The 126,332-nt window shown below is 47.4% G+C and overlaps 3 protein-coding genes across 12 annotated transcripts; 2 read left to right on the top strand and 1 right to left on the bottom strand.

Annotated features, from left to right (window-relative positions):
• Nucleotides 1-5,903: 5,903 nt before the first annotated feature.
• On the top strand, nt 5,904-63,290 carry ABCC3 (ATP binding cassette subfamily C member 3). Of its 2 annotated transcripts, XM_004041372.5 has the most exons (31): nt 5,904-6,207; nt 27,536-27,712; nt 28,397-28,522; nt 28,741-28,878; nt 29,777-29,902; nt 30,130-30,191; nt 30,907-31,038; nt 32,593-32,784; nt 35,350-35,527; nt 35,619-35,780; nt 36,822-36,914; nt 39,207-39,410; nt 39,516-39,662; nt 40,083-40,170; nt 40,506-40,572; nt 40,793-40,919; nt 41,005-41,181; nt 44,601-44,768; nt 45,099-45,288; nt 46,971-47,085; nt 47,240-47,384; nt 47,492-47,699; nt 47,887-48,197; nt 49,353-49,552; nt 49,702-49,828; nt 51,408-51,509; nt 55,215-55,361; nt 55,554-55,712; nt 56,314-56,480; nt 59,115-59,309; nt 62,680-63,290. In XM_004041372.5, the coding sequence occupies exons 1-31, from the start codon at nt 6,163-6,165 to the stop codon at nt 62,786-62,788; spliced, it is 4,584 nt and encodes a 1,527-aa protein (XP_004041420.1). In that variant the 5' UTR covers nt 5,904-6,162; the 3' UTR covers nt 62,789-63,290. The 2 variants fall into 2 exon arrangements, with proteins under 2 accessions (XP_004041420.1, XP_063562335.1); XM_063706265.1 differs by lacking the exons at nt 5,904-6,207; nt 27,536-27,712; nt 28,397-28,522; nt 28,741-28,878; nt 29,777-29,902 and having other exon boundaries at nt 30,134-30,191; nt 36,772-36,914.
• Nucleotides 63,291-64,773: 1,483 nt separating this feature from the next.
• ANKRD40 (ankyrin repeat domain 40) lies at nt 64,774-79,503 on the bottom strand. The gene is made up of 5 exons (XM_031011376.3): nt 79,104-79,503; nt 72,157-72,305; nt 70,997-71,482; nt 68,543-68,724; nt 64,774-67,735 (listed from the first exon to the last, which is right to left on the bottom strand). The coding sequence occupies exons 1-5, from the start codon at nt 79,235-79,237 to the stop codon at nt 67,589-67,591; spliced, it is 1,098 nt and encodes a 365-aa protein (XP_030867236.1). The 5' UTR covers nt 79,238-79,503; the 3' UTR covers nt 64,774-67,588.
• Nucleotides 79,504-90,378: 10,875 nt separating this feature from the next.
• LUC7L3 (LUC7 like 3 pre-mRNA splicing factor) lies at nt 90,379-124,431 on the top strand. Of its 9 annotated transcripts, XM_019027801.3 has the most exons (12): nt 90,379-91,405; nt 108,752-108,818; nt 112,092-112,131; nt 112,886-113,030; nt 113,440-113,514; nt 115,495-115,599; nt 116,443-116,604; nt 117,502-117,785; nt 118,326-118,486; nt 122,279-122,419; nt 122,525-122,630; nt 123,987-124,431. In XM_019027801.3, the coding sequence occupies exons 1-12, from the start codon at nt 91,307-91,309 to the stop codon at nt 124,018-124,020; spliced, it is 1,419 nt and encodes a 472-aa protein (XP_018883346.1). In that variant the 5' UTR covers nt 90,379-91,306; the 3' UTR covers nt 124,021-124,431. The 9 variants fall into 9 exon arrangements, with proteins under 9 accessions (XP_018883346.1, XP_055243611.1, XP_018883345.1 ...); XM_055387636.2 differs by lacking the exon at nt 122,279-122,419; XM_019027800.4 differs by having other exon boundaries at nt 122,525-124,431.
• The last annotated feature ends 1,901 nt before the right edge of the window (nt 124,432-126,332 follow it).

Genomic DNA, 126,332 nt, shown 5'->3' with positions numbered 1-126,332 from the left:
TCATTGCTCTTTTGGACAGAACTGATACCACTCCTTGAAGCCAAAGCCTGGTTTTATCCTTTTAGGGTGTGCAATAATGTCAAACTTTTTCCTCTGGCCTCCTTGGGTGGGGAGAGGGAGTGCTTGTAGGAGCTGCCATTTAAGATAAAAAAAAGCAAAGCTGTACAAAATTCCTAGAGTTCTGTCACCTGGATCTGCAGACTAAGCTTTTATATTTTTGTAGAGTTCTATAGCTGTCTATTCCCTAATGACGTTGGAGGGTATGGGGAGGGGGTTCTGGGATCTTTCATTCTTCTAGTGGTTAGAAGATGCTGGGTCAAGGTGAAGCCAGAGAGCTGGACTCCTACCCCTCCCCACTCTTCCAGCACCCCCTCTCCCCCCACCCCCCCGACAACCAGCCCAGCAGCACTAGAGTACTGGAGAGTTGCTTAGGTTGAGTCTTAGCATGCCTGGTTCTTTGTGCGTTCCTCTTCCCCTGGCCTCCTTTTCCCAGTGGGGACCAAGGAATTTGGGGTGAACTTACTATGCTTTTGGGTTGCTCTGTAGAGATCTGCAGGGACCAGCCCAGTGAAAACAAAAAGGTTCCCCTATTCCCTCCCCAGCAGCCCTCTCTGTGGCCTGGAGGGTTTCTCTGGAAGAGGGCAGTGCCTGGAGGGGAGCCTCTGGCTAGTGATGTGGAAATATTAACAGCAGAGTCAAAGCGGGTATTTTGGGTAGTCGGGGAGAGAACTGTGACCTCTCCCCCCAATGATGTAAAATCTTTATCAATGATGGAAACTGTTGTGTCTCATTAAAAGGGTTTTGAGGTGGAAAAGCAGCTGCCGCTGGATCTTAATAATAATATCAAACTGCTAACCTCATGCTGCTTGTCTGGGTGGTTATTTGATGCTGCTCTGGGATACGTAAGGGGTGGGGGTAGGGGGTGGAGAAACTGAAGGAGGCTGGGATGGGGAGCGGATGGTGGGGGCAGCAGGTCTTGGATGAGGACTCCAGGGGCAGAATGGAACTGGCTAGGGGCTTCAGGGATGTGGGGGCCTTTAGAATTAGGAACATCTACCCTGGTGCCTTTGTCCTCAGCCTTCCCCTTCGGGGTTCAGAAGAAACTGTGACAGCGGCTGTAGGCCCCCACCTCAAGCTTGGCTGTTTCTGCTTCCTCCACCCCCAAGACTCCAGGAAAAGGTCTGTGTGGGGGTGGGGACTGGGAAGAGGAGTGAGCTGAGCTGGGGATAAAAACAAATCTGAGGCTCATATGCAGTCTCTCACTCCTCAAAACACCCTAGCAAGGGAAGTCTGATTGCTATTTCTCTGTGAGGCAGTGGGGTTCAGAGAGGTTAAGTGAATTGCCCGTGGTCACACAGCCAGGAAATGGCAGAGCTGAGATTTGACCCTAGGTCTGGCCAACCTCCAGCACACACTACTCCTGTCTCTTCTCAGTGTGGAGGAAATGGGGCACGATGGGAAGAATCCTGCTCAAAAAATGACTTGCTGGTGGGCGCTTTTCCAAAGTAGTCACATTCACGTTCATACAAATATGCACACGTGTTCCCCGCATGGCAAACTCAGAGGCTTAGAGAGGCCCCCAGCCTCCCACCTGGTGGGCCACCAGCCTTTGGCCACAGGGAATGGTGGTGAGAGGGGTTCAATCACAGGAGAAGGCATCCCTCAGCTCCAGGCGCTTGTCCAAGAGCTGGCCAAGGGTAGCTCTGCAATCACTTTGGGTTCCCAGGCTCCACCCTTCCACGGCATAACGCTGCCCTTGAACCCCATGGTACCTGTTCTTTTCCCCATCCCGCCTTCTTCTCTCTTCCTCTCCTCTAACCCTGCCCTACCTAAACCTCACCCACTTTCCAAACAGCTTTCACTCCTATCTCCACCCTAGTCCCCACCTGCCACAGCCTGGTGCCCCATGGCCTATTTTCTCTTCCCTTGGGCCAGCTGAGCAGCCCGTGGAGTGGGGCTGGCAACAGCAGTGCAATGAGGGCATCAGACACCAGGTGGCGGCACAGGGCACCCTCACCTGGTGCCACCTGGTGCCCCTCCTGCAAAGGGACCAAGCCAGGGAGAGGGCACCAACACCGATGGACAACTTCTAGGGACAGGTGCCCTGTATAACCTCAGAAGGAGGAAGCAGGCCTGCAGGGCCCAGTGAAGGACTTTGTGTATGGAGAAGCCCAAACAGGAATCCCCGCCATCTGAGTGCTGAGCCCACGGTGTTCAATATCCCTTGGCTAAAGCTAGGAGACTCAGGGCTAATCCAGGACAATGGTTGCCAGGAGGGAAACGAACTCTCGAAGCAAGTTGAGTTGTGGCCTGGAGTCCCACTCCAGGGCACAGCAAGGCAGGTCAAGGAGGCAGCTGCTCCAGCTAAGCCCCAAAAGGGAATTCTGCTAAGAACTTTGAAACTGTATGTCTTAGCCTTGGTTCCAGGTGTGGGATCTGCGAACTGTGGCCCACAGAGCTAATTAATTCTTCTTGCTTTGAAAACTCCAGAATTGGGCACAGCAGCCAGCACTCTCCCCTGCATGCCAAATCAGATCAAGTTCAGGTTGGCGGCAGAGGGGCAGCCTCACTGAGGGCCATGAGTGGGGCCAGTGGGGCCACCATTAGGCTGGGGTCTGGAGGAAGCAGACCCCACTTCAGGGGAGAGGACAAGGGGGAGGCTGGGGCGTGGGAGCTGCAGCCTGGTTTGGGGGTGCTCCAAGCCTCCAAGGAGCCGCAAGGGGCTAAAAGGAATCAGGCAGTGCTTGGAGGGGAAGCTTTGCTATTCCACACCCTGCCCCTCTGACTTGTCAGTTCCAACCTGCCTCTCCCCCTTCGAAGCATTTCCTGTGCCTGGGTCTCCCCATTGCCCCCATTCTGCTTTCTTCTCTCTGCTGTCATGCTTGCTCTGAGCTGTACCTTGCAATTATTTTATCTTTCCATCTCCTTGCCAGGAAATCCCTGACGCCGGGTTCCCCTGGGACACTCACTGCGGGGGAGGCACCGCACATGCTCCATCCATCCTGCCTGGAGCAGCAGTCAGTTGGGGAGGGAGGATGGGGCTTGGGCCATGAAGGCTGGGGGAGGTTTGGTCCATTTCTCTGCTGCAGCCCAACCCACAAGGCCGTTACTGCTTCTCCGGAGCCCTTCCAACAAGAACCATCTTGGTTCTGAATACTCAAAAGCAAAGTGGGCAGTGCCCACTGCTGGGACTGTACTTAATGCCACAGTGGCCTTGTTACCTATGACTCCTTCTTAGGAAATGAGGTGTTTGCTTAATCAGTCAACAACACTTCCTGAGGACCAACTTCTCCAGGCACTGTCCTGGGTGCTGAGGATACAGTGATAAACAAACTTCAGTCCCTACCCTCAAGGTGTCCACAGTCCTCTGGGGGAGGTAAGCAAGACATCAGTCATTACAAGTGGGGGAAGCCTCCTAGCCCAGGACTGGGTTGGGGAGGTCCAAGGAAGGCTTTGATGGGGAGGGGGGCTTGAGCGAACTCTTGAAGAAGTTTGCCACTTGCAGAAAGGGAGATAGGGTGTAGGTAGGAGAGTGCACCAAGCAGCCTTGAAGACAGATACAGGAAGTGCATCCCGCTCAAGGAGACTGCGCAGAAACAGTCTCCTCGGCAGACGTGGGGTGCCTCCTGCGTGTGCTGGGATAAGCTCTGTGGCCCTGAGCAAGCTGTAGGGTGTCTCAGGGCCTCAGATTTCTTGCTCTGGTGAGAACAACCAAAACAATAACATCCTAGAAATATTGTGGTTATTATCCAAGGGCTCTGTGAAAGGGGACACACTTCCTGAGTGGCCTGGAGGGGTAAAGCCCCAATGCCTCAAGAGAGATGGGGGAAGGTGAGGATCGCTAAGGGCCCCCACCACGCCCTCAGAGTGCCCAACCCAGTGCTATAGCCTTGGGAAAGCAATAGCGATAGAAAAGCCTGGGGCTGCAAGGGATGGTGCTTCAGCTCCGATGCTGAAGCCAGAACCCAAGGGTCCTGGCCCAAAACTAGAGCTCTAGCCAATGCACTGCCTGGCCAACTGTGGGGCTGGAAAGTCCCGGACGGAAGCTCAGGCTAGTTCTGGGCTCTCCATCTCAGAAAGGAGGTCTGATTGGGGAGCGCACCTCCCAAAGGGCCCTAAAGGAAAGTCCCCAGGTCTCCTCAAGCCCAGAGCAATCTGGTGCCTATGACCCCACAAGCCCTAGAAAAGGAATGGGAGAGGAGGGAGAGTTGGAGGAAGCCGGTGGGTAGACAAGGTCAAAACACAGGGGCAGTGGGTGCTGATGAAGCCATGACCAGGGTCATGGAAGGGGTGAAGGAAGGTTCCCAGCTCCCTAGGCCATAGAAGCCTGGCCCACCAGGGCTGGAAGAGAGCTTAGATATCACCCTGTCCACGTTTCTCAAGAAATGAAGTCCCAGAGACATCAAGGAGCTTATTGAGATCACACAGTGTATAAAAAGTATGGAGGGGGATTGGAGGGGACTGAGTTAGTCCCTGCCCTTGGGGACCTCTCAGATTAGCAGGGAAGACAGACTCTTCATAACTAAATATAATCCAAGGCACGCCGTAACAAGGTGTAAAGCTCTGTAAAGTATTTTGCCCAGAGATGAAGGTAGGGGGACAGAAGAGGGAGGGTATGTGTGGATGAGTGGAAAGGAAGAGGGCAGACAAAGAAGGGGCTGAAAGAACTTGCCCAGTGGAGGGGTAGAAGTCCCTGGTCTGACTGCCTGGGAAAGGGGAATCTTCTCCACTCCCACCCCTATCCCATGCCCAGCCAGATCTTGGTTCTGATAGCCTATAGCCAAGGAGACTTCCCTTCTAGTGACCTCCTGGCTGCCCAGAGAGATAGGAGGTGGCTTGCCGCTTCTGCACTCTTACTGGCTCCCACCCACACCTGCCGCTGAGCAGCCAAGGAAGGAAACACCTTCTCTCGAGAATAAGGGCCAGAAAAGGGGTCACCGGGGTGAAACTGGACAGACCTGTGGGCAAAGGCAGGGAAGAGAAGGGCCAGGGAAAGATTTGCCAGGGAGAAATCCTTCTGAGCCCCAACAAGGGGTGCTGAGTTGGCGTCTGGGATTGTGTTGAGGAAGACAGGGCAACAGCGGGATTGAGAGATGGAGGGATCCCCGCATCTGAGGGGATACCGGGAGAAGGAGAGCTGACGCAAGCAGGAGAAGGAGAGCACTGACAAGCCCATTTTACAGATCAGGAATGTAGAGTTTCAGCCTTAGGAGGAGGACGAGGACGAGGACACTCACGTGGGGCTCCTCCTGGGGCTTCACCTGTCCTTCCCCCCCACCCTGATCAGGCTGAAGCAGAGCGAATTCACACATGTTGGGTGCCCACTAAGTGTGCCAGGAAATACACTTTGCATACCCTTTCCATTCAATCCTCAGAGAACCCTGGGAGGAAGATTCTTCTATGATTGTCTCTATTTTACGGATGTGAAAGTAGAGGCCCAGAGAGGTGCCGAGGTGATGTGGCAAGGTCAGGGAGCCACAGAGCCTAAGAGGGCAGCAGTTTAAGAGGACATAAGAGGCCCCCGCTGGACGATGCTGCGGCCCCCACCCCCGCCTCACGGGTACACACCCGCGGAGCACACCCCGTGTGCTCCCCGTGTGGCGCCTGCCAGTGGTCTCTGGAACCTGATGGGGAAGAGGTCAGCTTCCTGATTGAGCACAGAAGCCCTTCCCATTTTACAGATGAGGAAACTGACCTCCGGAGAGGAACGTGACCTTCTCAAAGATTCCTTTTTTACTAGGAAAGATTGTTAAATCCCTCTCCCTACGTCCCCTACTCAATGACTCATCGGCCCCACGGACTTGTTTGGGGGCGGGAGCGCCTGTGTATCCCAGTTCCCCCTTGGAAATAGACTCTACTCCTGGACTGTTAGCCTCGGTATTTAGAGAGACATCCCCCTGGCATGGCCCAGGGGCCGCTCGCAGGGGCTGTCGCCGTGCCAAGGGCCCCCCCACCTCTGCCCCAAAGTCCCTCCCAGGGAGGCGCTGTCGCAACCCGCGGGACGGGGGCAGGGAGACCGGACCCAGAGGCACTGGGGTAGGGCTCGGCAGGGCGGGTCCGGGCGGAGCGCGGGGTGCGGAGGGCGGAGGCGGCTCCGGCGCCCGCTCTGCCCGCCGCTGGGTCCGACCGCGCTCGCCTTCCTTGCCGCCGCGCCTCGGCCCCATGGACGCCCTGTGCGGTTCCGGGGAGCTCGGCTCCAAGTTCTGGGTAAGGCGCGGGGCTCCGGGGTCACTGCGCGGGGGCCAGGGTCGGCCGGCTTCGCCCGGTCCCCGCCGCCTGCCTTCCCGCGGGGCCGGCAGGTATCCCGGGACGGAGCCCCTGAGACGGCCTGGGCGCCCGGGAGGGGGCGATGGGCTCGGGAGGGAGGTTGGCGGCGCCGCCCGGAGCCGGGTCCCACGTGGTGTCCTGGAGCTGCCCTGCTCTGCCCTTCCCGGCTGCAGCACTGGGGAGCCCGGGAAAGTGAGGAAGAGTGCGCGGCTGGGGCGCAAAGGCACAGTGTGTGGCTGGGTGAGTCGGCTCCATCCCAGCCCCTCCGTCGGGTGCGGAAGGGGCGTTTCGCAATCAGCCGCAGGTTCGTGATGGAGGGTCTTCCCTCAGCATCTGCTTCAGGTTAGGACTTGGTTGCCCACCTGGGCATGGATTGCCCCCAGGGCATCCAGAGCACCTGCTCAACCAGGTGTTTTGGGAGGCCGGCTGTGCAGTGTCCCACCCTTCTTAGGAAGGTTTCCTGCCACCTTCTTTTCTCTAGGTAAGACTGAGGTCTGAGAGCAGGCCATCCCCACCACTCCGGACTCAGAAGGGAGAAGCAGACCCCAGTCTGGAGACAGGTGCAGGGTGTCAGGATTCCTGTAGTCCAACTCCCTTCTCACAGATGGAGAAAGGGAGGCCCAGAGAGAGGAAGGGACTTGCCCAAAGTTACCCAGTTCAATGAAGGCAGAGCTGGGATAGAAAAACAGGCTATAGGCCAGGTGCAGTGGTTCACGCCTGTAATCCCACCCTTTGGGAGGCAGAGGTGGGAGGATCACTTCAGCCCAGGAGTTTTAGATTACTGTGAGCTATGATCGCACCACTGCACTGTGGCCTGGGCGAAAGAGTGAGACCCTGTCTCTAAAAAAATAAATAAATAAGAAAAGAAAATCAAGCCTTTGATAACTCTCACTCCAAATCCCTTTCTAAGACAGGCTGCTCTTCAGCCTGCTGACTCCAGCCTCCAGCACAGTTCAGGTGAGCTAAGTGCATACAGCCTAGGAGCTTTCTTACCAACTTGCAAAACCTACTTGCCTCTATGAGGCAAGTGATCATGTGGTCTCCGTCTTACAGAGGGAGCTCAGATTAAAGGTGCTTCTCTGTGGTCATTAAAGGGGTGTCCAGGGCCTGTGAATCCCAATCTCTAAGTCTTTTCCTATTTTGAGTATTTGTACATATATGCCCTGTGTGTGTGTACGCACACACGCAGGCACGTGGGGTGTTACCCAAGAGTTCGTGCTGTGCACGTGTGTGCACAGGCATATAAGTCTGGAGCTATGCTCTTGGGCTGTGTTTAGAATGGGCTGAAGGCGTTATATGGATTTTTTGAAACTTGGGGCAATGGAGGTAAAAAAAAAACTGTAAAAAGGCATATTTGGGATTCTCTCTTTTTCTGTAGGTGACCCAAAGGTTAATCCGAGATAGTGCAACTTCTCTGCCACTGCCCTTCTTTCCCAGTCCCACAGGAACTTCATGTATTATTCAGCATGGACAGGCCACTTGCCACCAGGGTCCAGAGGTTGTGCCTTTGCCTCATGAGCACACTTCCTTTCACTGCCCTTGGGGCCAGGCTGGTATGACCACGGCAGGTTTGTGGTGCCTGGGATGCCAAACAGAAAATCAAGAGGGTAGTTGTGCCCAAGCTTCAGGCACAAGGGCTCATTGTTCCTGGGTAGCCTCCTGAACCCTGAGAGCTTAGGACTCTACAGAGACAGGTCTCCTGGACCCCAGAGTTGGGAAATTCAGGACTCCCTTTTTGTCCCATGTTCAGACATCCTCTGGCTCTACCTTAACATGGGATTGTGGAATCCAAGAAAGTGGGAGCTTGGGAGTTTGAAGCAGCGAGTCCAACCCCTCAGTGTAGAGCTGGGGAAACTGAGGCCAAGGGAGTGAAGGTCACAGGACAATCAAAGACAGAGTGCTGGGCTGGGAAACAGGACCCCGGGGCTGTGGTTACAGGGTTGCCATTGCCTGGCTGTGAGCCTTTGAGCCTCTGGGCCCTCTGGCCCGCGCACTTCTCCTTGATGCTCGTGAGCTATACGCACCTCCTTTGAGGATGCAGGCTCAGTGGGAGTCAGCTCATCTACATTATGAAGCCCTCGTGAGATCTCTGCTTGGATACCTTAAATGGCAAACTGACCACCCCCCTTCCCACCCCAATCTCTAAACATCTTTCACATTCTCTTCTGGCTCCTGAAAGCTGTTCCAGGCCGCACCTAGTGTGGCTGGTGACTGGGGGAGGAGCGTGGAGAGAGAAAGGAGGCTCCCAGCTCATCCTCTGAGGGAATGACAGGGTTTGTACAGCTGAAAGGAGAGAGAGTCTACACTGGAAGCTGGATCCTCTGCCACAGCCTAGTTACAAAAAAGGCCTGGAGTTCTGGGCTGTTCATTTGTGATGTGCTGTGTTGCATCTCATTTGCATGGCGTATTATTCAGGCACAACTCCCCCTGAACCTTTACCTTAGGGGCCTGTGGGTGACCCACTTTGTGGGAAGTGGTTCAGGGCAGCCCGGAAGTACCTGAACTAGGAGTGAAAATGCAAGGAGGGGGTGGGGTGTTCAGGCCCCTCTGGGCCGCTCATTTAATCTACCAAGATGCTCAGTAGCTCATCCTTATAGCTTCAGTTTCTCCACCAGTGGAATGGGAAATAACCCAACCCCTACCCACCTCACAAGATTTTTCTGATCAAATGAGACAGGGAATGTGGAATGATTTTAAGAACTAAGAAGCTTTCTATGGGTGGCAAGTTCTGACATTCCCCGGAAGAGGGAGGAGAAAGAAAAATGGGGTTAGAAGAAAATGTCAGACTTGGGAAGACCTGCAGGGAAAGAGCTGGCAGGGCTGTCGGGCCAGTGGCTCCCATTTCAGCTGTTTGCTGGGGAGCTGGGGGCTGTTCCTGGCTCAGTCTGAGGGTAGGAGACTGGAGAGGACCATGCCCCTTGGGACATATGTACACACATCTGTGTACTCACACACCACCTGCCAGGTGAATGATTTGTGTGAATCCTTCTCTCTCTCACCTATATCGACTTTGAAGCAGGTTACCAACTTCCCTGAATGTGCCTTGGGAGTTTTTGTGGAAATAAATTCCAAAAGAGTGAACTGTGTAATTAAACCACCTCACTACTCAGGAGGCCAGAGGTGCCTCAGAACAAGGGAGGAGGTGGGGTCCTCTGCCTGCAGGATTCCTCTCTGTTCTGAACCACAGAGGTTGGGAGCACTTGGGTGGTGAAGGGAGTATGTGGAGGAAGGGCCTGGAGCTATTTACCCCCTGCCAGATAAACACCTGTTGGCAGAATTAGCCTTGATCTGACAGCCCCAGGAAGCTTAGAAATCTGAAGATCCTGACCATGAAAGCCATCCAAAGATGGCAAGGACCGCCTGAGAAGTAGTGAGCTCCCTGTCACTGGGGGTATGTAAGGACATGGTTAGTGACTGCTTGGCGGAGATGCTGGAGAGAGGATTCAAGCCAGGAAAGAAGGTGGGGTCCTGAGATTCTGTGACTGGGAAGAGGGAAGATGCGGCCAGTGGGGATTCATTAGTTCCTCCTCTGAGATTTCTGGACTCCTCCTTCCCTGGCTCTCTCCCTGCTCTACATATGGAGTTTGCCTAGAAGCAGCTCTTGGTAGAGGCCTCTGGGTCTCCCCTTGGTTAGGCCCACATGGGAAAGGTGACCTCATTGTTCCCTTAGCTGTTTACCCATCCTAGGGAGGGGCAGATCCCTGGTCCCTTGGAGGCTCAGCTCCCTGTGTCTCCTGCTCTGTTTTAGCTAGCCCCAATTCTGCTATTCACCAGCTGTGTGACTTTGGGCAAATGACTCACCTTCTCTGGGCTCCAGCAGGGCTGAGGTGGGCTCTGGGGCCTGCTTCAGGTCTGGAGTTGCCCAATTTTGGAAGGATGAGCCTTGGGCTTGGGGGCGAAGGCCATGCATGATTAGGGCCCTTCAAAGTTTAGAGCTCCTGGGTATCAGGGTCTCCTCTGCCTTCTTAGTAGGCAGCCACAAAAATGTATGAGTAATGGGCAAGGCTCCTATGCCAATGTATTTTGACTCTCAAATGAAGACAGTGTCCTGCACATCCATGGGGAAGCTGAGTGGGAGGTAGACACTCCTCCGCTTAGCAGACACCCTAGCTCACCCTCCCCTCAGGAACCCAGTCCTCCCTGCAAGGCCAGAGCTCCCGGGGCTCCTTTCCTCCATCTCAGCTGCTGCAAGCAAACCCAGTGCTGGGTGGCTTTGACCTCTGAGCTCTTGGCTTCTGGCTACGGCATTTCATTGCTTGTGGCCTCAAGCTGGCTTCTCCTCAATCCTGCTGTTCCCCCACTTCACCTGGGCCTGGGTCTCTGAGGGCCAGAGAGATATGGGGAAGGAAGTGAGTCAGGGAAGTGGCATTCAGGAGGGAGCTTTGCCAAGCCCGCCTGTAGTCCCCAGACAGGGAAATGGTCTTGAAACACTGGGCAGGCTTCCAGGGAGGAAGGTCTTGGCAGGGACGACCAGCTGAGCCACCCCGGAGTAGGGCCAGAGCACCCGGACTGTATTCAGTCCTCCCCATTGGGGCAGGATCCCTGGGGAGTTGGGGGTGAAATGAGACCTGGTATGCCATTGCTGGGGTGGCTGGGCCCCTCCCCTCCCCGATCTGAAGTTGTTTCTGTTTCTGGTACTGCGGTGCAGTGGTTGGGGCTGGCAGGGGGCAGGGTGGGAGAGTGAATGAGAGCCTAACTCTAGGCTTGGATTTTGGATTTCTCCTTTTTTTTTTTTTTTGTGACGGAGTCTTGCTCTGTCGCCCAGGCTGAAGTGCAGTAGCACAATCTCAACTCACTGCAACCTCCACCTCCCAGGTTCAAGCAATTCTCCTGCCTCAGCCTCCCAAGTAGCTGGGATTACAGGTGCACACCACCATGCCCGGCTAATTTTTGTATTTTTAGTAGAGACGGGGTTTCACCATGATGGCCAGGCTGGTCTCGAATTCCTAACCTCAAATCATCTGCCCACCTCAGCCTCCTAAAGTGCTGGGATTACAGGCGTGAGCCACCGCATTCAGCCAGATTCCTCCTAACTGGATATTCAGGTTTCTAGTCAGGGGCTCCCAGAACCCCAGCTAGGCCACTACCCAGGTGTTAGCCACTCTGCTCCCTCAGCTCTGTGAGAATAATTGCAAAAAGCAGGTGATATGAGAATGGGCTGCATGGCTGAAAGGTGATCTGGGTGCAAGTGCTCTATCCCCAGGGTGGGACGTCATGCCGGAGTCCTACCAGGTGTACAGGAAACACTGTAATCCTGTGGGAAGGAGCTGGGCCCTGGAACAAAACTCTCTGGGTCTAATCCCAGCATCAGCCCTGGGTGTCAGCTGTCATGAGCGTGAAATGATCATCCTGGCCCACAGCAGGAGCTCAGTGAACCAAAGCCCCTTCCAGAAGCACATTGGGCAGTTGAGCCTGTGAGCCATCCCTGCAAGGGGCCAGCAGGCGCAGCACAACCAGTTTTTGTTTGTTTGTTTTTTTTGTTGTGTTGTGTTGTGTTTTTGAGAAGGAGTCTCGCTCTGCCACCCTGGCTGGAGTGCAGTGGCGTGATCTCAGCTCACTGCAACCTCCGTCTCCCAGGTTCAAACAATTATCCTGCCTCAGCCTCCTGAGTAGCTGGGATTACAGGCATGCGCCACCATGCCCAGATAATTTTTTTAAATATTTTTAGTAGAGACAGCGTTTCATAATGTTGGCCAGACTGGTCTCAAACTCCTGACCTCAGGGGACCCACCCTCCTCGGCCTCCCAAAGTGCTGGGATTACAGCACAGCCAGTTTTTGACCCCTGCCCCCAGGCCTTCCAAAGGCTGAGGGAGGGTGAGTGGGGATCAGCACGTGTCCTTGCTCTCTGCACGCCTTCATTGCTGCTGAGTCAATGGTCTTGTCTGTTCATCCCTTCCCTATCTGGGACTTCAGGAGCTGCCCTGCAGTGGTGGCTTCCTTCTCCACTACCACACAGGAATAAGGAAGTAATGACTCTTCTCATGACAGAGCCTGTCAACAGGCCTGGGGCCCCCAGGGCTTGGGAAGTCCCTAGCAAAGCTGGGGCAGAGGGCTCCGGGGTCCTCACCCCCACCTATCGCCTGTATGAGTCTGCAGTGGTTTCAGCTTCAGTGACCATGAAGTCTGCCATGAGGGGGCCTCTGCCACGTGGTCCATTCTGGATGCGGGACCTTACCCCTTATCAGCCCCATCCAGCTGTTTAATCGCGTTATTAAGGAAGCTGTTGTTGCTGTGGAAACTGTGTGGGTGATGGTGGGGGAGGGGGCTGTGGGCTCAGCTCTCACCTCCTAGCAGTGCTCTTCAGAGCGGGAATGAGAGGAGAGCCTTGAGTAGGGATCGTCATCCTGCCCTGCAGGGATTCAGGGAGTGTTACAGGGTCCGGGGAATAACCTTCACTGGCCCTGTCCTCACCTTCACGTTACACATAACTGAGTTGGAGACCCTTCTGGGTGCCAAGAACTGTGGCCTTGGTACCAGGGAGAGAACACTGTGTTCCTGGGCATGAAGCTGCAGAGGCTGGGGCTGGAGTTGGCACCCTCCATTTATCTATTCATTTGTTTATTCATTCTTTTGTTCAATAGATGGTTATTGAGTACCCTCTCTGTGCCAGGCCCTGCTCTAAGCAACAGGAAATACCATCAACTGCAGAATACAGAGCTAAAGAATCTGTCTTCGTGGAGCATGTACTCTAGTGGGAAGAGGCAGTAAAACAAGAATCATAAAGGCCAGGTGCAGTGGCTCATGCCTGTAATCCCAGCACTTTGGGAGGCCAAGGCAGGAGGATCACTTAACCCCAGGAGTTCCAGACCAGCCTGGGCAACAAAGTGAGACCCCATCTCTACAAAACAATTTTAAAAATTGTAAAATAGATGACTCACATATATAGTATTGTAGAAGGTGTTAAGGGCTATGGGGAAGATAGAACAGGCTAAAAGGAATGGGGAGCAGGGACAGGTTGGGGGTTGGGTAGTGAGTTACGGTTTTCATTAGTAAGGTCAAGGTGGACCTCCAGGAGAAGGTGAGATCTATGCAAAAATTCACAGGTGATGAGGGCATGAGGCAAGTGGATATCCAGGGATAGGGCTGCTGCCCCAGGCAGGAGTAGGCCTGGAGGGTTTGAGAACCTGCCTGGCAGCCAGTGGGGCTGGGGCTGCCAGAGAGGAGAGGTGGGGAGATGTGGTCGATTCTGGATCTATCAGGGTGCACCAGGTGAAGTTGCCTTTTTATGGATAATAACAGTTGAAGGTCAAGTGCGGTGGCTCATGCCTGTAATCCCAGCACTTTGGGAGGCCGAAGCAGGAGGATCACTTGAGCCCAGAAGTTCGAGACCAGTCTGGGCAACATAGTGGGACCGCATCTCTACAAAAAAATTAAAAAATTAGCTGGGTGTGGTGGCACATGCCTGTAGTCCCAGCTACTCAGGAGGCTGAGGCAGGAGGATCACTTGAGCCCAAGAGGTCAAGATTACAATGGAAAAAAAAAAAAAAGAACAGTTGAATGTGGCACTGTCATGCCGTTCAACCTGTAATTTGAAGGTAGAGTGGACAGGGTTTGCTGAGAGACCGGATGTGGGATGTGAGAGAAAGAGAAGAATCAGGGGCAACTCCAAGGACTCTGGTCTGGGAAGAGAGACAGGAGGAAGGAACTGCCATCCCCGGGCCAGGCAGGCTAGAGAGGCAGGGACGGCCAAGAGCTCAGTTCTGGACGTGTTTTGTACGACGTGTCCCATAGATGATGTCCTAGCTCAGGGTCTGGAGTGAACCAAATAGGGAGTTAGGGGTGAGGGCCTGTGTGGGCGGGTGCCCCCTGCCTCCTAGGGAGGGCTCTGCCCAGCTGGGACATGCTTATCTCAAGGAAAGGAGCCCAGGCTGAATGCCCTTGAGGGTCAAAGCAGCCACCCAGTTCTCACAGCCCCAAAGTCCCCTGGTTGTTGCCACAGAGCAGGTGTCTGCGAAACCAAAACACGGGCCTGACAGCTGGAGGCTCCATCACCCGCTTCCCTGAGTGTTGTCCCGTTGCCATCGAGGTGCTTTGCTGTTCATTTTCCCCGACCTTCTCCCCGCTGTGGGGAGGTGACCAGATGCTGTCATCACTCCCATTACTCACAGGTGGAGACTGAGGTTCAAGGGCACGAAGGGGCTCACCAACAGTTACATGGCTCAAAATGGCAGAAGCCATCCTGGATTCTCCGCATCGGGGTTGGGTTCTTCCTGTGGCCACTCCCCACCCGCCTTACAGAGCCATGCCACCGGCCTGCAAGTGCACACAGCGATTCCCACCATGTCCCCACGCCTGGGCTCCTGTCCTCAACATGCACACTCCCTTGTGAGTCAATGGCCCCGTGTGGCATCACAAAGCCTGGGTGCCTGTCCCGGCCACACATTGCTGGGTGTCCTTGAACCTGTTGCCAAAGTGGGTGTAGTTTCTCTTTTGTACACTGGGCCTAACAGTGCCCCTCCTATACACCTCTGGAAGTTGTTCTGAGACAACATCCAGATAACAACTAGGTAAGTGCAGTAATAAAATGCCGGAGAAACATTAGGGGCCTTTATTTTCCTCACTTAACTGGCTGCCAGGGAAAAGCAAGGAAAGGTCAGAGGCTGGGGTGCCCCAGAGAGGCCCCATGTAGGTGAGGCTCTGGCTGGGCCCAGAGAAATGGGATGTACACTCCAGGCCCAGAGACCTGAAGATCTGGGTTCAGGGCAGCTTTGGGACAGGCTATCTGGATGGCAACTAACTGGAGTACCTGACCAGGCCTAGAGGTGTGTCCTGTGACCCAGTGTCCAGGCCTGGGCCAGCATGTCAGAGACTCAGCAAGAGTATGTGGGTCCTTGGCTCACATTGAGCAACTACTGAATACTGAATAGGACTCTATAATACAAGATGTACATGGTACAACTTCTGCCCACCCGGGCCTTCAATGAAATGCCCCCAGGCAGCATGTCCCTGACTGCATGCTCCACAGAGCAGGGATAGGCCTGCCCAACGTACCACTGTATCTGCAGAACCCAGCCCACTGCCTGACTCACCAAGGCCCTCACCAAACATTGTCAAGGGCAAGAGTGACGCTCCAGGGAAGGGGATCTCTCTAGGAGGAAGGGTGCTCAAGATGAAGAAGGTGGGTTTTCAGCCAGGCCTGCCACCCCTCCCTGGAGTGGTTAGGTTAGGATTTTGACAAGTGGTAAAAAGAGGGACTAGGTTGAGCAAGGGGGTAGGAGCAAGAATCTCAGAGCAGATTTAAGATGAAGTGAGTTGGCTGTGGGGGAAGGGAGCAATGGGAAAGGAGGTGGGAGGAGATGCCATGCGGGGGGGTCTTGAGGACCAGGTTGGGTGCTAGGATGTGGCTTCATGAGCAGCAGGAGTCACTGCAGGTTTGTGGGCATGAGGCAAGAGGCACAAAGCTGTATTTTGGGAAGAGCCATCTCGCAGGTGGGCAGGCGCACTGGAGGGCAGAGGGCTGCCCCAGATGGGATTAAGAAGGGAAGGCAGGCCGGGCGCAGTGGCTCACGCCTGTAATCCCAGCACTTTGGGAGGCTGAGGCGGGCAGATCACAAGGTCAGGAGTTCGAGACCAGCCTGACCAACACGGTGAAACCTCGTCTCTACTAAAAATACAAAAATTAGCTGGGTGTGGTGATGCACACCTGTAATCCCAGCTACTCAGGAGGCTGAGGCAGGAGAATCATTTGAACCCGGGAGGTGGAGGTTGCAGTGAGCCGAGATCGCACCACTGCACTGCAGCCTGGGTGACAGAGCGAGACTCCGTCTCAAAAAAAAAAAAAAAAAAAAAAAGGAAGAAGGGAAGGCAGCTTGGGGAGGTTGGGGAAAGGAAGCAGGGAGTGCAGATCACTCCCCTTCCATGAGTTGTTTTCTTAAGATGCTAGAACTTGGCCAGGCATGGTGGCTCACCCCTGTAATCCCAGCACTTTGGGAGGCTGAGGCTGGCAGATCACTTGAGGTCAGGAGTTCCAGACCAGCCTGGCCAACATGGTGAAACCCCATCTCTACTAATAATACAAAATTTAGCTGGGTGTGGTGGCGTGCACCTGTGGTCCTAGCTACTTGGGAGGCTGAGACAGGAGAATCACTTGAACCCTGGAGGCACAGGTTGCAGAGAGCTGAGATCGTGCCACTGCACTCCAGCCGAGGTGACAGAGTGAGACTCCGTCTCAAAACCAAAACAAAACAAAAACCAAGGCCAGGTGCAGTGGCTCATGCCTGTAATCCCAGCACTTTGGGAGGCCGAGGTGGGCAGATCACAAGGTCAGGAGATCGAGACCATCCTCGCTAACACGGTGAAACCCTGTCTCTACTAAAAATACAAAAAATTAGACGGGTGTGGTGGCAGCCGCCTGTAGTCTCAGCCAATCAGGAGGCTGAGGCAGGAGAATGGCGTGAACCCGGGAGGCGGAGCTTGCAGTGAGCCGAGATCGCGCCACTGCACTCCAGCCTGGGCGACAGAGCGAGACTCTGTCTGAAAAACAAACAAACAAACAAACAAAAACCAAAAATTAGCCTGGCGTAGTGGCATGTGCCTGTAATTCCAGCTACCCAGGAGGCTGAGGTGGGAGAATCGCTTGAACCCTGGAGGCAGAGGTTGCAGTGAGCCAAGGTCGCACCACTGCACTCCAGCCTGGGTGACGGAGCGAGACTTGGCCTTAAAAAAAAAAAAAAAAAAGAAATTAACCAGCCGTGGTGGTGCACGCCCGTAATCCCAGCTACTCAGAAGGCTGAAGCACGAGAATCACTTGAACACGGGAGGCAGAGGTTGCAGTAAGCCGAGATTGTGCCACTGCCCTCCAGCCTGGGCGACAGAGCAAGATTCCATCAAAAAAAAAGATGGGAGAACTCAGAACTCAAGCATATAGATTATTCAACAGTTCACATAGCCAGGTAGTTCAAGGCCAGCTGTGGGCTTTGAATGCCGTAGTAAAATGTTTGAACTTTGCCTTCTAGGCAGTAGGGAGCTACTGAAAGTTTAAAGGGATGGTATACTATTATTCTTTCTTTCATTCATTCATTCAATAAACGTGTATGTGTGTGTGTGTGTGTGTGTGTGTGTTTTAAGAGTCCAGGTCTTGCTCTGTTGCTCAGGCTAGACTGGAGTGGCATAATCATGGCTCAACTGCAGCAACAAACTCCTGGGCTCAAGAGATCCTCCCGCCTTAGCCTCCATGTAACTGGGACTACAGGTGCCTGTCACCAGACCAGGCTAATATTTTACATTTTTGTAGAGACAGGGTCTTGCTATGTTGCCCAGGCTGGTCTCAAACTCCTGGCTTCAAGTGATGCTACTGCCTTGGCCTCTCAAAGCACTGGGCAATGTCCCTGGTCTTCAATAAATATTTGATTTATTTAAGCAAATCTTTTTTCTGAGCACCTACTATGTGCTAGGCACCATTCTAGGTACTTAGGATACATAGATAAATAAAATAAAGGTTCTTCCCTTCAAAGAGCTTACATGTCAGCAAGTAAAGGAAAAGATGAGAGAAAATATAATAAATCAGTAAATTATATATCATGTCAAAAGGTGATAGGTGCTATAGAGAAAAGAAAAAGTGGAGAAGGGTGGGAGAATTGGGAATACAGGGGTGGGACACAGGTGGCAGTATTAAACAGGATGGTCAGGGTAGGCTTCATCAAGAAAGAAAGACTTCAGGATGTCTAGGGGAGGAGTGTTCCAGGAAGAGAGAAGAGTAAGTGCAAAGGCCCTGAGACAGGAGCAGCAAGTGCATTTAGAAACAGCAAGGAGGCCAGTGGCTGGAGTGAAGCAGGAAAGGCAGGGAGAGGGTCATGGGTTGGGGGAAGGGACATTGTGCAGGTCCTTGCAGGCTATTGTAGGGTGTATGGAGTGAAGATGTCAAGTCAGCAGTTAGATATGGAGCTGGAGATTTGGGGAGCAATGAGCTGAAGAGATAGACTTGAAAGTCATTGGCATATAGATGGTACATCATATCATCATATGAGACTGCATGGGATTGCCAAGAGGTTGAGTGCAGATAGGAAGGAGGCAGAGAAGAGGAAAGGACTGAGCTCCGGGACCCTCTCGCACCAGGCAGGGGAATCAGCAAAGAGACTGCGATGGCATGGCCAGAAAGGAAGGGGAAAACCACGCAGGATCTGGGCCCCCAGGGAATCTGAAGGGAAGAGACCAGAAGTCTATGGCAATTGCTCATGAAGAGATGAGGATCTGGCCAAGGGGCCAGGTGGGAGGAACCAGGTAAGAGATATTATCATCCCAATGTTACCCTTAAAGAAACCAAGGCCCAGAGAGGGGAGAGGTTAAGCACCTGGGTCAAGATCACACAGCTTAAGTGTGACTTCTTTTTTTTTTTTTTTTGAGACAGAGTCTCCCTCTGTCACCAGGCTGGAGTGCAGTGGCGCAATCTCGGCTCACTGCAACCTCCGCCTCCCGGGTTCAAACAGTTCTTCTGCCTCAGCCTCCCGAGTAGCTGGGATTACAGGTGCCTGCCACCACGCCCAGCTAATTTTTGTATTTTTAGTAGAGACGGGATTTCACCATGTTGGCCAGGCTGGTCTCGAACTCCTGACCTCGTGATCTGCCCACCTCAGCGTCCCAAAGAGCTGGGATTACAGGTGTAAGCCATTGCACCCGGCCAAGTGTGAGTTCTTTTAAGCTGTGTGACCTTGGCCAAGGTGGTTAACCTTTCCCTGCCAAGTCTGAAACACCTCTTTGTCCAGCTACTATGCTTCCATCAAGAATCAATAGGACCTATGTCCCTACAGGTGTCAGGGTAGCTGGCAGAATGGTGATGCCCTTGGCAGAGGCAGGCAAGGCCAAAGGAAGGGCTGGTTCTGGCAGGGAGTGAAGGATCTTACTTTGAGAGGTATTGAATATGAGGTGGATGCAGACAGATGGTGACTCCATCTGAGAGGCAGCAGGAAGTAGGGACTGAGGCTCAGGAGGTGATTTGAGCTGTTGATCTGGATTTGGGACTCCTCAGGACAATCTGTGAACAATGATGAGAGAGAGCACCAACGACCAAGGTCAGACCTTGGGAGCTAGGGCCCATGTCCACAGGGTGAACTGGAAGGAAGATAAGGAGACAGCAAGGAATGCTTGCCAAGAAACCAGGAGACCAGGAAAGAGTAGTTTCCAAGAGATGGGGGAAGCCCACACTGTTGCAGGGAGGTCCTGCATAAAGTCTGAAACGGGTCTATTTAATTCGCCCTTGGAGGCTGGGCATGGTGTCTCACACCTGTAATCCCAGCACTTTGGGAGGCCAAGGCGGGTGGATGACCTGAGGTCAAGAGTTTGAGAACCAGCCTGGCCAACATGGCAAAACCCCGTCTCTACTAAAAATACAAAAATTGGCCGGGCGTGGTGGTGGAAGCCTGTAATCCCAGCTACTCGGGAGGCTGAGGCAGGAGAATCACCTGAATCCCAGAGGCGGAGGTTGCTGTGAGCTGAGATCACACCACTGCACTCCAGCCTGGGAGACAGAGCAAGACTCTGCCCAAAAGAAAAAAAAAATTGTAGTTGGAAGGACTTCTGGTTCTATAGGGTGGATTGAACACAAGACTTTATCTCCAGTCCTTCCCGATTTTCCATCAAAATGACAGTAAGGAATAAAAAATGTAAACCTACAAGGACAAAGAGAAGAGGAGACAACAGCAGACAAGATATTAGCACCTTTCTGGAAAGTGAGAAACAGGTTGAGGAGTGATCACTGACACAGCAGAGAACAACTGAAACCAAAGGCCATTTGGAGTCTGTAAAAGCTTGGGGATTGGAGGGCTGAAGGAGGCAAGGGGAAGAGCAGGGCTGAAAGCAGTGGCTGCTGGGAGAATGCATAAGGGGAGATGAAACACCCAAGATACTTATCCATCTCCTCTCAAAGCCAGGCAAATTCCAGCCACCTCACAGAAGACCAGCAGTTTATTCTGTGGAATTAAGTAAAAGTCTGCATACTGAAGGATAGAACCCTCAGCCCTCACTCCTAAATTGGTCCCAGAGAAAAGACCTCCAGATTCTTCCAGTTGTTGGGGGAGTCTTCCCTAAAGGACCAGGTTCCTACTTGATCACTCTGCAGTGAAGCCCAACAACCAATAAGCTTGGTCCTCGGTACTCTGTCTTCAGTAGCTGTTTCTTGGTCCTTGGTCCTTGGTCCTTGGTACTCTCGCTCATCATTGTTCACAGATTGTCCTGAGGAGTCCCAGATCCAGTCCCAAATCCACCTGCCCCCAACACACAAAGCAGCCAACTCTTTAGTGTCTAACTCCAAAATATTGAGACAGCCAAGCCGCAAGAATCACCACAGGCCGGGTGCGGTGACTCATGCCTGTAATCCCAGCACTTTGGGAGGCCGAGGCAGGCGGATCACTTGAGGTCAGGAGTTCAAGACCAGCCTGGCCAACATGGCAAAACCCCATCTCTACTAAAAATACAAAAATTAGCTGGGCATTGTGACACATGCCTGTAATCCCAGCTACTCGGGAGGCTGAGGCAGGAGAATTTCTTGAACCTCAGAGGCAGAGGTTGCAGTGAGCTGAGATCGTACTACCACGCTCCAGCCTGGGCGACAGAGGGAGACTCCATCTCAAAAAAAAAAAAAAAAAAAAAGTCACCACACATTTGAGGAAAAATTCTGTTAAAATAAAAACTTTAGACAAATTAAATTTAGCAGAGTTTATCTGAGCAAAGAACAATTCATGAATCAGCCAGCATCCTGAACCAGTAGAGGTTCACAGAGTTTTACCACCCAGCAGTATGGGCAGGCAGTATTAATGGACAGAAAAAGGAATTGATGTATAGAAACAGCTTGATTGGTGACAGATCAGTATTTGCCTTATTTGGACATGGTGCAATGAGGTGTTTGCCTTATGTGGACATGTTCTGATGATCTGGCAGCTTGTGATTGGCTGAAAATTCTGCTATATTTGGCTGAGACTTGGCTGCTTATTGTAAGAATATACTCTCAAGTTACGTTGCAGTTTGTTTACATATTGAATTATGCTACAGTCCACTATGTATGGAGTCAGCTTTACACCTGGGTGACAGAGTGAGACTTTGTCAAAAAAAGAAGGAGAGGAGAGGAGAGAGAGGAGAGAGATGAGCGGTGGGGAGGGGAAGGGAGGAAAGGAGAAAAGGAAGGAAGGAAAGAAGGAAGGAAGCGAGGGAGGGAAGGGAAGGAGGGAGGGAAGGAGGGAAAGAAAGAAGGAAGGAAGAAAGAGAGAGAGAGAAAGGAAGGAAGGAAATAGGCAACACATAAAATAAATTTTTTTAATAGGATCACAGGTCACTGTGAACAATAGCCGTTCATTAAATGACTTCGGAGGCATATACAAAAAGTTACATAGTTGTAGAAAAAGCTTAGCTCTTTTAATAGCGAGTTCTCAGTTTTCTTAAGTGATCAAAAACCTAACAAAGACAGCATGAAACACAGGAAATTATCTGGGTAGAACACAGAATCTTTGTTTTCTAGGCCAATTACCTAAAGAGAAAGAAAAACATTTTACGATTTCCTATTATGATCAGACCAATAATCTAAGAACACCATGTTGTTTTAATGGAGAGAACCAAATTCTAGTTTTGCATCAGTGTAATTTTGATATTAATGCTAGCTGTTATCGCCCAGGCTGGAGTGCAATGGTGCAATCTCTGCTTACTGCAACCTCTGCCTCCCGGGTTCAAGCGATTCTCCTGCCTCAGCCTCTCAAGTAGCTGGGATTACAGGCGCCTGCCACCACACCCGGCTTATTTTTTGTATTTTTAGTAGAGATGGGGTTTCACCATGTTGGCCAGGCTGGTCTCGAACTCCTGACCTCAAGTGATCCACCCGCCTCTGCCTCCCAAAGTCCTGGGATTACAGGCGTGAGCCACTGCACCCGGTCGCTAACTTTTATTCTTAAAAAACTTGTAAATAATTACCTCCTAATCTTAACCAGCTTGATCACCCATAAAATTTCTTTCACAAGATTCATCTTCCACAAACCTCCTACAACTCTTACATCCATTCACTTTTTGTCCTATACTTTCCTCTTCTCATTTTCGAAAAATCAGTCATTTCACTTTAGGACAAAATTTATTCTCTTTTTCCGTTATCAAAACAAAACATCCTCACGTCTTATAGCTTTTCCTTAGCTTCCTTTATATATTTCTTTTTCATATATTCCTTTTTCTTACCTTCCTTGTATATTTTCATATAGATTTTCCCCCTTATTGTTTCTAGTAATTGTAGCTACATATATTAATTAGAATTCTTAACCCCGGCCAGGCACAGTGGCTCATGCCTGTAATCCCAGCACTTTGGAGTCCGAGGTAGGCAGATCACTTGAGGGCAGAAGTTCAAGACCGGCCTGGCTGACATGCTGAAACCCTGTCTCTACTAAAAATACAAAAATTGGCTGGGCGTGGTGGCGGGCACCTGTAATCCCAGCTACTGGGGAGGCTGAGGCAGGAGAATTACCTGAACCCAGGAGGTGGAGGTTGCAGTGAGTCAAGATCGAGCCACCGCACTCCAGCCTGGGTGACAGCGTGAGACTCCATCTCAGAAAAAAAAAAAAAAAAGAATTCTTAACCCTTAGTGACCTTAATTTCCATGGACATTAGAAAGTAAGCATTTGTGAATTGTGTGTCACACCAGCTGTAGATTGGTAAATATATGAACCATAATGTCTAGAAGCATGAGCTTTCTCATAGTACAATTTGTCAGTGTGGCACAGAACACGTTTATCAATGGTCCAAAATGTCTTTAGTCTCTCTGTAAAAATAAACTGTAAAGGAGGCAAAATTTCATTTGTATCCCTTTAGGTTTTTTGTTTGTTTGTTTTGTGAGGCCTGAAAACTAAATTGTTGTTTGTACAGATTTCCCTCCTCAACTTTCTATTCTTGACGCTAAGAATGTTAAAACCTTCTGGTGGCTGAGCGTGGTGGCTCACGCCTGTAATTCTAACACTTTGGGAGGCTGAGGCAGGTGGAACACTTGACCTCAGGATTTCGAGACCAGCCTGGGCAACATGGTGAAACCCCATCTCTACAAAAAATACAAAAATTAGCTGGATGTGGTAGCTTGTGTCTGTAGTCCCAGATACTTGGCGGGGCTGAGGTGGGAGGATTGCTTGAGCCCAGGAGGCAGAGGTTGCAGTGAGCCGAGATCTTGCCACTTGCACTCCAGAGTAGGCGATAGAGACCCTATTTCAAAAAAGTAATAATAAAACCTTCTGGTATAGGAAGGACATCTTTTACATGGGAATTTTATCTTACTTACATTCATTTAACTCACTTATTTTCAACACTTATGCTTGGATTGCCTATAAAGATGAGATAATAAACAACTAGTCATCATTTTGTTTTTCTTGCTGACAAATTTTATAATATGAAGACAACATAAGCTTGTTTTACCAGTAAACCTAGATAGGAAATCATGCATCTTTATGATATTTAATCCCCAAAACTATGAATACATGTCTGTTTCAGTCAAACCAACAATATTCTTATTTGCCAAAGATTACCCAAGTCAGATGAGCTGCAAAAGTATTTGAGGTAGTTCTTAATTTTCTGAGAGAATACTTCATTTATACAAGCACTTATTTTTCTTAAAGCCAACAAAATAGAGCTCTTTCATAATTTAATTTTGAAGCATTAAAAGGAGATAAGAAACTATGATACCTGTATCATACATACAGACATATATAAACATAAACAGCAACAGATCTTACAGCTTTCATTTAAATATCTTAGCCATGTTCCAGGTACAGTAATATAAAACTCCTGAATTTATTAAAGAATATCTGGATCCAAATTGTTCTTCTGGCCAATGGAACAAGATTTCTTGCCCAGATGACTAAAGCTTTTGAATAAGATTCGTGAAGGAGCTTTTAAGATTTTTTTTGTTTGATTTCTGTAAGGAACCTATTATAAAGAGGCAATTTTTTATTCATTTAATCTTTTAGATGCCTCTGTGTATCAATTAAAGAATGCATCCCATTGCTTTTGTGGCATTTTTGAACCTTTCTTTTCTAATGCACCTTGCAAGTGAACAGTTTTATCTAAGTCAAAACTTTCCCACTGTGGCCACTGTAACTCTTAAGTTGTCCTCAGCAAAGTTAACCCATTTTTCCAAAAATACACATGTTCCTCATAATTGTTGTTCATGAAGTTAGCCACTGTCCCAGAAAGTGGCGTCTCAGACTCTGGAGTCCCAGACTCCTTAGATTTGGAGGAGCTCACTTTCAAAAGGCACCTGCCTGAGGCTTTTAACTGGATCCATTTCAGTTAATTATCAGATCTGATTTGCTCCTGGACCCAGTCGTACTTGACCCAGTCTAAGAATTGTTCAAATAAACTTGGAGAACACAAAACACAAATTCCTGAAGCTTGGAATCTGAGATAGAACTCACCCATGACCTCCAGTTGCTACAAGAGAACAATTCGCACAATGTGCCCTGTCAGGTACCCTTACTTGGTCACTCAATGCTCCTGAGGGTCACTGGAGTTCTACTTCCGATCCCACTTCTGACACCAATCTGTTAAAAGAAAAGCTTTAGGCCGGGCACGGTGGCTCACGCCTGTTATCCCAGCACTTTGGGAGGCCGAGGTGGGTGGATCACCTGAGGTCAGGAGTTCAAGACCAGCCTGGCCTACATGGTGAAACCCCATCTCTACTAAAAATACAAAAATTAGTCAGGCATGGTGGTGGGCGCCTGTAGTCCAAGCTACTCAGGAGGCTAAGGCAGGAGAATTGCTTGAAGCTGGGAGGTGGTGGTTGCAGTGAACCGAGATCACGCCATTACACTCCAGCGTCGGGGCCAAGAGCGAGACTGTCTCAAAAAAAAAAAAAAAAGAAAAAGAAAAAGGAAAAGCTTTAGACAAATTTAGCAGAGCTTATTTGAAAAAATAAGCAATTCATGAATTCAGCAGCATGCTAAACTAGTAAAGACTCGGCTGGGCGTGGTGGCTCACACCTGTAATCCCAGCACTTTGGGAGGCTAGGGCAGGCAGATCACCTGAGGTCAGGAGTTCAAGACCACCCTGGCTAATATGATGAAACCCCATTTCTACTAAAAATACAAAAAAATTAGCTGGGCCTGGAGGCACACACCTGTAATCCCAGCTACTCAGGAGGCTGAGGCAGAAGAATGGCTTGAACCCGGGAGGCAGAGGTTGCAGTGAGCCAAGATCACACCATTGCACTCTAGCCTGGGCAACAAGAGTGAAACGCCATCTCAAAAGAAAAAAAAAAAAAAAACCTAAACCAGTAAAGGCTCAAAGAACTCCACCTAACCATGTGGTCAAGTAGTACTTACAGAGAGAAAAAAAAGTGACATATAGAAATAGCCTATTTAGAACTCGGCATTTGCTTTATCTGGACAGGTCTAAGCACTTTGCAGTCTGCGATTGGCTGAAAGCTCAGTTGCAATGATTGGCTGAGACTCAGCTACTTGTTACAAGAAACTCTCATGTTAGGTTTGTTTACGTATTAAGTTGGGTTTCAGTTCACTATGTAAGGAGGCAGCTTAAGGCCAAATTTAATCTAATTTAACACCTCCAGCTTGAAAGACAAAACCAAACCAAATCAACCAAGAAACAGAAAAAAGAAAATTCAAAGATGTATGAGCATGCATAACTTTGATAAAAATAAAAATAATAATTATTTAAATTGGCAATTAGAAAATAGTTGTATCCTCAGGTAACAGATGTCTCTAGGTGGATGAGATTGTGGGTGGTTTTTCTTGTTGTTGATATTTTCTGTGCATCTCTAAAAAACATCTAATGCTTTGCAAAGAACATAAGAAACAGATTAGTACATTAGTGGCCTTGGAGGAAACAATCTCAGTAAAACATGTGTTTATTAATGAATGTATTCCCCCATCCCTTTCCAAAAAAGCTCATAGGTGTAGTTATAGTCAAAGGTAAGAGGCAGTCTTGTCAGAGCCAGTAAAGTAACCAACCATACTGGTTTGCCCAAGACCAACCAGCTTCCCAAGACACTGGACTTTCAGTGCTAAAACCAGAGAAGTCCCATCCATACTAGGAGAGTTGATCACTCTAGTCTGTGTAATTTGCAAAGATTCTCCATATCCTTTGGTTCCTGTGAGTCTCAAATCCACCCAGTGAGGTACAGGTGGGCCGGTGGATGGCCACCTCCACTTCAGAAGAGAGGCAGCTAAGGCTCAGGGAACCTCCCTATCCCTGACCCGGGAAAGGCCTTAAGAGAAAGTGGTCTTTTAAACTGTGTGTATATATCACTTTGATAAAATTAAAAATTAGTTTTAAAAAAGAGAGAGGGCCAGGCGCAGTGGCTCACGCCTGTAATCCCAGCACTTTCGGAGGCCGAGGCGGGCAGGTCGTAAGGTCAAGAGATCGAGACCATCCTGGCTAACACAGGTGAAACTCCATCTCTATTAAAAATACAAAAAAAAAAAAAAAAATCAGCCGGGCGTAGTGGTGGGCACCTGTAGTCCCAGCTACTCCAGAGGCTGAGGCAGGAGAATGGCGTGAACCTGGGAGGCGGAGTTTTCAGTGAGCTGAGATTGCGCCACTGCACTCCAGCCTGGGCGACAGAGTGAGACTCCATCTCAAAAAAAAAAAAAAAAAAAAAAAAGAAGAGTGAGGGCCAGGCGCAGCGGCTCACGCCTGTAATCCCAGCACTTTCGGAGGCCGATGTGGGCAGATCACGAGGTCAAGAGATCGAGACCATCCTGGCCGACATGGTGAAACCCCGTCTCTACTAAAAATACAAAAATTAGCCAGGCGTGGTGGTGGGCGCCTGTAGTCCCAGCTACTCGGGAGGCTGAGGCAGGAGAATCGCTTGAACCCGGGAGGCAGAAGTTGCAGTGAGCCAAGATGGCAACACTGCACTCCAGCCTGGCAACAGAGTGAGACTCTGTCTCAAAAAAAAAAAAAAAAAAAGAGTGGGAATCCAGAATGATAGAAAGAAAATGAGCCTGGGAGGGATGAACTGCAGAGGACCATAAGGTAACATGGGAGCAGTTTTGCAGGTGTATACAACTGTCAAAACTCACTGATTGTACACTTTAATTGGGTGCAGTTTTTGTTGCCCTTAAATTATGCCTCAATTAGAGAGAAAGAGAGAGAATATAAGGAAATGGGGGCAGCCATGGCGTCCTTGGAGAATTCACACTTGGGACGACAACTGCTCATTTGTGTACTCTCTCCTCCTCACCTGTCTTCCACTCCACCCCTGTCTCTGATGGAACATCTCTCCAGCTAAGCCATCTTCCTCAAGGCAGCCCAATTCTCTGTGGGGCTGCCACAGCACTAAACTGTTCTCTGTATCCCCAGGACTCCAACCTGTCTGTGCACACAGAAAACCCGGACCTCACTCCCTGCTTCCAGAACTCCCTGCTGGCCTGGGTGCCCTGCATCTACCTGTGGGTCGCCCTGCCCTGCTACCTGCTCTACCTGCGGCACCATTGTCGTGGCTACATCATCCTCTCCCACCTGTCCAAGCTCAAGACGGTCAGTGGCTCAGGGATCTCCTACTGATGGGGCTGGGCCCTGGGGATTCTGCTTTTATTTTTTAATTTAATTAATTAATTAATTTAGAGACAGAGTCTCACTCTGTCGCCCAGGCTGGAGTGCAGTGGCACGATCTTGGCTCACTGCAACCTCTGCCTTCTGGGTTCAAGCGATTCTCCTGCCTCAGCCTCCTGAGTAGCTGGGATTACAGGCATGCGCCACCACACCCAGCTAATTTTTGTATTTTTAGTAGAGATGGGGTTTTGCCATTTTGGCAGGCTGGTCTCCAACTCCTGACCTCAGGTGATCAGCCTCCCAAAGTGCTGGGATTACAGGCATGAGCCACTGTGCCCAGCCAGCATTCTGGTTTTAATGAGGCCCTCTCCCACCTCCTCGGCTGGACTGGGTTCCCCAGTCTCACCTGACCTGCTTGGGGCCATGGGAATCTGACAACTGAGAGTATATACAGCCAGCTGACATATTCCCCACTCGGGAAAGTTTAAGTAAGTTCAGCAACACTCTCCCCACCTCCAGCAAGCTTCTGGTCAGCTCCATTCCCAGACCTCAGTGCCAGTCCCAGGCAGGTCTAGTGGATTCTGGTGGCTTCAGGTACAAAGACCCCTTCCCAGTGAGGACTGTCCTTACCTCTGGGGATGCGGATTCCAACCTGTGCTCTCTTCGCAGGTCCTGGGTGTCCTGCTGTGGTGCGTCTCCTGGGCGGACCTTTTTTACTCCTTCCATGGCCTGGTCCATGGCCGGGCCCCTGCCCCTGTTTTCTTTGTCACCCCCTTGGTGGTGGGGGTCACCATGGTCAGTGTGGGGCCCTGGGAAAGTGGATGGGGGAGGTCTCCAGTGGGTTGTGGACTGTGATAGGGAAACTGTGGGCTCTGAGGAGAGGGCTGGACATATTGGGAATGGGAAGAAGAAGGGGGTGGCCCCAGAAACTTCTGGCCATGTGGGATGGGGAGAAATGGAGGCAGGTCCAGATGTGTGTGTTCTGCCCGGGCCTCCCTGCCCTCCCTGCACAGCTGCTGGCCACCCTGCTGATACAGTATGAGCGGCTACAGGGCGTACAGTCTTCGGGGGTCCTCATTATCTTCTGGTTCCTGTGTGTGGTCTGCGCCATCGTCCCCTTCCGCTCCAAGATCCTTTTAGCCAAGGCAGAGGTAAGGTTGGGGGAGAGGGGAACCTGCCGGGTTTAGCCCTGATAGGAGGGTGACCTCAGGGTTCAAAGTCACTGCTGGGTCCCAGGTCCCTCCCTCGAGGCTTCAAGTACAAACACAATTGTGTTGTTCTCCACTTGCTGCATTTCTACCTGGAAGCAGGCTGAGGAGGGGGCACCAGTGTAACACAGGAATGAGCCAAGATGCCACCACTGTTGGACCGTCATGTGAGGGTAGGGGGCTGTTCCACAGCACCCACCCCCCAAGTGCAATGTCTGACGTGGGTGTCAGTCAGTGTCCGTGTAATGAACACATGTATGCAGACACGTGTGAAGAGTTCTGGCTTACCTAGAGGTCCCATTAGCATGTTCCCTTCCTTTCTTCCCACCTCCCTCAGTTCCTGGCCTTCCTCTTGATCTTCAGTGGCCGTGATGTTGGGCTGGTGGGATGGAACACTGCAGGCCAACCTAGTGTCTCCCATTTCTCCATCTCAGCGGGAAGCAGGCAAGGAGAGTAGCTAAGAACATAGGCCCTGAACAACCCACTTACTCCCCATGTGGGCTCGGGCGGGTCACTGAAACCTTTGGAGCCTCATTTCCTTAATTGCAGAAAGGGCGTCATGAGCTGTCCTGCCTGTAGGCTGATGTCCCAGTTAGACAAGGTCATGTAGGTAAGGTGCTGGCACCACACCTGGCACAGGTGCCACACCTGGTCCTCGCTGAACCAGAGCTCCCTTGTGATCCTTCCTCATCTCTCAGAGTCCTCTGAGTGGGGACCTGGAGGCCCCCAGGTGCTGCCTCCTGCCCCAGAGGAGCCTGATGCCCCAAGGGACTCCGCAGGGCAGGGGCTGCAGGCCCAGGCTTTTCCAGTGCTTCTGACGCCCCTCCACTCTCCCACCCAGGGTGAGATCTCAGACCCCTTCCGCTTCACCACCTTCTACATCCACTTTGCCCTGGTACTCTCTGCCCTCATCTTGGCCTGCTTCAGGGAGAAACCTCCACTTTTCTCGGCGAAGAATGTCGACCCTGTGAGTTTCCCATGGAGGGTGCGGGGGCTCCACAGCTGAGTCCTCAGCCCAGCTCTGACCAGCAGCCCCCAACCCCTCCAGTTCCTTTCAAAGTGGGAGAGAGGTCATCTCCACAATCTGTAAACTGGGGCTTGGAGCAGGAACAAGGGTCCCCTCCATTTCCCTACTCTGCTTTGAGAGGGTGGTGGGCACTCCTGATTCCCCCGTCCTATTCTCTCGCCTTCTAGAACCCCTACCCGGAGACCAGCGCTGGCTTTCTCTCCCGCCTGTTTTTCTGGTGGTTCACAAAGTGAGTTGGCTCTTCCACCAGCCAGGCCAGAGGGAGGGGAGGGATGGAAGGTGAGATGGAGGAAGGGGAGCAGGGCAGCAGTTTAGGGACCGGGCTGGCCACCTACCCCACCCCCCACCGCAGTGGGCACAGGGCACATGAGGGTAGGGAAGTGGTCTGGGAGGGGGACCAGGTGCAGAGGCCTGGCCTGGCCCAGCGCCGCCCCCAGGCTACAGGCCAGCCCTGCATCTGGCAGGCTGTGGGGACAGGCCCAGGAGGCTGGAAGAAGACTGTCATTAGTTCTGTGCTCCTCTGTTTGTGATAAACTCGCAGCCTGTCATCTCCTTGGCTGCGCCTCAGAGCGGCTTGAGCAGGATAACTGTGTCTGTGACCTGGGTGACAGCTCATTAACCCCACAGCACTGAGGAAGCACCCGAGGCTGGGGCCGAATTCCCCAGGCCTCGTCCTCACCCAGGGCCCCAGCCAGCGTGGATTCCATCACCAGGGCCTGGGGTGGGGAGGAGATGGGACACCTGGGTAGGAACTTGGGAGGGAGAGCCAGTGACCTCAAGCCTATTCACTGAGGAAATGAAGGAGACACCTTTCATGGTCACAGTGCCCGAGGGAGACCCTCCTTTCTGGAGACCCTGGGGCCCTGGAGACACTGACCCTTGGCTCCAGGCTGCTAAACCCTGACCCTCTGCGGGGCTGCCTGCTGGGCTTCACCTCCCCCCAGGATGGCCATCTATGGCTACCGGCATCCCCTGGAGGAGAAGGACCTCTGGTCCCTGAAGGAAGAGGACAGATCCCAGATGGTGGTGCAGCAGCTGCTGGAGGCATGGAGGAAGCAGGAAAAGCAGACGGCACGGTGAGGCCCTCCCCTTGCCCCAACACCCAGCCCCTTCGCTTACCCCAGATCTCCTGCAGAGGACACTGGTAGACCTTGGAGGGCGGCATTGCTGGGGTGGCAAGCAGAGCAGGACCAGGTGATTTCTTGGCAGCCTCGGGACCATTCTATGGGAAGCTTAGGCCTGGATGGGGCTAGTCCTCCCAGCTCCAGTGGGGGCAGGAGAATGGCTGGCACTTTGGAGCAACTACTCCATCCCAGGTCCCATCCTAAGGATATAAATGAACTCACTTAATTTTTCAACAGCCCTAAAGGGTAGGTTCTAGTGTCCCTGTGTTACAGATGGGGACACTGGGGCCGGGTGTGGTGGCTCACAGCTGTAATCCTAACACTTTGAGATGCCAAGGCAGGAGGATTGCTTGAGTCCAGGAGTTCAAGACCAGCCTGGGCAATATAGTGAGACCTTGTCTCTACAAAAAATAAACAAGATGAGCCGGGCATGGTGGTGTGCACCTGTAGTCCCAGCTACTTGAGAGGCTGAGGTGGGAGGATCATTTGAGCCCAAGAGGTCAAGGCTATAGTGAGCTGAGATTGTGCCACTGTACTCCAGTCTGGGCAATAGAGTGAGACCTTTTCTCAACAACAACAAAAACAGATGGAGACACCGAAGCACAGAAATTTAACAGAGGGCCTCCCAGGGTCCCCAAGTTGGTGGTGGCAGAGCTGGAATCCACATGGAGCCGGCTGGCCCCAGAGGTTCTCCTCATATCACTGCACCACCCTGCCTGACTGAAAGGGCTGATTCCAGGGCCAGGAGCCAGCACACCCCTGCCAATTCTGCCTCCTCCTGTCTGGAGGCGGCGGCTGAATGAGATGATCTTCCCCTGAGGGGTCTTCCCACTGGCAGCCTCATATCAAGGACCACAAACCTGTCTCTGGCCAACTGCCTCGCCAAGAGAGCTGACGCTGAGCATCATCTTTCTCCACCCAATTCTGACCCCAGGATTGAACCCTCCCTCCTCCCATCCACAATCCAGGCCTAGGAGTTCAATGTTTGCTCAGCCCGGAGCTTCCGGTTGTCACCAGCTGTTGGAGGAACCTGGGCCTGGGCGTGGTTAGCAGTATCCTGGCTTTCATGGCTTGGAGCCTCCAGGAAGACCTATGGGCCCCCAGTCTGCCTGCTGCACCCCCTCTCAGTCCCTCCATGCCACTCCACCCCCTTCCTGTTCAGCTGCCTGGTGGCTGTACCAACAGCCATCCTTGATCTTATCTACCTTCCCTCTTGGCGTCCTCCCTGGAGCCAGCACTGGGGAGGCAGGGAGAGGGCCAGACGGGGGGGATAGCTGGGTTTTAGAGTCCTTGTGGTAGCAGTCTGGCCACCCCTTCAGATGCCCTCTGGCAGCTGAGGACAGAGTCACTTGTGCAATTCTTATGCTGTCTGTTCCCCTCCCAGCTCTGAGAGCCAAGAAAACAGCTCCTTCCTCCTCCTCACTCCTAGCCAGCCCAGCCTAGCCCTTGGCTTCCTGGAGCCCCTGTCCCCATTCCTAACCCACTGCTTCTTCCTCCCTGGACCAGACACAAGGCTTCAGCAGCACCTGGGAGAAATGCCTCCGGCGAGGACGAGGTGCTGCTGGGTGCCCAGCCCAGGCCCCGGAAGCCCTCCTTCCTGAAGGCCCTGCTGGCCACCTTCGGCTCCAGCTTCCTCATCAGCGCCTGCTTCAAGCTTATCCAGGACCTGCTCTCCTTCATCAATCCACAGCTGCTCAGGTCTCTCCACACTCCGGCTCACTATAGCCCTGCCCTGGGCAGCAGGGCTGGCTGGCTAGCCCAGAGGAAGGAAAAACGTACAGTGAAAAGAACCCCAGACCAGGAACCAGGGAGGCTAGCTCCACTTTCTGTGTGACCTTTGGCAAGTGGCATTGCCTGACTTGTTTCCTCACTCACATTCAACTTAGAATTGCTGTGCATATACTATGTGCCGGGCACCGTGGTGTGTACGTTAACAAGCATTGGGTCTTTAAATCTTCCCAACAATCCTATGCGGAATTGCCCCATTCCCATGTCACAGATGAGAAAGCAGGAACTCAGAGAGGTGAAGTGACTTGGCCAAGGGCACACAGCAAAGAAGGAATCGGGTCTGAGTCCAGGACTCTGAGCTCCGACTGAGGTGCTCTGTCCCCACCATCAGGCTCTAACATCTGTCTCAGGAATGGCTTGGACTAGAACGAGCTCTCAGATGAGAGGGTGGGAAGGAGAGCTGCCTAGTAGCTAAGTCCCCACCTCCTTGCCCCTCCGTGCATGCATTAATTTGTTCAGCAAACATTTATTGAACCTCCAGGGTACCAGAATGGTGCTCGATACTGGGGATACAGAGGTCAATAAGACAGGGTCTTGAGGTCTTATGGGAGAAACCAGTGTGTAAATGAATTAGAATTCAGTGGGGGCAGAAGTGTTCTCGGGTGTCTGGAAAACCCCGGGAGGGGCAAAGAAGCCAGCCTGGGATGCAGCAGGAAGCACCCACTGGCTCGGGAGGTCAACGAATTTGGAAAGACAAGTAGGTGAAGAAACAGGGGAAAGTTCAGCCTCAGCTTAGTCACAAAGCCCTGAAACAGCATGACTCAGGTGTTTCTGAGTGGCAGAGGAAATGGCAACGAGAGGGAGGGGCAGGAAAACAGAGAGAGAGAGAGCTAAGGATATCCTTGAAAGATCTGAGCCAGGGAGGGGCATCTGGCTTCAAGGATCTCCTGCCAGGAGTGTGGGGGATGTAGGGCAGGGTGGCTGGATGGAAGTGGGCCAACCCGGTCAGATGGAGTCCAGGCCAGGAATGAGACAAGCATTCAGGAGCGATTTGGGAGATGGGCGTGTGCGCCAGAGAGACAGAGGAGTGCCAGGCAACCTGGGTGCTGGCCTGGGTAACTGGAGGACGATGGATCTTTTGCTGAGATGATGGGCTCGGTGGGAGGAGGAGGCTGGGTGGGGGGCAAGGTGGTGGATGGAGTCTGGTCATGTGGGGCCAGTGGTGCCGGTGGGCCCTCCAAGGGGAGATTTCCAGCTAGCTGGAAGTCAAACTCTTCAGCCCAAGAGTTTGAGACCAGCCTGAGCCAACATAGCAAGACCCTGTCTCTACAAAAAAGTTAAAATATTAGCCAGGCCTGGTGGCATACGCCTAGAGTCCTAGCTACTCAAGAGGCTGAGGTGGGAAGACTGCCTGAGCCTAAGAGGTTGAGGCTGCCGTGAGCTGTGATGGCACCACCGCACTCCAGTCTAGGTGACAGAGAGAGACCCTGTCTCAAAAAAAAAAAAAAGAGAGAGAGAGAGAGAGACACCAGTCACTGGGCTGGGGCCACTGGGGCCCACCCTACTCCAATATGACCTCACCAAATGAGACCACGTTCACAGGTACCAGGGGTTGGGAGCTGAACATATCTTTCTGGGAGACACAACTTAAGCTATCACAGAAGGGGAGGCCTGGCTATGACTATGGCTGGAGGGCTCCATGTAGTCGAGAGGAGAGTGTCCCAACAATGAAGAGACTCGGTCATGTCAATAGGTGAAGGTGTAGAGCTTCCAGCAGAGGTGGCCAGGGTGAAGCTCAGCGGCAAAGGGTGCAACAGCACAGCAAGTTCCTGAGGAGGCAGAGGAAGGCCAGGGCTCGGGGGCAGGGGCAGCCTCCGACAGCCTGAGCACCAGAAAAAGGAGGACAAGCCACTGGGGGGCAGTTTGTGAGTGGCAAGGAGTTTGTGGGTGGCAGGGAGTTCTCAGTGGGTGGCTAAGCAAGAAGGCAGGTAGCTGCTGAGAGGGGTGGGGGGCTGGGATGGGCCTGAAGGGAAGAGAAGAGAGGTGAAGAAGGCCCCAAGAGCGGGGGTGGATTAGGGACCTAGAGAAGGTTGCTAGGCAGTGCTGGGGGCCACTGAGTTTGGAAAGGTGGATTTGAGCGGCAAGAGTCTTTGTGGTCATGTGGCGGAATCTAGAGCCCCAGCAGCCTAGGAGAAGGAGCAGGGAAGTCCAGTCAATGGAAACGTGGCATTTCTTCCCGCCATATGTCAGGAGGTAAGAAGGCAGGCAGGTGAGGCTGGTGGTGAGAGCGTGATCGATAGGGCGTGCAGCAGGGTCCATGGTGGATAGAGAAGGAGGTGAAGGCAGAGTGGAGCCAGGCGGTCGTGGTCTTGAGGCAGTACTGGGTTGACCCTCCCTGGCCCAAGAGGTTGGAGGGGGTGGAGGTTTCAGAGGCCAGGGGTGCAGTGGAGACTGCGGGTAAAAGCAAAGGGCAGCAGAGGAGGGAGCAGCCATGGGGGCAGCACTGCCCACCTCACTCCTCTCTCCTCCCCACAGCATCCTGATCAGGTTTATCTCCAACCCCATGGCCCCCTCCTGGTGGGGCTTCCTGGTGGCTGGGCTGATGTTCCTGTGCTCCATGATGCAGTCGCTGATCTTACAACACTATTACCACTACATCTTTGTGATTGGGCTGAAGTTTCGTACTGGGATCATGGGTGTCATCTACAGGAAGGTCAGCTGGAGCAGGGCCCAGGGGAAAGGCTGGCCCTGGGCAGCTTGCAAGAGGCTCGCAGCCAAGTCCACCCACTACTGTCTACCTGCAGGCTCTGGTTATCACCAACTCAGTCAAACGTGCGTCCACTGTGGGGGAAATTGTCAACCTCATGTCAGTGGATGCCCAGCGCTTCATGGACCTTGCCCCCTTCCTCAATCTGCTGTGGTCAGCACCCCTGCAGATCATCCTGGCGATCTACTTCCTCTGGCAGGTGACTCTCCAACCCTGACCTCTGCCTCCTTCCTCTGACATGCTGCAGAAGTGGCAAGAGAGGATTATTCTGGAAGTGGGCGCATGGCACATGCTTGTAGTCCAAGCTGCTCAGGTGGCTGAGGCAAGAGGATCACTTGAGCCCAAGAGTTCTGGCTGCAGTGCGCCACGATTGTGCCTGCGAATAGCCACCACACTCCAGCCTGGGCAACATAGCAAGACCTTGTCTCTAAAAAGAAACAAAGAAAACAAAAAAAAAGAAGGAGGGTTATTCTGGGTTAGCAGAGGGGATATAGAATTGACACAAGAGCTGGCTGGGCACGGTGGCTCACGCCTGTAATCCCAGCATTTTGGGAGACCAAGGCGGGTGGATCACGAGGTCAGGAGTTCGAGACCAGCCCGGCCAAGATGGTGAAACCCCATCTCTACTAAAAATACAAAAATTAGCCAGACGCGGTGGTGGGCGCCTGTAGTCACAGCTACTCAGGAGGCTGAGGCAGGAGAATCGCTTGAACCCAGGAGGCAGAGGTTGCAGTGAGCCGAGATCATACCACTGCACTCCAGCCTGGGTGACAGAGCAAGACTCTGTCTCAAAAAAAAAAAAAAAAAAAAAAAAAGAATTGACGCAAGAGCTTCCGTAGGCATTGGTGGGGATGGAGGGATAGGACTTCGAGGATGCTGATGTCTGCAAAGGAATCTTCCCAACATCTGTTGCTATCCTTCCTGCAGAAGCCAGGGAGGAAAGAAAGACTTGGAGGGAGGTGGGTGTGACTCTGGCTGTCATCGTCTATATTTTCCTTCCTGTGTGTCTGGACACCCTTCTATATCTGCTGTCTGTCCCTGTTGTCGTTATCTAATGGCTGGCTGCTTCTACAAATGTTGTGGTCATTCTGACTTTCTATCTGTTTGGCCAACCACCATCTTTTGCTTCCTGCCCATCTACACATTTCAAGTTAACAGGCCTCTGTTTGCCTGTTGGGTTCTCTCTGTAGACTTTGGTAATCTGTCCCTATGTGTCATCTATCCACCGGTGCCTCCTCAGAACCTAGGTCCCTCTGTCCTGGCTGGAGTCGCTTTCATGGTCTTGCTGATTCCACTCAACGGAGCTGTGGCCGTGAAGATGCGCGCCTTCCAGGTAGGTGCTGTCAGAGGTGCATCCTCCTGCCTGCAGCACCCGGCCGGCTGCCTGGGGGACAGTGTCCACTAACCTTGGGGCCTCCCAACTACCTTGCTTCCTGAGTATGGATGGCTACTAGCCATTTGCAGAAACCATAGCTCACTCTTCCCTCACAACTCTCAGAGGGTTTTACTGACATTCTCATTTTGTAGCAGAAGACCAACACTTAGAGAAATAATGGCAGTCCAGAATCAGGCAGGGCTGGGACTCAAACCTGACTATCCTGGTCTAACAAGGAGTTTTCCCGCTGCACTGTGCTAAGCATGAATAGCCAGTCACTCAGTCTACTATTTGCAAACATTTCTTGAAGTGTTTTTTTTCTTTTTTTTTTTTTTTGAGACGGTCTCGTTCTGTCACCGTGGCATGATCTCGGCTCACTGCAACCTCTGCCTCTCGGGTTCAAGCGTTCTTCCCGCCTCAGCCTCCCTAGTAGCTGGGACTACAGGCACATGCCACCACACCTGGCTTATTTTTGTATTTTTTTTTTTTTTAGTAGAGATGGGGTTTCACCATGTTGGCCAGGCTGGTCTCAAACTCCTGACCTCAGGTGATCTGTTCATCTTAGCCTCCCAAAGTGCTGGGATTACAGGTGTGAGCCATCACACCTGGCTTATTGAAGTCTACTAGCTTCCCACTGCCCATAGGAAAAATGACAAACCCCCTAAGAAGACTCAGCAGGCTTCTGCTTACCTTGCAAGTCCTCACCCCCTGCGGAGTGGCCAAGTTTCAGCCAGTCTGGTCTTCTTTCTTTTCTCCACAGCACCAAGCTCAGGGTACCTCTAGGGGCCACCACATATACTATTCCCTCTGCCTGGAATGCTTGTCATCCCCCTCTTGCCTGCCTAACTCCTTTCCTTCCCTTACCTCTCAGCATTGAAGTCACTTCCTCGGCTGGGCACAGTGGCTCATGCCTGTAATCCCAGAGCTTTGGGAGGCCGAGGCAGGTGGATCACCTGAGGTTGGGAGATCGAGACCAGCCGGACCAACATGGAGAAACCCCGTCTCTACTAAAAATACAAAATTAGCCGGGCATGGTGGCACATGCCTGTAATCCCAGCTACTCTGGAGTCTGAGGCAGGAGGATCCCTTGAATCCGGGAGGCAGAGGTTGCGGTGAGCCAAGATCGCGCCATTGCACTCCCGCCTGGGCAACAAGAGCGAAACTCCGTCTCAAAAAAAAAAGTCACTTCCTCCAGAAGTCCACCCTGACTGCCCAGTCTCAGTCTAAGTTAGTTTCCCTGCCATCACCTCATTACTTTCTTACAGGATCCTGTGATTTCCCATCAGAACACACATAATGATTAATAATTAAGCATTTATTCAGATCATTGTTTGCTTATTGTATGCCTCCCCCATCAGATCGTCAGCTGTAAGATGGCAGGGGCCTTGTCTGAATTCATCGTGACAAATTCTACATGTAGCCCATGGCCTGGCACATAGTAGGCACTCCATAAATAGGGGTTGAATGAATACATTAATCTGGTGTGCCACACCTTGGGCTAAGGTCTTGGAAAACAAAGAGAAATAAATAGTCCATCCCCTCAGGAAGCTCACAGTCTGATTAGAGAAACATATATGTAAAGGAATGGTTATGGAACAAAAGGAAAGTGCAATGTGCTTTAGAAACCCAGGGAAGGGGACCAGGTGTGGTGGCTCACACCTGTAATCCCAGCACTTGGGGAGGCCAAGGTGGGAGGATCACATGAGGCCAGGAGTTTGAAACCAGCCTGGGCAACAGAGTGAGACCTCGTCTCTACAAAAAAATTTAAAAATTAGCTGGGCATGGTTGTTCATGCCTGTAGTTCCAGCTAGTCAGGAGGCTGAGACAGGAGGATCAAAGGAGGCCAGGAGTTTGAGGCTGCAGTGAGCTATGATTGTACCACTGCAGTCCAGCCTGGGCAACACAGTGAGGCACCATCTCTAAAATAAATAATACTAGCAATAATAATAAGAAGAAAAAGAAGTAGTAGGAGAAGAAACCCAGGGCAGGGGACAGAGGATGCTGCCTGGGGAGGCCTGTGCAGTGGCACTGAGGGTGGAGCTGGATCTCGTCAGGCAGAGAACACAGGGAGGCAGGGGCTGTGCATTCCAGGCCAAGGCACAGCACAGGCCCGGCAAGGAGTTGTGAGAAGGAATGGTGGGCAGCGTGGAATGGCTGCAATGGATGAGAATGGATGGAAGGTAGGACCCTGTGAGCAGGAGGTCAGGGGAGGGAGCAGGTGTGCCACTGACACTCTTTCTGCCTGCACAGGTAAAGCAAATGAAATTGAAGGACTCGCGCATCAAGCTGATGAGTGAGATCCTGAACGGCATCAAGGTGCTGAAGCTGTACGCCTGGGAGCCCAGCTTCCTGAAGCAGGTGGAAGGCATCAGGCAGGGTGAGCTCCAGCTGCTGCGCACGGCGGCCTACCTCCACACCACAACCACCTTCACCTGGATGTGCAGCCCCTTCCTGGTGAGGCTTGGCACAGGGCTGGGTCCCTGCCTCCAGGGCTCTGGGTGTCCAGGCATGGCCAGGGCTCATTGGACTCTACCCTGACACCACCTCCATGCTGCTCAGGTGACCCTGATCACCCTGTGGGTGTACGTGTACGTGGACCCAAACAATGTGCTGGACGCCGAGAAGGCCTTTGTGTCTGTGTCCTTGTTTAATATCTTAAGACTTCCCCTCAACATGCTGCCCCAGTTAATCAGCAACCTGACTCAGGTAACCGTGGGTAGGGCTGGGGGCTCTACTGGAGTTGGAACAGGTTGTTGGGGTCAGGGAAGGGTCACTTAGGGCAAGGGATAATCAGGGGGAGTTACTGGATTCAGGGAAGGTTGCTAGCATTATGAAGAGCTATTCAAGGTTGAATGAGGTCATTAAGGTCAGGGGTCATTTGGAGTCACAGGTGGTCAGGTCGGGTCTCTGGAAACCTGAGTTCTGTAGATAGCCTCCTCTTACCAACCTGGACTTTCTCTTTGGGCAGTGGGAGCCATGGAAGACTCAGTCGTGGGAGGGACCCCAGTGCTAGTGTCTGGGCCCTCAGGGGGTCCTGCCTAGCCCAGGATGCTGGGGATGGGGCGAGGGTAGGGGTTGGGGGTTGGGAAAGTACAGTCTCTAGGGCTGACTCACAGCCTCCCGTAGGCCAGTGTGTCTCTGAAACGGATCCAGCAATTCCTGAGCCAAGAGGAACTTGACCCCCAGAGTGTGGAAAGAAAGACCATCTCCCCAGGTCTAGAGAGCCCCTACCTGGGCTGCCTGCCCCAGTCCTTGCTCCAGAAAAACCTCTGTTTCAAGCTTTTCCTTTGTTCTCTCCTGACCCCTTTTCTTCTTCCTCTGTTCACATCTGCTTCGACTCTGACCTCCTCCCTCTTCCGGGTTCTCTGCTCTCCTCCGCCCTCCTCCACAGGGCTCCCCACATCCCTTTCTTCCTCCCTTTTCCCAAGGATCCCCTCCCCATGGCCCAGGCTCCTCCCCTGTCCTCCTTTCTCCTGCCCCCCAGCCTCCCTGCAGGCTACCCCATCCCTTGAGCTCCCTCCCTGACCCTGCCCACCTTGGTCCTCTCAGGCTATGCCATCACCATACACAGTGGCACCTTCACCTGGGCCCAGGACCTGCCCCCCACCCTGCACAGGTACCAGCTTCTCCCACTTCCTTCCCAGCTTCCCACGGCGGGCTGGAAGTTCAGATCAATAGCAGCACCCTGCAAAGCCTTTGACCAAGAATGCAGGAAGAGCTTCAGCTTGCCAGGGTGGTGTCTGGAAGGGCGGAGGGCTTGGTTCTGCAGGTGGAGGGTTGGAGACCAAAACCCTGATCCCTGCCTCTAACTGGACTCCTGGGGTCCTTGCCCCCAGCCTAGACATCCAGGTCCCGAAAGGGGCACTGGTGGCCGTGGTGGGGCCTGTGGGCTGTGGGAAGTCCTCCCTGGTGTCTGCCCTGCTGGGAGAGATGGAGAAGCTAGAAGGCAAAGTGCACATGAAGGTGAGAGAGGCAGGGGCTCCTGGGCAGGGTGTGGGGCTCAGCCAGGTCTTGGGCAAGCCCCGAGGTAAATTTCTCTTGTGGCCAGGGCTCCGTGGCCTATGTGCCCCAGCAGGCATGGATCCAGAACTGCACTCTTCAGGAAAACGTGCTTTTCGGCCAAGCCCTGAACCCCAAGCGCTACCAGCAGACTCTGGAGGCCTGTGCCTTGCTATCTGACCTGGAGATGCTGCCTGGTGGGGATCAGACAGAGATTGGAGAGAAGGTACAGAGTCCTCTTCCATCCCTAAGAGGCTAGCGCATAGAGCTGCCCACCTCAACCCAGCCCAGGTCCATATATTCATCCCTTCATTCACACATTGGTGTAACGTTATGCCCAACTCTGTGCCAGGCACTGGGGAAACAGATCTATTAGCAGATCTGTTTAGTGAACAAGTAGGAACTATTGAATATTCTAGGAGCCGGGCTGAAGGCCTGTGCAGGGTACAGGGAGGGCACAGCAGGGAGCCTACATAAGGAAGAGCATCACTTTTATTTTTTTTTCTTTCTGAGATAAGGCCTCACTCTGTTGCCCAGGATGGAGTGCCATGGTGACATCATGGGACGCTGCAGCTTGGAACTCCTGGGCTCAAGTGATCCTCTCGCCTCAGCCTCCTGAGTATCTGGGACCACAGGCACATGCCACCATGCCCAGCTAAATTTAAATTTTTTTTAGAGACAGCGTCTTGCCATGTCGCCCAGGCTGGCTCAGGAGATCCTCCCACCCTGGCCTCCCAGAGTACTGGGATTACAGGCATGAGCTGCTGCACCTGGCTGAGCATCACTTTTTTTTTTTTAGACAGAGCCTTGCTCTGTCACCCAGGCTGGAGTGCAGTGGCGCGGATCATGGCTCACTGCAACCTCCACCTCCCGGGTTCAAGCAATTCTCGTGTCTCAGCCACCCGAGTAGCTGGGATTACGGGTGTGCACCACCACACTTGGCTAATTTTTGTGTTTTTAGTACAGACGGGGTTTTGCCATGTTGGCCCATCTGGTCTTGAACTCCTGGCTTCAAGTGATCCCCCCGCCTCAGCCTCTCAAAGTGCTGGGATTACAGGCATGAACACCGCGCCTAGCCTTAAGCATCACTTTTGACCTCAATTTTAACAACTGAGGAGGAGGAGCTCATCATGTATCTGTTCATTCATTTACCATATATTTATTAGGCACCCACTGTATTCTGGGAAATAGTATACAGTAGTGAATACTAAAATACCGGGCTAATATCTCTACCTTCATATAGCTCACATTCTAGTGGCAGGAAGAGATAATAAGATAAATAAGTACAATATATAATATGTTAGATAAATGCTCGGTGGGAAAAATAAAGCGGGGAAGGAATACAGGAATGCCTGCAGAGTTGAATGGTTAAGGTAGCTTGGGAAATCCTCACTGAGAATCAGAGAACTCAACAAAGAGACCGAGTGAGCCTCATCTGGAGCCAGAAAGCTCTGTCTGGGGCCATGGAACCCTGTGTGGGGTCTTGGAGTTCTCTGGCATGACTAGGGGTTGGGAAATGGAGGGAAAAGATAGAGAGAGGCAGAACCCTGATTACCTTGGTTAAGATTTTGGCCTTTACTCTAAAAAACATGAAACACTGGGGAAAATTTGGGGCTTTGCTTTTTAACAATTTTTAACTGTGGTAAAAACCACACATAACATAAAATATATCATCTTGCCCGGCATGGTGGCTGCCAGCACTCTGGGAGGCTGAGGCAGGTGTATCATTTGAGGTAAGGAGTTCAAGGCCAGCCTGGCTAACATGATAAAACCCCATCTCTACTAGAAATACAAACAAATTAGCTGAGTGTGATGGCGTGTGCCTGTAGTCCCAGCTACTCAGGAGGCTGAGGCAGGAGAATTGCATAAGCCCAGGAGGCGGAGGTTGCAATGAACTGAGATTGATTGTATCACCGCATTCCAGCCTGGGCGACAGAGCAAGACTCTGTCTAAAAAAAAAAAAAAACTTAATCATTTTTTAGTGTACAGTTCAGCAATGTTAAGTACATTTACATTGCTGTGCAACCGATCTCCAGAACCTTTTCATCTTGCAAAACTAAAATTGTGCCTGTTAAGCAACTCCTCATTCCCCACTGCCCCGAGCCCCAGTCACCACCATTCTATTTTCTGTTCCTAGGAATTTGACTACTTAGTATCTTAGTCCATTTTCTATTGCTTATAAGAGAATGCCTGAAACTAGGTAATTTATAAAGAAAAGAAATGTGTTTTGTACAGTTACGGAGGCTGAAGAGTCCACAGTCCAGGGGCTGCATCTGGAGAGGGCCTCCTTGTTGGCGGGGAGTCTGCAGAGTCCCAAGGCCATACAGGGCATCCCATGGCAAGGGGACCGAGCATGCTAGCTCAGGTCTCTCTTCCTTCCTTCCTTTCTTTTTTTTTTTTTTTTTTGAGACAAGGCCTCACTCTGTTGCCCAGACTGTAGATTGGAGTGCAGCGGCGTGATCTTGGCTCACTGCAACCTCCGCCTCCCAGGTTCAAACGATTCTCCTTCCTCAGCCTCCCGAATAGCTGGGATTACAGGCGCGCGCAACTACAGCCCGACTAATTTTTGTATTTTTAGTAGAGATGGGTTTCACCATATTGGCCATGCTGGTCTTGAACTCCTGACTTCAAATGATCCACCCACCTCGACCTCCCAAATTGCTGGGATTACAGGCATGAGCCACCACGCGCGACCTCAGGTTTCTCTTCCTTTCTTATAAAGCCACCAGTCCCACTCCCCCAGTAACCCATTCACGCATCAACCTATTAATCCATAAATGGATCAACCATTCATGAGGGCTCTGTTTTCATGACCTAATCACCTGGTAAATGCCTCCCCTCAATCCTGTCACACTGCGGTGTAAGTTTCAACATGCACTTTGGAAGGAACAAATATTTCAACCATATCACCTAGGTACCTCACATAAGTGGAATCATCCACTATTTGTCTTTTCGTGACGGGCTTATTTCACTTAGCATAATGTCCTCAAGGCATATCCATGTTGTAGCATGTGTCAGAATTTCCCTCCTTGTAAAGCTGAATGATATTTCATTATATGTATATACACATTTGTGTGCCCATTTATCCGTAGATGGGTTGGGCAGGACACCAAGCTGGGCAGGGTGGTGACCAATGGAGCAGAATGGCCTCACCTGCCCCAGGAGGACTTACCCTTTACCTCTGTCCCTCACAGCATTGCAGGGACAGACTAGGCCCCATGTGAAATATAGATTCAGAAGACTGCTGTTCTGGTCAGCCACAGTGGCTCACACCTGTAATCCCAGCACTTTACTTTGGGAGGCTGAGGTGGGCCAATTGCTTGAGCTCAGGAGTTGGAGACCAGGCTGGGCAACATATGGAGATTCTGTCTCTATAAAAAATAAAACATTTTAGTCAGTAGCCAGGCATGGTGGTCCTGCAATCAATCCTAGCTACTTGGGAGGCTGAGGCATGAGAATTGCTCAAACCCAAGAGGCAGAGGTTGCAGTGAGCCAAGATCGCACCACTGCACTCCAGCCTGGGTGAGTGAGACCCCATCTCAGGAAAAAAAAAAAAAAAATCTGCCATCCCAAATAACAGTGGACAGGCCGTTGTCTCCCTGTGCCTGTCTGACCCCATTTTTCCTACCCCCCGCCTCCCTCCAGGGCATTAACCTGTCTGGGGGCCAGCGGCAGCGGGTCAGTCTGGCTCGAGCTGTTTACAGTGATGCCGATATTTTCTTGCTGGATGACCCACTGTCCGCGGTGGACTCTCATGTGGCCAAGCACATCTTTGACCACGTCATCGGGCCAGAAGGTGTGCTGGCAGGCAAGGTGAGGCCTGCCAGAGGCTAAGGGGGCTAAGGTGAGATCTGAGGCCCGAAGAGAGAGCTGGTGAGGGGCTGAGGGGTTTGGATGAGACCTGGAGGTGTGGGGGGCGCAAGAAGTGGGCATGTGGGTTGGGCATCAGGAGAAACCTGTGGGGACAACTCCCCCACCTGCGAGGTTCTGAGCAGGCTGTGGCGAGCACAGGGTGAGTCACCCATGTGCCTGTCCAAGCTCCCTGGCACATGGGCACACTTCACACTCACTCTGTGGCTCCGTGCCTGTGCCAGGGGTGTGCTGGAGGGTGGTAGGGGTGAGAGCCTGCTGCCTTCTCCCCAGACGCGAGTGCTGGTGACGCACGGCATTAGCTTCCTGCCCCAGACAGACTCCATCATCGTGCTAGCTGATGGACAGGTGTCTGAAATGGGCCCGTACCCAGCCCTACTGCAGCGCAACGGCTCCTTTGCCAACTTTCTCTGCAACTATGCCCCCGATGAGGACCAAGGGCACCTGGAGGACAGCTGGACCGGTATCTGCCATCCTGGGCTCTCTGATTCCCATGCCTTCCCAGCATTCCCCCTGTCTGGGGTCTCTGAGTGTGTCTAGACTGGCCTAGTGTTGTGCCAGGCAGGTTCTGGGAAACTTGGGCCATCTGTGTGATGGTCACCAGAGGGAAAGTAAACTGGACATAGTCAGGTCCCACTGCCTCCTCCACCCTACTCTACCCTAACTGTGGGAACTCAGATCCTCCGCCCCGGTCTCAGAGCCTGTTTTCTTTCTTTCTTTCTTTCTTTCTTTCTTTCTTTCTTTCTTTCTTTCTTTTTCTTTCTTTCTTTCTCTTTCTTTCTTTCTTTCTTTCTTTCTTTCTTTCTTTCTTTCTTTCTTTCTTTCTTTCTTTCTTTCTTTCTTTCTTTCTTTCTTTCTTTCTTTTTTTCTTTTGAGGCAGAGTCTGGCTCTGTCGCCAGGCTGGAGTGCAGTGGTACAATCTCAGCTCACTGCAACCTCTGCCTCCCAGGTTCAAGTGATTCTCCTGCCTCAGGCTCCCGAGTAGCTGGGACTACAGGCACGCGCCACCACGCCTGGCTAATTTTTGTATTTTTAGTACAGACATGGTTTCACCATGTTGGCCAGGATGGTCTCGATCTCTTGACCTCGTGATCTGCCCGCCTCGGCCTCCCAAAGTGCTGGGATTACAGGTGTGAGCCACCTTGCCCGATCTCAGAGACTGTTTTCCATCTGTTGAAAGCATAGGAGGGCCCAGGCCCAGCTTGTGTGGCAAGGCTGCTTCATGGATAAATAGTTTGGCAAGTATGCAAGTGCTTAGCAAAGCCGCTTATTTATCAACCAAAATTTATTGGACAATCACTATATACAGGCACTGTTCCAGACACTAAGCTATAGCAGTGAGCAAACAAAAAAATTATAGTCCTCATGGAGCTTGTTGACGTCTCTGGGCTCACAACATGCCCCTGGCTCCTTGTTGCCCAGACCCAGCTCCCCAGCCCCCAATTCTGGATTGGCTCACAGACCTTTTCCTGGGCTTTCTTGCCTATGGCTATACATACAGCCAACGTGCCTTGAGCATTTACCAAGTGCCGTGCCCCTTGCTCACACACTGGACACATTTTCTTTTAAGCCTACAGTCATGCAGATTTTTTTTTTTTTTTTTGAGACAGTTTCTCACTCTGTTGCCCAGGCTGGAGTGCAACGGTGCGATCTTGGCTCACTGCAACCTTTGCCTCCTGGGTTCAAGCGATTCTCCTGCCTCAGCCTCCCGAGTAGCCGGGATTATAGGTGCCCACCACCACGCCCGGCTAATTTTTGTATTTTTAGTAGAGACGGGGTTTCACCATGTTGGCCAGGCTGGTCTCGATCTCCTGACCTCGTGAGCTGCCCACCTCAGCCTCCCAAAGTGCTGGGATTACAGGCGTGAGCCACCACGCCCGACCAAGGACGTGAGTTTTAAGCTCGGCCAGTCTAACTCCAGAGCCCAAGTTCCTAACCCTTGTATTTGAGTCCGTTTCTCCATAATTTGTGAAGAGTTTTTCTTGTTGCCTAACCCAAGTCTTTCTTGTTGCCCTTTCAATCCGCCTCATTTTATTTTCATGCTTGTCCACTGAACCCCTTTCATTAGAGTGGGGAATGGGAGATACCAGGGGCTTGCAGGGAGAACTAGCTGAACCCTATCTCCTTCCTCCCACCCCATCGCAGCGTCGGAAGGTGCAGAGGATAAGGAGGCACTGCTGATTGAAGACACACTCAGCAACCACACGGATCTGACAGACAATGATCCAGTCACCTATGTGGTCCAGAAGCAGTTTATGAGGTGAGTTCCTGAGAGCTCCCAGCCCTCCCGGAGGCTGTATCAGGGCTCCCCAAGCCCTGCCAGGTGGGGTGCAGGTTTCTCCCTGACACTCCCAGCCTCTGTCCTGGGGGGTGCTTGAGGCCCCCTCCCTGGGCCTGACCAGCTGCCTCCACAGACAGCTGAGTGCCCTGTCCTCAGATGGGGAGGGACAGGGTCGGCCTGTACCCCGGAGGCACCTGGGTCCATCAGAGAACGTGGAGGTGACAGAGGCGAAGGCAGATGGGGCACTGACCCAGGAGGAGAAAGCAGCCATTGGCACTGTGAGTCGGTGGGGCAAGAGGGGCTGGAGGGGATGGACAGGCAGGCCCCAGCAGCCCCAGGGTTTATGGAGTCCCCTGTCCCTGACTGCCATGGCTGCTCCCTACAGGTGGAGCTCAGTGTGTTCTGGGATTATGCCAAGGCCGTGGGGCTCTGTACCACACTGGCCATCTGTCTCCTGTATGTGGGTCAAAGTGCGGCTGCCGTTGGAGCCAATGTGTGGCTCAGTGCCTGGACAAATGATGCCATGGCAGACAGTAGACAGAACAACACTTCCCTGAGGCTGGGCGTCTATGCTGCTTTAGGAATTCTGCAAGGTGAGCTTGTGGGGGTGTCCAGAAGGGGCTCCAATATCCCTTCTTCTCTGGGCTGCCAGGCCCCCCAAACTGTGCCCTTGCATCCAAGCCTCCCTAACCCACTCTGATCAACCCGTGTCTCTGATTCTGCCCCTTTGTGCCCGCTCGCTAGTCCAGGTGAACCAGTGCCCTCTGCCTTCTCCAACAGGGCTCTTGGTGATGCTGGCAGCCATGGCCATGGCAGCGGGTGGCATCCAGGCTGCCCGTGTGTTGCACCAGGCACTGCTGCACAACAAGATACGCTCGCCACAGTCCTTCTTTGACACCACACCCTCAGGCCGCATCCTGAACCGCTTCTCCAAGGACATCTATGTCATTGATGAGGTTCTGGCCCCTGTCATCCTCATGCTGCTCAATTCCTTCTTCAACGCCATCTCCACTCTTGTGGTCATCGTGGCCAGCACGCCGCTCTTCACTGTGGTCATCCTGCCCCTGGCTGTGCTCTACACCTTAGTGCAGGTGTGGGGTGGGCGTGATTCCAGTGTGGGCGTGGTGCTAGTATGGGGCGGGGCAACACGTGGGCAGGGGCAGCAGGGGTGGGACACTTCAGGCCACCAACATTACAGAGTTTTGTTAGGGGCAGTTGTTGCTTAACATTTATGTTAGGGGAGCCATTACTTAACCTCTTTGAAACTCATTTGCCTCACCTGTAAAATAGAATGACTCATAGACCTTCCTCATGGAGCTGGTGAGAGAATAAAATGAAATAGTTATACATTGTAGCTGGCACTGGGACTTTCCTGTTGGCTTTTTTTTTTTGGGGGGGGGGACGGAATCTCGAGTCTCGCTCTGTCACTCAGGCTGGAGTGCAGCTGCACGATCTCAGCTCACTGCAACCTCCGCCTCCCAGGTTCAAGCAATTCTGTTTCAGCCTCCCAAGTAGCTGGGATTACAGGCATGTGCCACCACGCCCAGCTAATTTTTGTAGTTTTAGTAGAGACAGGGTTTCACTATGTTGGCCAAGCTGGTCTTGAACTCCTGACCTCAAGTGATCCGCTCACCTCGGCCTCCCAAAGTGCTGGGATTACAGGTGGGAACCACCATACCCAGCCTTCCTGTTGGCTGTTTTTTGATAAAACATTGTCAACAGTTTGGGACACATTATCCTTTCCTTCCTTTTATACATATCTAAACATACGTGTATGCATGCGTTTAACATAGATGAGTTGATAACCTTCAGATACAGCTAACTGTAAAAGGCCTTTGCAGACACTGAACTCCTGTTCTGTAATGAATTAGTCAGTTCCCGGGGATAGATGCTCAACACCTCGGTATAGCGACCATGATCTAGGCTGTGCTCTGTGCTGGGCTAGGGGAGAATCAGATAGACATCCTGTATAGCCTGGATATCTGAGGCCACAGAGGAGAGGATGGAAACTGGAGGCAGAGCCGTGTTGTTGTGGGGTTGAAGCAGAGATGATCAGAGGGAGGGAATGAATGACACATCAAGGCCCCAAGTCTTGGGTCCTTGGAGGTGGGGGAAGGCAGCGATGTCTCGTGGTGGGAGTGAGGCTGGCTGGGAGGACTCATCTGAAAATGGATGAGTTCAGAGACAGGCAGGACTGAGTTGGGGGTTCCATGGCCCTGACACCAAACTCCTTCTCCCTCCATCAGCGCTTCTATGCAGCCACATCACGGCAACTGAAGCGGCTGGAATCAGTCAGCCGCTCACCTATCTACTCCCACTTTTCGGAGACAGTGACTGGTGCCAGTGTCATCCGGGCCTACAACCGCAGCCGGGACTTTGAGGTCATCAGTGATACTAAGGTGGATGCCAACCAGAGAAGCTGCTACCCCTACATCATCTCCAACCGGTCAGAAGCCGCCTCCCTCGCTCCCTGCTCCTCCAGGAATTCCCAGCAGGCTCTCTCGTGTTCAGGGTCCTTGTCCCTCCTTTCCCCTAAGCAGAAAACTGGCCCCGCCCTGCCCCTGCCCCATTTCCTCCTCATCTGATCCCCCACAGGTGGCTGAGCATCGGAGTGGAGTTCGTGGGGAACTGCGTGGTGCTCTTTGCTGCACTATTTGCCGTCATCGGGAGGAGCAGCCTGAACCCGGGGCTGGTGGGCCTTTCTGTGTCCTACTCCTTGCAGGTATGAAGGGCCTGGACCCCAGGACAGGGCCACCAATGGGACAGAAACCACACAGGTGTTCCAGGCATCTCCCGAGTGCCCCTCCCTGCTCAGTATGGGCACCAGCCACAGGGTCTGTTCTCAAGGACTGTGAGAAAAAAAAAAAAAAAAAGAAAAAAATCAGTGAGTTGACAAGTTTATAACCACACACCATGGCTGGATGTTCCTACTTTCCTTCCCCAAGAAGCCCATGTTCTCACATTCAGAAAGAATTCTTTTGAATAATCTCTGTCCTCAAACCCCACATCTCTCTCCTGCTCAGCCGTCGACCTTGCCTGACACCTCACAGTTCAACTGGAGAGACCCCCATCAGCAGGAGATTGTGCTGCAGGCTGAGCAGGTCTTTGTGGCTGGAGAAACAAAATGTTTTAAAAGCCCAGAAGAGGGACTGGGTGCAGTGGCTCACACCTAATCCCAGCACTTTGGGAGGCCGAGGTGGGCGGATCACCTGAGGCCAGGAGTTCCAGAACAGCCTGGCCAACATGGTGAAACCCTATCTCTACTTAAGTACAAAAATTAGCCAGCCGTGGTGGCGGGCACCTGTAATCCCAGCTACTTGGGAGGCTGAGGCAGGAGAATAGCTTGAACCTGGGAGGCAGAGGTTGCAGTGAGCCAAGATCACGCCACTGCACTCCAGCCTGGGTGACAGAGCGAGACTCCATCTCAAGAGAAAAAAAAAAAAAAGTCCAGAGGAGTTTTCTTGCTTTGGGGTGTTGTAGAAATGATCTTGGAGCTTAGCCCCAAAGGACAAACAGAATTTCTCTTGTCTCTGGGCAAGTTGTAGGCTCATGTGACAGGTCAGGACAGTGTAGGGCTGGCATACGGCTCACGTTCACATGCTTGCAGAGAAAGTACACAGACGAGGTGACTGAAGCCTGGTCTGCAGGTCAGGCAGGTCATCCTGATGCCATCTTGTACTGTCAAAGAGTCACCTAACTGCAAACGGAATTTTTGTAAAGCAGATCACATTGTTAATGCCTCAGGTGGCTCAAACCTTGAACGCGTTGGCAAACAAAAAACAATCCAGAAAGGTCAATTTTCACAAAGGTCAGTGTGCACATGAATCTACTTGTTAAAATGTACATTTTGATTCAGTAGACCTAGGATGGGGCTCAGGACTCTGCATTTTGATCAAGACTCCTTGGTACACAAAGTGTGGCCCATGGGCCAGTTGCATCACCATCCTCTGGGAGCTTGTTAGAAATGAAGAATCTCAGGTTCCAAGTCCCACCTCAGACTACAGAATCCGGCGTTGCATTGTAACAAGATTCTCTGGGAAGTCTTATACATATTAAAGTTGGAGAAACAGAAACCAAGGCGAGGTGGTCCTTGGTTAAGTCTGCACTGTCACTGCCCGAGGGAGTCATTCGTGATTACAGCCCCAGCTGGCATGCCTGTGGGCTTGATCCAGGCCCACCTGGGTCATCCATGGGCTAGGATCCCATGGATGGGCACATGATCCAGGAGTCTGAACTCCTCCCAAAGCCATTACGGTGGGGAGGGGAGATCGCCGTACGTATAACCCAGTCCCTTTGGCCAGGTGACATTTGCTCTGAACTGGATGATACGAATGATGTCAGATTTGGAATCTAACATCGTGGCTGTGGAGAGGGTCAAGGAGTACTCCAAGACAGAGACAGAGGTGGGTACTGGCATGAGCCCGGGACAGGGGGAATCTGAAGTAGCTGGGGAAGAAAGCTTGGTGGCCCTCTCTCCCTCAACATCAGGGCCTGCCACGTATGGGGCTCTTCATTCATTTACCCATTCACTCCTTACTGAGCATCAACCAATGCTCTATGCTAGGAGGTGTAGAGAGATCAGAGTTGAGCAAGACGGTGTTTGCCCTCAGGTGATTCTGATTTGGTGGGAGGGGTAAGACCTATTGCAGGGCTTTGCTGTGGATGACCAGATCTCTGGCGTGATGCACCTGGAGAGGGCAGATGAGGGAGATCCTTCAGCTGGGGTGACCAGGGGAGACGAGCTTAGATGAGAAGGATGGACAGGCTTTGATAGACTAAGTAAGATGGTGGGGTGGGCAGTGGGAAGGTGAGCATTCCAGCCAAAGAGACCAGCCTGGGCAAAGGAGTGGAGGTGGGGCAGCATGCCCTTTGTTGGGGAAAAGGAGTTGTTCCCTTCTGGGGGTTCCAGACTTTTCTCCACTGCCCCCTCTCATGGTCACACCTCAGCCCTCTTCATGCCCAGAAGCTGCAGCATCAGTGTCAAGCATCCCATCTTTGGCCCACGCTCCTATCCTGCTCGCTCTCATGCTCCAAGTCCCCCACTGTCACAGCAGTCTGCCTTCACTGGGACTCCCAATCCCATGACCCCCCTTTGTGTCTCTGTCCATCAGCTTCTCTGCCTTCACCTCCCTCCCCGGCCAGCCTAGAGTCTATGCTCCACCAACACAAACGCTCTCACCTGCCTCGCCCTTCTCTTTCTTCTCTCTCAGTTGTACTCACCTCCAAAACCCACCCCAGCTGAGCCCACCAATCTGCCTTCTTCATGCCTGCACTGAGCACTTAAAACCTTGCAGGAGGCAGGGCACAGTGGCTCATGCCTGTAATCCCAGCACTTTGGGAGGCCAAGGTGGGTGGATCTCTTGAGGTCGGGAGTTCAAAACCAGCCTGGCCAACATGGTGAAACCCCATCTCTACTAAAAATACAAAAAATTAGCTGGGCGTGATGGTGCACACCCGTATTCCCAGCTACTTGGGAGTCCAAGGCAGGAGAATCGCTTGAACCCAGGCGGTGGAGGTTGCAGTGAGCCGAGATTGCGCCACTGCACCCCAGCCTGGATAACAGAGTGAGACTCTGTCTAAAAAAAAAAAAAAGCTTGCAGGAGAAAAATCACTGAGTTGACAAGTTTATAACCACACACCACGGCTGCATGTTCCTGCTTTGCTTCCCCAAGAAGCCCATGTTCTCACGTTCAGAAAGAATTCTGTTGAAGAATCTCTGTCCTCAAACCCCACATCTCCCTCCTGCTCAGCCATCGACCTTGCCTGACACCTCCATAAAAAGTGGGTTCTAAGACGTGAACTCCCTCAACCTTCCTCCCTCTCAGTCTTTAAACCCGCCTGTGTCTCCTTCACCGTTGTCTCCTTTTCACTTTTAGCAGGAATCATCCCTTTCTGTTTCAAAGCCCAGCCCCTCCATTTCTTCTCATGGCCGCTTGAGGACCTGGCTTCCTCAGTCCCGCCCTCCATCTCCTGTCATTCTTGCTCCCTCTGTTGGACGCTTCCCATCCACATGCAAAAATATTCCATCACATCTTCCATTCCAGACACACACGCAAACCCTCCCCCCTGCACTCCACTGCCCCATTTCTCTGCTCTCCTCTGTCATGAAGCATGGTTTAAAGTATGGTCTCTACAAGCTGCGTCCGCTTCCTCATCAGCCTTGATCTCATCTGCCTCCTGCAGTCCTCTTTCTGGCCCTCGCTCCACGGAGACAGCTCACCAGTGACCTTCCTGGTTCCAAATCCAGGGGACGCTTTTCTGTTCTCGTCTAATTCAACCTCTTAGCAACGTCCCAATAAAATGACCTCTCCCTTCCTTTTGGAGTCCTCGTGGATTCCGTGGCCTGCATTGCACCCGCCAGTCCACCTGCCTGACCCCAGCCTGGCTTCCCCAGGCATCACCCTCTGGCCCCTCACCCCTCACTGTCTGGGAGCTTCCAGTTCCCCTGCTTCATGTCTAGCAGCCCAGTTCCTGCATGGATACCCATGCTCCTGTCTCTGTATCCTATAAATGTCTGCCCTCAACCCCACGGCCCGTTCTCTGACGCCTCCTCGAGAGACCAATCTGTGCCTGCTGCTCTGCTTTTTCACCTCTGGCCGCGTGGTTTCTCCTGCCTCGAAGCAGGGCTGGCTCCACAGGAATAGTCACAGCGTCCCCACTCCCGGAAGAACTGCGCGTTTAGAGTAATGCTCTGCCGTCAGTGTCTTGACATTCTCCATCATTCTTCAACAAGAAGCCTCAGGTTTTCATTTTGCACTGGGCCTCCCAAATTATGTAGCCAATCCTATCTCAAAGCCACCATCATCTTATGCCCTGCCAGTCTATTCTGCTTGTAGCAGCCAAGAGATTAAAAAAAAAAAAAAAAATCAAATCACGTCATTCCTCTGTGTACAGCCCTCTAATGGCTTTGCATCTTAATCAGAGTTAAAAAAAAAAAAATAGTCCTTAAAATGGCCTGCAAGGCCCTACATGATGGAGCCACCACTACCTCAGCCTCTTACCTCTTGCCTTTGCCAGTGTGCTCCAGAACACACCTAGAGCCATTTATGCCTGCTGTTCCCTCTGCCTGGCATGCCCTCCCTCCAGATATCCACTTGGCTTGTTCCCTCACCTCCTTCGGGTCTTTACTAAAGTCTGCCTCCTCCAGGAAGCCTTCCCTGACCACCCTGTATAAAGCAGCAACACTAAGCACTTCTTGGCCCCTAGCACTCATCACTTCTTGCATTGTATAGATTTGCTTATCTGTTGATTATATGCCTCCCTCTACTAGAACATAAATCTCACGAGGGTGAGGACTGTTTCAATGGGGTACCATTGTGTCCCCACTGCCTGGCACTGGGCTGCCACCCAGTAACAATGAATGGGTAAAGGTAATGAGAGGGGGAGTTAGGGCAGGCAGGGAGGGCACTTCAAGGAATATAAGGTGTGGCACAGTGGCTCACACCTGTATTCCCAGGACTTTGGGAATCCTCCTAGGCAGGAGGATCCCTGGAGGCTAGGAGTTCGAGACCAGCCTGGTCAACACAGCAAGACACAGTCTCTTCAGAGTTTTTCTTTAAAAAATTAGCCAGGTGTGGTGACACAGGCCTGTAGTCCTAGCTACTCAGGAGGCTGAGGCAGGAGGATGGCTTGAGCCCAGGAATTCAAGGTTGCAGTGAGCTATGATTGCACCACTGCACTCCAGCCTGAGTGACAGAACAAGAACTTGTCACAGAACAAAACAAGTTAGCCAGGCATGGTGGCATGTGCCTGTTGTAGTCCTAGCTACTAGGGAGGCTGAGGGAGGAGAATCACTGGAACCCAGGAGTTCAAGGCTGCAATGAGCCATGATTGAGACCCTGTCTCTAAAATTTAAAAAAAAAAAAAGGAACATGGGCAAGCAGAGAGACTGGGAGGGGAAGGACAGGGGAGTGTTGGAGTAGGTCTGTGGGGAATAAAGTCAGAGGGATAAAGGAGTCATTGAACACAAGGCTGAGCCACAGGGGTGCCAAGGACCCTCCCAGGGACCATAGTTGGGAAGGATTGAGGGGCCTTGGGGGAGAGAGACCGAAAGGTGAAAGAGGGCTTCACTGGGCAGCTGATGTGACCCCATCTGCCCCTCCTGCCAGGCGCCCTGGGTGGTGGAAGGCAGCCGCCCTCCCGAAGGTTGGCCCCCACGTGGGGAGGTGGAGTTCCGGAATTATTCTGTGCGCTACCGGCCGGGCCTAGACCTGGTGCTGAGAGACCTGAGTCTGCATGTGCACGGTGGCGAGAAGGTACGCGTGGGGTAGACGGGCCTGCGTGTGTGTTCATGCCTGCAGACACGGCCACAGCCCTTGTGGGGAGCTTGGGTCTTTTGAGAGCGCAAGTGCTCCAGCCACATGTTTGTTCGGCCTCCAGGGGAGTCCTGGAGATGCGCCTTTGACCTCTCAGCTTCCCCCTCAGAGCCCCTTCCCTTCTCCGCCCAGGTGGGGATCGTGGGCCGCACTGGGGCTGGCAAGTCTTCCATGACCCTTTGCCTGTTCCGCATCCTGGAGGCGGCAAAGGGTGAAATCCGCATTGATGGCCTCAACGTGGCAGACATCGGCCTCCATGACCTGCGCTCTCAGCTGACCATCATCCCGCAGGTAGGAGCCTGGCATGCGCTGGCCACACTCACCAACGGCCCTGGAGGCAGGCCCCACCTTGTTCTGTAGCTTTAGGATGGAGACTGGGACCCCAGTCTCAGAGGCTTGGGCAGGTGGGGAGGGACAGACAGCAGGAAGCAGAGCCATCAGTGAGCCACCCGTCATGGATCTGGAAAGCTCAGACTTACCCTGCCCAATCAGGCCCTGTCCTTTGACCTCCTGGGCCAGCACATGGGGAAGGATCCCTCCAAGAACCTCTTCCCCCGAGACATTCTGTCCTGGTCTTTTTGCACAGCTCTAATTACATTTCACTTTTTCTGTCTCCTCTGGGGTATTTTTTGTTTCTGCCGAGTGGACACTTTGGAGTCAGATTAGTGGCTCTGGTTCCTGCTTCAACAGAGGTCTTCGTGATTGGCAAAGCTGAGGTTTATCACTCCCCTACAGGCAATTTTCTATCTCTTTGGCCATTGTGTCCCCTGGGGAGCTGGAAACAGAGTGGGAATGCTGCCACCTTAATCACTCTCTTCTTCCCTGGACCTGGGGCCTATGGCTCCTCATAGGGCCTAAGCTGCCTCCCTCTGAGGCCACGTTGTATCCCCAGGACCCCATCCTGTTCTCGGGGACCCTGCGCATGAACCTGGACCCCTTCGGTAGCTACTCAGAGGAGGACATTTGGCGGGCCTTGGAGCTGTCCCACCTGCACACGTTTGTGAGCTCCCAGCCGGCAGGCCTGGACTTCCAGTGCTCAGAGGGCGGGGAGAATCTCAGGTAAACACTGGGAGTGCAGAGGTCAGGAACTGCAACCCTCCCTGGGAAACCCTGGCGGGTGCTGAGAAACCTGACACCAATGACACAGAGATGAGGCCAGCCCGGATGTGCACAGGGCTGTCCTTTCGTATTGAGCTTATTCCGTGTGCCAGGCATGGTGTACTGCCCCGCCGACTCCTCACACAAGCCCCAGCAGTGGTCCATGATCCCACTTCACCGGTCAGGGAACTGAGGCTCAGAGATGGTAAAGGGCTTGACCTAAGTTGCACAGCTGGGAGAAGGCAGGTCTGGGATTTGAACCAGCTCTGGGAGATTCCAAAACCCTTTGAGGAAGCCCTCTCCCCTCCAGAGCTTTCTTACAGCCCCAGATTTTATGTCCTCAGCCACTGGGCTATGCATTGGAGGGGCCAGTAGTCACCTCTTACTCAGTCTAAAGGTTGGAGATACCTATACCTGTGCTAGCTGTGTGATTTGGGGCAAGTTGCTTAACCTCTCTGTGCCTACTTTTCTTTCACTCTAAAAGGCAGATAATAACAGTCCATACCTCTTTGCATTATGCTGCCCAATAAAAAACAAAGCAGTCATGCATATGAAACTAATGTTTTTTTCTCATAGCCACACTTTTTAAAAAGGAAAAACAAGCAAAATAAACTGTAATACTATAACTTATTTAGCCCAGTATATCTAAAATATTATTTCAACACATCATTGATATAAGTATTAGAAATATTTTGCGTTTTTTCCTACAAGTTTGAAATCCAGTGTATATTTCACATTTACAGAATGTCTCAATTTGGACTAGTCACATTTCAAGTGCTAATAGCCACATGGGGCCAGTGGCTACCACCTGGACAGAGCAGTGTTAGGGTCAGTGTGATCACAGGAAAAGCGCTTCGCTTGGCTGCTCCTATAAAATGTCAGCTTTTCCCCTCCTCCCTTCCCTCCATCTTTTCCTCCTCCTCCTCCTCTTCCCTATTTTCATTTTTATATTCAGTCCATACTCATGCACCCTCCCCAGACCTCAAAAACTAAAACAAGGCCAGGCACAGTGGCTCACGCCTGTAATCCCAGCACTTTAGGAGGCCAAGGCGGGTGGATCCCTTGAGGGCAGGAGTTCAAGACCAGCCTGGCCAACATGGTGAAACCCTGTCTCTACTAAACACACAAAAATTAGCTAGGTGTGATGGCGGGCGCCTGTAATCCCAGCTATTCGAGAAGCCAAGGCAGGAGAATCGCTTGAACCCTGGAGGCGGAGGTTGCAGTGAGCCAAGATCTCACCACTGCACTCTAGCCTGGGCGACCGAGCGAGACTTCGTCTCAAGAAAAAAAACTTTACATTTGCCCAGCACTTAACAATATTCAAAGCACTCTGGCCTCCACTTTCTCCTTTAATCTTTACCATGGTCCTGTGGGCCAGAAACGAGCCTCCACAGTTTGAAATGATTTCCTCGCAGCAGTTCAGCTGGTAAGGGGCAGAGCGGGGACTCTGGCTCTGTCCCAAACCTTTCCTTGCTGTATCACAGCCACCTCCCTCACCTGGACAACTGGTGGGACTCCCTTGTCACCCAGGCAGCCCTTAAGACTAAATATGCATCTTAAGTGGCTCTCACTTACATAACCACGTGGGGGTGGCTGGCGGACAAACATGGTCTCTCCAGACCCTGTGCCCCATGACTGTCTCTTGCTTGATCCATTCTTCTCACCTGCTTGCTCTCAACACTTCCCCCAGAGCATGCCCCACCCTGACACATGCTGGGATCAGAGACAGAAATCAGCTCCCCTCCTCCCTCACTGAGCTTGTAGCCACTTTAAGTATAACCTGCGTCCTGTGCCAGTTCCACCATAAATCAGCCCTGAGTTCTATCCGGCGGCTCATTCTGCTGCCAAAACCTTCATTAGTTGCGGGAATGGGCCAGGGAGAGAGCCCGGACTTTACTCCGGCTGTGGTGACTCACGCCTTTGGGAAGGGCTGAGGTATTTGTCCTTGGATGTGGGGATGCTGTGGCCTCTGGTTGGGAACACAGCCTCGTTTTGTCTGCTGGCTCTGGCTTCCAGAGCAGGAGGCTGAAGGCGTGTGTCCTGCTCCTCCTTTACCTCCTCAGTGACCAGACACAAAGAGTACCTGGGTGTTCCTCTGCCCTGCCCTTTTCTTGTCCCCAAAGCAGAGCCCTGGCCTGTATTCCCTATGGGGTGGGAGGTGACTGCCTGAATTGTGTGATATTAGGCTCAGCAAGATGGCATCGTGTGGCCTATTTGCAAATATCCAAGAAGAGCCATGCAAGTATGTTCTTACTAAGGTGTAAATGACTGATAGAGTGAAGCAGAGAAACATCACGGCACTAGCTGAAAAGCAAGGATGGGGAAGAAAGCACCGAGAGAGGAGGCCAAGGGTGCCAAGAGCAGACCAGGGATTTCACAATGCCTTTTAGCACTGGCTCATTCCCTAAGGCCCCTCATTATCCCAATGGTGTCCAGACCTCTGCTCCGTTCTGGAGGGCTGGGCTGTGGCAGAAATGGGAGAAGTCAGACAGAAAACCAGTCCTGGGCCGCTGAGGAGTGAAACAGGTCTGGGAATGAGGCCCAGAGGCAGGTGGGAGGCCCCCAGCTGGAAATGCCTGCCTTCTCCACTCCCAGCGTGGGCCAGAGGCAGCTCGTGTGCCTGGCCCGAGCCCTGCTCCGCAAGAGCCGCATCCTGGTTTTAGACGAGGCCACAGCTGCCATCGACCTGGAGACTGACAACCTCATCCAGGCTACCATCCGCACCCAATTTGATACCTGCACTGTCTTGACCATCGCACACCGGCTTAACACTATCATGGACTACACCAGGTGGGACACGGAAACCTGAGCAATGGGGAACCTGGTGGGGCCACCTGGGGCATCAGGAATGGGCAGGGCAGATTAGGGTTATCTGAATAAGGCAATGTTCCTGGGATTGCTAGGGCATGGCAGGCAGAGCAGAGTTTCCCAAGATCTAGACAGGGGGCAGACCAGAGTGGGGTGGCCTGGGCTCAGGGGTGGGGTATACAATGACATTTTCATTTTCTTCTTCTTCTTTTTTTTTTTTGAGACAGAGTTTTGCTCTGTTGCCTAGGCTGGAGTGCAGTGGCTCACTGCAACCTCAGCCTCTCAAAGTACTGGGATTACAGGCGTGCACCACCACATCCGGCTAATTTTTGTATTTTTAGTAGAGACGGTTTCACTATGTTGGCCAGGCTGGTCTCGAACTCCTGACCTCAAGTGATCCACCTATCTCGGCCTCCCAAAGTGCTGGGATTACAGGCGTGAGCCACTGCACCCAGCCTCAACAATGACATTTTCTAACACATGGGGAAGGGCACACTGGGCTCCACAGGCACTGTCTTTGTGCACAGGCCACTTGCATCCTGCCTCCTCCATGAGGCAATGTAAGGGGAACTAGAGGCTTCATGCTGAGTCCCATCACTTCCTAAGAAACCTGCTGGCAGAGTGCCTGCATGTCCCTCACCTTATTGGTGTCTCACAGCCACTCTGGTCACAGATGAAGAAGCAACTCAGGTGGCAGCTGGACTGTGACAGCACCATGAGGAGCTGAGCCTTATGGGGAGAGCACTGTGTCTGGAGTCCCAGGCTGCTGTGTGACCCTGGGCAATTTGCAAAACCTTTCTGAGCCTGTTTCAAATGAAAATGATGCTTCGTGGGATTGTCGTAGTCAATGAGGGCTGGGCACAGTGGCTCACACCTGTAATCTCAGCACTTTGGGAGGCCAAGGAGGGCGGATGACTTGAGGTCAGGTGTTCAAGACCAGCCTGGCCAACATGGAGAAACCCTGTCTCTACTAAAAACAAAACAAAACAAAACAAAAACAAAAATTTGCCGGATGTGGTGGTGCATGCCTGTAATCTCAGCTACTCGGGAGGCTGACAGAGAATTGCTTGAACCCAGGAAGCAAAGATTGCAGTGAGCCAAGATTACGCGAGTATACTCCAGTCTGAGTGACAGAGTGAGACGTTGTCTCAAAAAAAAAAAAAAAAAAAAAAAAAAAGTTGGCCAACGTGGTGGCTCACACCTGTAATCCCAGGACTTTGGGAGGCGGAGGCAGGCGGATCATTTGAGGTCAGAAGTTAGAGACCAGCCTGGCCAACATGGTGAAACCCTGTCTCTACTAAAAATACAAAAATTAGCCTCTCATGTGGCAGGCACCTGTAGTCCCAGCTGCTCAGGAGGCTGAGGCAGGAGAATCACTTGAACCCAGGAGGCAGAGTTTGCGCCACTGCACTCTAGCCTGGGTGCAGAGCGAGACTCTGCCTCAAAAAAAAGAAAAAAGTCAATGAAAGATACTTAAACTGCAGGTGATCCTGAGAAATGACAGTGTCCTCCCCAGCCCCTTGCTCTAATTCTTGAGCTAGGCCCTCCAAGGATGACGGGAGGGGCCATGCCCTCAGAAGCTTGTGGCTTCCTTGGAGAGGCAGACCACTCCCTCATTGTGCCAGATGTCAAAGTGTGGTGCTGGAGGTCGAGGAGAGAGGGCTGGGTGACTCAGAAGCCTCACGGGAGTGAACTGGCCCTGGCCTGGCAGGCTGCGCTCCCTAGAAACTAGAGGGGAGGAGGAGGCAGGAGGCTCAGACGAGTCTTCTTTGAAGGAGTATAGTGGGAATACCCCAACAGGCCTTCATTCACTCAAGAAACACTTGCAGGACGGTGGAGTGGGAAGGGTGCCATGGACAGGGCAATGGGTCAGAACTTGCTCTCTTGGAAGTGCCCCCATGCAGCCGGCAGTGTCTTGGGAGCCAAGCTGAGAATGCCTGATGCTACCCTCTGTCTGTTCCATCCCTCTCCTACCCTCACCCCCCACTCCCATTTAGGACCCCACTGGGAGAAGGGAGGGTGGGCAGGAAGTGCTGAGCCCTGGGTTTGGAGGAGGGACAGGGCTGGGCTGAGAGGACCTGTTCCCAGGCCTAACCAAAACTGTTTCATTCACCAGCAGCCCTAGGGTGAGGGGCTTGGATGGACCTTGGAGGTTGGGAGTTCATTCATTCTAGTGGAACAGGCAGAAATTAATCAAATAATCATGTGTAAATAGGGCCCATAGGAAGGACGCAAAGGCCTGTGTGTGCAGGCCAGAAAAAGACTATCCACACAGGGTGGCCAGGGCACTTTCTCCTGTAAGGAAGGGATGCACCAGCCAGGCCTGAAAGAATGAGTAAGAGTTGGAGGATGGAGGTGGGGCAATAAGGTAGGCAGCGAGCTGAAAATTGCAGGCAAAGGATATAACACATGCCCCAAGGCAGGAGAGTACAGGAGGCAGGAGAGTACAGGAGGCTGGAGTGCATGGGAGGGAGGCAGTAGAACCAAGATGGGGGTGGAGAACAGGCCGCACTCTGCTGCACTTTGAGGACCATGGGAGAGCATTCAGTCCTTACCCAAGAGCAATCAAAAGCCACTGAAGACCTTGATTTTGGAGTCAGGGTTGGGATCAGGGGGGCGGTGGCCAGGCAGTGATGTCACAGACACAGTCCTTCCCAGGACACATCTGGGAGCCCAGTAGGCTGAGAATCAGAATGCAGTCAGCCCCCTCCCATGGAGGAGCACTTCTCCAGGCTGGGGAGAGCCCCTTCCCCTCCTGCCGTACCCTGGTGGAGCCAGCCCACTGGCCTTGTACCAGGTGCACCCGGTGAGTGGTTGGTGGGAGATTCTAACCCTGGGCTCAGGCCTAGCTGTTTGTGTGTGAGCTGGAGACCCACCGAGCAGCAGCAGCAGCAGCAGCAGCAGCAGCCGCCACCAGATTTGCAGCCCAAGCCCCAGATTCCAGTGTCAGCCTCGCTGCAGCTGGTTTCCTGCCGTGTGCTTTTGTGAGCCGACACAAAGCAGATGGATGTGCACAGAGCCCAGCGCACAGGCCCGTGGCTCCCTGCGCACAGCCTGCTGAAGTCCTGTGACCCCGGCAAGGGGAAGGGCTCATTAGGGAAGGTTTTCAGAGCCCTGACTAGCAGAGATGAATAGGACCTTGTGTTTGATCCCAGAAACCGCTTCACTTGCCAGAACTAACAGAACGGCTAAAATAACCAGCCTTGCAAGTGTGCACATGTGGTGCGGTGGCTGTGTTGGGTGGGTTGGCATGTCACTGTGGGCCTGAGCAAGTACCCAGAAGAGCAGGATTAGACGATGTGACCAGGTCAGGGCTGATGGAAACCTGACCACTTCTCTCTTTTTTGACTAGGGTCCTGGTCCTGGACAAAGGAGTAGTAGCTGAATTTGATTCTCCAGCCAACCTCATTGCAGCTAGAGGCATCTTCTACGGGATGGCCAGAGATGCTGGACTTGCCTAAAATATATTCCTGAGATTTCCTCCTGGCCTTTCCTGGTTTTCATCAGGAAGGAAATGACACCAAATATGTCCGCAGAATGGACTTGATAGCAAACACTGGGGGCACCTTAAGATTTTGCACCTGTAAAGTGCCTTACAGGGTAACTGTGCTGAATGCTTTAGATGAGGAAATGATCCCCAAGTGGTGAATGACATGCCTAAGGTCACAGCTAGTTTGAGACAGTTAGACTAGTCCCCGGTCTCCCGATTCCCAGCTGAGTGTTTTTTGCACACTGCACTGTTTTCAAATAACGATTTTATGAAATGACCTCTGTCCTCCCTCTGATTTTTCTTATTTTCTAAAGTTTAGTTTCTGTTTTTTAATAAAAAGCTTTTTCCTCCTGGAACAGAAGACAGCTGCTGGGTCCGGCCACCCCTAGGAACTCAGTCCTGTACTCTGGGGTGCTGCCTGAATCCATTAAAAATGGGAGTACTGATGAAATAAAACTACATGGTCAACAGTATATACACAATAGTCTTTTTGCACTTGTTCACAAGGTTTAGGGATTAGGATCTTTGGAGGAGGCCAAGAGGAAGATTTTCTACACATGTACATGGTTGTAGTTACCTGAACTTCAGACCCAAGAGCTCTTGGCTGCAAATATTGCCTTCACAGCCAAAATTCCCTGGGTAATTGCCAGTAGCTCCTGCTCTGCTGTGCAGATATTGTAAAACGGTGAGAAAGGCCCTGAAAGCTGACCTGGGGCCTCTTGGGAAAGCTGCTGTGAACACCTCCACGTTAATGTCATCCCTCAGCCCTCTATGCCTGTTTCTCTAGGGACTGAGAAGTGCATGATGCTTTTACTTCCTTGCTCATTTCGAAGTCTGTTCCAGACAGTTCCTATAACCAGTGAGGCCTCCAAGTCATTCATTTTCCTCAGTCTAGCCAAAGCTGAATGTGTGAGCACAAAGAAGCCGAGAGGCCACCTCCTGCCCAGAGAGAAGCCACCCACACTCCCAGGTTGGCAGACAAGATGTGAGGGGTGAATTAAATTTGTTTTCTTGAGCAAGCCAACAAAGAGTTTCTTTTCTGCAGGTCAGAGTCCACCTGGCACCGGCCTTCTATTTGGAATGGATCTCTTCTCCTTGTTCCTAAGTGTTCTGGTCTCCTCTGTCTCGCTCTCATTTCCTCTATCTTTGTCTTGGTATGATGTGAGTGGCTGTGGGTGATGGTAGTTTTCTCCCCAACCCTAAATGGCTTGCAGTAGATATGGATGGAGGTGGATCCTTTGATTGGTTTTTTCTATATGCTCTGGGTCAGCCTGTGCTGCAGGACCATTTGTTAAAGGTTAATCACATTTTTTTGGCAGGCTGTTTCTGCCCAGGATGTTTATGAGTATATGGAAGATGACTTCCATCCTTGTGATAAAGCAAGTATGAAAGCACAAATGCCCAAATTATTCTGCCTCTCCTTGGTGCTAAGAAAAGGTCTCTGCTATGCTCTCTGATTTATTAGGCCAATTTGGCTTGACGTCTGCTTTGTGAGGTGCTAGCTGGCCTGAACCAACAGAAAAGCAGACTCATTCAGCATCAGTCTCAGCTAAAGATCTGGAAGTGTAAGGCTGTGTTTCCTCTCCTGTCTTGGGACTTTGCTTCTGAGCTCATTGAGGCCCTGACAGGTGCTGACAACTCAAAGGAGAGGCTCAGTTGGGTAAAGTAAATAGGATAATCAAAAAATGTGGTTAATAGGGGATGACCTCCATCTAACTGGCTCAGCTACTCCAGGGAAATGAAGCCGACTGCGTGAACTGGAAGGAAAGATGCCGCACAAAATATCCGTCCCCAGGTGCTACTGACAGGGTATGAACGGGATGTGGAGGAGGCTCAGGTGGAGAGAGGGCCCTTCTAATTTTCCTGCAGAGCTTCTGGTCTCTGGGACTGTCCAACAATTTGAACCCCCTATGATTAGAACTATAGTGCTGTTTAGGAAGCCAAAATGAAGGCGTATAGGATCGGTCAGTTAATATTTAATTTTAATAATACTTGTTATGTTTGAACAGTCAGCAATGCACAAAGAAAAAATCTTCAGTGAATGTTTACACACAGTGTGAACACATGCTTTAAATATGCAGTGGAGGAGGAGGGGTGAATTCACAGTTAACAAAGCTAAAAAAAAAAATCCTTGTTATAAATTACACAAAGCATATAAAAATATTTCTCTGAATGCATAGATTAAGACTTTAAACTCACCTACCAGCAACTGTGCAGTCTTATTCCACTGCGATACGCAGCAGTCAGTTGACCACAGAGGATTTTATAAAGGAGAAGAGAGACCAGCATAGGACAGAGACAGATCAAACCCACCTCTCACCAGAGATACCACTCCCTTGCTTGCCTCTGTCGCTAAGCCCAGAACATGCCCTGCAGCTGCTCCTCTGGAGGCCATCTCCCAGCCAGGGGCTCCACTGCTCCACTTTAATTAATCTGGGTGGCTGAAAGTGTTTTAACCCAAGTAACTTAAGACATGAATTAATAGTGAATTTATTTCCTCTAGGACAGAACCAGACTTAACTTTATTAGTAAACTGTAACTTTTTTAGAAGTAAAGAAAAAAAAGGTTACTACATCTAGTTAAATTCACTTCCAATTGGTTGAAACACAAGGGAGGGGCTGGGCGGGGTGGCTCACACCTGTAATCGGAGCACTTTGGGAGGCCAAGGCAGGTGGATCACTTGAGGCCAGGAGTTCGAGACCAGCCTGGCCAACATGGTGAAACCTTGTCTCTACTAAAATACAGAAATTAGCTGGGCATGGTGGCACATGCTTGTAATCCCAGCTACTTGGGAGGCTGAGGCAGGAGAATCGTTTGAATTCGGGAGGCAGAGGTTTCAGTGAGCTGAGATTATGCCACTGCACTTCAGCCTGGGCAACAAAGCAAGACTCCATCTCAAAAAAAAAAAAAAAAAAAAGAAACACCAGGGAGGTTTCTTCTTTAAAGCACTTTAGAGAAAGAGGGTAATAAGTAACCTTCACTCTGCTATGCAAACACTGTACAAGGCTGAGTAAGTCACCAGCAGTAATTGGTGGGATACAATTAAGTCACTAAACAGAGTGATTCCATGAAGTTAGCCTTGAAAAACATCTCAACCTCATTTCAGCATTTAGGCAGCAGCAGGAGGCCATTATCTTAGCACAACATTCTCTTCCGTTGACATCTTCTGCACGTTCTCACTCAACTGTAGTGTTCTAATAAAATTAAGTTAACACAGTTAGGAAGTTGAGTTTCTTTGGAAACTATAGGCACTATGGGGAAAAAGCTTCTTAAGACAGCAGGGATGCTCTTCGACAGCTGGCTTCAAACCCCTGCTCTCCTGTTTGTCTAAGTGTGCTAGTTCTTATTTCTGAAGTTAAGCTGTTTGTTTCAACAAAACAGTGGCTGCTCTTTTAACATTAATGACACTGAAGGAAAGGAAAAGAATCCTTGAATGCATTCTTCTAAAAAATTCCTATGCCATACTCAAGAGCTTAATCAGGTGTTTTGTTTCTATTTTTCAGAACAAAGTCTGGTAGACTCATAACTGACTTTGTGAAGTGAACTGGTGGTAGTAGTAGGGGGATCACTAAGATCAAACAATTTGTTTACAAAAGCAACAGATTTCAGAATTGTGTAAAAATCCTAATAATTTCAAAATAACCTTTATCTTTGATACAAAAATAAAGATGCTAACTCCTTTAGCTCAGTTTCCCACAATAACCTTTAAAATAGCAACAGATTCAGTCTCAAAAATTGCTTTTCATTTGTAGTGGAATATGAAAGTGGAGAACATGGAACAGCAATATTTGTGCTCTTCTCATAGGATGCAGTTACACACACAGATGACTGGAATCACTTCAGAGTAAAAAAAAAAGTGGGCTGGGTGCAGTGGCTCACACCTGTAATCCCAGCACTTTGGGAGGCCAAGGACAGGAGCATCACTTGAGGCCAGAAGTTTGAGACCAGCCTGGGCCACATAGTGAGACCCTGTCTCTATGGGCGGGGTGGGGGTGGGGGGCATTGTAAAAAAGCAGTTGTTCTTTTAGAAGGCATCAGAGAGCCCTCTAGTGACCACGAAGGGGAGTTAATGCAGAGATGACTCAAGAGACAGAGAAGCAGTCATGAGTGTTTACAAAGGAAAAAGTGAGGGAGGGAAAGCTCTTTTGGTTAACAGCATATTTACAATTAGTTAACTGTATTCTTAAATACTTTTAACCTGAGTAACATTTATAAATATGTTATAGGAAACCTCACAGTCACAAGTCACACTAGAATCCATCTGTCCAGTATCTGTGCTTTCCCCACACCAGAATCCATCTGTCCAGTATCTGTGCTTTCCCGAGTCTTCCTCTCTCATAAGTTTCCAATGTCAGCAGAGTTGTGAGCATGCAACACCAAGAAAAACGCATCCCAGCCCTTCAGGTGCACTGTCAACAGGAGTGGCTAGAAATAGGCTCCGCTCTCTCTCAGCTGCTGCTTAGACAACTCTCTTACATTCTGGACATAAAACACACTGGATACAGAACCTCCAGCTTCTGCCTCTCCAGACCATTTCTCAGCAGTTCAAAGCTTCAAGCAATAGGTTTACTGTGCACCAAGAGGCTTGGAAGAGTGGCACCACTGCTTGGGGGTCAGGGGCTTCCTACCTTGGCAGAATGATGTTAGTACATACTATGCAGTGGCACCAGAGGCCCTCCCGGGCATCCGAGGCATTTAGATCAATGGCTTGTCCTTGGCCCAGAGGTGATGCACACTGTCATAATACTCAGTGATAAAAGTCCCTGCTGCATTAGTAAGTCAGTTTTGAAGCTCTCCTGTTATAGCAAGGCCTTTCAGTCAGTGTGGATGCAGCATTTCTGAACAGAAAATTATTTTCACTTATCATCAGAACCAGTTCCAGCTCCTGGAAATCTTGGAGTCGAGCAACATCCTTGTCCTAAAACAAAAATATGTTAAACAGATTAACAGGAGCCACTTGTCTCCATATGTTTGGTGCACTGTATTGATACCAGTATCTTGTCTTATTTCAAAACCTAGAAGAAAAAAAAAAATCCCTGTGGCAGGCTAAGTCAGTGATAGTGCAACTAAGGCCCCAGGATGATTGGGTTGCAAAGTGGAAGTCCTTAAAAACAGCTCAGCAGCTGCGACAGCATGAGCACACACCGCGAAGGGAGAGGCAATGCACAGATCAGTTTCCCAGGTGCCGTGAGAAGCCAGAAGCCTGATGTCAAAAACCCAGAGATGTATGAAGGACCACACATGCATCTATGTGGATTTGCTCTGTAACTGAACTTGGTCCTTCACTTGTAAAACAGAAGGCACATCTAGTAGTGCACCAAGTTAATCCTCACAGATCACTACAGAAACCGAAAATAGGAACACGTGAATGATAATTCAGAAACTTCTCTCTGGTATTAACTTCCAAAAATGCCAGTGTGGCTGGTCTGAATGCAATGGTGTTTACAACTAGTTTGTAAGACTGTAACTGGCCAAACACCAGTTACAGATGTCTTTGTTCCTTCTCCACTCCACTGCTTCACTTGACTTGCCAAAAAAAAAAAAAAAAAAAAAAGCCAGTGTCTCTATAGACTCAGTAGAAGGAAATGATTACATTTGGAAAATCACTCTTTGCTTCTTTTCTATTCTTTGTTTATTCCCTCAACTACCTCATATAACCAAGGAGGGGGCTAGGTATTTTTCAAATGCAAAAAGCAGCCATTCATGCTTAACAGACTTTTCTTACCTTCCTTAACAGAGTATTGGGTAACTTTCTGATCTTCTCCACTTGATCTGGATTAACACCCAGCTCACAGCAACACACTCTGAGCAACTCTTGGTAGGTGAGCTCCTGTCGGTCCAGTTCAATTTCAATGAAATCATTTTCTCGAAGAGATGGGTTCTGAATCCTCACCTTGAGTACCAGCTCTAGAAAAAAAAGGAGAAATGTTAATGAATAGTTCTGGCACAGCACAGCCCATGTTGTTTAAGATCTTTTCCAGAAGATGGTTATACTTAATCATGCCAAAGGTCTGTGCATGATTAACAGACCTGTTTGGTGGGAAAACCAAGTGCAGCCAGCAGGGTTTGCTCAGGCCCAGTTCTGCCTCTGCTGGGGCAGTTTCCTGCACTGTTGTCCGTACTTCTAGGGCTATGGTTCACAAAGTAAGAGCAAGGCAGGGGAAACCATTCCAGCTATGTAGAAGGATAATTTACTTCTGCCATTGGAGCTAAGGAGGCAAAGTCTTAAGAACAGGTTTGGGTATCAAACTATACTTGAACAGGGGAAGGGGGAAGAAGGTTGGAAAGAAGGCATGGGCAGGATGTGAGTTACCCTAAAAAGACTTAACAATTATGGACCTAAAGGTATCTGTAAAATATGAAACTCCTTGCAAAAAAGACAGTAAAAGAGCCAAATGACAAGCTACTAATAAAAGCTAAAGTATAAATTGATTTGAATGTAGCACACCTTCATGAGGAAGGGGTCTTGGCTTATTATTCATAGGTCTGGGATCTAAGCAATCTGCTCCTTTATTCTGAACCTGGCTGCCAAGACAGCCTGAGTCAAGCACCCTGTACATTTGGCAGTTCTGCTTTGTTCCCTGTATATGAATCCCTTGTAGCACCCCAGGTCACTGTTAGCACCTACAGTAGTAACTCCTCAAAAACAGGAAGTTGAGAGAGTTACTTCCAGGAAAAAAGGAAAAGTAAGACTAGCTACACCCTATGGCGTTTGACTGGATTTGGAAGAATCAGGATGAACTTGTGGTTTTTAATATTTTTAAAAAGATATACATAGATAGAGAAATATTGATATCTTTCCTGGCTATGTCCTCTCAACGGGCCTAGAAGAAATGATATACCTGTAGCAATGAGGACACCTAGTGCCCACATCCTGGTGTCTGAATACCATTCTCGGTGGGCCCAAGTGGGAGGCAAGTTTGCTGAGTGCCCTAAATACCATTCTCCACCAAAAAGAACCAGGGCTTCTTGGAGAAATGACTGATTCCAGGGTTGGGGCAGGAAAAGTTATGCTATAAGCCCGGAACATCTTGCTGCCCCAGAAAGTAAGGCAGTGCTCCAAGAACAATGAAGACACGTGCAAGGGACATAAGAACTAGCTTCAAGGGGCTCCCACTGGCCAAATCTGGGATAATTTGAATAATTAAAAAATGACAGTAACAGATTATAACCCACTGAATAAAATAAGAATATATGAGTCAATACTGATATGAATGAAGGAGAAGGGAAAGCCCTTCTTTACAGTAAAATACCAACTAATAAGTAGAGAAAGAATGATAGAAAATCATATCCCACAAAAATAATTGGCCTGGACTCTTCAAAAAGATCAAGATCAAAAATGATAAAGGGCAAAGATTCCAGATTAAAGGAAACTAAAACGACGTGATAACTACATGCAACATATGATCCTGGGCAGGGTGCAGGGGGCAGAGGAGTACAGATAGTCCAGATAGATATCAATAGTACAGATAGTGCTATTTCTGTAATAGTACAGACAGTACGTATAGTAGATGAGGGAATACAAAAGGCAATGTTTGAGACAACTGACAAAATTAAAACATGGTCTATGGATTACAGAACAGCATTAGCTCAAGATTACATTTCTCAAATTTGGTCATTTGTACTGTAGTTATATAAGAGAATATCCAGCTGGGTGCGGTGATTCACACCTATAATCTCAGCACTTTGGGAGGCTGAGGCAGGCGGATCACTTAAGGTCAGGAGTTTGAGACCAGCCTGGCCAACATGGTGAAACCCCATCTCTACTAAAAATACAAAAAAAAAAAAAATTAGCCAGGCGTGGTGGCATGCTCCTGTAATCTCAGCTACTTGGGAGGCTGAGGCAGAAGAATCACTTGAACCTGGGAGGCGGAGGTTGCAGTGAGCCAAGATCACACCACTGTACTCCAGCCTGGGTGACAGGGCGAAGCTACATCTCAATAAAAAAAAGAGAGAATATCCTTGTTCTTAGGAAAGATATAATGGAAAGAATACTGAAGGGTATCAGGGTAAAAGGGCAAAAGGTAAACAATTTGTGAATTTGAGTAAAGGGAGTTCCTTATATTAGTCATGTAACGTTTCTGTAAGTTTGTAATTATACCCAGAATACCTCATTAAATCCCACCCCTCTGGACACCAACTCCCCTGTTGCAGAGGCTGTTTGCTGATGAGGGGTTACCTTGCATATTAAATGGAAATGCTCCAGTGAAGAAAAATGGCTGGAATGCTGGCGCTGGTCCTGCATACGTCCCATTTTGAGGCTCCAGAGACATTGGTGGCTTGGACGGGACAGAAGAAAACAGGGAGCGGCTCTGACTCACTGGTGGCTGACAAACAGGACCCGGTTTTGTGCTTTCTGGTGTTCTGAGTATGGCAGAGGGGGCCGACACATCACCATTCTGAACTAGTGCCAAAGAGGTGTGGTCCCGGGGAAAGGCCCCTAACAGGGGAGGTTCCCCAGGGGGAAGCAATGGAGGTGAGCCATCTGCAGGGGGTGATGCAGGGGGTGTGGAGGGGCCCCCATTCTGCATCTGGGCTGAATCCTCTGCTGTGGGTGTATAGATAAAAGGGAAGGCTGGGTTGGCCAAATAGTTGGGAACAAAGGGCAGTTCTGACTCCTTCTTCAGCTGGGGGAGGTTGTCATCATCATCATCATCTTCTTCCACTTAAAAAGAAGAAAACAGAACATTTACACAGTCCTTTCAAAATTATCAAAACAAGGTGTCTTTTGGAAGTGGTGTCTTTTGGTATGTGACATTGGTCAGTGTCAGGTCAGAAGAAAAAAGAATACTTCATTAGGTTTATGATTACCATTTTTATCATTATCTTAAATTTTACAAATAAAAAAATAAAACCTTACAATGCTGACCTCCCCAGAAACAATCTGGAATTACTATCTTGGCACAGTAATTTGCTTTTAGAAATAGAACAGTTGCTGGGAGCGGTGCCTCATGCCTGTAATCCCAGCACTTTGGGAGGCTGAGGCTGGCGGATCACCTGAGGTCGGGAGTTTGAGACCAGCCTGACCAACATGGTGAAACCCCGTCTCTACTAAAAATACAAAATTAGCGAGACGTGGTGACACATGCCTGTAATCCTAGCTACTTGGGAGGCTGAGGCAGGAGAATCACTTGAACCTGGGAGGCAGAGGTTGTGGTGAGCCGAGATCACGCCACTGCACTCCAGCCTGGGCAACAAGAGCTAAACTCCGTCTCGGAAAAAAAAAAAAAAAAAAAGAAATAGAGCAGTTGTTTGACCAGCATTAAGAACGTAGCCAATAATACCACAAGTCTTCAATGAGTCTGACGAAATCAAAAGTTCCCCCAAACACAGACTCACCTCCCATAATCTTCCTGATTTCTCTCCTTGATGTTAACTGGACTGGCATTTCTCCTTTTGTGGTAAGAATTTCTTTGTCAGCTCCTGATTTTAACAGGTAAGAGACCACCTGACCATGGTTTCGTTTACATGCCCAGTGTAAACAAGTCCTGTACCAAAGAAAAGAATGATTGAAAAAGAGGAGAAGTGATTTTGGATTTCAGATTCTAAACATTAGTAAATAATGTATACACAAGCCTGTTAGAGTTCAGCTAGAACCAGGTAACCGGGCTGGTAATCTCAACTTTTCACAAAGCCGATGAGCAAAATATTTAATATGCTTAAATTTTGTTTTTAAATTTCATTTCTGGCTCCTGAGAAAAACTAACTTAACCTAGGAGTTTTAATTTCAATAGCCTCCAGAAGGTAAGCTCACTGGCTGGCTAACTCCAATGATACTGTGGAATATACTCTATCAGTATCGCTCATTAGATCATCTCAGTCTCTGAAACATATTTTTCTATTGCTATATTCCTTTTCAGGGACTATGGAAACTCACTTCATATGCCACCTGAAGATTCAATATCATCAGGATAATAACCATCTCCTATCAGCAGCTTGCTCTGTCACTTAAATTATTATTATGACAGCAGATATTCTTGTCTGAATCCCAGTTGCTCACTTTCTTTTTCCTTCTTACTTTTCTTTCCTTAACACACACACAAAGGATTTCCAAATTTCCATTTTTAAAAAGTTGGCTTCTCTACTTCTCTCCAGAAGGCTACAAACATATCCTCATCTGCGTAAATGTAAGGCACTGCACACATACTTTAATTCCTGAGGTACTTAAAAAATATACATCAACAACCAAAATTCTTCAAGAACAGGTTCTTCTAACATATCAGACTCATTTAAGTAAAACTAATCACTCAATATTGTACACAGAGGAAGCAATTCTGCACACTCTGAAGGGCTACTATTTTAATACTGTACAGAAACATAATTAGCATGCCAGCAAAAACTCCATCTTAACAGAAATGAAAGATTCAGAGCAACTAAATCCATCCCTAGGTGCCAGAGCTGACTGTATATTATGGAAGGAAAATACTTTTCGCCCCTGTGTTTTGAAATGTCTTCTTTAACCAACTCTCTAATTGAACTGAGATACATATCTTCAGAGCTCTTATAGCCAAATACAGAAATGAAGATTAGAACAAATGTTCAATATTGAAGGTTAGTTCACTAACCTGGGAAGTATAATTATTTGGAAAGTTTATATGATTCCAGGAAAAAGCTGATTTGCCCTGGGCTTAACATTAGTAACTTACAGAAAGTTAGCATGTCTGGCTGGCTGGGAGCAATTCCATTGATGTCTCAGAATGACATTCTACATTATGGTTCATTAGAATTAGATTATCCAGGTTCCTTTAAGGTGTATTCCATGATGCAGTGATAAAATTATTGCTAATTTGGGAAAAATAAGAGTCTTGTTAAGTTTGGGAGAGAAGAGTCTTGATCAAGCTCCCTGAAGGCAAGGAAGTGTTTGCTTGGCATGTATTAATTAATATTTACTGAATGGGCCAGGCACGGTGGCTCACACCTGTAATCCCAGCACTTAGGGAGGCCAAGGCAGGCGGATCACTTTAGGTCGGGAGTTTGAGACCAGCCTGCCCAATAGGGTGAAACCCCATCTCTACTAAAAATACAAAAATTAGTGTGATGGTGCATGTCTGTAATCCCAGCTACTGGGGAGGCTGAGGCAGGAGAATTGCTTGAACCCAGGAGGCGGAGGTTGCAGTGAGCCGAGATTGCGCCACTGCACTTCAGCCTGGGCAACACAGCAAGACTCCGTCTCAAAAAAAAAAAAAGTACTAAATGAGTAAACTAAGGATAAAGTGGACCTTGCTTGAAGTAGAAGGATCCAATCTACCCTTGATTCTGGGCAAACTGGAACCTTGAGTGTGTTTGTGTGTGGATGTCTGTGGCACAGGCTTAAAAAGTGAACAATTATAATGATAAGTGAGCCCTCAAAAATGAATGAAGCATGATGAGAAAAATATGCTCCCCTTTGGAAATAAAATGCTCACTTGCTAGTAGTAGATCACTTGTTCATGGCAAGCTTGGGAATAAAGGAGGTAAGTTACTACCAGTGGGTCTGAGAGACTCTGGGACAAACCAACTTGCTAAACTACCACCCATGTAAAGCAGGGTTAAGTCAACATAGCGTGGCCCCCACAGCCCTGTGCCTTAGTGATCATTTGCAGTCCAGAGCTGTGTGGCTCTGGGCAGCCATAACTCAGAGCCCCTGCAGCCAGGTAATATTTTCAAGTTCTTCATGAACCAAGGGTTATGCATGACACTTGAATTACAACTGATGTGGAGGAATGATTAGTGATCAATCTAATTGATAGATTACTCTATCTTTGAACTTCAACTCCTTAAGCTTTACATTTGCAGTCAAAATATCTTATTAGTGTCAGAAACTATTTCAGACCTGAGGCACTGGGTGTCATTCATCAACAGGGCATCACTCACTGGTGCTGAAATTGTGATTACTGAGCAACTAAGACTTGAAAGCAGTCACCATTCTGCTTTGCAATGCAAGAGAGTACGTTTTTTGAGGGTAACCTTATATGCCATTAACCAGCATATTGCTTCATAATAAGAAAACAACAACAATGGCTAACACAGGTATAATGCTTTACGTGTTGGACATTGTTCTAAAGGCATTACATGTATTAACTTATTTAATCCTCTAAACCCATGAGGTAATACTACTGTCAACATTCCCCCCATTTTACAGAAGAGGAAACAGACATCAGCAAATAAATAAGCAAAGCACGCAGTACGCTAGGTGGTGATGAAGTATGACAGCAATAGTAAAGCAGGGAAAGGCATTAGGGAATGCCAGAGGTTGGAAAGGGGCATTGTGCAACTTTAAATTGAGGGCCCAGGAAAAGCCTTGCCAAGAAGGTGACATCTAAACTAAAATCTGAAGGTGGTGAGGAAGCAAACCATGTGATATCTGGAGGGAAAGCATTTAAGAGAGTGGGAAGACAAAACGCAAAGATCTTGAATCAGGACTGTCTGGTATTCCAGAGAAAGCAAGGAGGCCAGGGGAAAAAGGTAAGCAGAAGGGCAAATCCCATGAGATTAGCACAGAGGTAAGGAGGGAAGATGTGGGGACAGGAAGTAGAAATTGTAGGACCCTGTAGGCTTTTACTGAGTGAGATAGGAGCCATTTTTGAGCAGAGTGAAATGATCTGACTTATGTTTTAAGTCAGGATCCCTCTGACCACTGTGTTAATTAAGAAGACTGTATGATATAAGCTTAGGAGCAAGGACACTAGTAGGAGGCTATTGTAATAATACAAGCAAGAGAAACAATGGTGGCTTTGTATCAGAGGTGTAGTGGTAGGGTTAGTGAGAAGTAGTCAGATTCTGACTGTATCTGAAGGTGGAGCTCATAGAATTGGCTGACTGGATGTTGGCTATGAAAGACAGGAGGCAAGCAGGAGGCAAGCAGGGTGCCAAGGGTTCTGGCCTGAGCACTCCTGAGAGGCTGAGGACTCAGAGGAGCAGGCTTGAGGTGGTAGAGGGATGAGGGGAGACTTGGAATTCAATCTTGGACATGTTGAGTTTGAGGGGCCTATTAGACAGTTCCTCCAATTAAATCTACAAGAGGCCGGGCGCGGTGGCTCACGCCTATAATCCCAGCACTTTGGGAGGCTGAGGCAGGCAGATCACCTGAGGTCAGGAGTTCGAGACCAGCTTGGCTAACATGGTGAAACCCCATTTCTACTAAAAATACAAAAAACTAGCCAGGCGTGGTGGCACACACCTGTAATCCTAGTTACTTGGGAGGATGAGGCAGGAGAATCGCTTGAACCCGGGAGGTGGAGGGTGCAGTGAGCTGAGATCACGCATTGCACTCCAGCCTGGGTGACAAGAGTGAAACTCCATCTCAAAAAAAAAAACAAAAAACCTATAAGAAGCCTCTTCAGGCTACCTCAGAATCACTTCACTAAACACCTGCAATGGGGCAGACATTGTGTTTAGGAGGGTAGGTCTGGCATCAGATACCAGGTTCGTTTTCTGGCTCCACTAGTTACTGTCAATCCTATGACCTTGGGAAGGGGCACTGTGCAAAGTGAGGAAACAACTTACGCTTTCTGGGCCTCAGTTTCTTCATCTGTAAATGGAGAGAACAATAACTATGTCCCCAGGTAGTTGTGAACAAGCTAACACATGTAAAACACTTAGAACCCTATCTGAGCTGGCCGGGCACGGTGGCTCACACGCCTGTAATCCCAGAACTTTGGGAGGCCGAGTCAGGCGGATCACAAGGTCAGGAGATCGAGACCATCCTGGCTAACACGGTGAAACCCCATCTCTACTAAAAATACAAAAAATTAGCCGGGCGTGGTGGCGGGCGCCTGTAGTCCCAGCTACTCGGGAGGCTGAGGCAGGAGAATGGCGTGAACCCAGGAGGCGGAGCTTGAAGTGAGCCAAGATGGCACCTGGCACCACTGCACTCCAGCCTGGGCGAGAGTGCGAGACTCCGCCTCAAAAAAAAAAAAAAAAAAAAAGAACCCTATCCTAGCTGTGCTGCAAAGCAAGTTCAATAAATGTTAGCTATTTATGCTTCATCTCATTAAGGGCTCACAATACTCTTCTGGAACAAGTAGAAAATGAAGCATCTCGGGCAAAGTCCCATAGCTAGGCAGGAATGGAGGAGAACCTGCAGGAAAGACCAGGCTCCTTCTACACAACACCGCCTCCCAGTGCCAAAATGGTAATTCACAGCTTTGAACCAGAGGAATGCTGAGAAAAGGTTACATACACAACAGCAAGTTTGCAAAGACCTGTAAAAAAAAAAAAAACAGAACAAAAAGGTAGTATCCACTGTTTCCTGGCCTTCTGGACAGCTGTCCAGGCTGTTTTCTTTAGGGAAATTAGGTAGAAAAAAAATTTTTTTTGAGACTGGGGTCTCGCTATGTTGCCCAGGCTGGTCTCAAACTTCTGGACTCCAGTGATCCTCCTGCCTTGGCCTCCCAAAGTGCTGGGATTACAGGCGTGAGCCACCAGGTCCCACCAGGAAGATAGACTTTTTTTTTTTTTTTTTTTTTTGAGACAGAGTCTCGCTCTGCCACCAGCCTGGAGTGCAGTGGTGTGATCTTGGCTCATTTCAACCTCCAACTCCCTGGTTCAAGTGATTCTCCTGCTGCAGTATCCCAAGTAGCTGGGATGACAGGCACACGCCGCTACCCCCGGCTAATTTCTGTGTCTTTAGTAGAGACAGGGTTTCACCATGTTGGCCAGAATGGTCTCGAACTCCTGACATCGTGATCTGCCCACCTTGGCCTCCCAAAGTGCTGAGATTACAGGCGTCAGCCACTGCGCCGGGTCCAGGTAGGTAGACTTTTGAGGCAGTCTGGAAACCATGGTTCTGGTGCTATCATATTAATAGTTATGTGGCCTAGGGCAAGTTATTCTCTGTGGTTGAGCCTCTCTCCATTGTCCCTTTCAGTTCCAAAATGGATGATTCCACTTAAAAAAACAAAATGTAAACTCACTTTTTTTTTTTTTTTGAGGTAGAGTCTTGCTCTGTCGCCCAGGCTGGAGTGCAGTGGTGCAATCTTGGCTTACTGCAACCTCCGCCTCCCAGGTTCAAGTGATTCTCCTGCCTCAGCCTCCCAAGTAGCTGAGACTACAGGCATGCACCACCACGCCCAGCTAATTTTTGTATTTTTAGTAGAGACGGGGTTTCATCATGTTGGCCAGGATGGTCTTGATCTCCTGACCTCGTGATCCGCCCACCTCAGCCTCCCAAAGTGCTACTCACTTTAACTCTAAGCTAGCAAAATAGTCTGGCTAAGCATTACCTGAATCAAAATGTTAAATTTTAAATGCAGAGAGCGGAATAATGCCACATTCAGTAACTTTCTGTTTTGACCACCAGCAACATCTTAAGATGAGACTCCTTATTTAATTGGGAAGAATTCAATCTGCAGGCAGACATCTAAAGTCTTGGGTGACATTCTGTATTTGAAATTGTAATAGGAAAACTGGCCAGGAACAGTAGGCTCACATCTGTAATCCCAGCACTTTTGGAGGCCGAGGCGGGTGGATCACTTGAGGCCAGGAGTTTGAGGCCAACCTGGCCCCATCTCTACCAAAAATACCAAAAAAAAAAAAAAAAAAAATTAGCCGGGTGTGGGGGCGTGTGCCTGTATTCCCAGCTATTTGGGAGGCTGTGGCAGGAGGATCACCTGAGTCGAGGAGGTAGAAGTTGCAGTGAGCCGAGACTATGCCACTGCACTCCACCCTGGGCGACAGGGCAAGACCCTGTCTCAAAAAAAAAAAAAAAAAAAGGAAAAGAAAGAAAATAATCGATAGGATAAACAAATGAGTTTTCCCTCAAACAGGCAACTGTAGGCAGCAGCAGCAAATCGGTTGCAGTGAAACAACAGAGAAGCAGAATGGTGATGCAAATGTGTTTTTTTTTCCTGGTCTTGGCTAAGGAAATCGTGCTAGTTTATAAAATTCATATTTGCTCAGTTGCTTATGCTTTTAGCTCTGCAAGATGCGTTCTCCAGAAGCACCTACGGCAAATTAACTCAACACGCGAATTGGGGTGAGCTCCAATGCATAGTCGCTGAGAATCACTGCCTCCAGCACCGCTCTGACCAAGTGAGCCGGGAGCGCGGGGGAAGGGGGTAGGGCACCAGAGTCCCAGTGGGCGCTGCCCCGAGTGGACCACGTGGGCCGGGATTTGGGCAGGACGCGCTCCCGACCGCACGAGGCATGGGGGCCAGGGCTGGCCTCAAGAGGGCACAATCTCGGAGGCCCGAGGTGGCAGGCCTCGCCGTAGCCAGGCGTCCAGCGCTGGGCCCAGGTCGCGACTGACTGCCCCACGCCTTCCGACCGGCTGCCCTGACCCTAGGCCTCCCCCGCTCCCCACTTACCAGCCGTTGACCTCATTTTGGGAGTTCACATCCACCCCGCTCTCCACCAGTTTCTGCACCTCCCGAATGTCCCCTAAGGCCGCGGCCTCCCGCAGCCTCTCCTGCTGCTCCTTCTGCTCTAGCAGGGCGTTCATCTTCCCACAGCCCCAGGCCCCCGCCCAGGCCCGCCTGCCCCGCCCCGCCCGGGGCCTGTCAGCGCCGCCGCCGTCGCCGCGGCCCGCTCCCGGCCATGGGGAGAGAGCGCGGAACTCGCCCGCCCTGCTCGCGCCGCTGCCCGCGCCCGTCCCGGGACTTCCGCTCCCTCCCGCGGGCCGCCCCTGCTGCTCCCGGCCCGCAGGCCCAGGCCTCCTCCCGGGCCGCGCCTCCCGAAGGCCGGCTCCGGGGGACCCTGTTCAGTGTGACAACGCTGACCCAGATATTTTCCGTTCCGACCCGGGGCTCCGGCGCCCGGGCTGCCTGTTTATGTAACTACTGCACAATATTATATGCCATGATTCATTGACTATTTTTAGACTTCCCCACCCCGCAGTTTCAAGGGAGGAGGACAAGACACATGAAAAGAGAAAAAAGCATAGCTGAGAGCCAGAAAAGCCTTATCCTCTGGTGCAGGCTGTTTACCAGGCATCCAAAATAATTGGTGGGTTCTTTTTGTTGGGATTTGGGGTTTTTTTGTTATTTTCCCCCAGTTTGGTTGGCTCCTTTTCCTCATCTGAGCCAATTCTTGCCCAGCAGGATGGGGAAATGGGCTGAAAACGATCCTACTATAATACGCCCATTATTACAGAGATAAATTACACTCTTCTTCTTTTTGACAGTGCTTGGGGACAATTCAGTTAGAATATTTATTTCAATTGTTGTTGTTTTACATCTCATTTTAGACAGGATTTCTTCTAACCTGGCTTTCAGGAAAATATTTATATTGTTCTCACAGTTTATGAACTGTAATTACTGCTAACAGATTGTAATTAGTTACTCTTCATGAAGGCCATATAAGGAGAAAAGAAAGGAAAAACACCAAAGAGGCTTTGGAGGTGTCCTGGTCCTGATTCCAAGTGCTCTGGGAAGAGCTGTGGTGTACATGTAAACAGCATTTTGCTTCACTTCTTGCCTGATCTATCTAATGAGGCTCAGAGCCTCAGTTGGCACTGTTTTATACCCAGTAGGAGAAAAAGGAAATATTGTTTTGCTGAGCCCAGGTGCCCTGAAGAGATCCTCCGATGTGGCACAGGATGGAACTTTACAGATGGGGTCAAGATTAAGGAAATAGCCCTGGGGAGGAAGGGAGGAAGGCCTGAACAAGGAGAGATGAAATAGGAAGGGATAAATTTAGGCATGGAGTTTTCATTTCCGTCTCTTGGGGCTGCTGGGATCTGCACAGCAAGCATTTTTCTTGCTACAGTTTAAGAAAAACCAATGTCTGTTTGTTTAGTATGATACAGTAATTCACACAGTACACAGTGCACACCAGGTGGTGCTAAATATAAACTGACTACACACTTAAATTGACCCCCATGGCAAATTGTAACCCTGCTTGAGCTTACATTTTCATTTGTTCCCCCAATTTAAATTTTAATTCTCACATCCAGCATGATACTCCATCTGAAACTGATGTGTATGGCACTGGATTTGAGTCCTTCAACACAATTTGAGTGACATGGGAGTAGGTAGTGGCTTGTTGTTTTTGTTTGTTTGTTTTTGAGACAGAGTCTCACTCTGTTGCCCAGGCTGGTGTTCAGTGGGGCAATCTCTCGGCTCCTTGCAACCTCTACGTCCAGGTTCAGGCAATTCTCCTGCCTCAGCCTCCCGAGCAGCTGGGATTACAGGCCTGTGCCACCACGCTCGGCTAATTTTTGTATTTTTAGTAGACATGGGGTTTCACCATGTTGGCCAGTCTGGTCTCCAGCTCCTGACCTCATGTGATCTGCCAGCCTCAGCCTCCCAAAGTGCTGGAATTACAAGCATGAGCCACCGCGCCTGGCCTGTTTTTGTTTTGTTGTTGTTGTTGTTTTTTGTTTTTAATGCAGTTAAAAAAAAATTGTTCACGACTGCACCCCAAAGTCTATGAGTTCTCTTTTTTTTTTTTTTTTTTGAGATGGAGTTTCGCTCTCATTGCCCAGGCTGGAGTGCAACAGCGCGATCTCGGCTCACCACAATCTCCACCTCCCGGGTTCAAGCGATTCTCCTGCCTCAGCCTCCTGAGTAGCTGGGATTACAGGCATGTTCCACCATGCCCGGCTAATTTTTTGTATTTTTAGTAGAGATGGAGTTTCTCCATGTTGCTCAGGCTGGTCTCAAACTCCCGACCTCAGGTGATCCGCCCGCCTCAGCCTCCCAAAGTGCTGGGATTACAGGCATGAGCCACCGCGCCCGGCCACCAAAGTCTATGAGTTCTCTTTATGAGAGTTTGTCAAATGTCCCTTCCTTAAAAGGATTATAGCATGTACCCTACATAACTGCTGTATCTGTGAATATTAGTAGATCTTCTTAAACTCAACCTCTACTTACTCTGATTTCAGTCTTCTGTTTATTATCTTCAGATTAAAAAAAACAAAATTTTATCCACAAACAAAACTTCTGATCTTGGATATAACTGAATGTAACCTGCTGGCTGTTCTATTACTACTTCCATTTATCTCTACTCTGTCTTGTCTCTAGGGAACTACCTAACGCACTGAACTGTATTAAGCATGTGCTGTTTGCCAGGCACTGTTCTAGTCACTGAGGATGCTGCTGCAAATGAATCAGAGTCCTTGACTTTGAAGAACAGTTTATCAGGGGAGACAAGGCGAACAATAGAATGTGCTATGCATTACAATAGAAACAATGTGGCATAGTGGTAGTGAGTGTGGAGACAGACGCCAGACTGCCTGGGTTTGTATGCCAGCTTTGCCACTCATATAATCTTGAATGAGTTACTCAACTTTCCTGTGCCTCAAATTCTGCACCTGCGAAACAGGAATAATAGTAGCACCCACCTTGCAGGATTGTTCTATGGATTGAATGAATGGATATGTGCAAAGCCTAGACATCTTAAACATTCATTGGCTCATAGGTGGGTTACAAGAAGGTTTACATTAGGAAAACTTAACCTGGCAGAATGGGAGGGCAGTGGTGGTCAAGAAACAAGGATAATGTTCGGGTTTCTGGATGATTAGATGGTGGTGTGATTTATTGAGATTTGGGACAAAGGATGAAGAGAAGGTTTGAGGTTTGGTCATGTATTCACTTTTGAATCTGTTGACTTGAACTTTCTGAGGACCTTTTAATTACTACTACTCTTTACTATCTGCTACTATCAACTCATTGCCAGGCACTGCAGGAAGTGCTGTACGTGGATTATCTCATTTAATCCTCACAACAACTCCTCTGTAAAACGGGACCATCATTATTATCTGAGGCTCAGGGAGGTAATTAACTTGCCCCAATGCTGGCCAGGCACGGTGGCTCACGCCTGTAATCACAGCACTTTGGGAGGCTGAGGCGGGCAGATCACCTGAGGTCAGGAGTTTGAGACCAGCGTGGCCAACATGGCGAAACCCCGTCTCTACTAAAAATATAAAAATTAGATGGGCGTGGCAGCAGGTGCTGGAGGCAGAGGTTGCAGTGAGCCAAGATCTCGCCATTGCACTCCAGCCTGGGCAACAGAGTGAGACTCTGTCTCAAAAATAAATAAATAAATAAATAAACAAACTTGCCCAATGCTATACATCATAGTTTGTGATGGAGCAAGGCTTTGAACTCAAGTTCAACTTCTGAGCCTGTGCTTTCTTTTCTGATTTTCTTTTAAATGGATATGTTCAGTAAACAGTTATGTGAATGGGTATTGCATTTAGGAAGGAGATCTGGGCTGGTGATTTGTATTTTGGCAGTCAGCAAAGGGTGCTAGCTGAAGTCATGGGAATAGAAGAGATAGCCCCAAGGGAGTCTGTGAGTGCTGAGAGAAGACTGCTGCCAGGCGCGGTGGCTCATGCCTGTAATCCCAGCATTTTGGGAGGCGGAGGAGGGTGGATCACCTGAGGTCAGGAGTTCCAGACCAGCCTGGCCAACAGAGCAAAACCCTGTCTCTACTAAAAATACAAAAAGTAGCCGGGTGTGGTGGAGCACACCTGTATTCCCAGCTACTCAGGAGGCTGAGGCAGGAGAATTGCTTGAACCTGGGAGGTGGAGGGCGCAGTGAGGCGAAATCATGCCACTGCACTCCAGCCTAGGCAACAGAGTAAGACTCTGTCTCAAAAAAAAAAAAAAAAAAAAAAAAGACTGCTGAAGACAGCCAGGAATGGTGGTTTGTTCCTGTTAATCCCAGCTACTCAGGATGCTGAGACAGGAGGATTCCCTTGAGCCCAGGAGTTCCAGACTAGCCTGGACAACACAGTGAAACCCTGACAGTGAGACCCTGTCTGAAAATAAGTAAGTAAATAAATAATTTTTAAAAAGAAGACAGCCAAAGACTGAAGAATACAGATGGTTCCCAACTTATGATGGTTGCAGTTAGGATTCTTTTACTTTACAACAGTGCAAAAGTGATACACAAAAGTGCAAAAGTAAGTAGAAACCTTACTTTGTGTAACCAAATAACTATTCTGTTTCTCATTTTCAGTACAGTATTTAATAAATTATGTGAGATATTCAACACTTTATTATAAAATAGGCTTTGTGTTAGATGATTTTACCCAACTGTAGGTTAATTAAAGTATTCTCAGCACATTTAAGGCTAGGCTAAGTTATGATGTTTGGTAGGTATATTAGTCTATTTTCACACTGCTATCAAGAACTACCTAAGGCTGGGCACAGTGGCTCATGCCTATAATCCCAGCACTTTGAGAGGCCAAAGACAGGTGGATCACTTGAGGCCAGGAGTTGGAGACCAGCCTGGCCAACATGGAGAAACCCTGTCTCTACTAAAAAATACAAAAATTAGGTGGGTGTGGTGGCGCAAGCCCATAATCCCAGCTATTCGGGAGGCTGAGGCACAAGAATCACTTGAACCTGGGAGGCAGAGGCTGTCGTGAGCCTAGATTGTGCCACTGCACTCCAGCCTGGGCGACAGAGCAAGACTTTGTTTAAAAGAAAAAAAAAAAAGAAAAAAGAACTACCCGAGACTGGGTAATTTATAAAGTAAAGAGGTTTAATTGGCTCACAGTTCCACATGGCTGGGGAGGCCTCAGGAAACTTACAATTATGGGAAGGCGAAGCAAGCGCCTCCTTCACAAGGTGGCAGGAGAGACAGCGAGAGAGCGAAGGGGAAGAGCCACACTTTTAAACCATCAGATGTCCTGAGAACTCACTCCCTATCACGAGAACAGCATGGGGGAACCGCCGCCATTATCCAATCACCTCCCACCAGCTTCCCCCCTGGACACATAGGGATTACAATTTTAGATGAGATTTGGGTGGAGACACAGAGCCAAACTATCCATAGGCTAGATGCATTAAATGCATTTTCAACCTAATGGACATATTGGGATCTAACCCCTTTGTAAGTTGAGGAGCATCTGTAGTCAACATTTTAATGATGGACAGAAGAGAAGAAATTCTTAAATGAGAGCAGAGGAGCAGCTATTAATAGACTAGCAGGAGGAAAAGCAAAGGAGTGGGAGGGTTTGGAGACAAGGGAGTGATCCACAGGGTCAAATGCTGCAGAAAGGGCAAGAAAGAAAGGGCTGAAACACATGAAATGGGTTTAACCATCACAAGCTTGCTGGTGCCATTGAAGAGGAAAGGTGCAGTGAGGTGGTACAGGTAGCCACCAGACTTTCTTAGTCCATTTGGGATGCTATAACAAAATACCACAACCTGGGTGGCTTATAAGCAACTGAAATTTTTTTCTCACAATTCTGGAAGCTGAAATTCCAAGATCATGGTACCAGCATGGTCAGGTTCTGTCGAGGGCCCTCTTCTGGGTTGCAGACTGCCAGCTTCTCATTTTTTCCTCACATGGCATGGCAGAAGGGGCAAAGGAGCTCTCTCGGGCCTCATTTATGAATGGCACTAATACCATTCCTGAGGTCTCTGCCTTCATGACCTAATCACTCCTGAAAGGTCCTGCCTCTTTTTTTTTTTTTTTTTTTTTGAGACAGGGTCTTGTTCTGTCACCCAGGCTGGCACCTGACCTAAAAAACAAACAAAAACAAACAAACAACAACAACAACAAAAAAAAACCTTTCATTCTAAGGGAAGAAATTGATATTTGCAATATCGTGTGACAAACCCAAAAATATGCAAGGATGCTTCAGGTAAAATGATGGCACAAAGAAGGTGATCAGTGTGTAGCAGGTGGAGGGCCAGGGTCCAGGGTGGCATTGTGGAGCTGCTGAAACTGGGGCTGTGAGCTGAAAGATGAGTAGGGGCTCGTATCTGTAACCCCGGCTGCTCAGGAGGTTGAGGCAGGAGTGAGACCATCTCTGAAAAAAAGATGAGTAGGTGTTGCTTGCTGCTGGAGTGGAAGAGCTTTCCATGCCCGGAGCAACGTAGATGGTGAAATGCAGGAATCAAGGGTCTTCCAAGTACTGGAAGCGGTCGCAGATGAAGTTGGAGAAGGGGGTCAGAGCACAGACCACCTTGTGGTGTTTGAACCTTAGAGTGGAGATGATGGGGAGCCATCGCCTCTAAGGTTGGAGGCGTTTTGTTTGTTGGTTTGTTTGTTCGTTTGTTTTTTGAGACCCAGGCTGGAATGCAGTGGCACCATCTTGGCTCACTGCAGCCTCTGCCTCCTGGGGCTCCAGCAATCCTCCCACCTCAGCCTCCTGAGTAGCTGGGACTAGAGGTGCGTGCCACCATGCCCAGCTACTTTCTGTATTTGCAGTAGAGACAGGGTTTCGCCACATCACCAAGGCTGGTCTCAAGCTCTGGAGCTCAAGCAATCTACCAGCCTTGACCTCCCAAAGTGCTGAGGTGTGAGCCACTGCACCTGGCCAGTTGGAGCCTTTCGAGCAGGGATGAGACACATCTAGATTTACATTTAGAAAGGTGACTGATGGCTGGGCGTGGTGGCTCATGCCTGTAATACCTGCACTTTGGGAGGCTGAGGCGGGCGGATTGCCTGAGCTCAGGAGTTCGAGACCAGCCTGGGCAACATGGTGAAACCCTGTCTCCACTAAAATACAAAAAAAAAAAAAACAAAAACAAAAAACAGCTGGGCATGGCGGCGTGCATCTGTAGTCCCAGCTACTCAGGAGACTGAGGCAGGACAATTGTTTGAACCTGGAAGGTAGAGGTTACAGTGAGCCGAGATCGTGCCACTGCACTCCAGCCTATGCAACAGAGTGAGACTCTGTCTCAAAAAAAAGAAAGGTGACTGAGGCAGCAAGATAGATGGAGGATGGGGTCAAGGGGCCCGCACTGGAGGCTGGGAGGCTGGGAAGCAGTGAGAAGACCTGTAGTAACTGCAGCTTCCTTTCTATATTAGCTTGCTAGGGCTATCATAACAAAAATGCCACAGACTAGATGCTTAAACAAATGAGATTTTTATTTTCTGGAGGCTATGAGTTTACGATCTGGGTGTTGGCAGGTTTGGTTTCTCTGGAGGCCTCTGTCTTTGGCTTGTAAATGGCCACCTTCTTACCATGTCCTCACGTGGCTTTTTCTCTGTGCAAGTGCATCCTTGGTGCCTCTTTGTGTATCCAAATTTCCTCGTATAAGGACGCCAGTATGATAGGATTATGGCCCAACCTAACAGCATTGTTTTAACTTAATCATCATCTTCAAATGCACGATCTCCCAATACAGTCACATTCTGTGGTTCCAGGAATTAGGCCTCAACATATGAGTTTGGAGGTGACAGGAACACAGTTCAGCCCATAACATTTTCTTCTTTTTTGAGATGGAGTCTCACTCTGTCACCCAGGATGGAGTGCAATGGCGTGGTCTTGGCTCACTGCACCCTCTGCCTCCTGGGTTCAAGCAATTCTCCCGCCTCAGCCTCCCAAGTAGCTGTGAGAACAGGCACCTGCCACCACACCCGGCTAATTTTTTGTGTTTTTAGTAGACATGGGTTTCACTATGTTGGCCAGGCTGGTCTTGAACTCCTGATCCACCTGCCTTGGCCTCCCAAAGTGGTGGGATTACAGGCATGAGCCACTGTGCCCGAAGCCCGTAACATTTTCTATTAGTAACAGGTATGGAATGGGGTCTGGACACCACTAGCTGATAAGATTAAGTCATTTCCCATTCCATCATTGGGAAATAGCCAACTCCTGTAATCCATCAAAATTATCTGTAAAATGGGCTTTGTGACCTGTTAAGAAAGACTACTTTTACCTCTGGATCCCAAGACATAGCAGAGAATCTGATACAGATCACACTGGGGTTCACTGCACTAATGGAGGATGAATGAAGCAATTCATTATCTGTAGTGGTAACGCACACTGAACTGTGGCTTGTCCTCAGACTTTAGAAAAAAGAGAGTTGTAGAGTAAGACTTGCCTGGTGTATGACAGGGCCAGGCGCTCTCACCTCTGTGATCCAAAGGCATTTAATACTTTCTTTTTGAGACAGGGTGTCACTCCATTGCCCAGGCTGGAGTGCAGTGGTGCAACCACGTCTCACTGCAGCCTCGACTTCCTGGGCTCAAGTGATCCTCTTACCTCAGCCTCGTGAGTAGCTGGGACTACAGGGATGTACCACCACATCCAGCTAATTTTTTGTATTTTTTGCAGAGGCAGGATTTTGCTATGTTGCCCAGCTGGTCTCAAACTCCTGGGCTCAAGCAATCCGCCTGCCTCGGCCTCCCAAAGAGCTGGGATTACAGGTGTGAGCCACCATGGCTGGCCCAAGTATTTTCATTTCAAGACCAAATTGTAGCTGTGACATTTTTGTCTCCCATAGGTCAGGAGCTCCCGGAGAACCAGGTTTTATACGTCTGTCTTTGTATTCCCAGCCAGTAACCCAGGTCCTGGCACAGAGCACATGCACCATTATAGTTTGTGGAATGCATGAGATAATTAGATTAAGAACCTGTGATGGGCAGGAGCTGTAATTTTGCAATCTGGTTGTGTGTTTGCGGTTCATGATGTGTGCAGTCCTGTTTGTTTGTGGTTCAGTTTTTTTTTTTTTCAGACGGAGTCTCACTCTGTCATCCAGGCTGGAGTGCAGTGGTGCAATCTCGACTCACTGCAAGCTCCACCTCCTGGGTTCATGCCATTCTCCTGCCTCAGCTTCTGGAGTAGCTGGAACTACAGGCGCCCGCCACCATGCCCGGCTAATTTTTTGTATTTTTAGTAGAGACGGGGTTTCACCGTGTTAGCCAGGATGGTCTTGATCTCCTGACCTCATGATCTGTCTGCCTTGGCCTCCCAAAGTGCTGGGATTGCAGGTGTGAGCCACTGTGGCTGGCCTTTTTTTTTTGGTGGTAGTAACAGTGGAGAGCCCTCAATAAATGCTTCATTGGGAAAACTGTAACCAACAGCTGAGAACTGCCTCATCTCACTGCTAAATCTGTAAATTGATTTTCTTCTTTCTTGTTTCAGTGGAGAAGATCCTTTCTCCTATCAAAGGCCAGAGGTTTCAAATATGCCCTGGAGCCTAACCCGTTACCTTTTTTTTTTTTTTTAAGACACAGTCTCACTCACTCTGTTGCCCAGGCTGGAGTGCAGTGGCGTGACCTTGGCTCACTACAGCCTAAGTCTCTTGACAGTCCACTGTTTAAAGTGATGCTCCTGCCTCAGCTTCCGGAGTAGCTGAGATCACAGGTGCCACCACCACGCCTGGCTAACCTTTGTGTTTTTAGTAGAGACAGGGTTTCCCCATGTTGGCCAGGCTGGTCTCGAACCCCTGACCTCAAATGACCCACCTCTGCCTCCCAAAGTGCTGGGATTCCAGGCGTGAGTCACCACGCCAGGACCCAACCCATTACCTTTTTAAGATTTTAAGTCATTAACTATCCCCTTCTTTTATTTTCCGCCTCTCTACTGGAATATCCCCAACATTAAACATTCTCTCATTTCCTATGTTTGGGGTTTTTTTTTTTTTTTTTTGGTCTTTTTTTTTTCCTTTTTGTGGAGAATGGGGTCTTGTTATGTTGCCCAGGCAGGTCTTAAACTCCTGGCCTCAAGCTATCTCCCTGCCTCTGCCTCCCTAAAGTAGTGGGATTATGGCGTGAGCCACCATGTCTAGCCTCTAATTTCCTATCTTAAAAAAGGCTCCAGCCCCACTTGGTGGCTCACGCCTGTAATCCCAGCACTTTGGGAACTTTGGGAGGTCGAGGCAGGTGGATCACCTGAGGTCAGGAGTTTGAGATCAGCCTGGCCAACATGGCGAAACTCCATCTCTACTAAAAGTACAAAAATTAGCTGGGCGTGGTGGTGGGTGCTTGTAATCCCAGCTACTCAGGAGGCTGAGGCAGGATAAACTTGAACCCGGGAGGCAGAGGTTGCAGTGAGCCAAGATGGTACCACTGCACTCCAGCCTGAGCGATAGAGCGAGACTCCAACTCAAAAAAAAAAAAAAAAAAAAAAAGGCTTCATGTCCCATACCTGCTTTCAGTTCTCACCCTATTTTGCTGCTTTCCTTCTTAAAAAGAGGTGTCCACGACCGGGCGCGGTGGTTCACGCCTGTAATCCCAACACTTTGGGAGGCTGAGGTGGGTGGATAACTTGAGCTCAGGAGTTCAAGACCAGCCTGGGCAACTTGGCGAAACCCCGTCTCTACCAAAAATACAAAAACTTAGCCTGGCGTGGTGGCATGCGCCTGTAGTCCCAGCTACTGGGGAGGTTGAGGCGAGAGGGTCGCCTGAGCCCGGGAGGTTGAAGCTGCAGTGAGCTGAGATCGTGCCATTGCACTCCAGCCTGGGGGACAGAGCCAGACCCAGTCCCCCCAAAAATAAAAGTGTTGGGCTTGTTGTTATCAATGTGTAGTGCCTTACATTGTATCAACTCATTTAATCTTCACAATAGCATCGTGGCTGGGGGCCGGGGGAGGACTATTGTAAACCCCATTTTACAGAAAAGGAAACAAAGGCACAGAGCGGCAGAACTGGGATTACGAACCCAGGCAATCTGGCTTTAGAGACCATACCCTTAACTGTGCTAAAGCATTATCCCAATATATGTTGATATATTTGTGACTTTATTTCTTCAGCGATTATCTCCCCTCGCCAATGCACAGGTCTGCGGGAGCATGGACTGTCTGAAAGGTTCTGAGTTTAGCTTTAAGCACAGTGCCTGGCACATACCATTTGTTGAATAAATGGATCTATCTATATATATATTTATGTGTGTGTGTGTATATGTGTGTGTATGTATATATACATATATATGTTTTTTTTTTTTTTTTTGAGATGGAGTTTTGCTCTTGTCCAGACTGGAGTGCAATGGCGCGATCTCGGCTCACCGCAACCTCCGCCTCCCGGGTTCAAGTGATTCTCCAGCCTCAGCCTCCTGAGTAGTTGGGATTACAGGCATGCGCCACCACGCCAAGCTAATTTTGTATTTTTAGTGGAGACGGGGTTTCTCCATGTTGGTCAGGCTGATCTCGAACTCCCGACCTCAGGTGATCCGCCCGCTTCGGCCTCCCAAAGTGCTGTGATTACAGGCGTGAGCCACCTCACCTGGCCTACTGGATCAATATCTTTTTAAAAAATTCCACACTGGGAGGCATTTGGTGTAGGACTGAATCCCCATATTTTAGAAGACGCCTTGTCTCTTCTTGCCTCGATTTCCCATCCTGTTAATCAGGAGACTCGGCGGAAGGACAAAGCCAGGTGCAAGAGGCGTGAGCATAGCGACTAGGAAAATGGAGTCGGAAGCCGTAATCTTCAGTTTCCTCCGCTGCATGAGGCACCATGTGCACCACGTGGACTAAAGGAGACACTTTCTCCATTTTGAAGCGGTGTCCAGGCTTCAAGACCTAGGCTCCAATTTCTCACCGTGAAGAAGCTCGGGAAAACCGGGCGCTTGGGGAGGCGCGCGGGCAGAGGCTACCCGTCCCCGCGGCCTCTAGACAGGGGTGAAGTACCTACCCGGCCTCCGCAGGCCCCGCCCCCGGACGGCGGAAGCCGAGCTCGCCCTCTCCGCCCGGGCCTGGGCGTGTCCCACGGGCGCACGGCATGCTGGGGAGGCGTCCGGGCGGCGGCCATTTTGTGTTGTCGGCTCCTGTGTGTAGGAGGGATTTCGGCCTGAGAGCGGGCCGAGGAGATTGGCGACGGTGTCGCCCGTGTTTTCGTTGGCGGGTGCCTGGGCTGGTGGGAACAGCCGCCCGAAGGAAGCACCATGATTTCGGCCGCGCAGTTGTTGGATGAGTTAATGGGCCGGGACCGAAACCTAGCCCCGGACGAGAAGCGCAGCAACGTGCGGTGGGACCACGAGAGCGTAAGTCCCGCGGGCCTTGGGCCTGAGCCCGGGCTCCGTGGGGGAGGGGAGCGGGCGCGGGCTGTGGCCCGCCTGGCCGCGGCGCGATGTGGGGCCAGGGCTGCACCCGGGGTCGAGCGTCTGACCCGGTGCCCATGGAGCCAGGAGGGAGGATGCTGTCCAGACCCGGGGATGGGGGTGATTTGGTTTTGTTGTTTTAGTATCAAGGGGGTCCGGGAGAGCCCTTGGCAGAATTGAAAAGCACCTTGATGAGGCGGGGAAACGCGGGAAAGAAGGATAGCAGCATCTTACTAAATCTAGCGGCTCCGAGGTTTCACCTCATTATGAAATAGGGAGAAGGGCACATTCTTCTATAGTTTGGGTTGAACGTCGTATTTAGACTAAAATTTCTGACCAGGATTCATGGTAAAAATCGTGGCGGTATTTTATTTAAGTAATTACAGCATGACGCTTATACGGGGAAATAGAAATGTAAAAGAAGTCGTTTACTTGTTAGGGTTTACCGTGATGATTTACAAGTATTGTTCGTTAACAGTATTCTAAGAAGTCCCTTATAGAGGCAGCTGTCAACGTTTTTTCTTCCACATAAAACTCATTTGATGCTCTTAGCCCTGGGAGTAAAGGTAAATATTATAACCCCAGTTTCACTGGTGAGACTTAAAAAGGCTCACCCAAAGTCTTGGCAACTGAGGAAACTAATCTTTGTAGTTCTGTTAGCTTTCCACAATCCTATGAAACTGATTCTTTGCACCTACTGTAGCATTTCAAGTGTTTTGATCTAGTTTTGAACATGCAGTGTAATGTTTGCTTTAGGTCTTATCTGGAGAATAGATACAGAATTTAATTTTACTTTGCGGTTATAATCTAATATGCTAATTTTAAAACAATTGCTAATCAAAATAGGAAGGAATAGTTCAGGTAATGCATGCTTCTTTAGAAAACTGTTTTCTTACTCTTTTTAAACGTAGGCTTTGGTTAAGGTAAAATTTCTTTTTTGCAGTGTAGGAAAGCAAGTTGGTGCTAGATGACTCCTTTTAGGACTTTAAGAAAGAGTAAGTTTGGCTCAAGTTGTGTTGGGGTGCTAACTGATTCCAAAGTAGTATGAAACATTCTTAGAGTAGAATTTATTGTTTTTAAGAGGTGGGTTTTTTGTTTTTAACATTTAGGCTCCCCATCCCCCCGACCATTTGTCACAATAGGAGACTAAGGAACTGCTTATCTTGACCATCTTTCTTTTGTAGGCATCTTTGTTACAGCGAAGTAACTTTTTTTTTTTTTTTTAACTACCTGACTGTAATCTTTCAGTCTAAACTTTGCAAAGGTGTTAGGAATAATGCTCAAAATCCTAAGTAAGGTAAAAAACCAAAACATTATGGCGATTCGGCTTATGTTCAATAGGTTATTTGTATATTTTGAATTCAAGAGAAAAATGCTTTCCATTGCACTCCTTATCAGTTGGAACAGCCTTGTATCTCTGCACCCTTGGCTTTGAACACGTTTTAGACAAACTGTTTTCTTTCCCGGGATAATTTGTTGCCACATTGCATTGTATGTGGTGGGTTTATGACTCTTCAATGATGAGGGCCCTCAGAATAGCAATTTAGGTTTTATGTCATCTCAGCCGTAATCTACTTTGCTTTCAGTTTTAGTACTTTTCACTAATTTTAACTTTCAGTGTTTATTACTAAAGTATTTAATGCCTTAATGACAGATTGCACTTCACTCTAGATTGAAGGATTTCAAGTCAGTTACTGGCATTTCAGATTGATATCTGCAGGGAAAATGTTGGTAGTGTTGAGCAAAAACAAAGCACATGGTCTCATCTAAATAGGTGGAATTATTGTGTAATAAAGCTGGGGAAGCTCTTGATATCGTTTCCGGGTCATCTGCATATTCTTGTACTGTTGGCTGTTAGTGCTAAACCTGCAGGGATGGGCAAACCCATTATATGCTGAAAAGGAGTCACCTTTTCTATAGCCTGATATTTTAACATATTTTTGCATTCCTGTTCTATCTGGAAATTTTTCTTGGCCATACTTGCATTAAATGGAAGAAGCCATTTCAGCTGGATGGGGCCCTTGTTTTTTTTTTTTGGAATAGAGATAAATACCAAAATAAGGAAAGGAAGCAACCATTAATTAAAACGACAGTTGCCGTGGCATCTGTAAGTATTTAACAGTCAAAATGCTAAGTTTACCTAGTATTAAAGGTAGTCCCTAGATAGCTGTGTTTGACCTGTGGAATTTGTTTTAAATGCATATTTCTGTACTTCAACCCCTTCAACTCCCCTTCCCAGAGAGTCAGATTCTGTCTGTCTTGGGGAAGGGTCCCAGTATCTGCATTTTTTATGGCTCCTCTTAATGCATTCCTTTTTTTTTTTCCGAGACAGCGTCTTGCTCTGTCTCCCAGGCTGGAGTGCAGTGGCGTGATTTTGGCTCATTGCAACCTCCGCCTCCCGGGTTCAAGCGATTCTCCTGCTTCAGCTTCCCGAGTAGCTGGAACTACAGGCGCCCTCCACCACGCCCAGCTAATTTTTATATTTTTAATAGAGATGGGGTTTCACCATGTTGGCCAGGATGGTCTCGATCTATTGACCTCGTGATCTGCCCGCCTCGGCCTCCCAAAGTGCTGGGATTACAGGCGCGAGCCGCCGCGCCCGGCCGGCTCCTCTTATGCATTCTAAAGTTTGTGACCTTCTGTTTCCTGACCCATCCTGATTAGTCCTGGGCTTTTAATTGTGCATATCTGCACAATTAAATCTTAATTGGTATTAATTTGGTAGTAGATTCTAATACTGTACTTTTTTCTCCTTTTCATGATGGGTAATAAGTGAGCAAGCAGCACTTGCGAAGCGCAGTTTCAAGAGAAGGATGCATCTGTGATGCAAAATCATCGACCATTTATTTGTAATGGTGTGTATGTAACCTTCACCAAGGTATATTACTGGGGCTAGTGCTTTTACAGGCATTTCCAACTTTGTAGATTGCTACCTCTGGATCTGAGAAACTGCAGCTAAAGTGAAGTCGGCTTTAATACTGTTTCATGGATTCATTGGTACACCCTCCCACCGTGTTTATTTGTATTTTGCAATTGTTTGAGATTATTGTTTTGGTTTTTTGCACTAAGCAATTGCTTGGTTAATCCTAAACAACCACAGTGATGAGGAAAGCATGTGATTGTAACTAACTGCCTAGGGTGAGTACCTTTCAGTGAGGGTTTGATTTCAGTGTTAGCCAGAGAAGGCACTAGTAGCCATATTATTGGAAGATTGTAGTAAATTGTAAAGTCTGATCTGGAGTTTTGTTATTTTTTATGTAGCAAGACAAATTTTGTAGTTCAAATTGAGGTTTTTATATTCTAGATCTCAACCTGAAAATGAAATTACTTAATCATTAACACTGATTCTAATATCTGAAATGAGTTTTCTTCCATTTATCAAACTCAAGCCTGCCCTTCCTTCCATGAAGGTTTAACATGAAGGTTTAATAATTTATGAAGGAAATTGAACTAAATGTTGTTTTCTAAAATCTTTGGAATGTTAGCAGATCCTGTCATTGGCACTGAAAAGTTGTTTAGAAAAGGAAAAACAGCTAAAGCTTCTGTCCACATTTTTTACTTGTATACTTTTTCTTTTTGCTTTAAAAATGTTCAGAATTTGGGAGCAAAAATTGAAAGCAAAAAACTAGTAATTATAATGCATGATGGCATCTATTAATATGTATTTTACTAGTTTTCATTCAGTCACCAAAATGTTCATAGTAACTTACTATGTTACTATGGAGTAAGATAGAAGAGCATTTTCTACCCCGCTCCCTGCCCCCCCCCTTTTTTTTTTTTGAGACAGAGTCTGGCTCTGTCACCCAGGCTGGAGTGAAGTGGCATGATCTTGGCTCACTGCAACCTCCACCTCCTGGCCTCAGCGTCCCGAGTAATTGGGATTGCAGGTGTGGGCCACCACGCCCAGCTAATTTTTGTATTTTTAGTCGACAGGGTTTTGCCATGTTGGCCAGGCTGGTCTTGAACTCCTGACCTCAAGTGATCGGTCCGCCTCAGTCTCCCAAAGTGCTGAGGTTACAGGCGTGAGCCACTGCGCCCGGCCGGCATTTCCTACCTTACTCCATAGTAAAATAGTAAGTGTTGGCTTCTCAGAATTGCCAGCAGTCCATGTGTTATATGTGTATGTAATTGCTATTTGCTTTTCTTCCCAAAACATACAGAATTAGAGTGAATAGTATAATAAATTGAACTCCCCATGTACCCATGCCCAATTTAGCAATATTAGCACATGGTCAATATTATTTCCTCTGTATCCCTTCCATTATTTTGAAGCAATTCTGTTATTGTCAACCTTAAAGCGGTCATTGTATATCTGTAAAATACAAGGACTTTAAAAAAAAAACATAGCCGACCGGGCATGGTGGGTCACACCTGTAATCTCAACATTGGGAGGCCAAGGCAGGCGGATCACTTGAGGCCAGGAGTTCGAGACCAGCCTGGCCAACATGGTGAAACCCCGTCTCTAATAAAAAATAAAAAAATTAGCTGGGCGTAGTGGTGCATTCCTGTAATCCCAGCTACTCTGGAGGTTGAGGCGGGAGGATCCTTTCAACCCAGGAGGCAGAGGTTGCAGTGAGCCGAGATGGTGCCACCACAGTCCAGCCTGGGCAACAGAGTGACACTCTGTCTCAAAAAAAAATAAATAACCACAATACCATAATCACACTGAAAATTATAGTAAGGTATTTTGCAAATCTTTGGTTGCTTTAGGAAAATGTGTGTGTGTGTGTGTCATTATATATGTTATTAGCCTTGATTTCCTCACAAAAGGAGAAGGTAGCTTAAGTTTGTAAATTTGACTTTTTTGCTAATACAGTTCTTCGTTTTATGAAATATTTTCTCTTTTTTTTTTCCCCCGAGATATGGAGTCTTGCTCTGTTGCCCAGGTTGGAGTGCAGTGGTGTGATCTCAGCTCACTGCAACCTCCACCTCCTGGGTTCAAGTGATTCTCCTGCCTCAGCCTCCAGAGTAGGTGGAATTACAGGTGCATGCCACCATGCCTAATTTTTGTGTTGTTGTAGAGATGGGGTTTCACCATGTTTGCCGGGCTGGTCTTGAACTTTTGACAACAAGTGATCCTCCCTCGGCCTCCCAAAGTGCTGGGATTACAGGGGTGAGCCACCGTGCCCAGCCTTTCTCTTCATTTCTTATAGTAAGTTAGGAAAATTGTTGTATTCATTTATCCAACAAAAACGTATTGCTCAGCTGGGAGCGGTGGCTCACGCCTGTAATCCTAGCACTTTGCGAGGCTGAGGCGGGTGGATCACCTGAGCTCAGGAGTTCGAGACCAGCCTGGCCAACATGGCGAAACCCTGTCTCTACTAAAAATACAAAAATTAGCCAGGTGTGGTGGCGCACGCCTGTAATCCCAGCTACTCGGGAGGCTGAGGAAGGAGAATCGCTTGAACCCGGGAGGTGGAGGTTGCAGTGAGCCGAGATCACGCCACTGCATTCCAGCCTGCGCGACAGGAGCAAGACTCCATTTCAAAAAAAAAATTAAAAGTATTGCTCTTAGGTAGATAACAGCAGGATAGTACAGATACAGCACTTGGTCCTAAAGAGCCATCATGTATTGGTGACAATAAATGCACTTTTTTTTTCCAATGGGGATTATTCCAATTGAATGTAAACGCATTTCCATAACAGAATATGATAAATGCTACCATTGGGAAAAGTAAAATTGACCCTTGAACAACACGGGTTTGAGTTGAGTGTGTCCATTTATACGTGGAGTTTTTTCAATAAATATATTGGAACATTTTTTGGAGATTTGCAACAATTTGAAAAAACTTGAAGACAAATCACATAGCCTAGAAATATTTTTAAAATTTAAGAAAAGATAAGTACATCACAAATACATAAAATAGATGTATATACTAGTTTATCATTTTCCTACCACAAAATACATATGAATCATAAAAAGTTAAACTTTATAAAAACTTATGCACACAGTACATGGTGCCACTAGCAGTCCAGAGAAAGTAAAGATTGAGTAATAACTGCATAAAATTAACTATAGTACATACTGTAATACTGTAATAATTTTGTAGCCACCTGTTGGTATTACAGTGAGCTCAAGTGTTGCCAGGCTCCACTTAAAATGCCCTAGGACCTGTGACTCTGATGATCTCTGCATGAGCAGTTGGTGTCTAAAGTAAATTGCATATCACAGTAAAAAATTATCCCTTGGTTCTTGTGTATTTTCATCATTGTTTATTGCAATACCGTATAAACTTTTGTTGTTTTGCTTTTTGTTGTTGTTGTTTTTGAGACAGTCTTGCTCTGTCGCCCAGGCTGGAGTGCAGTGGTGCCATCTCGGCTCACTGCAACCTCTGCTTCCCAGGTTCAAGCAGTTCTCATACCTCAGCCTCCCAAGTAGCTGGGATTACAGCCGTGTACCACCATGTCTGGCTAAGTTTTGTATTTTTAGTAGAGGTGGGGTTTTGTCATGTTGGCCAGGCTGGGCTTGAACTCCTGGCCTTAAGTGATCCGCCCACCTTGGCCTCCCAAAGTGCTGGGATTAGAGGTGTGAGCCACAGCGCCTGGCCTATGTACAATACCATGACCTTTGAATAACGCCCTGAGACCCATACGAAGTGCAGCTAGTGACATTGGAAGTGCTCCGAAGAAGCAGAAAAGTCATGACAGTACAAGAAGTTAAATTGCTTGATACGTACGATAGACTGAGATCTGCACCTGGGGTTGGTGGCATTTGAGACAATTCATCTTTTGTATACAGATGACCTAGACTTAGGGTATTGATAAATACAGCACTGTAAATATGTTTTCACATTTTTTTCTCTAGCTTACTTATAGTTATTTTTTTCCCTAAACATTCTACAGTGCACATCTCTAGCCTTTATTGTAAGAATACAGTATATAGCCAGGCACGGTGGCTTACGTCTTTAATCCCAGCACTTTGGGAGGCTGAGGTGGGCGGATCACTTGAGGTCGGGAGTTGGAGACCAGCCTGGCTAACATGGTGAAACCCTGTCTCTACTAAAAATACAAAAATTAGCCAGGCGTTGTGGCCGGTGCTTGTAATCCCAGCTACTCAGGAGGCTGAGGCAGGAGAATTTCTTGAACCCGGGAGGCGGAGGTTGCAGTGAGCCGAGATCACGCCACCGCACTCCAGCCTGGCTGACAGAGCGAGACTTTGTCTCAAACAAAAAAAAAAGAATACAGTATATAATACAAATAATATACAAAATACGTGTTAACCAACTGTTAGTGTTATTGTAAGGCTTCCAGTCAGTGGTAGGCTTTTGATAGTTAAGTTTTAGGGGAGTTAGGGTCAGTAACTCTCTTAGTTGTTATAAAGGAATACCTGAGGTTGGATAATTTATAAAGAAAAGAGGTTTATTTAGTTCAGTTCCACAGACTGTACAAGAAGCATTGTAGCTGGTACCTATCTGGTGAGGGTCCCAGAATGCTTCCACTCATGGGAGAAGGGAAGCCAGCATGTGCAAAGATCACATGGCTAGAGTGCCAGGCTCTGTTCAACAACCAGTTTTCCAGTCAACTAAGGATGGGAATTCACTCCCACAAGAATGTGTTTTTTTGGGACCAAAGAAACCACATCCAAACCATAGCAGTGCCCCAGCCCCCCGAGTTCAAAGGTCAGCTGTATAGTGTACACAGGAAAGGAGTGCGTAACCCAGATTGGGATGGATACTCAGGAAAGGCCTGTCAGGCAAAGTGGTCTTTAAATACATTTACCTAAAGGATTGGCAGGAATTAGCCTGAGGGAGAGGAGAGAGAAGACACCTTACCAGCCTGAAGGAAGAGCTGGAGAAAAATCGGTGAATTTGGCAAATTTTAAATAGTATTGTAGTGTGTATGTTTTTGTTGGGTGGGGGAGTGTAGATAGGTAGGCAAGAACTTGGTTTTAAATAGTTTTTATAGGCTGGGCGTGGTGGCTCACGCCTGTAATCCCAATACTTTGGAAGGCAGAGACGGGTGGATCACGAGGTCAGGAGATCGAGACCATCCTGGCTAACATGGTGAAACCCCGTCTCTACTAAAAATACAAAAAAAAAAAAAAATTAGCTGGGCGTGGTGTGGTGGTAGGCGCCTGTAGCCCCAGCTACTCGAGAGGCTGAGACGGGAGAATGGCGTGAACCCGGGAGGCGGAGCTTGCAGTGAGCCGAGATCGCGCCACTGCACTCCAGCATGGGCGACAGAGCGAGACTCCATCACAAAAAAAAAAAAAAAGTTTTTATAAGCCTTGTTAAAAGTTTAGACTTTATTACATTGGGAAATAACTGAAGGCTTCTAAGCAGAAGAGAGATGTTTACTAACTGGCTGCTGTGGAAGATTGATTGAAATTTTACTAGAAGTTTGTGTAGGCAATAAATAGTGAATCATGCCTGCAAAGGTATACGTAATAAAATTAAAGGCATGGAAATGAATGTGTGGTCGTGGTATAACTGAAACATAAAACTATATGTTATCAGGGACATAATTTTTGTTATAAATTCTTTTATTAAAAATTATCTCTTTGGGGGTTTATCTTTAACACAATGAATTGAACTCTTAGGTAAGAAGAAAATATTTACTTATAGCCTGTCATAATCAGAATTAAACTATTAATATTGAGGCAGAAGTGACAAAAGACTACAGCGTGTAGGGTTGGTTTTTGTTTTTGTTTTTGTTTTTTTGGAGACAGAGTCTTGATCTGTTGTCCAGGCCGGAGTGCAGTGGCGCGATCTCAGCTCACTGCAAACCTCCGCTTCCCAGGTTCAAGCGATTCTCGTGCCTCAGTCTCCCAAGTAGCTGGAACTACAGGCGTGTGCCTCCATGCTTGGCTAATTTTTGTATTTTTAGTAGAGACGGCGTTTCGCCATTTTGGCCAGGCAGGTCTCAAACTCCTGGCTTCAAGTGATCTGCCTGCCTCGGCCTCCCAAAGTGCTAGGATTGCAGGTGTGAGCCACTGCAGCTGGCTTGTGTTCCTTTTTTTTTAACCAATAAAATTTCCAGGTATTCCTGGATTTTAAATTAATCAATATTTGTATATGTATGGCATTTGAGGTATTCCAGTAATATGTCCTGTTTCAGAATACAGTAGGTCTGCATTTAACGTCGTTAATGGGTTCTTGGAAACTATGACTTCAGTTGAAATGACATATAACAAAAGTTTTACCATAGACTAGTTAATATAAAGAAGAGTTAGGTTTCTGTGGCACATTCTGGTTACAGAAACATAACTAAAAAGACCCAAAACATTTCTGATATCAAACATTGAGATAAATTTGAGGTATACATACATTTAAGAAAGATGAATAGAAGCGAGATAATTACCCAGTTTTTGGTGAATCAGTGAGTGATGGCAGTTGTAGTGGTGGTGAGTTAAGTCAAGGAATAAATGTTTACAACTTGAACATTGTCAGAAGCACCTCCTACCTCCATTCAGTTCCAACACAATAATAAAGATGGTAAACTCACCACTTTTGGACTATGCTGTTTATTGTCATGCATTTGTATGATTATCATATGCTTTACAAACTTTTATTTTACAATAATTTATATTCATTCCTTTCCAGCCTCCTTATTCCAGTTCAGGGTGGTGGGTGGCCAGAGCTGATCCCGGCTGCCCAGGATGCAAGGCAGGAACTAACCCTGGACAAGATGCCCTCCCATCACAGGGCATACTCACACACCCACACTCACCCAGACTGGGACTTAGGCATGCCAGTTCACCTACTGTGCACAGCTTTGGGATGTGGAAGGAAACCAGAGTACTGGGAGAAAACCCATACAGACATGGGGAGAACTTGCAGACTCCTACACAGTTAGCCCCAGCTGGGAATCATTTTTTTCCCCCTCATCACATTATTAAAGGACTTACTGTATATAGTAATTAGGATTGGCTATTTAGATTTTTAAAATTTAAGTCCCTGTCAGTTTTACTGTTTCCAACATGAGTTGTGTTGCCAGTGTTTAGATAATCAGAAGTAGATATTGAATATAAATACATTTCATATATATATATATTTTGGGGGTGGGGAGGGGGGACAGTGTCTGGCTCTGTTACCCAGGCTGGAGTGCAGTGGCACAATCTCAGCTCACTGCAGCTTCCACCTCCTGGGCTTGAGCAGTCCTCGCACTGCTCGAGCAGGCTCCTCCCACTCCAGCCTCCTGAGTAGCTGGGACTATAGGCCCCCACCACCCCTGGCTAATTTTTTTGTATTGGTGGAGATGGGGTCTTGCCACGTTGCTCGGGCTGGTCTCGAGCTCCTGAGCTTAAGCCATCTGCCTGCCTCAGCCTCCCAAAGTGCTGAGATTACAGGCGTGAGCCACCACTTCCAGTCTATTATCTTTATGATAAGCAGTTTAACAAAAATAGTGCAGACAGGCCAGGAGTTCGAGATCAACCATGGTAAAACCCCATCTCTACTAAAAATACAAAAATTAGCCAGGCATGGTGGCAGTTGCCCATAATCCCAGCTTGGGAGGCTGAGGCACGAGAATTGCTTGAGCCTGGGAGGTAGAAGTAGTGAGCCAAGATCGAACCACTGCACTCCAGCCTGGGCGACAGTAAGACTCTGTCTCCAAAAAAAAAAAAAAAAGACCTAAAAATAGTGCAGACAGCATTGAAAATATTTGATTAGCTCAAAGGAGAATTGTATTGCTTAGTGTTGGATCTAAGTAGATACAGAAAGACAAAAATCATTAAGATGTTCTTAATGGGCCTGGTGCTGTGGCTCATGCCTGTAATCCCAGCACTTTGGGAGGCCGAGGTGGGCGGATCATTTGAGGTCAGAAGTTTGAGACCAGCCTGGCCAACATGGCTTCACCCCCATCTACTAAAAATAGAAAAATTAGCCAGGCATTGTGGTATGCTCCTGTAATCCCAGCTTCTTGGGAGGCTGAGGCAGGAGAATCACTTGAACCTGGGAGGTAGAGGTTGCATTGAGCCAAGATCACGCCACTGCACTCCAGCCTGGGCAACAGAGTGAGGCTCTGTCTCAAAAAAATAAAAATAAAAACTGTTGATGAGATTGAACACTTGTCACTAGTGTTGCCTTAAATTTATTAAGAGGGTAAGTTACGATTATGTAGGTATTTAGATAGTTTGCATGGGTATTAATCTGTAATAAGCATTTATATCTTTTGGGGATTACTATTAAATGAAGACTGCTGGTATTCCAAAACTTGAGCAGTTCTCATGATTATATCCAAAAGTAAGAAACAAATTCTCTGGGTTTATTCTTTTTTTGAGACAGTCTCTCTGTCATCCAGGCTGGAGTATAGTGGTGCGATCTCAGCTAACTGCAACCTCTCCCTCCCGGGTTCAAGTGATTCTCCCACCTCAGCCTCCCAAGTAGCTGGGATTACAGGCACTCGCCATTATGCCTGGCCAATTTTTGTATTTTTGTAGAGACAGGGTTTCACCATGTTGGCCAGGCTGGTCTTGAACTCCTGACCTCAGGTGATCCGCCTGCCTCCGCCTCCCAAAGTGCTGGGATTACAGGTGTGAGCCACCACACCTGGCCTCTCTGGGTTTGTTCTTATTATCATTATTGATGACTTTATTTGAAGAACCCAAATATGTTCTTCCCGTTTTTTCGGATCCCTTGTTAATATTTTTAGTTAAAATCATTCTCTGGGGAGAGTTAAAAGAAGCAGTCCAGGTAGCTAGTTTATTGTGTAGAGTAACAGATAATTCTGATGTACCATTAAATGGTAAAGCAGGAGAGTTGGAGTGGAAGGAACACTCAGAACTGGATTGGGGAAATGGATTCTAGTCTGGATTCTGTAGATATAGCTGGATGCCGTCAGGGCAGGTCATGTGGTCTCTAATGGGGTGATTGGACTAGATTAGGTAGCTTCTGGTTAGCCCACAGACAGGCATGTGTTATTTGGTTTACACAGTGCCTAAAAACATTTAAAATAATAATGTGCAGCGGACAGGTCTACGGAAACCTACCCCCAGAGTCTGAAGAAGCTGAGAGGCCAAAGAAAGAGGCTGACAAATCCAGTGTCTTGGAAACATGTAATAGGGACCTACGAACAGAAGCCAGGTCTGTGTCTTGGGCAGCTGCTGGCGTCAAGACAAGATGTCATATCCCCAGACCCAGGGCTTATATGCCATAGGGAAAGGGTATCTGTGCTTCAGAAGGCATGTGTAGGATAATTACTTATGGGCAGGATTTATGTTAAGTACAAAATCATCGAAATTGTTTTGACCTAAGGGCAGGATTTACAGTAAGTACATGTTCTTAACACAAGGAACAATAGATAAAGTAGAAATCTTAGGGGCATTCCTGGAATTGGAGTTAATCGGAAGTCAGCCTGGCACTTTAACACCCAAGATGGAGTTGCTTTAGCTTTTACATACAGGCTAACACCTTTTTCTTCCAATTTAGCAAATGTATACAGTTTAATCTTTACAATCCCACTATAAGAAATTTATTATCTCCTTATTTATTTAATTGAGTCTTGCCCTTTTCACCCAGGCTGAAGTGCAGTGGCGTGATCACCACTCACTGCAGCCTCAACCTCCTGGGCTCCAACGACCCTTCCACCCTAGCCACCCAAGTAGCTGGGACTACGGGTGTGTGACACCATACCTGGCTAATTTTTTTCATTCTTTTTTTTTTTTTTTTTTTAGAGACAAGGTCTTACTATGTTGCCCAGGCTAGGCTCAAATGATCCTCCTGCTTTGGCCTCCCAAAGTGCTGGAATTACAGGCATAAGCCACTGGGCCCAGCCTATCTCCTTTTTTAATACTATGAAGAAACCAAGGCAGAATTACGACCTCTGGTTCTTTTTCTTTTTTTTTCTTTTTTAGACAGGTTGCGTTCTGTCGCCCTAGCTGGAGTGCAGCGGTGTGATCACAGCACACTGCCACCTCCACCTCTGAGGCTCAAGCAGTCCTCCCATCTCAACCTCCCAAAGTGCTGGGATTACAGGCATGAGCCCTGCCAGGTACCCCTGGTTGGTTCTTTAGCAGATAAGCAACGGCGAAGATTCATTGTGCCGTGTTGCAGTGTACCAATTTCACATGCTTGAGAGTCAGGAGGGACTGTAGAGATGTGTTTATTCGTTTTTTTGTTTTTTAATGGTGAATCTTTCTGAGGATCATAGACTTTGTGTCTTACCTACCTTAAACTTACGAAACACTTAAATTGGTCATGAGGCCGTTTGAAGTCCTATTGAAAACAATAAAATTAATCTTTAGATAGAATAATCTCCAAAACCCTAGAATATATTACAGTAAAAATGGGAAAGAGAAATGAAATGTTTATAAGTAAAGATAAAATTCACAGTAATAGTGAAACTTTGTTTTTTATTTGAGACAGAGTCTCGCTCTCACCCGGTGGTGCGATCTCTGCTCACTGCAAGCTCCGCCTCCCGGGTTCACACCATTCTCCTGCCTCAGCCTCCTGAGTAGCTGGGACTACAGGCACCTGCCACCACGCCTGGCTTGTTTTTTTTTTTTTTTTTTTTTTTTTTGAGACGGAGTCTCGCGCTGTCGCCCAGGCTGGAGTGCAGTGGCGCCATCTTGGCTCACTGCAAGCTCTGCCTCCTGGGTTCACGCCATTCTCCTGCCTCAGCCTCCAGAGTAGCTGGGAGGCGCTACCACGCCCGGCTAATTTTTTGTATTTTTAGTAGAGACGGGGTTTCACCGTGTTAGCCAGGATGATCTCAATCTCCTGACCTCGTGATCCGCCCGCCTCAGCCTCCCAAAGTGCTGGGATTACAGGCGTGAGCCACCGTGCGCAGCCAGTGTGCACAGTAATAGTAAGACTTTTCATGTGTGTGAGGATGGCACACAAAATTTAGTTTTTAAATTATTTTATAACCATACAGTTTATAAATAATAGCAGATTCTGGCAATAACTTTTACTAAATATAGTTGTGTGAAATTTTTGAGTCTTCAAAACAGGGTTAATATAATTGAAAGGTTAGGTCACAGTAAAAGTGGCATAATTGTTGCCACATCCTCCCTCCCCCAAATAAACTCTCAAAGAAATGTTTATAAAAATCGAGTATTGGCATTGGTATTTTACTGTGTTGCATTTAAAGTGAACACAAAGTTGAACAAAATGGATGTTTTAAGAATTAGAAAATCATGGCCGGCCGCGGTGGCTCACGCCTGTAATCCCAGCACTTTGGGAGGCCGAGACGGGCGGATCACGAGGTCAGGAGATCGAGACCATCCTGGCTAACACGGTGAAACCCCGTCTCTACTAAAAATACAAAAATTAGCCGGGCATGGTGGCGCGCGCCTGTAGTCCTAGGTACACGGGAGGCTGAGGCAGGAGAATGGCGTGAACCCGGGAGGCGGAGCTTGCAGTGAGTCGAGATCGCGCCACTGCACTCCAGCCTGGGCGACAGAGCGAAACTCCGTCTCAAAAAAAAAAAAAAAAAAAAAAGAATTAGAAAATCGTATGGCATCACAAGCAGTGGAACTTCAGAAATAATTTTTAAAAACATTAGCTTTAGATAGCATATAGTCTTTTTAAAATAAACTATTTGTGACAACAATGTTTAAGTTACAAAGAATAATCTTTTTTAAAACTTTTTTTTTTTTTTTTGAGACGGAGTTTCTCTCTTGCTGCCCAGGCCAGAGTGCGATGGCCTAATCTCAGCTCACCGCAACCTCCGCCTCCCAGGTTCGAGCAATTCTACTGCCTCAGCCTCCCGAGTAGTTGGGATTATAGGCATGCGCCACCATGCCTGGCTAATTTTGTATTTTTAGTAGAGACGGGGTTTCTCCATGTTGGTCACGCTGGTCTCAAACTCCTGACCTCAGGTGATCCTCCTGCTTTGGCCTCCCAAAGTGCTGGGATTACAGGTGTGAGCCACTGTGCCCAGCCTTTAAAACTTTTATTATGTTCTTAGAGACGAGTTGTCACTTAATGTTGCCAGGGCCTGGAGTACAGTGGCTGTTCACAGGTGTGGTCCTAGCACACTACAGCCTCAAACTCCTGGGCTCAACTAATCTTCCCGCCTTAGCCTCCCAAGTAGCTGGCACTACAGGCCTGCACCACTGTGCCCAGCTGCAAAGAATAATCTTAAAAATCAAGTATAATAACTTGGAAAGAAAACAGTGGAAAGATACTAAGACATAAAGCTGTATCAGAGTAATATTCGCATAAAACTAGTGGCTTGCCTAGCTTAAACTTACGGAACAATAGTTTTAAGTTGGTCATGAGGCCGTTAGAAGTCCTACTGAAAACAATAAAATCAGTCTTTAGAAAGAATCTCTCCAAAACCCTAGAATGTATTATTGTAAAAATGGGAAATATAAATGAAATTTTTATAAGTAAAGATAAAATTCACAGTAATAGTAAAACTTTCACGTCTGAGCGTGGTGAGGCCTGTAATCCTAGCACTTTGGGAGGCCGAGGCAGGCGGATCACCTAAGTTTGGGAGTTCGAGACCAGCCTGACCAACATGGAGAAACCCCATCTCTACTAAAAATTGAAAATTAGCCGGGCGTGGTGGCGCATGCCTGTAATCCCAGCTACTTGGGAGGCTGAGGCAGGAGGATCACTTGAGCCCAGGAGGCAGAGGTTGCGGTGAGCCAAGATCATACCATTGCACTTCAGCCAGGGCAACAAGAGCGAAACTCTGTCTCAAAAAAAAAAGAAAGAAAGAAAAAAAACTTTCGTGTCTGTGAGGTTGTTTAAACATGAATATTTAGATATGTTTTATGACTTTAATCCTGGATGCAGCTTATGGAACCACATTGCTTCAAATGAGTGTAAAGCCGTTGAGGAAAAAAAAAGCCTATTTCAGATTTAGCACCCAGTCCTGTCTAGAAAGAACTTTCAGGTTTAAATTTAACACTGCCTTTTTTTCATTTCCCTTTCCCTTTTCCTTTTTGTTTTCCTTTTGCCTTTCTTTTTCTTTTTTTTTCGAGACGGGGTGTGATAGTGTTGCCCAGGCTGGAGTGCAGTAAATAGCACGATCATGGCTCACTGCAGCCTCGACCTTCCAGGCTCAAGCAATCCTTCTGCCTCAGCCTCCTGGGTAGCTGGGACTGTGCCACCATGCCTGGCTACTTTTTGTATTTTTTATAGACATGGGGTTTTGCCATGTTGCCCAAGCCGGTCTCAAATTCCTGGGCTAAAGTTATCCTCCTGCCTTGGTCTCCTAATGTGTTGGGATTACAGGTGTGAGCCACCATGCCTGACCAACGCTGCCTTTTCTTTCATGTGTTATAGTTGTGCATTAATAATCTCCCTAGAGCTGGGCACAGTGGTTCACACCTGTAATCCCAGCACGTTGGGAGGCCAAGACGGGCAAATCACTTGAGGTCAGGAGTTCGAGACCAGCCTGACCAACATGGTGAAACCCTGTCTGTACTAAAAATACAAAAACTAGCTGGGCATGGTGGCACATACCTGTAATTCCAGCTACTTTGGAGACTGAGGCAGAACAATTGCTTGAACCTGGGAGGCGGAGCTTGCAGTGGGCTGAGATGGCGCCACTGTGCTCTAGCCTGGGCAACAGAGTGAGTGAGACTCTGTTTCAAAAAAATATATAGTGATAATCCACCTAGTAACAGTGAAGTTTTGTGTGAAGGAAAGGTGATATTTTGGAATTTTGATTTACATGGTTTGGTTTGTAGTGTTATAAAATTAAATTTGGGATAGAGCAGTTTTGGAATATATCTGAAGGAGTTACAGAAGTACCAGTGGGAGAGAATTAAACATTGGTTTTATGTTAATAGTTTTTCCCCATACTGTGGGAACCCACCAAGAGAATTGCTTGGAGCCAGGAGTTTGAGACCAACCTGGGCAATGTAGCAAGTCCCCATCTTACCAAAATATTTTTAAAAATTTGCCAGGCATGGTGCTTGCACCTGTAGTTGTAGTTACTTGGGAGGCTGATGTGTTAAGGATCTTCTAAGCAAAAAGATGGAGCCAAATTGCTTTAAATGAGTGTTAACTGTGATTTAGATGGTTATTTCCAAATCCTAATTTGTAAATAGGCCCTAATCTATGAAAGGGATGAAATGATAAGAATAGCGTAAGAGTTTTTAAAAATATAAAAATTGCCCTTTATTTGTTTTTGCTACTGGGGGGTCAGCAGGTGATGATTAAAAATAGATAAAGAAAATACTAGTAATACGAGTACTGCAGATTTATTCTTTTATCGAAATTCAGGAGTCTGAAAATCACTAATTTACCTAATATGATTCAACAAATGAAATTCTTATATTGGTTGAAACATACATACCTCAAGAAATGAGAAAATAGTTATTTGGCACCCTTCTCCAATAAAGTTTTAAAACCAAGCAATTTTTAAAGCACCTTTGTTTTTCTTTACTAGGTTTGTAAATATTATCTCTGTGGTTTTTGTCCTGCGGAATTGTTCACAAATACACGTTCTGATCTTGGTAAGTGAATTTTCTGTGTAACTTTTATCAAATTTATGATATTTAAAATGTTGAATAGGAGTGGTGAAAGGAAAAAAACTGATTATAATTCTGTGAAGTTTTTTCTTAAAGATTTGCTAATAAGTAATTTCTTACTTGGTTTAGATATTTGAATGTATTAATAAATGTCAGTCTGATTAAACATGGTGGCTTAATTAAACATACATGTCTATTTCCACTCCCTTCCAAAACTCCACTTAAATGAAAAAAATTTTAAAAAGATGTATATGGAAGAGGAGATAACATTAGAGATGTCAGCAAATTTTTGGAAGATGACAAGTGGATGGAGGAGTAGCAGCAAACGCAACAGAGCAGAGCAACCTGTACCCTAAAAGCCTGCAGAAGGGGATACTAAACAGAAGCGAGTGTTTGATCAGCAGAACCCTGGACAGGCTCAGGATTTGGAGGCACCAGGTACCACAGAAGGCAGGGTTGAGTCATGGGGCTGAAAATGAGAGAGATTAGTCTGTAGTCTAGTTCAGGGTTTCTCAAACTTGACATTGTTGACATTTTGAGCCAGTTTTGGAGGGGGCTTTTCATGCATTGTGGGATGTTTAGCAACATCTCTGGCCTTTACCCACTAGATAACCAGTAGCACCCCCTGTTGTGACACCCGAAAATGTCTTCAGACATTGCCAGATGTCCCCCAGGATGCAAAATTGCCACTAGTGTAGGTGGTCCTGTGCATCTGTTGATCTTACTCTCCTCCCCATAGACCCCAGGAGAAGAGAGGGTTATTTTCTGGAGAAATTGGACTAGAGAGACTAGTTTATCTGAACCACAAAATAGAAAAAAAAATTGACTATTTCCTCAATTCTCTCAAGGATGGTACATAACCAGGATCATTCTGGATACATAAAAGAAGTCAATTCATTATGTACAATGTTTGCCTTAGAGCATTAGGAGCATATTAAGGCAGGACCAGTCTAGATCTTGAGATTTCAGACACAGCAGGGGCAGTAGTAAGTTAAAAAAAGAATGTAAAAGAGAGTAAATGAATCTATATTTTTATTGGTGGGGCTCTCCTCTGCCCTGTTCCTAGAAGGATACAGCCAGATGTTTTTCCCCAGGCAGAAGAAAAGAGGATTCTTCTCTAGAGAAAGTGAACAGTTCCTGAGAAGTGATCTCTACAGGTACTGACCCTTGGGGAATCTCTTAAAAGAAAGTCTTACTGCCTGATTTTCCTATGATAAAGCCCATTCATGAGCTGACAAACCCTGCCTAATCCCTACTAACTTCCAGTCAGATTTTGGAAGTGTCTTTTTAAAAAATTAGTTGCTTGCCAAGGACCACCAGCCAGACGTTCGAAGAAAGCCTTCAACACAAGAGATTAACAAAACCAACAGAGAAAGAAGAATTTAGTGGAATTGGAGATAATGGGGAAAGCAGAAGAGAGATTCTTCAAAATCTTAAGAAATTTAGTATCTTCAGAGACATATGAGAAGACACTATATTCTTCAGCAATAATAGGATGCCATAAAGAGGGAACTTGTGGAAAAAAGTTTGAAAAACATTTTCTGAAAAACAGCTCTTAGAAATTAAAACTGAAGAAATAGCACTAAAATCACCAGAAAGATTTGAAAATAAAATTAAGGAAATTTACTGGAATATTGGGCAGTACGACAGAAGGATTTTTAAAAAACTTAGTCCAGGAACTGTACTACCAGCTTAATAGTTGTGGACAAAATAAAAGCAGAGGGAATTGCTTAAGAAAAAAAATTTGCAGTACTAAAGGACATTCATCTTTAGGTTGAGCAGGTCCTACAAGTGATCAAGACAGTGAATGAAAAAGATCCATACCTAGGCATACCCCTGTGAAATTTTAGAACACGGGGGTGGTGGGGGTGGCTGTAGGTCACAGAATTATGAATCAGAATGGCCTAAGACTGGTCAGTAACAATGGGGGAAGTTGAAGACATTGGAGAAACATCCTCAGGGTGCTGAGTGAAAATGTGTCTGCCGGAGGGGGAAAAAGACATTTTCAGATATACAGGGTCTCAACAGATTTATCTCCCATGGGCCTTTTCTCAGGAAACTCCACCAAAACATGTCCGTAAACCAAGAAAGAGGAAAGAAAAAACGAGATCCAGTAATTCTCATCTACTACAGAGCAGAAAAGGAATTCATCAGGACAATAATTCTATAGTGAGCTTAGAAAATAAGTATCCCAGATTGAAGTAAGGCAGAAGGCCCATGGAAGAAAATGAAACTGATGATCTGATATATTTTGAGTCATATGTGAAATTAGTATTGAGATAGTTTCTATAGCTGAGTTGAAGTGTTTGAGAAGAATTTGAAAATATAGAGAAAAAACTAGGCTCACACCTGTAATCCCAGCACTTCTGGAGGCAAAGGAGGGCAGATCACTCGAGGTGAGGAGTTCAAGAACAGCTTGCCCAACAGGGTGAAATCCTGTCTCTACTAAAAATACAAAAAAATTACACAGGCATGGTGGTGGGTGCCTGTAATCCTAGCTCCTTGGAAGGTTGAGGCAGGAGAATCCCTTTGAACCTGGTAGGCAGAAGTTGTGGTGAGCCAAAATTGCGCCGCTGCACTCCGGCCTGGGCGACAAAGCAAGACTCTATCTCAAAAAAAAAAACAAAACAAAACAACAACAACAAAAACATCAGAAGTGTCTCATAATGAGCCTTTGTTTGGCCTGACAGTGAATAGTACTTGCATAATATAAGCACTAAGTGTTTATTTATCCAAAAATTTTGATGTCTAGAATTGATAAATAGCAAAATAAGCACAGAATTTTAAAAGGTGGAGGTAAATTCGAGAAGAAATAGAGAAGAGTTAAGATAATTGCTTTTTAGAGGTGGGAAGAAGTAGGGGTTAGGTACTCGTCTAGTGCTATTTGACTTTATATACAGATTTGAAAATAATAAAGTCGGCAATGGTTCAGTTCAGTGGTCTACCCCCATCAGTTTTCTTTAGTGGCAATAAGGAACAATTTCCTTTCACCTTCCCTCCTTTTCTCCCTCCCTCCTTTACTTCTCTTTTAACCATATATGGTTGCTATCCATTATATTGACTTTGAAGGCTGAGCAGATCAATTTTATATCCTATTTGGTTATGATGCTTCATGATTTAGTAGGATCAATTTAGATGTCTACAAACTACTCAGTGATAAAGTGAATCCTTTTTAAAAAGAAAAATAACTTTTTGTTTTGGCAAGAAAAGGTTGCTAATAATCACAGATAATTTATACAATTATATTTTTTCCCCCAGGTCCGTGTGAAAAAATTCATGATGAAAATCTACGAAAACAGTAAGTTATTTTGCTTGTCATTTCCCCACCCAGTTATTAGTTGGTTTAAGTGGGACAAGGGTTGAGGAATAATTGCAATTAAATGTAAAATGGGTGTCTGAGAGAAGTCCAGTCACTGGCTGGGGGTAGTAAGAAAGTTCTATAGCTTCAGTAATGATACTGATAGCTACCACATGAGTGCATCCTGTATGTCAGACTTTTTTTTTCTGTAGCCCATTTGCTGTTTTTTTTAAATGAGCCTCACTGTGTCGCTCAGGCTGGAGTGCAGTGGCATGATCTCAGCTTACTGCAACCTCCGCCTCCCAGGTTCAAGGGATTCTCCTGCCTCAAACTCCCGAGTAGTTGGGATTACAGGTGCCCACCACCATGCCTGACTAATATTTTGTATTTTTAGTAGAGACAGGGTTTCACCATGTTGGCCAGGCTGGTCTCAAACTGCTGACCTCAAGTGATCCACCCACCTCGGCCTCCCAAAGTGCTGGGATTACAGGCGTGAGCCACCATGCCCAGCCCCGATTTTATCCATGAGACTTGTCCTAGGTCCAGGGTCATAGATCCAGTACAGTGGTAAAGCTAGTGGTTAAACCCCTGTGTAAAGCTCTATGATGAGGGGCAATCAGAAAGTCACTTCAAATACACCTGGTTTACCCTGCAGCCTAAATGGAATAGTCGTTGAGGCTAGTTAAGATAGAATATTTGAGTTGTAATGGCTGAAGATTTGGAAATGAGTACTTGTTTATTTTCATGTTACCAGGTATGAGAAGAGCTCTCGTTTCATGAAAGTTGGCTATGAGAGAGATTTTTTGCGATACTTACAGAGCTTACTTGCAGAAGTAGAACGTAGGATCAGACGAGGCCATGCTCGTTTGGCATTATCTCAAAACCAGCAGTCTTCTGGGGTAAGTGAAATCAATTCAGTCTTTGTTTGGTCCTTGTTTTCTGGAGATTCAGAGACCTCCCTAATATTTTTGAAACTTGTCTTCTGTTCATTACTTTGTTCTTTTAAAATGATATGAAACTTATAGGGCATTCTTTTTTTTTCCAGTCTTTATTAGCAAACATAACATTGATTTTGCTAACCATAAGATTTTTCTTTGTTTTTATTTTTCTTGAGGCCAAGATTTTTCCTTTAAATAGTAGTAACTGACAATATGTGATTGACCAACAGAAGTTGAAGATAATTGAATTACTGTCCTTTCAATTAAGCATTTTAATTATTAAATAGAAATATTATGTATGGTATGTGCAAGTTTGCATGTTTATCTTTGTTTTCAACTTGTTGGTAATACGTTTTATTGTCTTCAATAGGCCGCTGGCCCAACAGGCAAAAATGAAGAAAAAATTCAGGTTCTAACAGACAAAATTGATGTACTTCTGCAACAGGTGAGAATTGTGTGCATTAATGTCAGGAAGTAATGTGAAACAGACATGTAACCAGCAAAAATACAAGGATGGGCCAGGCATGGTAACTCATGTGTATAATCCCAGCACTTTGGGAGGCCGAGGCGGGAGGATTGCTTGAGCCCGAGAATTTGAGACCAGTCTGGGCAACAAAGTGAGACCCAGTCGCTACAAAAATTAGCCAGGTACAATGGCGTGTACCTGTGGTCCCAGCTACACACGAGGCTGAATTAGGAGAATTGTTTAAGCCTACAAGGGCGAGGCTGCAGTTAGACGTGTCTGTGCCACTGCACTCCAGCTTGGGCAACAGAGTGAGACCTTGTCTTGTGTGTGTGTGTGTGTACATGTACATATATATGTATCTGAAAGGACAGCAAATATGAAAAGACGCTCAACACTATTAGTCGTTAGGGAAATACAGATTAAAACTACAATCAAATACCTATTTGACATCTATGAGAATAGCTAAAATTAAACTGATCATACCAGCTATTGGCAAGGATGTGAGCCAGCTGGAACTGGGGTATAATATTGCACAACCACTTTGGAAAAAATAGTCTCATTTTTTTCATATTCCTGTAGATCATATTGGAGTCTGTTTTGTTGTCGTTGCTACTGTTTTTTTGACAGTCTTGCTTTGTCACCCATGCTGGAGTGCAGTGGTGCAATCTCAGCTCACTGCAACCTCTGCCTCCCAGGTTCAAATGATTCTCCTGCCTCAGCCTCCCGAGTAGCTGGGATTACAGGTGTGCGCCACCATCCCCGGCTGATTGTTGTATTTTTAATAGAGATGGGGTTTCACCTTGCTGGCCAAGCTGGTCTCAAATTCCTGACCTCAAGTAATCCGCCCACCTTGGCCTCCCAAAGTGTTGAGATTACAGGTGTAAGTCACTGTGCCTGGCCCTGGAGTCTGTTTCTTAAAAAGTTAAAAATGTACCATGTGCCATTCTACTCCCAAATATTTATCCAAGAGAAATGAAAACATATGTCTACACAAAGATTTACACTCCAGTGTTCGTGAGTGCTATATTCATAATGGCACAAAAAAAAAATAAAAAAAAACCCAGACTGGAATTAATTAAAATACCCATCAGCAGGTGAGTGGATAATTAAATCATGATGTATCTATATGGTGGAATGCCTGTCAGTAATAAAAGGGAATTAGCTACATGAGACAATATGGGTGGATCTTAAAATAATTAGGCTGAGTGAAAGAAGCCGGACAAAAAAGGAATATAGACTCTATGACTCTATATAAAATTTTAGAAAATGCATATTTACCTACAGTGACAGAAAGCAGATCTGTGGTTGCCTGGGGATTGTGTTTAGGATTCAGGCTGGAGGAGGTACTGAAAAGAGTAGGTGGCTCACACCTGTAATCCCAGCACTTTGGGAGGATTGCTTGAGCTCAGCAGTTCAAAACCAGCCTGGGCAACATAGCGAGACGCTGTCTCTCTTTTTTTTTTTTTTTTAAAAAAACAGAGTCTCACGTCATCATCCAGGCTGGAGTGCAGTGGCACGATCTTGGCTCACCGCAACCTCCTCCTCCTGGGTTCAAGCAATTCTTCTGCCTCAGTCTCCCCAGTAGCTGGGATTACAGGTGCCCACCACCATGCCTGGCTAATTTTTTTTTTTTGTATTTTTAGTAGAGATGGGGTTTCAACATGTTGGCCAGGCTGGTCTTGAACTCCTGACCTCAGGTGATCTGCCCACCTTGGCCTCCCAAAGTGCTTGGATTACAGGCATGAGCCATTGCGTCCGGCCGAAAGTGCATTTTTCTTAACACATCAGTTATACTTTATTGAAGTATAAAAAAAATCTAGGATAAATTAAACCCAAAGAGGCTTTTGTAAATGAAACCAAACAAAAAAGATGGAAAACAACCACTAATGAACCATGGGGAAAAAAGACAATAGTTGGGTTTGAAAGATCTTAACTGTTTTTTTCCCCTACTCTTCTAAGATTGAAGAATTAGGGTCTGAAGGAAAAGTAGAAGAAGCCCAGGGGATGATGAAATTAGTTGAGCAATTAAAAGAAGAGAGAGAACTGCTAAGGTCCACAACCTCGGTGAGTAAACCTTATTTCACATTATCTCACCTGTCCGTTAACAGTTAGTAGGAACTCATTTTTATTTGAGAACCTTTGAAAACTGATGTTCTAAACTTAGAATCAGCACAATTTGTAGCCCACAAGGTCTGTGGCATCTACTAAGCTCTGCCTTTGTGCAGTATGCAAGCAACTTTAGATAGTACGAGAAACAAATGGGTGTGGTTGTATCCCAATAAAATGTTAGCAAAAGGCCTCTCTGGCTTGCCAATCACTGCCTTAAACCATAAATTTACATATGAGCCTGGTTTTATTTTCATTTTTGTTGTAATAAATTACTCAGTACATACTTACATCTTTGTTAAAAATTAATACACCCTTAAATATCTAATTCTTTTAATTGGAGAATAGAATATACTTGTTTCAGATACTATTGATTGCAGAATGTAATTGGTCGTTGGTTCCTCCATATTGAATAGGATATGTTCAGATTATAGTCAATGTGCTTAGTTCCTTAATTAGTTTTGTATATGGACATCATATCCCTTGAACCTAAGCAAGGAATGTATTCATACTAAAATAGGTGGCTTTCTGAAAGGTGATTTAAATTTTGTAAGGTAATGTGGGTGTTGAACATTGAACAGTGGGTCTCAGCATTTCTTCTGGATGATTCAGTAAGTTAGTTGCTGTTACCTTAAACATCCCTCTCTAAAAGTTGACCACTTGTAGTCCAATATTACTGATTTGGGGAAATGGAAAAGAGCAATTCGCACACATTAGAAATCTTTTCTAAATGTTGAGTACTTTCCTGGGATTTGTTTCTCTTCCTCAGATGTTCTTATAATAACTGATTTATCATTTTAGACAATTGAAAGCTTTGCTGCACAAGAAAAACAAATGGAAGTTTGTGAAGTATGTGGAGCCTTTTTAATAGTAGGAGATGCCCAGTCCCGGGTAGATGACCATTTGATGGGAAAACAACACATGGGCTATGCCAAAATTAAAGCTACTGTAGAAGAATTAAAAGTAAGTTTTTTTGTTTGTTTTGAGGCAGATTCTTGCTCTGTCACCTAGAGTGCAGTGACGCGATCTCAGCTCACTGCCACCTCCACCTCCCAGGTTTAAGCAATTCTCATGCCTCAGCCTCCTGAGTAGCTGGGAGTACAGGCATGTGCCACCAGGCCTGGCTAATTTTTGTTTTTTTGTTTGTTTATTTTTGAGACAGTCTCGCTTTGTCACCCAGGCTGAAGTACAGTGGCGTGATCTCGGCTCACCGCAACCTCCACCTCTGGGGTTCAAGCAATTCTCGTGCCTCAGCTTCCTGAGTAGCTGGGATTACAGGCACACACTACCATGCCCGGCTGATTTTTGTATTTTTTTAATAGAGACGGGGTTTTTTCCTGTTGGCCAGGCTGGTCTTGAACTCCTGCCTCAGGTGATGCGTCCTCCTCAGCCTCCCAAAGTGCTGAGCCACTGCGCTCGGCCAGCGTTCAGTTTCTTCTAAAGATACATTTTAGCTATTAAAAAAATCTAACTATAGCTACAGCTTTTAGCTATCAGTAGCTATAGATAAAAATAACTATATTTTAATATGGCTTAAATGGAGATATGACCCTCTCATTGATATTTTCCTATGTGTAATTATTTTTGAAGCATTGTGAGTTCTGTGAAATTTTGCTATTTATTCAACTATGAAAGCACTTGATTTTGTTAACTCTTGAGTGCCAGAAATTTGGGAAGAATATTCCTGAGGATTAGACAAATAATGATACCTTGTGTATATACATGGTGTTGGAATGTCTACATTTACCTTAAGGGCATCAATTCCATAAGTTGGTCTACAGATAACTTCACATTAGTTGACCGTTGTTTAACAATGCTTTAAAGTTACATTTGCATAAGAATCCAACTTGATTTTTCTAGGAAAAGTTAAGGAAAAGAACCGAAGAACCTGATCGTGATGAGCGTCTAAAAAAGGAGAAGCAAGAAAGAGAAGAAAGAGAAAAAGAACGGGAGAGAGAAAGGGAAGAAAGAGAAAGGAAAAGACGAAGGGAAGAGGAAGAAAGAGAAAAAGAAAGGGCTCGTGACAGAGAAAGAAGAAAGAGAAGTCGTTCACGAAGTAGACACTCAAGCCGAACATCAGACAGAAGATGCAGCAGGTCTCGGGACCACAAAAGGTCACGAAGTAGAGAAAGAAGGCGGAGCAGGTATATATAAAACACCTAAGACTGATGTCCAGCTCATAATGGATGTGCAATAACAATAATAATTACTAGTATTATTCCTTGGAATGGTACTTGGGAAGCTCTTAAGCATCTTTAAGTGATAGGATGGGTTGCGAGAGCGGAATCAGTGAATAAAATAGTTCCATCTTCGGGGCAACTTCTGTGCTATTTCCCACCTGTCTAGGAAATGTCACACAATCTTTTTACAAAGTTAGAGTACCTGATGGTCTCTTAAGTGCTTGTCTCACTGATTCCGAGAAATAAAATATGAAATCAGCCATACTGTTTTAATTATAATTACAAATTGAAGAAGAGTCTTAAAGAGCACAACGATAACCATCTTAGCACTATTGGAGATGAATTTAGAAAGATTTTCAATAATTTTTAGTTCTCAAGATTTCTAATGTAAATATGTTTTAGAGGGTAAGTTTTGCTTAGTCTTGTTAATTAATAGCATCTACTCCAAGGCCTTTACTTATTGTAATACTGGCTGAAGTTGCCTTTTGGTTTTAAATTATTAAGAAGTAGAGATCGACGAAGAAGCAGAAGCCATGATCGATCAGAAAGAAAACACAGATCTCGAAGTCGGGATCGAAGAAGATCAAAAAGCCGGGATCGAAAGTCATATAAGCACAGGAGCAAAAGTCGGGACAGGGAACAAGATAGAAAATCCAAGGAGAAAGGTTAGTTTATATGAGAATTCAGTTCGTTAAGAAACTTTTCACACCCTAATCGCCTCACTCACTTTTCTCCAGACACAGGCAAAGATCCATTTCATACATACTCCTTTTCACTATGAGGAATGCCATTCAGTAGGAGACAGGCATTCTTTCCCCCTCTCCTACTTAGATTTGTGAAAATGACAGTTTATCTGGTGTTTTCTTAGATGTTAAAAACATGTTTCAGTTGATAACCTGAAGGTTTTTAATGTAGCTTCTTTTAAGTGTTATATTACCTTTCAGGGTTATTAGGTGTAGGATTTATTATATTACCTTGGTTATTGGCTCCTTTTTTTTTTTTTTTTTTTACACACTGCAGTGTTTAATAATGCGTCTTATAAAGTGAGTGTACATTGTTGCATTAATCTTCATTTGTAGCATTCATTTAAGTTAGTAATTAACATCTAAGTACCTAGAAGTTGAATTGCTTACATGTGTCTTAACCACGTTTTCAATGGGATCAACATGCTCTTTCCCCTTTACTTTTTCTTTTTTCTTTTCCTTTTTTTTTTTTTTTTTTGTGGCATCCCAGTAGCTGATTTACTGTGCTGTTGGCACTATTAATGGACTTTTTAACTTTGTGTGGCATGTTTTCACAAGAATATTCTCATCTAACTTAGCCTTTATTGGAAGATAATTCTGTTAACCATCAGGATCTCCTTTCTGAGTTTCATGTTCTTCTATTTTGTATTTTTTAAATAAAAGATATAACATATCTTTTATTTTGTATTGAATGAGCTGTTGTGCTTTGCATGGTTTTAGGAATGAGAGAAGGGGCCTATTTCTGATTTTCTCAGCTCTCCTTGTTTCATTTCATTCTACCTGTCTCCATGTTTAATCAGCAGCATAATATATGTGCTACTATTAAGGTTTATTATACTAGTCTTTTATGTGTTGTTTGTTTATTATATCCTTTAATAGAACTGTCCTGGTTTTTTGTTTTCGTTTTTCCTCTAGACTCAGCTAGAACTAGCAGCACAAACCATGGACATATTTTTTGGTCTCTGCTTTTATTTTCTTAAAATAAGCACACTTTTTCTGAAATATTTAACATATATTGGCTTTTACTGTAATGTGGGAAAGTGTTGAAAACTTTTGTCTTACTGCCGGATGTGCTAGTGTTTGCCATTCAAGTTGAGAACTTGCTTCTGATTCAAAAGGCAGTTGCTACAAAGGGTTAACTGATTTAACATTAGATTTAAGAATGTTTTACCTAATCTTTTTGCAAGACTTTCTGTGTAATGTCTTTTTGGGTTGAGAGGTCAACTCTTAAGAGTCAGGTATGACTGTCAGGTCAAATTAATAATATTTGTTTTGAGAAAGTTTTTAGTTTTACATTTCCTATTGTTAGCTTTAGTTGCTCTATTCTGTGTTATCATTTGTGCCACTTAAAATTGTTGGGTTGGTTCTTAGGGGATAAAAGCTAGCTAGCCTTCATAACTACTTGAAGTCAAAGTTGGGTAGTAAATGACACTGGCCTGACTAAAAACAGGCATATTTGTGTAATTTCTGGGTAGAGCAAAAAGATGTCCAGAGTTGCTTACCTTTAATCCTAAAATTGTAATGATGATGACATGAAATTTAGTGAAACTTTTTTTTTTCCCCAGACAGGGTCTCAGTGTCACCCAGGCTGAGTGCAGTGGCACGATCATGGCTCACTGCAGCCTCTACCTCCCCGGCCCAGGTGATCCTCCCACCTCAGCCTCCTGGGTGGCTGGGACTGTAGGTGCATACTACCATGCTTGGCTAATTTTTTTTTTTTTGGTAGAGATGGGGTTTTGCCATGTTGTCCAGTGTGATCTCGATCTCCTGGGTTCAAGCAATCCTCCTGCCTCAGTCTCCTAAAGTGCTGGGGTTATAGGTGTAAGCCACCATGCCTGGCCCCTAGTAAAACTTTTCGTTAAGCAGAATAAGCTGAGTAACGTTTAGATTAGCAACAGACAGGGATTTTCCATGTGAGACTTGGTGCAAAGAGAGAAGTTACTGAGAAAACTGTATCAGGCTTGTCTCCCATGATTGGGTATGCTATGATAGAGTTAAACATTGGAATCTCTTTTAGAAGTGATATAATTTATTGGCATTTTGAAAATGCTATGTAAAAATAAATTAATTAAAAATCAGTGTGCAGATGAGTGAATTAAAAAAATGTAAAAAAAAAAAAATACAGAAAAGAAACTACCATGTAGCCATCTAGGCACTCTTATAAATGACTGAAGATCTGGACTTTGGGACCAGGTGTGAGCCACAGTGGGCATTTATTAATGGCAAATGAGAAAGAGCAAGTTTATTACTCCAGGTGCTATGATAGAAGCAGTTTATCTCACTCCACAAATGAAAAGTGGTTTCTCACACAAAGCTGTCAGCAACCAGTGTAAGGTGCTCTCTTTGTCAAGAGAGTTTCCTTTTTTCATCCATAGCCCTAAAATCCACCACAAATTGTGGATGTCCTTAGGACTATTAAGATCTACCATATTTACATAGGGCAGAAGATAAGATTATTGGACTGACTACTAGTCCTCTACGGGACAACAAGACGACTCTTCCTCATTGAAGCTACCTGTGCACCGGAGAAGCCCATAAGGCACAAAGGGAGGACTTTCCCACAAGGTCAGTTAGAGCCCACTGTCCTGGCACAGTTCTCACAAGTGGACAGACAGACATGAAGCAAGTCTTGTGCTTAACTACTTGGACATTGCTTTGTGTATTATGCAAGCGTTATGGACTAAATATGCTCTTTTACATAAGATCTTCAGTTCTCTGAGTTGGTGCCCCTCCCATTCCATATTTTGTTTTTCATTACCATCTCTTTCCTAGATATTTGGTGTTACGTCTTCATAACTGTGCAGAAACTATGTAGAGGGTTCTGTTTCTCTTAAAATGTCTTTTTGTCTTATTAACTACTCTGCCAGACCAGCTATTCTTAGTAAGGGGAAAAGTAATTTTTCCAGAAAGTTTCTAGTTGGCTTTAACATTTTCTGTAGAAATTTTTTGTTGGGGGAATACTTGGAACTGAAAAGGCTAGACTATGCTTGCTCTGGTGTACTACTTTTACCTCTAGTCTGAGGTCTTACCCATCCAAAGAATAGTAGAGGAAAAAGTTGTTTACCTTTTCATTCTTCATTTGCAGCTGAGTTGAATTTTAATTTCTCTTTTTGGAAAAACAACTCTCAGATGGCATATATATTACTTTTCTTGGCAAAGCACAAAAGTTCAGTTGCTTAGATTGGGATTTAAGATCCATTTTCTTTCATTAGGCTTATCCTTGGATATTCAAATATATATAAAAATAATTTTTTGCATTGAAAAATATGTAGTTGTAGTTTTTAAAACATGCCTGTTATAAACATTCAACTTTTTTTCACCTTTTGGGGTCTCCATTTTTACCCTTCTAACTTAATAATTGAACCTCATGTGAACATAGTTTTGTATGCTTTTATACCTTTCCCAGTGCTTTTTGATGTTTTTTACCCACAGTGAAATTTACTTAAATATTATATTCTGCAATGTGCTTAATAGCTTCTCACCAATTGAGAGAATTTACCCACTATTTTACCTTTTGCTTCCTTGAATTCCCCTTCCTGCCTTCTCTCTCATATATTACAAATTTTATCCCTTTGGTAAATTCACCAAACCGTTGCTTGCGGTCTGTGGGAAATGATTGTCTCTCATCTCTCAGTTGTTTCACTTTTTTTTCAAAATCATGTCTTTATTGTATTTTACTTTAAAATCCATGGTCAATGTCTTCTTTTATGGCAGAAAAGAGGGGATCTGATGATAAAAAAAGTAGTGTGAAGTCCGGTAGTCGAGAAAAGCAGAGTGAAGACACAAACACTGAATCGAAGGAAAGTGATACTAAGAATGAGGTCAATGGGACCAGTGAAGACATTAAATCTGAAGGTGACACTCAGTCCAATTAAAACTGATCTGATAAGACCTCAGATCAGACAGAGGTAAGTGTATTGTTTCTCACTTTGATTAGGGCTTTTTGTTACTGTTTGACAGTGCAGCGTAAGTATGCACAGATGAAGATGGAACTAAGCCGAGTAAGAAGACATACAAAAGCCTCTTCTGAAGGAAAAGACAGTGTAGTCCTGCAAAACATTTTGAGGTACATTGTTTTGTCTCAGCTATTTTGTAGCAGACTCGTGCCCCCATTAGTGTGCCTCTTTGGAAATTATCGCCCACATTTGTAATATAGTCGCCATTGAAAAGTTAATTATCCTTTTTTTAGGGATTTTGATGTCATTTCTTTTTTTTTTTTTTTTTTAATAAAAAGGTTGAACTGTTTTTTTTTCTTTTTGGTATTAAGTCCATCTTGTGTTGGTACATTGGCAGAGACATATGCTTTAAAAACTTAAATATTTCGGAGGCACATGTTGGACTACTTTGTTTTAATTAAACTGCTAGTATTTCTTTGTCAAGGATGTTTCTAGTTTTTTGCTTTATTGCCTTGCATTCTAATGCAGTTTGTTCTGTAACTCGAGAGCCAGTAGCATTGGATTGATGGAAGTGTAGGGTTTATGAATTATTGCAGCTGACTACCATACCTCACACAGCGTTGGTGTTGTGAGCGGCCCATGAAAAGCCAAATTAAAAATCAAGGATTCAGTCAAACTAAGCAGGTACTCATGCCAGGTACTCCTTTCTCTACCCACATCCATGTTTGAATGCTATTGCCTGTGATCTTTACGCTTAACTGTTGTGTATCTTTTTTGTTCTTTACAAGAAGTGCAGAGGGGTTTTTTGTGTATTGCGTGAAAACTTATAAAACAAATGTTAACAGAATGGAATTTTTTTTCAACTGTATGTAGGGCTGCAGTGGTGGCCAGAATTAGATATCTTTAAAGAATTTTAAATACAATAAACACTTCATATTATTCGCCTTGTTACACTCAATGCAATTCTCAAGTCTATAAGAGGTATGTGCTTAATATTTCCTACTGTGTAGGAGAATTTGCAGTCAGCCATAGGTATGTAGGAAGTCACTCACTGGCTGATACATTTAAAGCAGCAGTGTGAATAGCAAGGACAGACGCCTTCAATTTGTGAAATCAAAGAACTGATGCACTATATAGAACGAATTTGGGTTTTTAAAGAACTATTAAAAGTTAGGTACTGTAAGTGTTCTTAAAACCTGTAAACTTCATTCTGTGGGCTAGTGGCGTGGGACAAAATATTCCTAATGAAAGGAAGTACCAATTAGTTGATTTGTTGGTGGCATTCCCCTTTTGGGAAAGCAATATAAGGTTATGTCTGTGTGTGTCATTCACACTTAGGCAAGCATACACAGGCACATGGCTTTAAGAACCACACTGATGCCTTGATAATTAAAAAGAATACAAGCATTCCATATGCACATGTTAAATGTTAATTAGCAGTTAGTGACTGGGCCAACACTTTCTCATAAAAATTGGCCTTTTACATGTTGTCTAATTATCATTTTTCCCCAAATTTTGCGTTGTAGGACTACTGTTCGAAGATTTTTGGAAGAATACTGAGAACGGCATAAAGTGAAGATCGACATTTAAAAAATGAGGTGAAAGAAAGCTATAGTGGCATAGAAAAAGTATAAAGCTCAGTTAGTTTTTTTATTATTATTATTATTAAAAGTTAATTCAGGACTGATGTGACCTACCAGATTTCAGAACATGTGTTAATAGTATATATGCCACTGAAAACTTAGGTCCTGTATCATACTTTTTTCTTTAAGACTTTTTAAGAAATATTACTTAAACATGTGGCTTGCTCAGTGTTTAATTGCAAGTTTTCAATCTTGGACTTTGAAAACAGGATTAAACGTTAGTATTCGTGTGAATCAGACTAAGTGGGATTTCATTTTTACAACTCTGCTCTACTTAGCCTTTGGATTTAGAAGTAAAAATAAAGTATCTCTGACTTTCTGTTACAAAGTTGATTGTCTCTGTCATTGAAAAGTTTTAGTATTAATCTTTTTCTAATAAAGTTATTGACTCTGAACTAGTCCCCTGTTTTAAATACAAGAGTTACACTATTACTAGAGGTGTTGGTGTACAGTTTTATCTAATTTGTTCTGTTTAAGACTAATTTTTATAGACTTTCTAATGTTTTAAATAATGGTGCTTCAACTTTAGGTGGTTATGAATAAATTTGAATTTTGCTTTTAATAGCAAAGATGTGCAGTGAACTAGAATATATTTTTACATCCCTGAGAGATTCATTTAGTAGAAAATTCCAAGTATCCTTCTGACAAGCACTCTTTAGCTGGCTAGCTATGGAATGATGTAGAAAAGCATTCAAGAGCTAGTTTTTGTTAAGTCCTGTATCAAGATTAACCCGGTTGTGTCAGTTTATAAATGTATTTGTGTATAGGGTGTGTAGTATATATGGCAAGGGTTTTTCCCCCCTCTTAAGTGATTATTTTTGTGTCACATCTAGGAAAACTGGCAGCATGTTTCTATCTATAGCCAGCTTCTTCAACTGTATAAAAGTATTCTCTCCAGCTACGTATATACACACATGCATATATATCATAGCAATTCCTTGTGGTTTATAACTTGCAAATACTGCTATCAGTTTATAGGTAAAGAAACAGTGTGTTAAATGACTTATCCAGGGAGGGTCCTGTGGCTTCATGTTTATGGAGTTGCTAGGTCTCTGCCTCATGGTCCAGTGCCTGTTAAGCCACTGTGTTCATTCTAATAGGCATAATGAATTGTTAAAGAATTTACTAAAATCTCTTCCACCAAACTTTGAAAAATAATGAAGCCGCCCCCACTGTAGAGGCTCTGTGTGAAAAAATGCTGTGGAGACAGAGCCCTCCTGGCTCCCTAGCTGATCCTGGAGATGCAGCAATAGATGAATGGGTTATCTCTGAATTTGTAAGAGATAATTCACATGAGGATTAAGATAAAATGGGAAGTAAAATCTAACAAACACAAAGATAGCTCCCAGGCACTGCTTTGTGTAGTTTGACAAGATTGTGGTTGTAGCAGCAAAGGACTTAAAGTGATAGTTTTTAAACCATATTCTGTCCCTAAGTAATAAAAAATCTAGGAAGTTACTAAAATACCAGATTTGTTCTGCTCTGCCTCATCTAGAATCAACGTCTAACTTAAATGAAGTATAATAAATGAGTTCATATGAAAAGGCTTCCTCTGTGGACACTTAGATATATTGTAACTATTGAAGTTACCTGGGATTTGGGGGCGGTGGGAGGAGGACCTGCCTCCCCAGGACATCTATGACTAAGGCCTGGCTTTAGTTATGGAGAGAGACGTAGAAGTTGAATTTTACACCCAAAATTGATGTGACTGAAGAGGAACTGATTCTTGCTAACCAGCTCACAAGAATCCAGTATTGAGACCAGTTCACTAGAAGAAACAAACATTTCTGCCATGCAGACCAAAAAGTTATTAGTTGGTGAATATGTATTTTCTCTTTGGAAAGTCTTTAAGGGGAGCAAACCAGTTTTAATCTATCAGATTGCTTGGTAAGTTTGGAATCTGCAATCAGTTGGTCTTAAAAAAAAACTTTATTTTGGAAATTTAAAGACATACACAAAAGAGGAACAATATAATTAACCTCTGTTAACTCATCACCAACAAGACTCATGACCACTTTTATACTTCACGAGTGATTGTATTTGTATCCACTATTTTCTATTATTTTCGAGCAAGTCTCAGACACACCATTTAATCTGTAAATAATTCAGCATGTATCTCTAAAAGACAAAGACCTCTTAAATAACAGTTCATTAGTATAAAACAAATTGGGTAAACTTTTGTCGGTCATCAAACTATATTAGCACTGGTCCAATAGTTTAATTTTCATT

Source organism: Gorilla gorilla, chromosome 4 (assembly GCF_029281585.2).
Source record: "Gorilla gorilla gorilla isolate KB3781 chromosome 4, NHGRI_mGorGor1-v2.1_pri, whole genome shotgun sequence".
Taxonomy (NCBI): Eukaryota; Metazoa; Chordata; class Mammalia; order Primates; family Hominidae; genus Gorilla; species Gorilla gorilla.
This window is presented reverse-complemented; position numbering and strand designations above follow the sequence as displayed.

Coding starts and splice junctions, on each gene's coding strand:
- LUC7L3 (XM_019027800.4), top strand. CDS start 91,307: ATGATTTCGGCCGCGCAGTTGTTGGATGAGTTAATGGGCCGGGACCGA. Junction 112,132..112,885: donor GATGAAAATCTACGAAAACA/GTAAGTTATTTT, acceptor TCATGTTACCAG/GTATGAGAAGAGCTCTCGTT. Junction 122,420..122,524: donor TGAAGACATTAAATCTGAAG/GTGACACTCAGT, acceptor ACTGTTTGACAG/TGCAGCGTAAGTATGCACAG.
- ANKRD40 (XM_031011376.3), bottom strand. CDS start 79,237: ATGAACGCCCTGCTAGAGCAGAAGGAGCAGCAGGAGAGGCTGCGGGAG. Junction 72,306..79,103: donor CAAAATGAGGTCAACGGCTG/GTAAGTGGGGAG, acceptor TCTTTGGTACAG/GACTTGTTTACACTGGGCAT. Junction 68,725..70,996: donor ATTTCCATTTAATATGCAAG/GTAACCCCTCAT, acceptor TTTTTTTTCTAG/AGCTGGTACTCAAGGTGAGG.
- ABCC3 (XM_004041372.5), top strand. CDS start 6,163: ATGGACGCCCTGTGCGGTTCCGGGGAGCTCGGCTCCAAGTTCTGG. Junction 39,663..40,082: donor TAATCAGCAACCTGACTCAG/GTAACCGTGGGT, acceptor AGCCTCCCGTAG/GCCAGTGTGTCTCTGAAACG. Junction 40,171..40,505: donor AAGAAAGACCATCTCCCCAG/GTCTAGAGAGCC, acceptor TGGTCCTCTCAG/GCTATGCCATCACCATACAC.